We start from the raw sequence: 124,147 nt of genomic DNA, 5'->3' as shown, positions 1-124,147 counted from the left end.
GAGGAGAGAGAGAGGAGAGGAGAGGAGAGGAGAGAGAGGAGAGAGAGGAGAGAGAGGAGAGGGGAGAGAGGAGGAGAGAGGAGAGGAGGAGAGAGGAGAGGGGAGGAGGAGAGGAGAGGAGAGGAGAGGAGGTTATTGATGTCAACATCAATAGTTTAGGAGACATGCATAAACATAAAAGTTCATAATCTTGTCGGTGTTAAAAGTAATTGCAGTCCTCATAATTCTGTGTTGAAATAATTATAATATTAAACCACCCCTGTGTCTGAATATATATTTATATGACACATTACATCAGTTTTTAATACTTCTAGTCCAGAGGAGTGATGGATATAAAACTCAAGAATAGGCTTAATTCTCCTAAACAAACTTTTGTGAGACAGACACAATAAAGGAAATAGACATTGTATCTACTGGTGTCACTTCATAATATCTGGTAAAGTTCATAGATTAATTAACAGAATGAATGTGGGCCCACCACTTACATCCAGACTGAAATATCACAACAACTGTTGATTTATGTGAAAATCTATGTGAAATCTACTTCACATATTGCCAGATGATGAATCCTAGAGACTTTGATGATCCAGTCCAGCAAGGGATAAATGCCCTGTGTTACAAACATTGATATGTATGACTACTCTTGCATATTTAGTTCACCCAAAACATGGGCCAGTAGTATTTGCACATTGTCACTTAACATCTGCTGCTTGTCTTCAGGGAGAAGGATCATTATGAAATTAACATTAGCCAAAGAAGAGACACAAATTTTGCAATTATTACTGGCCCACAGACTATAGGCTGAGACCATGGAGCCAAATTGATGAGCAATACACAGTTAGCATGTGAATCAGCTCCACGCTCCATATAAGGTTAAACTTTATCCTAAACAGTCATGTTTAAAGATGCTATTGGTCACCAAAATCTGCACTGTCACATGTTCTTACCAACCTCACTCATTAACATTACATATGTCTTGTCCTTTCCCCTACTTAGCTCATCCTTGACAACGATTAGATTTGAACAATAGGCTTTCCTTGTACCCCCTTATCTATCAGACTCTGGGTACCCCTGCTACAGATGATAGCAGTGGCTCCATCTAGACACAAACAGTCATGATAGAAGCTAAACAACGTCTGACAATTGTGAAGGTTGTTATGGCCTGATCTCTCTCAAAGTGTCAGTGAGGTTTAGGAAAACAAGAGGAATCTCCTCCACATCACCTTGCAAGTAGTCTATGGGTCAGTAGTTTGTTCCTTGGAACAGACAGTGTATCAACCACCATTATCAAATTAACATTATATTATTAGTTGTCCTACTAATGCGTGGCCTAATGCATGAATAATATATTATTCAACATGAGGCAAACATGGTGTTTCACCCAGAGATCTGTTTATTTTTAACATTTCACTCCTTATGCCTGAAGCTAACCAACCCAACCAATACAAGGCCTTCACCGTCCTAGGAAAGAAAATTGGCTTTCAGCACACTAATAAATGATGCGCGTAAGAGGGGATTTAGAAGTAGGTTTACATAATGCTGACAGAAAAATAAGTGGATATATGCCGTATATCTGCATAGACTAAAATTTGTCCAATACTCTGCATTAATACCTGGACAACTAACGACATCCCCATCGGCCTCAGCTGTACTTTTAATTAGCAAATGTTAGCATGGTAACACGCTAAAATAATGAAGACGAGCTGAAACTCACCGGCGATACAGATACTCTTTGATTTGGTCAGACGGGCCTGACCTCACTGCCCCCTGTACAAACTGGAGTGACCCTGTACTGGGCGAGGTCAGATTCTCAAACTGGCTTTGTCCCCAGTGACAATCTTGTCCAGAGAAAGGCTACTGCCACCACCATGACAGTGAATTTCAATTAACACGACAATGACAAAACTGGCTGGTTTAAACTTGCAGGGAAAGATAACCAGTCTTCCCACTGGTGAACTCTGTTTCCAGTGAGATATGCAAGAACAGTGAGGACTTACAGCTAAAGACAGATTACAGAATCAGGTTTATTGCCAAGTAGGTTTTGGTACATAACAAAAAAGAAAATTATAAAGAAAGATAAAGCAAAAAGCAAGTACTACAAGTCAGGTAGCTTAATTATTTATATATATATATATATATCAATAAGATATTTACAATGAAAATGTGAAAAAATATTATTTAAAAAACATAAATAATGCAAATATGTACAATGTGCAGATCGTCCTCACCAGAGTCAGTCTTCCCTATTTCCTTCTCATTTCATCATACACAAGTCTGCAACAGCTGCTCTGTCACATATTCTGAATTACTGCTATTTTAACAAAATGCTCAAGACACGACAGAACTGTCAACAGGTTAGAGTCACGCACGTCTTCATCTGTGAGGGAAGTGAAAACATTCCCATGCTGTGCCCTCTATTTTTAGACAGTCACTCTTAATTGAAAATACTGGGTGTCATTGGAAAGTGAATGCTCAAGTGTCAGAAAAAGCTTTGTGTTCTCAACAAATTATCAGATACAAAGTCTTGACACTTTAATTGAAGTGGGATTAATATATCATTCATTGTGATCATTCAATCAAGTGTTTAATTCAAAATTCATTTTCAAACTTCAATGCTTAAAATAACAACACAATTGAAAACTTTCACAATAAGCAAGCTGCGCATACTCTGCCATGTTTATAGACACTACACACTTATTCATCAATTTAATGCAATAAACAACTCTCATTGATAACAGACTACATGATCTGTCTTCAGACATGATTGATATTGTTGCCTGTGCTTCCACTTTGCCTGTTTGTTTTTGTCAGGTGCTTATTTACAAAAATGACATTTTATACTTATCTTGTTGATTATGGAAGGAATTATGGATGTAAACGTCTAAATTAAAACAAATTTAAAAAATGAAATGCAATACACATTGTACTATGTATTTAATGTCATGGCTGCCATTAGTTTGTGTAAGCAATGATAAACCCTGCCTATGGTTCAGCACACAAGCTGTGACTGTATAGTTGACTGTTTGTATTTTTGAATAGACAATGTGTTTCAATTTCAAAAATTTTAATTTAGGCAATTTAAATCTTCCCTAGAGTAACCTTAAGCATGAAATATGGTTCTCTGTGTTCCTTGACGGTCCTTCCTCCTGATATGACATGGATTCTTGTTATTCAAGTATTATTGAATATATTGTAGTATTTTACATTTTAATATACTTTAAATATAATAAATAAAACAATAATAATTATTTGTCAAATTTCCTTGCAAAAATTAAGCCATGTGATGTCATTAGTTTTGCAGGCACTTAACAAAAGTACAAAAGGACAAATTAGGAATTCGACCTGATGCAAAAAGATTAGATTATTACATAAATTCATCTTGAGGGGACCATGAATGTCTGTGGCAAATTTTATGGCAATCGATCTCATAACTGTTGAGATATTCTATCATAAACCAAAGTGGTGGATCAATTGACAGATTAACATTGCCATCCAAAGAGCCATAGCACTAGTGTAGCTAATGAAAAAAATGTTGAGCACATGATAAGCATGTGTGATATGAGGTCACATTTACAGAATTTCAGAACTTTTGAAGTGGTAGAGAGTGGACTTGTTGCTGTTCTTCACTGTGCTAATTAACACATAATATGTGTGTTAAGCATCAAGTCTAAGCTGGTTTGTGGTTGAGTGATTTTCCAACAACCTGTCAGCTACACTTGTAAGTCTAGTTCATGGTGAGAACTAATAAATATACATGAACAGGATAGATCCGAGGCACCAAGTAGACGTTGTGACGATGGAACTTTACAGTATTCAATATGTTGGTCTCATTAAAGCTGCTGTGCCTCTAAATTTAGAGACACTAGGATTGGCATAAATAGGCCTTCAAACCTCCAGGAGTCCTTATGTGACTGCAGTGAGCTACACTTGCTAATCTGCTGTGTAATTAAACTGAAGAGCAACAAAAAGAGAGGGAGCCAGTAAGGGAAGGAGACGCAGCTCTTTCCTACGTGTATCGTGACATTTGCCCTCTATCTCTCTTTCTCTACTAGCTTTTGTTTTGGTTTCTGTTCATAACTCTGACTGACTGACCTACATTGCTACGTTGGTTGCATAAACTGCCTGTTTTCCTGTCTGCCCAGCTTCCCCCCTCTCACTCTGTATACCTCTGTCCTTCAGCAGGACATTAACAGTCTGTATATTTATACTGTGAGGGCGCAGCTAAAACATATTAGAGACGTACGCATATGTGGAGACAAGCTGTCACCTGATTTAAAATCCAAAAGTGCTCTCTCTCCACATCCACATGCAAGATTTCTCTCTCTCTCTCTGAATCATCAACTTGTTTCTCCTTCATAGTGTCAGTTTTGTTTTCTTCAACAGTCTTCTTGGCTTTGTCACTCCTGTTTGTTCTGCCTTCTTTATCTTATCCCCACATAGATGCACTCACAAACCACCTCCCTCCACCCTTCCCCTCCTCTTTCTCCTCAAACTACTCTGCTTGAATCTGTGTCCATCAGTGCTTTTCCCCAATGACCCTCTACTTCTGAGGAATGTTTTCTTGACCTCAATAGGTTTTTTTTACACTAGTGCAGACTGAATACATCATCATAGGTTTAGGCTACAACTTGTTTAATCAGCCACACCTTCCACTGGCATCTGACCTAATTATCTGAAATGGTGTCAAATAATTCCACTGAGTTAGCATAGCTTTAATTGGATTTACTTATGAAATGCAACAACTCTGGTCACATACAGTAAAGAAAACTGGCAGAGAGAAGCTCACATAAAGTTTAGGTCACTCCAGAGCAAAAAGAAACACTCCCAGCTAAAACGATAGCTAACCAAGATGCCCGAATTGGCAAGGAGTAACAAATCAAATATAAAAAGATCTGATATTTTCATAAATAGCCTCAGTGACCTGGTTAAAATTTACTAGAAATTAGTTGTCAATTTGCAAATGAGATAAAATAGTATTACAGTTTTAAAAAGATAGTTTGACATGTAAGAAATATAGTTGTTAACTTTCCTGCGTAAAATTAGATGAGAAAATTGGTACTGCTATGTGTCAGTAAGCTAAATATAAAGATAGAGCCAACAGATGGTTAGTTTAGCTTAGCTTAGCTTAGCTTAGCTTAGTTTAGATTAGTTTAGAGACTGTGTTTTTTTGTATGACTGAAACAAACATGTTACCTTTGGAAAGAGCCAGACTAGCTGTTCACTTCTATGCTAAGCTACGTAAGCTAGCTACTAGCTGTAACTTCAATCTTAGACAAAAAACAAGATGTTATTTTATAAGCTGTTTTGTATTAAAATTAATGGTCACTGAGCTAAGGAATAGTAATGAACTCTTGTCTCTCACTCCATAGTTATAATAATAAATACTACTTGCATGAAAATCACCAGCATTGGAGGCTGTAAGAACAAAATGTAATTGAAAACGTCGACTCATCTTGCTTTAATCTTATCACAGTCTGTTTTTTTTTAAAGAGCTGATTCATATTGTGAATTATTGAATACAAACTAAATGATGTAAGCAGTAATCTGAACCGGTGCTCTCTTGGAAACACATCCAACCCTGAAAAACAAAAACAAAGGAGACGTCAGACTCTTGTCCAGTCCATTGTATTCGAAATCCCATGCAGGATCAAGAACACAAACCTTTTGGTTTATTCACAAGCTGTAGCTTCAGACTGTATTTTGCAAAGGTAATGCATACTAAAGTTTTACTATCAAAAACAGACATGTACAGAAAACATCAGAGAGATGTCAAGACATATACATTCATCTTGTGCAAATTCACCCAGACACATTTAGAGGCCATGGAGTTCTACAGGAGTTTAACAACATTTTAAAGAGTCAGGCAATGTAGTAACTGAAGTCAGTGCAAATATTTGAAAACGTCAGGAGCGCTTGGTCAAGATTTTTGGAGGCCAAATAGTCAGCAAAGCAAGAGTGTTCAGTCAGAGAAGGTTTAGCCAGGGCGAAGAGACCAGTGCTATAAATCAGTTTTGTTACCTCACATAATAGAAGCCTTAAAAGGTCATTGACTTTGTTTCTAAGCTTTTTAATTTGCCTGGGAAAATAAATCAAACGCTCCTTCAAATAAATCAAATATTTGGGATCAGCATCAAACATATAACAACGAAATCTTCGAATTTACTTTGCAGTTTTAGGTACCAAGTGTCAAATGTGAGGTGTTGACAATGGTGTGTTTTAACATGGGCACAAATTTGAACAAAATGTACATATTTTGGAGCACTGATGGAACACTGATGATATATTTCTGTAGACTCGGAAGTTTCACTTCAAACACAGATTAAACAACAATAACAGGAAAATAATAAAATTAGGAAGCATCATTATTGTGTCTCTCTTTGTGGAAGTGCTTGAGGAGGGTACCAGAGGTAGTTACACTTCTTCAAAAGGTCAGTGGTTGAATTCTGAAAGGTCAAGATATTGACAGGCAAGAGAGTCTAACCCTACTGTTGTTGCATAGCTGGATGACAAGAGATTAAAAAGATACAACTTCTTCTACAACTGCATTGTCGTTATTTGTTTTAGTCACTGAACAAACTGGAGATGTTGAAATTTTAAACCATTTCTGTGTGTGGGGATTTTTGTGTCAGTGCTGTTAGCATGTTCACAGTTATCATGAGTTTTGAATGCTACAGAATACCAAAATGTCACCATCAAGCTGTAAAAGCAGGTTGGACCCATCCTGACCTTTAAGGATTCAATGGCTGACACCGAGACAAATGTCAATGTATTCATATTCCTACTGGGTCGTAGCTTATAACCTGTGCTGGTTCCTAATTAACACTTTTTCTTCCATCCTCTTTAGTCCAAGGCTATGGAATCGGATCAGTGACAAAAATATTCCTTGATATTCATGTTTAAAAATCACAAAAATGAGTATCAATTTCAGTTTCTGTATAATTACTGTTATTATAAGTCACCCAAGGTTGCAGTGGATGAAGTTAAGCATATTGTCTGCCAGTGTGTGAAAGAAAAAAAAGCATTTTTACAAACATGACACCAATTAATTGCAATCATCTTTTATAAAATGTGTTCCAAGAAATCCCATACATCCAGTCAGTCAAATTAAAGCATGCCAAAAGTTAGCTTTGAAAATTGATAGGGCTTACCACTCTCATGTCTGTATGCTAAATATGAAGCTAGAGCCAGCAGCAGGTTAGCTTAAGTTAGCCTAAAGAGTTGTAGCAGGGGAAACAGCTAGCCTGACTCTGTTTAAAGATTTAACTTCCATAATTAACATCGACAACATTGCATCTTGTTTGTTTAATCCGTGCAAAAACAAATTGTAACAATGACAAATTGTGGTTTTGCAGGGGGTTATGTGGTAGGCAAAATTAGCTAAGCTAACCAGCTGCTAGTTCCCACTCTCATGCCTGTGCATTAGGGCTAGAGCTGGGAGATGATTAGCTTATTTAGCTTTGAACAAAAACAAGAAGCAGGGGAAACTGCTGGCCTGCTTTTTTCAAAGTTCTTCCAAAGTTCAAGCATTCTTAAAGTGCATTCATTAACATGTTATATTACATTTGGTTAATCCTTACACAAACCAAAATGTAAAAGCAACAAGTTGTGCTGGGCTTTCTGTTACCCGGCTGCAGCTTTGTATTTAACTTACAGACAGGAAGTGGTATCAATCTCATCTTACTCTTGCCAAGAAACCGACTTATTTCTTAAAATATCAAACTATTCCTTACAGTCAAAATAACCTTTAGGAATAGCCTCTTTTGATATTGTGACTCTTCTGCTGGATTTATTTATTTTTTATTTTTTTGACTGACTGACTGAATCATTTTTACGCCAGAAATTAAAGTAATAATCAAACAGGGCTTTGGAGTAAAGTATCCAACACTTAACTCTGTTATGCGGTTAAATGTTTGCAGTTTCATTGTTCACAGGGAACATAAACGTGTTCTTATGGTAGCATGGGAAGAAAGTCGAATACTATAATTTACAACAGATTCAAAGTGACGACTGCTCGCTGTTAGTGGTATGTGATGCTACTAACATTTTGGATTACTTCAATGGTCAGGGTGGGATCTGCTTCAAATGACTGTGACAAACATATGTAATTATTATCTTAAGATGTTATTTAGAAAACCCCAGGTTATCACACACTATGACACTAGTTGCCACTGCAGTTTATACATCAAAGTGAAAATGGAAGAAGTCCAACTTAAGGCACTAAAACTGCTGCCACAAATACACAGTAATTAAAAGATACAAGTTTTAAGCCAAAACCACTGTTTTGGTCTCATGTTCCAACTTTATACTGAACTCTTTCAAATGTACAAATAAAGAAAACACAAGCTCATCTGTGATTTTACTCATGTTCACTAACTGTAAAAAATAGTATGTAATTTTATTTTAGGTGGATTTTCCCTTTACCGCTACCTCTTCATGTCAATCAGGAAATACATCTATCTCTGCATTTGAATCTATGTAACATGTTTTTATAGTGGAAGTGTGATTATGTTAGGCTTTTCCCTTTCCTGCCCAGTTTGAGCTAACTAATCATAAATTCTTTCAATTACAATATTAGCAAACATTGCTGGGGAAATTATTGTAACTATTATTATACATGGCAGTCTTGTCAGTACTTGTTCAATAGTACAAATGCCTTTAAACAACAGCATTTAACACTTGGGTCATTACACAATAAAATACAATCCTATATATCTAGTACTTTATACAGTATTGCTGTTTGATTCCATGTCCCATTGCAACTATTTGATGGTGGTGAATAACTCAAATAATGCATGAAATCAATATCAACAACTTGTTCTGGGAAAATATTAAAAGTCTGTGGTATTACACTTTATCAGTCCTCCATTTTTCAGCATTACATGGCTTTGGCCCTTTCAAAACAAAATAATAAATGTAGATGATTTGACATTACACTCCCTGTACTATTACACATGAAATAAGGAGCGACAAATGCACAAGTAAGTGAAGAAAATTATAAAATACAAAGAACCTGATTGACATAGAAACATGTAAAATCAAACACATGTAAATATAAAATAAAAGATTTTGAAGGCAAAGCTCAACAATCAACATTTTTCAGAGATGAGCGTTTGCCGTGTAAATACAGTCATGTCACAGACATCAGCAAGGCCTCAATATTTTTTAAACAACTTGTTTTTCTCAAAAATATGTTGGCGAGTATTCTTATTCTTATTCTATTCGTTTCTTTTGTATTCGTTCCATTTTCAGTTGTTTCCTCTCTGTGAAAATCATGTTTCAAATAAGCAAGTTTCCATTTAAGGGGTAAAATGGCCCTTAAAATGAACCTGGTACATAGATAATTTGCATGTTAAATGGTTCCACAACATATTTTTTCTGTGGATAGAAGGCACCAGCCTTTACAAATAGCATAGCACCAGTCACCCTCAAATGAATGGAGATCTTTAGCCGTCATGTTGTCCTGCTAGGAGATGCAAATAGGCGTACACTTAGGGATCAAATTAACTAGCAAAAGATTTAACTTAATTCTGACTCCTGGTAGAAATGAATACACTGAAGCCTCTCTCTTTCCCTTACCTTAAGTGGAGGTGCAAAATAAATCAGAATAAATACTTAATAAATAATGGTTTTAGAAATCCAGATCTTGTTTAGGACTTCTTGCTGCAATGCGAGCTTTGCAAATAGCTCAGCCACAGAGAGGCTGCTGACACTAGAGGTATCCAAATATGTTTAAGTCAACATAACTCGGATTATGAAAGGCCAATAAAAGTACTACAGAGATTTGGGTCACCGGTGATCTAAGAATAGGTGGTCTGGGAGGGAATCTGCCCTCAACTCCAGTTTCCAGAGTTTGCCAAGTGGCAGCCATGTTAGCTCCATGTTGTTACCCTCTCTAGATTTGGGTGTTTTTGTGAGTGATCTTTAAATGTTTGGGCTTTTTCCGAGAGTTAGCAGCTAATTATTGCTGATATTTGGGGTGAAATGTTAAGTTACACAAAAAAAAAAAGAAGCTTTCGGAAAGTGAGCAGCTCAGCATCTCTCTCTCTCTGTGAAATGTAAACAATGTCACTGCATGCATAAATAATGACAAAAATAAATAATGGAAAAAAAAATCCAACTAATTCTTTTTTGAAAAAAAAAATGGATGAATAAAATACAAGAACAAGAGCCTTAAAGCACACCAATATAAAAGGTTCAGTCCATTGTTATTCAGCTGGATGAGACAGAGACAGAAATGGAAGGAAGAAAGGAACGGAGGAAGACAGAATAAAAAAACTAATTATTGTTAAATTTATGGTAAATGTGGCAAAATAGTAAACACACAGGTTTATCTGTAAATGTCTACACAGAGATTTCAATCAGTGAATGAACTATTTTCCCAGATGAATGGTTCAATCACTGCAATCAATTAAATCTAATCAGTGTTTTAATCATTACTCACTCAACTGTGCTGAGTGCATTTACGCTAAAAGGCAAATTCATAGTTTGGTTGTGAATTTAAATGTACATTTAAAGACATACAGAATGGGGACACTGATTGGTTGAATTAATGGCCTCCGCCATTTGCAGTAGATTAATATTGTATGCTTCTGAAATTTGCTTCATCTTCGCTTTAAAGCTAGGTTCAGACATGCAGCTCATATTTTTGGAGAAATTACTTTAGTTTTTGAGAATTAACTTTTTTTTGTCTTTTTCTTTTTTTTTTGGTGTGTCAGTCTACACTCAACATGTATGCAAGAGGAAGAGCAGAGAACTACAAAAATGGAGGAGGGCCAGAAAGGCAACAGTGGAGTATGGACAGATGAAGACATTTCAGCACAACAGCTTGCTGCTGTACACGTGGAGTTGTCGGACAAAAAACACATATGTAGCTTGTGTGCATTAGGTTTGTTACAATGACATCAAATGTTACAATGGAAGGTGATGATTCTGATTAAACCCAAATGTAGACACTTCCCCTCCGGTCTGACTGTAGCTTAAGTTTGCAGGTCTGTGCGGTTGTGACGAGAACTTTATGTATTATTCAGATGTATATTATCTTTGCTTGTTGTTGAGGTGTGGATGAAATCCAGCGCTGCTTTCTGAAAGGGATGGTGTTACAACGGGGAAGGTGCAACAACATTTAATGTCAGTTCTTTGTGCATCAAAAGGAAGAACAACAGGTCAACTGTTGCATTGGGGCAGGATGTGTGCAGGGAAGGTGTTTACTGCATTTTCCAGGTGGGTGGACGCTCGCGGAGAGCGTGTCACCGGTGCCTGCTATGGGTCATGAAGAGCAGCACCTTTCGGATACCGCTGAGACGATCTTTCAGAGAGGTGAGGGCCAGGAACGGCAGCTGGGCTCGGCCCTCTAATGGAAGAACGGCGAGTAACCACCAACACCATGACGGACCGTTAGGACAGGCCTGAGAGGAGACAGAGGCAGGAAGACACTGTGTAGGAGGGTTTTGAAGAGGGTTTTGTGTGTGTGTGTGTGTGTGTGTGTGTGTGTTTGTGTGTGTCTTGTACCTGAAGTTCACAGTCTTTCTCAGGCATGGGTCCAAAGTGTCCCTCGATGCGTTCCTTCTGTTCAGACTTCAGGGAGTTGACCCACACCAAGGCCTGGTCATACACCGCATCATGCAGAGAGTGCAGCTCACGCTCGGCTACACCCTCCACCTACACACACACACACACACACACACACCCACACACACACACACACACACACCCACACACACACACACACACACACACACACACCTTTGAGTTAGAACAGCTTCTGGTAATTCTCTTTAACTGCTCCACCCTTCCTCTCTGGCAATCTCCCTGCTGTACCTCCGCCCACACCCTCTACCCCCCTCATACCTTCACATCCTCCAGGTACTCTATATCAGCTGTATTGTAACCATCCCTCTCTCTGTGCTGAATGACTTTAAATCTCCGCTTGCCGATGGTGTCCACCACTGAACGTCCGTCGGAGAAGAACTTCACGTCGCGGATCTCCAACAGGCAGCCGTAGTCTGCAAACCTGGAGACGAGAGGGCGTAATATTACACTTCCTGGATATTATACTCTGACATTCACATATTAAACACATAGCTGAGCACACACAGTCACTATCCTAGCACTGACCCCTTGAGGTCGTCTCCCAGACACATGCCAAAGCAGTTGGTTCCCGTCTCCATGCATCGGCGAATCATGAGTCTGTAGCAGGGCTCGAAGATATGGAGAGGGCACGGCACAGTGGGGAAGGCCATGGTGCACACGAATATAGGCACATTCTTGTTAAGACTGAAGAGAGGGAGAGAGAAAACAGAAGAATGTGTTTAATGTCATAGTACAAGGAAATATATCATTCCAACATGAATGAGAAGTGAATGAAAAATGTGAACTTTAACACCTACATAAAAGCTGGGTAAAAAACATCTGCACCATTCATCACAGCTGACCTTTAGTATAGTTTAGTAAATGTAAAAAAAAAAAAAAAAAAAAGAAAGAGAAAAAAAAACAAAAACTGGCTACTGAGAGAGTGAATCAGTTTTCCTGCAGTTTCTGTGCAGTTATTTATTGGAGTCACACGTCTGCGTCAGCCTCCGGGAAAGTGATACTTGATGCCTGACCTGACGTACGTTCAGAGGTCAGTGTGTCAGAAAAGTGTGTTATCTACTGTGGGTCAGTAGGTCAAACAGCAGCAGAGGAGATTCACATAGTGAGTGTTACGTCAGACACAAGCCTTACTCTATGAGAAGATTACACTTGATGACGAAAAACACAGATGAAATGGAGCAAATAGAATAAGTAAGGCCCGATAATAAGACAGCTGTCACACAAACTCACTTGGAGAGCTCAGCCATCTCCTCCTGGTGGATCTTCTGTCTTTCCATGAGCTCAGAGGAAAGATACTTAGATATCAGGTTCTCCATTAACACTGTCTTACTGTACTGCCTCTGGACCAGGTACTGGAGAGGAGAGAGACCGTTAGAAATATGTCAATAGTAGCAGAGGATCACATAGTTTTCAATAACAGCCATGTTAAGGCCTGCTCCATATTTGTCCCATAACTTCATCTTATTCTGTGGATGACTCTGGATTCTAGGGATGCACCAATCTGATATGCTATGACCCGATTCAGCATTCAGGTACCACACAGTGAGGTAAACAGATTTTTAATTTGGGAAACAGAGAGAACTGGTGTCGGTATCAAGAGAGAAAAGTTTGTATCTGTGCATCCCCCACTGGACTGAGATCTAGACTGGACTGGACTGGATCACACTGGACTTGTAACACGGTAGGTGAGTATTACAGCGCCTACCTCAGACAGCTCTTCTTTACAGAGTGGACACTTCGGGTTGTGGTCCAGACATCTCTCCAGACACTGAAGACAGAAGGTGTGACCGCACGGCGTCGTCACCGGCTCATAGAACAGCCTGTGTGAAGAAACACGCAAACACACACTGTCAAAGCAGTGACATAAGAGTGCAAGATACACCCAGCTCCACTGCCAGTAAACAAAATTGTTTTTTTTGTGCTGCTAAAAACACCTGATAACGTATGCCTGTAGACATATTGGCAAATGTATATAAGTCTATGACACTCTTTGTATTCCCTTCTCACAGGCTGTGTGTTTATGTCCTAAAAGCTACTGTACAGGTGTTAGATAAATACAGTTTGTTATTATCATTTTATTATATACAATATATCATCACAGGCTGTATAACTGTCGGATGTGATTTAGCACATGTTACACAACGGCTAATTGATTTATTGCATGGTGTATGATAAAGCAAATAAAGTTTTATGTCTGAATAAAGCTGTGAAGCAAATCGCACCTCATACAAAGAGAGCACTCCAGATCTGTCGGGTCCAACACGTCACAGACCGCAGAGCTCAATGAATCGATCGCAGCTGCTGGTTCTGCATAGAGAGATTATCAGATGTTAAATACAACACATGGAGAGAGTGGACAGGCATGTTTGTGGGCAAACTCTAAAAGCTCACCACATCTGGATCTCTTGTGATCGTCGCTCCTCTCCCGTCCTCCCTCCTCCGCCTCCTCCTCTGTGCTCCTTCGTTTCCGTTTGAGGAGGAAACAGTGGTCGGGCCTCCTGACCTCAGACTTTCCCTGACCTTTGACCTCACTCCCCTCTGGCCTCTCAGGTGCGGGAGGGGTGGAGGTAGGACTGGACTCCGATGACAGCAAGCTGGGACTAAGAGTCTGAGAGAGAGGGATGGAGGGAAATGATGATGAAAGCTCAATATCTTGGTTCATCTCCACTGAGCTGATACCAGAGGTGAGGGCGTCTCTTACCTGGAAGGGAGCACCGATGCAGTTTTTGATGTGTGCTCTGGAAGACAGTATGTTGGAGTAGTCTGAGATGTGTTCAGGGACCTGATCTGTGACTGGAGCGAGGAGGTGACTGAGGAGCTGAGAGGAGACAACAAACAATGATGTGATTATTCTGTGTTTTTACAGTGGTGCACACATTTATCACGATACAACAACAGCTCCCAGCACAGAGTCTTGTGTTTGTTTAGATAAAACAGAGAGGAATGACTTGTGAGACTGCAGTAAAAGTAGTAAATAACAACAGAGGTCTTGTAGGAGAGGAAATATATTGAAGCTACACATAAAACAGAAGAACCAGGATTACACTAATGTTGTATTTACCTTGTGAGCCTCGGTCTTAGCCAGTCTACAGTCAGGCTCTATGGACAGACAGACCAGGTACTCTCTCAGAGCTTCCTCCGTCCTGCCCAGCGACACCAGGGCCTGGGCCTTACGAACATGACCCTGTGGGCAGCGGGAAGATAAATTACTAACAGGAGGGGGGAGTTTGACATTGTCCTTACATAAACTGCTCATCGCATATCTGTCTGCTGTTGCATATCACAGGTCGTTCTGCCATACCTTGGACCAGTGAGGCTTGAGTCTGCAGGCCATCTCAGCGTCTCTCAGAGCCTTCTCATAGTGTTTCAGACTGGAGTGGATCTGAGAGCGATTACTGAACAGTATGTGGTCCATGGGTGCTGAGGAGGAGAAGAGGAAGGGTTAGTAAGACAGTTACTCGATAGTCAAATATCTTTCCATAAATCCATTCATTATTAGTTTCTTAGTAATCGCTCTAAAACATCAGAAAATGTGAAAAAAAAAAAAATCACATTTTCCCAGAGCCCAAGCTGATGTGTTTAAAAGACTTGTTTTGAAAACCTTTAGTGAACATATATCATCCCTTTTATAGAGCAAAGTAGGAAGAGATGAAAATCAAGTGATTTTCCACTGCAAGATATAACAGGCGACAGTGAATTGTCTAATAAAGGAGGCTAGTCCACGGATAGAAACATCACTCAATACCCGGTTTAATGTAGTTAGAGAAAACCAGTCCAAACAACCTTATAAAATGAAACGATGGGCTGTATATGATTCGGATTTCATGCCCAACAAGATGGATACTAGATTTCTGTACCGGAGGTCCACTGATTTGAAAGATTTAGAAAAACATCACAAACTAACAAACCAAGACTTTAAATAGAGAAAACCAGAGGAAACACAAGAACATTTGGCATTTTTGTTGAAAAATGGCTGAAACTATGAGTCATGAAGAGAAAAAAATTCATTGGCAAAAATACTAAATATTCTCTGGTTCCAGCTTCTCAAACTGGGGATTTGCTGCTTCTCTCTGTTTTTTATTACTTTTCAAAACTGAATGTCTTTGGGGGTTGGAATGAAATTTTATGAGCAAACACTTAATCAATGCATCAGGAAAAAGTTGTTTTCATTATCAATTCATTATAATTTGATTAATCATTAGTCAATAAAATATCCGAAAATAGCAAAAAAATGTCCAGTGAATTCCCCTAAGCCTGAGGTGACATCTTCAAATTGCTCATTTTGTCCAATCAACAGTATAAAACTCAAATATACTGAATTTACAATGAGGTAAGACTGAGAAAAGTAGCAGCTCCTCACTTCTGAGGAACTGAACCAGCAGATTATTGCTCAATAAATCACAATCAGAATTGTAATAAAATAGTCCTCTGTCAATCAGTTAATCACAGAATATAATGAGAACTAAGCTCACAGACAACAAATAAAGAGAGAGAGGCTTGAATGTGTGAATGTGTTACCAACAGTAAATGAAAACCTACATTTCTATTTTTCACAGAATATATAAATGCAAAGACCTTCAATGCCCCATGTCCATTTATATCTCTTTTCCAAAATTTTCAAGGTCTTGATTTTTTTTCTCTCAAACAAACTGTGGGAGCTGTGTGATCACTTATTTGAGAAACTGTTTTCATCTTAAAACCTTTACATTCTCAGTAAGATTCATGACCCCTGTACTAAAGAAAGTGTTACACAACCTACTGCAGAATTTAAAAAAAAAAATCCATGGCCACCACTTGTTTATTCCTCTGTGATGTCATAGAAAGCTCCTTTTACTGGTGATATAAGGTTTCAAGTTACATGACAAAAGGAATGTTTCAAACTGATCCATTTCCACAAAATATGTTATGAAAAAAATAGAGACGCCGCCTTACAAAACCATGCAGCACTATCAAGGTCACCCACATTCAAGGTTTCATAACTATAAAACTTATGCAAATGTCACAGTTAGCCCTCTGGGGATCATAAGGAAATATTTCACTGGCTTTTTCACACACATACCATACACACACACAGGTAGCAAAGCATTCAATGAAATGAAAACTAAAAAGGTAAATATTGGAGACGCCCAAAACAAAGGGATTATTTTCCATGACAATGTAAAAGACAATAGGTAACATGCAGGTTGTATTAATGCAGCAGCATCTGCCAGAATATTTATCAAAGTAGGACAGAAGAACCATTGTTTAGCACAGCACTAACTGCACAGTACTTATTTTCCACAAAGCAGCTTTGTTACACATGCACGTGCACGCACACAAACACACACACACACACACACACACACACACACACACACACTGATCTGTGCTAATTATAACTCTGAGGACAATGTACTGACTTGCATTAGTTCCCTCGAGACTAACCCCAACCTTAACTATAGGTGTACAAGCCTAAACGCAACCTTCAGATTGATCTTAACCTAGATCCAACTCTCTCGTTAACTTGAACCAAGTCTCAACACTGAAATAAGAGGTTAGGAAGTGCTAAACATGCAGAATCACTTTAGTACAAGCTCAGACCTGGAAACAACCCAGGATGATCATTATCTATCACTGTGGGAGCTGCCACAGCACAACAGCAGTCAATTGTTGGCCTCTGAGCAGCTCCACTGCGGCAGCTGGGGGGAAAATGCTCAACTGGAGGGCCGCCCTCAGTACAGAGATGCTGGTGTGGTTGATAACTCCCTGCACAACTCAAACTGTTGCTGCAAATGCGTGTTACCCGATCACCCAGGGAAACTATGGTGCATCGTCTCACACGATTTTAACTGCTAGTGAAACATGCAACCGTTAACTTACACAACCAGCCTGTAAAGTGACTGAGTGGCACCAGCGCAGTCGAATGAGGTCAGGTCAAATATCCCAGTCATAAAAGAGTTTGGCTGTGTGCTGGATGAGACTCTGCATTTCACCAGTCCATACTAACAGTAAGATGGAATAGTTAAACCAGTCAAATAAATCCAGTAGGTCTACATCAATCATAGAAAGCAGCATAGACATGTTTTTGGTCTTGGATCTCTTAGGGAGTAAACTTTATTCTAGACTATGGATCAAAACCAATAACTGGCTGAAAATATAGTTTAGATTTATGTATAGTGATACTGATAATCCCTGTCTGGAGGTCACAGTTCACCTGTGTCATCGCCGCACCACTTCTGCCTATATAAAACCTCTGGCGCTCCTGTGGGCATTAGTATACCTAGCGGTGACCTGCAATAATACCCTTGACCCACATTTGCCTGAATCATGGTTTGACGTTACACAATAAGGGAGCTGAGCGGGGCGGGTTACGTGCTTACGCAATGTTTGGTCCACTAGCCCAGCCCACATAACCCTGTTATCCAACACATGGCGACATGGCTCTGTGATGCCAGCAGGGACGTTGCAGTGCCACTGTCACAGGATATGAACCACACTCATGAAACTATGTCACAATTTATCACCGCCTGTTATTATTTCATAACAAGTCACCTGACGTGATATTAAGTCGCAAAAACCTCATTATACTGAGGAGTGACAACAGAAAACATAAAATTAAAGAAGTAAAAACGGGTTCAGTAGCCCTGCCACACACTTTTTACAGCAGCCGCAACAGTAAAATGTGTTGTTTAAGTCCCCGGTAATGGTAAAAGTTTATCATGAAATAACAGCAAGTAGTTGAGGGTCCTACCTATCAATATGGCTTGGTTGTATTTGTCCAATGCAGCTTCCATCTTCTTCTCGATGTACAGTCCGTTGCCCTCCCGCCTCAGCCGGCCGGCCTGGTGCAGCGTCGGGAACCACTTGGCCAGCAGGCTGCCGAGGACCACATTGACCCTGTAGCTCTGGACGTCGGCTACCCTGGAGCTGCACTCCTTACACATGACCGGCCGCTCCTTCTCCTTCCTCTCCCTCTCCAGACACTTCTTACAGAAGCAGTGTCCGCACGGCAGAGTAACGGGCTCAAACAGAAAGCTTAGACATATCCGACAGGAGAAGTCTGCATACCCGCAACCTGTAGCATCAACAGCGGGGCACGCAGCTGCCACCGCCGCCCCTGCCTCCTCTCCTCTTCTCGGGGCGCTGCTCTGACTGTCACCCCCGTCCTGCCTCCTAATACTACTGGACAGGTACTCTATGAGGTAGGCCAGGTGAGCAGGTCTCAGTCGCTCTATCTCCGAGGCTTGCCGGTACACATCGAAAGCTTCGGTGAATTTGCCCCCGAATGCGAGAGCGTCAGCCCGCTTCACCATCAGCTCCTGTCGGCTCCCTGGATCTCCGAGACCCGCTAGCTGGCACTCGTAGATATCCGCCGCCAGGTCGAAGTTTTTCGACTGGAAAGCCTCCGCTGCAAGCTGCAGCATGCTCTCTCTCTCTGTACCCATGACCAGCAGGTTGTGTGAAGCCTATCCACTCATCTGTGTGGTGCATATCTGGTCAATACCCCCGCTGCCATTCATATCTGTGTCCGCTGCCAAGAAGTACTGACAACACTGCATGTCCATGCTCTAGTCCAGGAAGCACTGATATTATTCTCAATGGAGCGGCGGAGAAAAAAAAATGTTATGTAAAAGTTGTGTCATGTGATCCCGGCCAGCTGTTCTCATTGGGCGACTTCAGAAAACAGTTACAAAACAATCTGCCATGTAACAGTTTCAGTGTCGGGGGCAGGGGCTAGGAGCCTGTCTGACCTGCATTCAGGACTCCAGTAAATTGCCAGGTCAGTGTGGGAGCCCAGGTGGCGGTGGGGGGGCAGAGGTCACCACCGGTGGAGCTGGAGGGGTCCCACTGAATAAAGACTGACTGGTATTTACAAGTATTTAAGTTGTAGCCTATTAAAGACTATTTTAGCACAACTTTGCCCTCTCTTCTTACTCTAGACCGTGACCCCCGTCATCTACAAAGTGCAGTACAACATCATTCATGAACCAAATCATATGTAACTTTTGGACATTGACCTAATCTGTGGTCTTATCTGTAAGCTGTTTCATCCCTGTTATTAAATACAGACGGAACGGATCCGTGAACCCCTGAACACCAGAGATAGGTGCTGCTCACACAGTTATAGGTAGGAAAAGCTGACAAACGTTCAGTCCCCTGATCAAACTGTATGAAATGAGACTGAAGTGAATTTTGAATTTTCTTTGTGAGGTCTTTAAGTCTTTACAGACAATTATTTTAGCATTAAATGTCTATTTATTAAAAGAAACATTTTTGGTGTAGTCAAAGATCAAACAGTCGTCGGTTCGGTTGTAGATCTGGGGCAGCTGCTCAAACATAATATGGTACAATAATTAATATCTGGGTGTGAACAAGCATTCACTTCCTGTTTTAATTAATTTACTTACACAACAAAATGGCAATTACAGGACTTGTTGTGTAACTTTTCCTTTGATCAACTTGAATTTTAATGCACTTACTTTTGGCACGCAGGCAGCAGTCTGAGCTTTAACGTGTGCTTTGAGGACAGTTTACATGCAGCACCCTTGAAGTGATTGGGGTTTGAATGATTTAGCTCATGAGCACTTTGGTAAGTCCTTGGATGCAAAACGACGCACTCTCAAAGACTGCTGGCACAGAGTTGGAGCATGCACTGCTGTCACCACTGGGAGGTAAACCTACATCTTATCACTCACTCACTCTGCTGTGTTACTTCCCCACCTCCACCCACTAGACAGCTCAGAAGGGAAAGCTGTTCATCTCTTACACAAACTTTACATCTGAAGAAAAAAACATTCAATCATTAGTCCCAGAACCCAGGAGGATGCCCCCCCCCTCCTTCACCAAGCCTTAGATCACTATTTGGGTGTCAGACCAGGGGGCATAAAGCAATAAAGCCTGGCCAGATGTCTGCTTATCAAAGTGTAACACTGCCCCAGAGAGCACTACTGGTTTGATAACTGTGACAGTAAACAGTCTCTCACCAGAACTTTGATGGTAGTCTGTCATTGTTGCATAAAAGTGTTTTCATAATGACAAAAAAATTATGAAAAAAAAATCTTACCTAACACATCAGGAATACTGTTGAAGTGAGACTCGATTATAGTGTAACAAGCACATAATGATAGTACCTCTAATGAATGATGAAAAATAATGCTCAATTCCTAGTAATGATTCACCATTAGTGACGGGGAAGTTAAGTGAGTTTATCGTACTGTATGCATCTGTCTCCACTGACTCCCTTTAAAGCCAGATTTAGAGGTAGGCTCTCGTTATAAGGTCAGTGTTTAATGACGTGTAAATGAATTGTCCAGGAGATTGCCCTGACACTTGAGTATTATTTGCCTTACCTGAAGCCTATCAGTAGTATTTCCTACTGTCTCAAAATAGGCACTGTTTGCTAAACGGGGGTTTGCTGTGTGTGAGAGGGGATTATAGGCTAGTCAGTCGATCAGTGTCCATGTCAGTAGTAGCGGTGCTGGTAATATAGGTCGGCCGGTCTCGCCTGTGAACTCAATCCCACACACAGACACAAACGCTGACTGACATATACACTGCTGCAGATGGAGACAGACTGACACACATGTAACAACAGACAGATTGACATATATGCAAATGAGAGCAGGGGCGAAGTATATGTAACCATATAAACACACAGTAATCACAGACTTTGCCAGTCTCACACACACACACACACACACACACACACACACACACACACACTCATCGGGTAGACATCCCCTTGTCCCTTCACACCTTGAAATGTTGTTGTGTGTGTTTCTAAATAGGCCAACGATGCAGTCTAGCCAGCTCCTCTAGTGCAGACTGTCTGGACATTAAATACTGGGCTGGGACCAGCAGTTATCCTCTAAGTCACCTCACAGACTATTATAAAACATGCTCTTTCTGGGCTAGAAAGACAGACAGATATTCATGTAACGCATTCCAGTGCTGCTTGTGTTTTTTTTTCCGAAACGCCAGAGGTTTCTCCATTCACAGTGAAAATCTCACATTTCAGGGCGTTCATTTAGGAAAGACTGCAGGAACATACAGAGATGTCAGGCATGAAACAATCGAGGTTACGTGTGATAAAGGTCTTAAGTCAGATGTTAACTTGTGAAAGTCTGAGTTTGAGATAGGCTACTGTATGAGCCTAAGAATGACCATGAAAATGACATTTTTACCATTTCATGGCAGGAATATGTTTTCTTATGTGGAAAATTAGATTCATGCTGGCGTCTGACCTCATGTGATCTCTCAATAAGACGGTAGTTTATAAAGGAATGAAGGCTGGTGTGAGAAAGTATTTTTCTTGAGACTATGAAAACATCCTTATATAATATCGTTACATAATCGCTCTTTACATATGATATATGAACATGACATCGTAGTATTATACATTTGCCATGTAACGTTATGTAATTGAGTTGTTATTTCTCTATGAATTTATGCTGTAGAATATGGAGGAATGTGATTTTTTTTCTATTCTGAGCATCTAACTTTTGTAATTTTTTTGTGCTGGTTTCATATTATTACTATTATTATATATATTATATATATTATATTATTGGATGTTCAAGGAACCTATGGTATGTGTTAGTGTGTTCTTTCCAGCATGGGAGTCTTCCATTTGTCTGATACATGTGAGGCTGAGACTTTTAAAAAGGAAAAATATGGTGATTTATACATTTTTTGGGAGTAGTCAAAGATTAGTCAATCATAAAACTGATCAGGAGCAGCTCTTCAAAACTATATGTTAGTGCTCAATGAGCCCATGAGTGTGAGATTTTAGAGAGATTCCCTTTCTGTTTCATTTATTTACATTATAAATATCAAAACAAAGCTTTTGACACAACTTCATAACATGATTTGACAGCTATTTGTCACTTGTATTGAGGCCACTACTTTAGTTGTTTATATGTCAGTGTATTTTCCATGTGTGCCATGACAGTGTTGTACAGGTGATAAGTAAAACCTTTATAAAATGACACAGGAATCGTTACCTCTCTGTCACAGAGTTAAAATTTGAACAAATATACAGTTCTTTGCAAATAAAATAACAGACTGACAGAAAGATTTTATTAGAGAAATGTGGTTCAAGAGGTAAAAATCCTCAATGTTATTATGGAAAACATACAAAATAACAGAAAAATCATTCTTTTACTTTTTATACAACAGTGCTATAATCCTTTTTGTTCTGTCACTGGTTCGAAGAACAGGTATAAAAACATGAGTAGAAAAAAAATCAGTCTGGTTACAGTGATACAGTCTGGTTTTGTAGATTTGTTTTTAAATACAGGCTGACACACAGGAAACTGCTGACTGTCCCGCCTTCACTGCTCTCATCATTTGACACTGACGACAGTCGGCTGTGTTGGATGCCAACATCCTCAAAGCATAACATCATGACAGACAAATCAATATTATTATTATTATTTATAATATATTTGAAATCATTAAAATTAACGATTTCCTGTGTGGAGTTAATTTACAAGATTCCAATAAATCTCTTAAAACTAAAAGCCAAGTAGAAAAGAAAGTTTAATTTACGAACGTCCCTAATAGTGCATCAATCTTGGATTTTGAGAATGCTCCTCTTCTCCAGATCATTCATCTCTTTGAGAATCAAAGCCACGTTGTAACGAAGCTCCTGGAACTTAGACACTGGCACCTGAACAGGAAAACAATGACAACAATTCATTGGCAATGTAACAGAGACAGCTGCACAGCCAAGGTGGAGCTAAAATAATGATATAGAATAATATTACCATGATGACATACAAATCACTATGGCAGTAGGATGATATCCATTCTTGAGATGTTAGTTTGTAGTTCATGAAAGTCAGAAAGGCCTTCAATTTCACGGTGAATGATTCATGGCAGTCGACCTCTGACCTCTCTACAGGGTGAGGGTGGGCTTCTACCAAAGCAACAATAGCTACCATGATTCATAGTCCTTTCATCCTTGAGTTAAAGATACAATCTGAGTATGATTCGTTGTGTGTTTGTGGCTGTTATTAATAAAGACACATCTGCTAATTATAAAGAGAGGCCTTAAAGAATGTGCAGCCATCTCTTCTGTTCGTTTGATTTGCTGAAGATATCTGTCAGTCAAACGCCGGAAGAGATCCTGAGGGGTGCTTATCAGGTAAAGATAAGGTCCATCAATAGAATCTGCACATCGGATGCTGTTGCTGCTAATCTTCTAATTCTTCTGTAATCTGATTACATAACCGCTGCACTAGGTGCAACGACAGCAGTAGCAGAAGTCCTCCCTCCCGTTTCTGTCCACATTAGTAGCCTACTTTGAAAGCACCAATGGCGGAAGTCTCTAATCCAGCTTCTATTTTGCAATTATGAGGCAGGTATACTGTAGCAGGAGTATGGCGCCACCTATTGAGTCAATATCTTACTCATTTTCTTTGAAGATTTGATTCATTTTGCTTTTAAGTTTCTCACTTTTTCTTTATATCTAATTATTCATCACTAATTGTGATTATTTCTTATGAGTGTATCGTTATAAGACAAATTATATGTGTTATATATGTAATATTATAATAGTTGTTTCTGGGTCATGCTCTTGTCACATAAAAACTGCAATCCTGTGTTTAACTTAGTCTACTTACTTACTTACTTTCAATACCTTTTGCTTATTTGTGAACTGAGCATTTGGTCTTTTCGACTGTAATTTGAATTAACAGGTTTGTATGAACAGACAGACGACATGAGGTCAGGGTTTCAGGCTGAAAAAACTTAAAGTGGATATTTTTTTCCAGTAAAAGGTTAATTTTCTCTAAATCTTTACCTAGAGATAGCACAGTTCTATATATGCTATGAGTTCTATTATGCTAGCTTTTATTTTGCATTGTAATGAATACAATATGTGTAACAAGTAGAGACATGATGATACTGCATAAAGAAAGACACAATATTGTCAAAATGTGTCAGAAGCACTTGGTCAACAGCAGCTTCTAGGTCAGGCTGTGGTTAATAAAGTTTACTTAATTATTCCACTGTGATCCTGTTATGTAACAACTGAAACAGACCTACATTAGCTCACTGGCTAACAACCAACTTCTCTCTACCCGCAGGCTGAAGATAAACGTGGAATACAAATATACACTACAGTGCAAAACTAACACCATTCATGTGGATAAAATGACGAACTACAGTATAGGAGATCTATGAGTTTCTGAAAGCTGGACTTATTACAGTTGTAATAGAAACTGAAGTCTATCTAAGACTCATTTAAACCCAAGTAAACAGTCCAGTTTGGAAAACCTGAATGTGCAGTAGCTGATATAAGTCATGAGAGTTTAAAAAGAATGAAAGTGCTTGTCAAATGTATATACACATACACAGGTCTACACATTTTTGTGTGTGTAAATGAATCCTGTTTCATGTTAATCTAAGAGGGGAGTTCATTGCAAAAGATGATGGTTTGTGACCCCTCACCAATTAAGTGTAATTAAGAAATCTGCCACTTTTTGAGGACTTCATTTAATGATCTCATGTACATATTTTACAACTTTTAAGTATCCCTCAACACTTGTGTCTGGGTGAGGAGAGGGGAAGGAAACCACCCTCTTCATATGTGATGCTCTCTAATGTCAATTCCATAATTTTTAAATAAAGAATTTAAGCACTTTTATCTATATGCCTTCAGTGCTTTGTCATAAACAAACTACTGGTTTGTATTTCTGAACTGGGAACATAAATGAACAATAGATATGTAAAGAAACAGATCAATTGTTTCTGTACCTCAAAACGGTGAAAACTCCCATCTGACAGTTTAATCTGCATCAGCACAGAAGGCTGCAGCGCCCTGGCTAAAGAACTGGACAGACAGAGGAGACACAAAAAGACATGGACTTCATTACACTGAGTTTGAAGTTACATTTCTTATAAAAAAGACATTAAGAAAACTGTGCTTGCACTTAACCTTCTTTTAAAAAGTACAATAATAAAATTGGACAACACTTAAAACAGTTAAACAGTCAGATTTTTTTGGAAACATTTTGCTGATGTCTTTGATGCTAAATGCTTATTTCTGAGGTGTTACTTCTTACACTAACTTCCCACTTGTTCTTGTTTATATTAGAAACAAACTGGAGACATAGACACCTGACACAATAGATATATTTTTCCAGGAAACAATTATCAAACAAAAAACAGACCAACTCAATGAACTGTTGAAAAACTAAAACTATGCTATATTAATCAGTAATAATTATTCAGAAATTCTAACAGTGTTCTCTTGAATGTTTTGCAGACATGGGTATGAGTGTAGTTACAGCCATCAGTATATTTCTCAAAACACTCTTCTCTGCCTCAGTATATTACCTTGTAGAAATGGCAACATCCACTCTCCATTTAAAGTCTTCTATTGTGGGCAGGTGGGGATCATTCTGGGAGGTCGCTGCCTCTAAAGCTGCACGGCTAAAAATATAAAGAGAGGTGGGAATCATAATGTCTCCATGAATGGCATCTGAATGCCACAGCAGCAGCACTGTTCAAATATCCATGGACAAATCTCACATGACAATGTCCTGTGATTGACGTCATTCATGTTAGTGCCGTCCTGTGGTGATGTTAACCAACCACAACAGTGAACCAACAAGAATAGGTTACAATGAAAATTAAACTGTATTTATTCATAAAGGGAGCTCTGTTCCTTCATGAGGGGACACAAAAATACGGAGACAAAATGTGTAAACATCTAGATTTAGAGGCTGTAAATTCAACATACCGATTTCCAAAAACCACACTGGAGAAATCTGTGATAAAGTCTTCAGGTATCCTACACGACAGAACCACAAACAACAAATTCAGCATTTGAGTTTGACATTTTGTTAAGCAGGAAGGAAAACAAATCAAAACATTGAACTTATAATAAACAGAGGATGAGCCTTGCCTTAATTCTCGGAGATCTTCTTTGAAGGCCTAAACAGGGACACAGCAAAACCTTAAGCACTTTCTATACAAAAATAAAGGATTTCATTGTAAAATGTGAAATTTAATGTGTATGAAGGGGACACAATTAGCATTTTGTTCCCTAGATACCCACACAGGTGTGGGTCCAAATGGGTAGGTAAAGAGGAAACGTATGTGTATGTGAACCATGTGCATGAAAGGCTTTTAATAAATGTTTTTTACAGAAAATGTTTCTGCAATGTCCTAAATAAAAAAATCAGTTAAACTTCACAAGGAAAAAGCAGTTTTTTGTAGGTGTAGCTGTTTTCCCACCATCTGCAATGTATTTACAATTTTGAAACCATGAAGAGCTCATTCATTTCCTCTGTACAATACTACAATACATTGTGGCAAAGGAAGCCTTTTTCACTGCAGACAGCAGGAAACGCACAGGTATAACTATTAATAAGATTAACAATGTTGAAACTGTTCTAGCACCCTTAAAGACAAGTGTTTTTTAGCATGCATAATTTTTCAGTATACTAAATTTGATCGGTTTTCCCAAGTGAATACACTACATATTCAAAACCTGCTTAGTTGTATATGGTATTGTATTGGGACACCAGTGATGTCTAGTATTAGCAAGAAAAGCACAAGTGAAACAACAATTCAGTTGCTAAAACATGATTTTGTATCAGTATGTTCCAGCATGTGATTTTCAGTGTATTAACACCAGTATACCTCCTGTTTGAGTGATGATGTGGGGATGCGGATGGCCTCAGACAGCACTCTGTACATTCCAGCTATGATGTAACTGAGCCTCTCCTGTGGGATGGTACTGCTCTCTGCTATCGCCTTCATCACTTCTCTGCAGTCCTTCCCCTCCAGGGCACTGACCACAGCTGGAGAGAGAATTATTCACAGGCACATTCAACTCCCTTGTCTGTTGTCCGTTTCATTAAGCAACAAATAAATGTCCAGCTTTATTTTTTGCATTGTCAGTTGCTTACACCATAAATACACAGACAGATAGCTGTACAAATTCGTAATGAGTGATAATAAAAAAAACATTTCGGTAGCTTAAAGGGATATTAGCATCGGTATCATCTCGCGGAGAATTACCTTTCAGGATTTTTCTGAATATCTCTTGGTCCACATCCTTGAGGTTTTTCGACATTGACTCTATTTCTGGTGGTATCCTGCCTCCTAAAAAGCTGGAGTCCTTTGCATGACTCGAAGCCATGACTAACCACGCACTTATATACAATATACACAGATAACAGATAAAAAAAAAGATCAATTTAAGTACAGGCGTTTTCTTTTATGCTAACTTTCTGTTTATGTGACAGCTTCCGCCTTCAGGTCACATGACGCTCGTCTCGCTCCCGGGAGTCTCGCGGTGACAGCTTAGACCATCGATAGAAAAGAAAGGATCCGCAAATGGAGGTGGCAGAAATGGTCACACTTTGAACGACAAAAGGTCGGTGTTTTAATGCATATAGCTTCTTAATTACAACTTCGTCGTGGCTTTAAACCGTTTAGATTTGATATTGTGAGGAAAAGGTTACGTAGGCGTTGTTTTATGGCTTGGTAAACGCTACGTTGACATTTGGAGCATTAGCAACCAGCTAACGATGTTAGCTTGTGTTGTGTTTTCGCAGGCTAACTGTTCGCCTTAACTAAACATAGTAACGTTTAATGTGAAGTGTAACCAAACTTATATGGACATTAGCTATATTTTTTTATTCTGAATTCTCGTTTTATCCTAGTGTTTTCCGTACGACTGTGTCGTTATAGTGTAATATTTCGTTCTGTTGTTAAGAAAAACAAACAACTGTGGGAGTTGGATGATGTCCAACGATAGTGCCACCAATTAACATTAACGCTAACTGTTTATTTAACATCGTCTGTGGCTAGAAGAAAACATTATAAGTAAGTAGCGCAACTAATTTTACCAGCAAATAGAATGAAGTGTTAATTAACCGTTTGCTGATGTTTGGATGAAAAGAAGGCTTTACTTTGGTGAGAGACACTTCTGTAGTATCTCTTTCCCACCTGTCATTACTAACAACAAAGAGGTACAAAATGGGAAAACTTGCAGAAGTAAGAGTCCAATGAAGTCCTCTAATTAATGTTTAAAATTGAGTACTTAGTCATCTTTTAGTCCTTACTATGTACAATTAATATCAAATACTGCTAAAGTTTGCAGACAAACGTCAAAAGCAGAATGTTTGGATTTCTGAGTATGGCGTTTGCCCAAAATTATCAGTAACCGATATATGCATTTTTTTTATTATTCACTTCCACCCCACAAAAAACAAGTTTAAACATCGCATCAATGTGCGTATTATTCCCAATTTTCCTACAGTTAAATCTCTGCATATCTGTCCAAAATAAATTGGTGTAAAAAAAAATACATGAAAACTAAATAAAATGCAAGCATTGTCTATATTTTCCCCTAATCTTTTCAACATTTCCTTGACAGGAAATTTTTTACCTAAAATCCATTTGGATACTTTATTATTAGGACAAGTTTATGATTAATGCAGTGTTGATTCATGTATGTTGAATACATGCAGCATCGTTTTTTCCACTGTATACTAAATATAGATGGTCTAAGTAATTTTCTTAACATTTTATTGTATAGTAATTATCTAGCTGCCTCCGTCAAGAGTTGGCATCAATAATTTTGTCTACAAACTGAACCTCAAACGTGAAAAATAGTGATTAGACACAGTCATGAACACAATAACCTTTCAATACTCTTGTAACTGATAAAGAAGTTTTTGTTGAGAGTGTTAAAAAGGCTTGCACAATATACAAAAGAATCATATTGCTATTATTTTGTTAGATATAGATTTTACCATTTGCAGCTCCTGCGATTGTTTTTCGCAGTGATTGCTCCTGCGATTTGGATATTGCACTTAGCCAAGTTGCATTTTCGATTATATTTGATTAGTTGTGCAGCCCTAGTGTATAATATGTGTTTATTCAACTTTGTGGTATTTATTGAGGCTGTAGCTGTGTTGAAAGATGCCCTGTTATTTATGTCTAATCCCTGCCTTTGTGTCTGTGTCAGGTACATATAGCCATGTCTGAATCTCTGTATGAGAAGTTTTTGGCCCCTGAGGAGCCTTTCCCTCTCCTCTCCCAAAGAGCCAACCTCAGTGATGTGGGAACCCTGGATGTCAGTGACTTTGGCTGTCAGCTCTCATCTTGTCACAGAACAGATCCTCTACACCGCTTCCACAGTAACAGGCAAGTAGAGTGTGTGTATTCGTGTGTTCACACATATGCGTCAACTGTTTCTGAGGTAAAGTAACTTTCAGATTATACTGTTAAAGGATATTTGTTAGAAACTGTCATAAATGTTTTGGAATTTAAATTAAGATGTCCATCTTTATAGTATCCTATGGCACAAAAGCTTGACCAACAACCAAATGCTGCAGCACGTGCCATTGCAGCTGTTGGTGGCGCTCACCTTACTCCGCTATTGAGGAATGTTAATTTGCTTGTTAATTGCATGTTTCCTGGTTGACAGGGCCAGTAACGTTTGTTTACAGCTGTTGCAGGACATTAGTATGGATGTATTTAACATTATGTTTGTGTTTTCACATTTCCAAAATCTACCACACAAGGCCAGTAGTAACAAACATGTTGCAGTTGCTGATCAAATAAAATAAAATAAAAAGAACACAGGCCTCCACATAACAAAAACCATACCTCTTGTCACTATGAAAAGAGTAACAGTGTGTGGAACACAGTTGAAGATTACAGCCTAAAACTTTGCGTAATAATTATAATGACACGTGGCACTGATAATTTACTGCCATTAGACAATGTGAAAAAGCAGTGTGTTATCTATTTGTTTTGAAGGCTTAGAAAATGTAGGTCCAAATGTTCTCTTCAGTGCATTGATCATTGCATGCAATGACTCTTGCATCTATATTTTTGCATATTCCTTGCGAAGATAAACTTTATTGACATTTGGAATGTGTTTCAAAGAAATTCAGTTGTTTTAAGGGCATTGGCATCAGCATCATTGAAATGTACATTGTTCTATTGTTTGCACTACACTTAGTCTCAGGAAAATTATCAGAACAATTCACAGAAATTACTCATTTTTAATTTGAAATTCACTCATTGTTCTCCCCAGATGGAACCTTACTTCCTGTGGGACCAGTGTTGCCAGCTCAGAGTGCAGTGAGGAACTCTTCTCCTCTGTGTCTGTGGGGGATCAGGACGACTGTTACTCCCTTCTTGATGACCAGGAACTAACATCGTTGGACTTGTTTCCAGAGGGCAGTGTTTGCAGCGACGTCTCCTCCTCTATCAGCACCTATTGGGATTGGTCTGACAGCGAGTTTGAGTGGCAGGTTGGTTATTAGCTGATCTCTTGGTCAACTTACAAGTGATATTTACTGTAGATTTTAATATGCAGCAGGTGCTTTACTACTGTAAATCATTAGAACATAGTTGCATCATTTGTTTGGATATGGATATTAAAGTAATTGATTGCGAGTCCTTTCTCAACAGTCTGCCTTCCTTTGTTGTTGTTGTCTCCACATGTCATTGCTGATCTGTCTTTCTGCTGTCCTCCTAGTTGCCAGGAAGTGACATTGCCAGTGGCAGTGATGTCCTCTCTGACATCATCCCGAGCGTGCCGAGTTCACCCTGTTTGTTTTCCAAGAGGAAGCCCAAGCCCCACCCTCATCGTAACCTGGATGAATTACCTTGGAGTGCCATGACCAATGATGAACAAGTAAACAAAGCTGACATACCTTTTTTATGCTGAGTTCAGAATTAACAACAATGAAGCTGAAATCCTCAGCTTACTTTTGTGCAGGATATTCATCTGTGACTTAATATGATAGGAAATGATACCTGGACAACAGCAGCAAAACTCAAAGCTACATGTGTGTGTGTTACCACTTCCAGGTGGAGTACATTGAGTACCTGAGTCGGAAGGTCAGCACAGAGATGGGCCTGAGAGAGCAGCTGGACATCATCAAGATCATCGACCCGTGTGCTCAAATCTCTCCCACTGACAGCGAGTTCATCATTGAGCTCAACTGTCTCACCGATGAGAAACTCAAACAGGTGGGTAGTAATTCTGCAGCACAAAACTCTTTTACAATACAGGGCAGCTACACCAATAAACAAAGCTGGTTTCACACATAACTTCATGCTTACAACAAATCACAAGGAGCCTGTCACAAATTTGAGCCAAAAAACAGAATTCTAAATGGCTGCTTATTTGCCACCATCTGGAGATAAAAAAAATATTTAAAGCACTTTTGCTTCCTGTGAGGTTTTAGTGGATGATCATTAACATCAAAGTTTAATTGTTTTTTGTGCATTTAGAAGATATTTGCAACCAGTTAAACACCAAAATGCTGATGAGGCATAAATATAAATGCATTTGGTGATTATAGGTCAATATGGCCAAGATCAGACCAGACATGAACATGTGTCCCAGGTGATCTGATCACATATGGATATCTCGGAGTATGTCATTTCACACCTGGCATTTGAATGCGTCTTGAGTGACCACGTGTAATTTAATCTCACTTCTTTCCATAGGCAAATAAACACGTATGTGTTGTTGTTTTTACCCCCTCTGGCTGTGATAGAGAAGTCTGTTGTCATTGTGTCTGTGTGTGTGGAAGAAGAGGAGGTGTTGAGAGACTCAATATGCTGCACACAGCTCTACACTGAAAAAAGGTTTTAGCCATTTGAAATAGTAAAATATTTTAGGGTCATTATGAAGCTGGGTTGGGACTAAGCAGACTGTGGCAGAAGACATCAGTAGAGTCGGCGGTCCTTCATTGTGGTCCGGAACACATTTGCATTCACGCTGCTAAAAGAACGTGGCCACATGTGGCCCAGACAACATCTGAATTTGGTCGAGTAATCAGATCTCAAATGTGTCCTCAATGCGTCTTGGGATCGAACAGGGCCTTTGTGTAGAACTTTGTGTGATTATTTCTTGCTATACTTGCGACTCCATAAAATATATCCAATATGACTGTATAAACAGGTTTGAGGGAATATACAGTCTATATACAGGACTATACAGGAATATACAAGAATATACAGTCTATAACATATATAATATACAGAGTTTGTTTTATCATTATGGTTATGTATCGGAGAGTAAAACTCACTTTGAATACATTGCTGCGTAAAACGGTGTGAAGATAAAAATGGGCTGTGTCCAAAATCACTCACTACTCCCTATATAGTCCAATTACCTGAATAGTGTCCGAAAGTGATTTTCCATTTTACCGATGAGCTCACTGAATATTTAACTTTCCGAATAGTGAGTAGGGAGGAGTGAATTGAGTGAGTGATTTCGGACACAACCAGTGTTGCATGTGAAAAGATTGATATCTGACAAGTGTGTTGTTATCAGGTGCGTAACTACATCAGAGAGCACAGCCCCAGGCAGCGGGCCAGTAGCACCAGAGAGGGCTGGAAGAGGAGCAGTCACAGCAGCGCTAGCACCGGTGGTGTCAGTGGAGCCAGCAGCAGTAATGCCAGCATGGTCAGCTCCGCTAGCTCTTCCACTGGTTCCACAGCCTCCAACTCTGTAGCAGGTAAGATGCTACCTGGTTGGCTAGCAGTTAAGTAGCACTATCGGTGCTGTCAGCAGGGAGACCTGCAGGAATGGAGCGTTTCAGGTCAGTGTTAAAGTCTGGTTTCTTGTTGTAACATTGTTTATATTTCCCTTTGTTCCAGGTGGTACAGCCTCAGCCTGTAGTGGAAGCAGTGTTGCCAACATCAGCAGAGCTCATAGCGATGGCAACCTCTCCAGTGCTGCAGAACGTATACGAGACTCTAAAGTAAGAAACCTCTGAATCAGACCACCTCTTTTTTCCAGGTGATGTTTTTATTGTGCTAGACGTATACACCTTTTCATCTTCTTCAGTCAGAGCTCATAGGGAAGAATCCCAAGGGGAAAGGGTTTTCTTTTAAACTTTAAGGAGTAAATTTGCCTCTGGACCCACTCTGCCATCTAAATGTTATTTTTACTGTAACTAATACATTCTAGTTGATTTTATATGAATACAAAGCTTTTGTATGACTTAAATACCTGTGCACTTCTTCTACAGCCATTTCTATTCCCTCAGCTTTTCACAGAGCATGTGAGACTAGCTGATTATCTTCACACCTTTCTCCTCATCTTGGTATCATCACTAACCTCTCTCCCCCACACTGTCTTTTCAGAAACGTTCAAAGCAGCGTAAGCTCCAGCAGAAAGCCCTCCGAAAGCGGCAGCTGAAAGAGCAGCGGCAGGCTCGTAAGGAGCGCCTGAGCGGACTATTTCTGAACGAGGAGGTTCTGTCGCTACGGGTGACGGAGGAAGATGACCACGGCGACGACCTGGACATACTGATGTGACACCAGTGAATCAATCAGTGCTCCCTCTATGCCTGCTCTCTCACAACCCAGCCACTACCATAGAGCTTAGACACTGCGCTAATCCAGATCACTGCACGCGTTAGCTTTGAACAGGCTAACATGCTCATAATGCATTTTGTAAAAGTAATGTAGGGAGTAATAGCTTCTAGTAGCCTCTAGCATAGCTTGACATATTGCTTGCTTCTACTAGTGTTACATGCTAGTGCTAAACTGCTTGTTGCTGCAATCACTTCTAAGCTAGCTACAGTAATAATGGTAAAATACTGATAATGCTTTGATTAGATACTGACCTCAGTCTAGCCTGCTTATAACCAGTGCTAATGCTGCAACAGCCTCGAAGCTCACAGATACACATAAATGTACACTACAGATTCAGCTTAATACAGTTAACAAGAGGATTGCTTATAGATGCTGAAACAGCATATATCCACTGCTACTAATACAGCCACCACTGGCAGAAGGACAGATCAGGCAAGAGAAGCAGAGTTTGGCCATATAATGCAGATGCTGCAATAACCAGGTAATAGCAGCAAGTTTATTTTTTCATACCATTAAAGGAGAAACTATGTGCAAGTTGGCTGTATTTTAGCTAATATGGTTTTCACCCATCTGCCTACAAATACACCCATATTCTTCAGGACTGTATCTGCACTGTCCAAACTCTGTTCATCTGTAGCTCTAGTTTCATCTGCTGCAGGTTCAGTTACAGCAGCAAAGGTATGCATAAATACTTCAAGGTAAACAGTCAGCATGACATGAGTGTAAAGTATCAGCAAAGTAAGTGAAAATAATTGGTGGTCCTAAAACCCATCCTCCAAAACTGACAAATACATCAGAGGTTCAGAGGTTCCTGATTTGGAGACAGAAGTGAGCTGGTCTGTCTTTCTCTCTGCTGAGTGTTGTGGTTCCATTTCACTCTTAAGGCTTAGAGGGAGCACTGAAACACTGCATGTTTAAATCGTCACCCACACTGAGTCCCTGTGTGGTCCAGTAACTAACAACTTGCATCGTTATTTGCATACACCTGTTAAAAATAGCTTACCTGTATTGTAAATAAATGATAAATAACAGCTTATTTACTGCTTGCTTTCAGATTTTCCTGGTTGATAAAGGTTTGATTTAACGTTTTTTTTTTTTTTTTTTTCCTTGTGTGTGTGTGTATATCTGACAACAAAGTAGTGAACTAATTTGTTGTCATAGCTTAAAAGCTGTAAATTGCCACAGGTTCTTTGCAAACATTTGAGTCTTATTTTATGCATTTAGTTGTGTTTTGTGTCACTTACTGTATTTGAGTTTGGACTTTGTCTCAGATGTCTTTTGAACTCTGACTTTGTCAAGTCCTCCTTGTTTATTTTTTCTACAAGCACTCAGATTTTCCATCATTTACTTCTATGAACATGTTTACCATCATAAGTTTAAAGCATTTGCGCATTGCAGTTTTACAAGAAGTTTTTACAGATCAGTGTCTGTCCATGTACTGCAAGGCTGGTTTGTTTTTGACGCTCAACTTGACCTGGTTTCTTGAACATGTACATCCAACATTTAGCCATTAACTCGGCTTTCAGACATGTTCGTTTTGCTCTTTTAAATTATTTTAAATCTACAACAAAGTGGGGATTCAGCACTAACACCTCAAAAACAGCTTGAGGTGGAGTTTTTGTGGAGTTGTAGCGATCATGCCATTTTCATATTTGCTAAAAGTAGCAACCTGAGTCTCTGTGTTTTTGTTTTTTTTTCTGTCTACTTTGTAGGAAAAACTTTTCCCGCAGCTTGTTGGGTGTAACATGATGAACCACTGCAGTTATTGGCCTAACAGCCTGTCATCTCCTTTCTGATACTTTATAATGTGTACTGAGCTTTGGCTCTTGTCTCTGTCTCGTGTATAAAGTCATTAATTACAGCAATTATGTTAAAAGCAGCTCTATGTATTCTGTAGTAATGAATTAGTAAAACTCTATTTTGAAAAATAAGATAATTTTGAAAGAAAAAAAAATTCAAAACAAGCCACAGTGTGATGCAACAAAGTTATTTGTGTAAATAAGGTACCATGTAATTGCTGACAATGAATGATATTGAACTGATTAAACATGGTTTGAAAAAGCTTTATTGTAAACCAAACTTTTGTTTGGGAAAATTCCCTCAGTGTCATTGTTAAACTTATTTTATACTGTTTCACACCAGACACCTAAAGTGAAAACATTTTTTACCATCAGATTTGACAACAACAGTGGGTTTCCATGTGTTAGTTTCACATAAATCAGCATGGAACAGTATTGCCTGCAAGAGACCATGGAGTTCACTGAATGGTTCAGAAACATTGGAAACTTGGCAAATAAACTTGTTGTTGCATCTTAATGTTTCTGTCTATGATGGCATTTTCTTCAAGTGTGACTTTGTTATTTTGTCACACTGGGCCACTAGGTTACATAAAACTGAACCTAGAGCTTTTGTGGGTCTGGGACTCTAGGTCAGTTCCCAGCTTTGTCCAGTCTGTAATTCAGCCTTGAATAAAACATTTTTGGGTTTTTTTTTAGCAAAATTACAGTTACTGAGCAAAGAACACCCCCTGTCACAACTCGCAACACTTTTGTGATAGCCCTTTCTGCCTTGCAATGGCTTCTAGTACTGTGAGAGTCTTGGGAAATCTTGCACATATTGCTGTTTTGAGGCCTATCCACAGATTTTCAATGATGTTTATGAGCCATGACAAAACCTTCAACTTGCACCTCTTGAGATTACCTGTTGTGGAGTTTGAGGCGTGTTTAGGATCATTATCCAGCTGTAGAAGCCATCCTCTTTTCATCTTCCTTCACATCCAGTGAGCAGCAGTTCTGCTGAGAGAAACACCTTCAATGGGTTAGAGGAGAATGGCCAGACTGGTTGGAACTGGCAGAAAGGCAACAGTAACTCAGATAACCACTATTTACAACTGAACTTCAGAATGACAACATGTCCAACATTCAGATGGATGGGCTACAACAGCAAAAGAGCATGTCAGGTCCCCCCCCGTCAGCCGAGGACAAATCTGAGACTGCAGTGGGCACAGGCACCAAAACTTGACAGTTGAAGAGTGAAAATGTCCTGGTCTAATGTATCTGGATCTCCAGGCTGCTTCTGGTGGTTTAATGGTGTGGAGAATGTTTTCTTGGCACACTTTGGGCCCATAATACCAATCACTGACATTGTTGCTGATCGTGTGCAGCCCTTTACACCCACAATTCACCATCATCTATTGGCTTCTTCCAGCAAAGCACCATGTCAATGCAAAAGTCGTCTCAAACTGGTTTAATGAACATGACAGTCAGTGTACAAGTGTAACACTTAACAGCCTATCACCCAAGGGCTTGAACTTTTTAATCTTAATATCTGAATAAAGGAGTTATCTATTGGTCTAATACGTCAGACTGAATGAGACAGCCCAGACTGATATTAAGGTATTAGCTATGCCATAACTTTAGACAATCAGAATCGCTTTATTCGCCAAATGTACACTGTACAAAGGAATTTAACTTGGTGATTACAGCGCAAGAGGGCAGGAACAAGCAAAAACAAACAATTAAAACAACATAAAACAAATCAAGTTAAGAATAAAAAGAAGACAATAGATCAAAATTGAATAACCGTTACTTTTAACGCACAAAATATGCAACTTCATGGTTCAACGATACATCAGATAACTGGACATTTCCACTTGGGCGACGTGACGAATTTAAACTCGAGGAGTAGTTTGCTGTGGAACTGTCGTGCTCATGTGTGAGTTCAGGTTTTGGACTGTAGGTGGCAGCAACACAGGCAGCAGCGTGTGGGCTTCCGGAAACAAAAAGGAAGAAGAAGAAGGACGCGGACGTGACGTCATAGTGTTTACAACGTACAATTGACTCATAGGCAAATGTAAGCTACCAAAGTGACATTAATACAATATCTCTTTGTTTTCACGTATTTACCGGCAGAGATTGGTCGTGGTGGTCGTACTTCAATGGGTGCTCACGGGGTTTTGGGGAACGAGCCTGACTCTATTGACTACTCAGTGCACGAAGCCTGGAATGAGGCCACCAATGTCTACCTGCTGGTTATCTTGGTCAGCTTCGGTCTGCTGATGTACGCCAGGAAGTAAGCAGTTTGCACTTTCAGTCAACAATTCACCCTCTCACTTTGTTTATAACAGGCAGAGGTACACCGAAGGCGGGACTGAGTGAGTTTTCCACAAGTTCTCCTCAAAATATTTAGATTCACGCTATACTACGTAGGAAAATAATACACTTTCGTACGTTTCCTTGGATACAGTAAGTGCGCTTATTTTATGTTACATATCTTGATATTTAAATATCATCTTTAGAGTCTGTGGTCAATGGCATTCATTTAATACTCCATAGATTGATATTAAAATGGAATTTTAATTTCAGATACTATTGATTTACCTATTAAAATTCAAAATGGCGATGTTCTCTCGTGGCGAAAAACAGTTTCGGCCTACACAGTCTTATTTTTTCTCTTCATTCACATGTAATTCAGAAACAAGAGGAAGATCATGCGTATCTTCACTCTGCCTCCCACCGTCGGCAGCAGTCCAGAGCCCAACTTCTACGACAGTCTGCAGAAGGTCCGCCTGCGGCAGCAGCTAGAGATGTACTCTCTGGGTGAGTGTCAGCGCAGATCTGTGGTTCAGTAGGAGCCGCAGAATTGTTGACAATAGAGTCTTGGTGAGATTTTCCACTTTCACACATCCATATTAAGGCTTGTGATACAGATTCCCTGCTTTAAGAGAGAAAAGGGATATATTAACTATACAAACATTATTTTCTCTATTTTCATGTAAACACCCAATAAGTGACAATTGTGGAATAGTGTGTGGATAATGTTGAAGTTCAGGTGTGTTAAACTTTCTTCTATTTTGTCTTTTAGCCAGAAAATTTGAGCAGCAACAACAAGGCCAGACAGACAGCGTGCAGCTCTCCATGGAATGAGAGCAGGTGGGCACTCATCCCTCTCTGTGTGAGAAACACTCCTCCATCTTCAAGTCGTTCATACATGGATAGAAAAGGACTTGAATGACCGTCATGATCAGAGATAGTGAAAAAGACATTACTCCTGTCCTGCTACTTTCTGTTTGGCTCCTCCAATGAGACATGTCTCCATTCACCTTGTTGTCTCTTCTTTGTCTGAGCACATGGAGCAGATTCGGCCGGATGGATGAATAAAAGCTAGGAACACTTATGGGAGTGTGGCATCTTGTAGAAGGATAAATCTGTACCTACAGCAGATATCACTGAAGTGTATTCAGAGTGGCGTGAGACAGAAAGTCTCAAATTTCTTGCACATAAAACAAGATCCTTCAAATTTACAACATAGCTTCTAGATGTTTTTTACTTGTTTGTTAGGTGTTTGTAAGATAAGTTTTGTCATGTGGTAAGTTCAGTTAAAATTCTATAATGCGAAAATAAAGACCCAAATAAACCCAAAGTGATTCAGTCAGGAGGTTCTCTGATTGTCAGTATTTTCTGTTTTGTTGTTTTGTCTATTGAGTTTGACTTTGTGGTACAAAGTTAAATATTTGCATCTGTTGAACCTTATTAAGAAAGTTCAGAACCATTAAGTAATTACAAAAGAAGAGGAAGTTTTGACACTGTTCCAGATAATCCACAGAACATGGTGTAGAACATATTGTAGAGAGTAGAGTATGATTTCATGACATAGCAACTAGCTTGGAGCCAGTCATGGTTCAGTATAAATCTTACAAGTGTGATATGTATCTAGCTTTAGTACTTACTTTAGGAATAAACATTTGCATAATTATAGATGGTGTATTTTTCAGTGAGGGAGAATGAGATTTAATTTCAACTTTTTTTTGTGGAAAATCCACACAAACACAAACTGTTGCTAACTGCCAAGTGTTAGCATCCTAACTGGATAAACTAAGACTGTAACATTATATCTGTTAAACATTAGCAGGCTAGCATTGTGATCTGCATGTTGTTTTTAGCATCATTTCAAAGCACTGCTTTACATAAGCACAACCTTACAGAGCTGCTAACACAGCTGTAGATAATTGTTTAAAAAGTTTTCAATGTTCTGAGTAACGTCAATGAAATCCCACTCACCACTGTAATTCTGTGGAGTCGGACAGAAATCTTAAGAAGTGCACAATTTTAAAAAAAAAAACTGAAAAAAGGTTGGTCATTTGGGCGAATCTATCCATGTCTGTTCCTTCATCAGCAATGTCTCACTTATTTCACAGTTACCCAAGAAGCTCTCAGAGATCACCAGCTGGGGAACAGGTTTTATTTATATTGAAACATCCAGTAAACTGCTCGGTTTGTCCGGGTCGACTGAAATGTTCCCTGTTCCACCCAGAGCCAGGAGGTCCCTTTGTTTAACAGTCCAACAGTGTGAGATGAAAACGACATGTTCGCAGATGACAGAAGCATACAACAGATAACCCTGGTAATAAATTGATCGGAGAACACAGCACAGTAATGATCAATACAGTAATACAGATTCCAGATGAGGAAAATGGTTCTTTTCAGATTCAGAACAAACACATCAATCAGAAAGCAAAGCACACTCACTCTTAACTGAGAGAGTTATTTCTGTCTACTGAGGTAAACATTCAGATTGGATTTCTTTGTGAGCCAGCCATCAGTTACAAAACGAAAATTGCCAGTATTTATACAAGAATCTTGTACTGTTGGACTAACATCATGTCAAATGGTTTAACCACACATTAATATTAACAGCTGATAGCGTCTGCAGCGTAAACATGGCCATGGTGTATGCACCTCTTTGGAAATGTTTAATTTCCTGCATGGGTTTGTTAAAGCTTGGCACCGACATTTTTAAGGAAAATATACAAAATGCTCCAGGCATAAAATAAATTGTACAAAGCGAGTTCCCTTGCGCCTCAGCTCAGGTAAGAAAATTGTCAAAACATTGTCAAAACAAGAGTATAAAAATAACAAGTTCTGAAACTAAATATAAAATAGCAATTATATACAGAAATAGGCAGGCAGTCAGGAAACGGCAATAAAAATAAACTGCGTTCATTCACACAGTACAGCAAGCTGATTTCTGCACAAGTAAAATAAAGTTCAAGTGGCAGGAGCAAGCAAGATGCTCATCTACAATGCAATGTGCTTTATTGAACAGCAAACCCTCAGTGTCGGCCATGAGGGCAGACGTCCACATTGTCAACAGAGAGAGTGCTGGCATACTGGGACCTCCAGTCTCTGAGGAAGAGCTCCTCTGCTTGGCTCTGCAGAGTCTGCTGGCCTTTTCCTACTTCTGAGCCCGTCTGATTCACGACCAGGCCCACACCAGCAGTCTGGGTGAAGTAGTTCTCTGACCAGTTGGACGTCCCTACGGACACAAACACTCAGTGGTTAGAGGGGGGGGGGCTGATTATACCAAAGGTCTCCTGTCATAGTGTTAGGAACAGTATATTTTTTGTAGTCGGTTGAGGTGGAGCTGATAACTACTTCGTAAAGTGTTGATCAGTTTGATTTGCAAAACCCACATCTTATTAAAACATTTCTGTCTAGAATTGAGTCCTGCGAACCCTATTTTGTAGTAATAATATTTCAACTTATTTCAAACTGTATAGAAGATGTGAAATGTGAATACAAATTCTGTAGACAAGCTGACTTGCACTGAAAAAGGCTGTAATATTGTATATTAGCTATATGCTATATTAGCAGATTTATTTCACTTTTACAAGCAAACTAAATTAAGGGCTCAGTTTCAGACTAAAATGACTGGATAGGAGGAATATCTTTTCTTCTCTGCATCAGGTTTTCGAAGTTGATTATATATTTGGTATGAATAATGAGCAGCAACATAATAAGGTCCTAAAACAGTCAGATAAATGTAGTGTGAAGTAAAAGTACAAACTAACATAAATGGGAAATACTTGAGTGAACTACAAGCATACCTCAAAACTCTGCTTAATCACAGTGCAATTAGTTCTATCCTGAGTCTGTCACAGTGGTTATTGTCTGATAGTGTTGATGTCTGAGCAGTGGTAATAACATACCTATATAGACCACTCTGTCTGTGACCATGTACTTGGCGTGATTGACTCGTGCAAAGGGGATCTTCATCTGCTCTGCTGTTGAAGGCACTGTAAAGATTTTCTGCAAAGACACAAAAATAAATAAATTAAACGAGAGTTCAGGGTCCATCATCGCTCTGTTCAGTGCACCATGTTGTAGCCTTTAAAGAAATGAAGTCTCAAAACGCACTATTTCAATGTCGCATTTCAGTGGAGGCCTGTTGAGCACCAGCAGGGACTGCAGGAAGGGGAACATGGGGGCAGGCGAGTGCTCCCAGCAGCTGACCATCAGTCTGACCTGCACCCCTCTGGTGCAGGCTGCAACACGTAGGGCTGAGTCGATGGTGGGCCAGAACCTGAGAGCGGGAGACCAGAGCACAGTTTTTCAGAAGAGAGATCGATACTGTCGTGTACGCCTGTGGTGCTTTAGGGCAGGGGCGGGAAACATAGGCAAGTAGGAAAAAGACTACAGTATGTGTGCTACTAATGAGAAGGAAGTGGAGGATATCACATTTTCCTATATTTACATTTTCCAATTTTCAGTTGCTGCACTGAAAATTGGTAAATAATAAATATAGGAAAATGTGTCTTCAGGCTGATTGGCTCTCTTCCAGTTTGGCAAGTTTCCAGCACTTTAATCAAAGAGCTTCCAGTCAGCAGGTATACCTAATCTTAATTAGAGAAGCTGCTTTGTCAGCCAATCAGGGTCCAGCATTGTGACTGTTTAATAACTGTCCACATAATTTTTTTATTTTTTACAGTAATACAGTAGCATTACCTAAGTGACTTGAATTGAAGTCTTCACTTGGAGCTTTAATGCATTATTTTGTCTGGACATTCTACATGTGTGTTGGTGAATTTTAACAGTGCAGCAATAAATACTGGTGGCTCTTGGTGAGCTGTGTGTACCTGAGTGGCTTTGTGAACTCAGACAGAGGAAGGTAGTTCATGACGGAGATGTAAACGAATTTCTGGGAATCGTTGATGACGGACAAGATGGCGGAGAGATCATCGGAGCGGCCGCGGGCTGAGATTTGTGGAGGGGCACTCTGCAGGAAACAGACACACAACAAACAGTGAGGATCATGAGAGCAAAGAGGGAGAGGAATAGGAATCTATTACAGCCCTCATCCCTCTGATGAGCGTGTGTAGTAAACTGAAAATGTTCAGATATTATGAGTTTACCATCAAGATGTATTCAGTTTTCAAGAAGCTAAAACAAACAAAACAAAAGAAGGATACCAACATTTTATGCCATTTGTACGGTCATTAATGCATTTACTTCCAAATGTCAATTTTGGGATAACAATTATTGATGTGGCATTTTTATCATCAGACATTATTAGAATACATTATCACACCTGCAGAGAGCCTGATCATAAACATTTAAAGTCAGAAAATAACAAAGAATAAAACTACCATCACCTCATACAGAGGCAACAATGGTGAAATAAACAATGTGGTACTGGAGACATATTTGCATTTGGGTTTCAGTCTGATTTATTATGAAGACAACACATTAAAGTTGTCACTGTGCAACACAATCAACAGACCACCTTGTATGTCATGACTGCTGCAGATAGCACTCGCTGTTAGGAGTGCGTTTATACTGCGCATTCAGTCATTTTTTACAATGTTTATTAATTTTCATTAAGTCTGTCTGCTTGATGAGCTTCAATATGTTATATATATGTTATATATACCCAACAAATTAGGATTAAACGAGTTTGAAATAGGGCTTTAATTAAACTTTAAAATGATTCTGCCCTGTACCTGAGCTATTGAAGAAGTTCTAAATGAACAAATTAACAGTATTGACAGTATTGTACTGACAATAACATCTGTTTCAACATGTCAGTATCAGACCCATAGTGGTCAAAAAACACACATTCATTAAGTTCCTCTTAAAGGAAGCTCATAGACTTGTTGTGAACTTACAGACAGGTAGACTTCAGCAGGTACTCCATTGAACTTCAGATGCAGTGGATTCTGGGAGCTGGACAGAGCAGAGAGGCGAGCAGGCCAGTACGGGGGCAGGGATCCATTGTTTGCACCACCGATGCTCCAGTATACCCCAAAGATCCGAATGGCATCCTGAGCCAGGCAGCTGCAGTCCTCCACTGACAGACCCACCTCCTTCACCTTGGTTCAACAAAGACCACCCAATGTATTAATTCTGCTGCAGCCACTAACTACTGTGTTAGTGAGGACATTGTCTGGGGGCTGATCCAGGGAGAAGATTTACTGTTATTGGGATGAATTTGCAGAGTTAAACCTGGAACTGCCTCTGATCTGGAGGCAGCACAATTACACTGCACCAATAAGATCCTACTGATAATCCATATTACCATATTATATATTATTATATCACTTGATATAAAGATCAGGAAAATGTATCATGTCCACTTATTCATCATTTGGAACAACATGGTTTGATTGCTTTTCACTTTCACTTAATAATAACCACCAATAATAAGATACTTTACAATGTAATTAATCTACAGTATAAATATAACCTGCTTCCAATGTATACATCAGTAACAGGCACTGCAAAGTCTAAGCATCTGTTTCTCGTCTGATTACATTTAATAACACGATCAGTTGTGCCGCCCTCCTTGAAAGTCTATTACAGAGTAACACACCATCAGTCTGAGGCCAGTCTAGAAACTGCTGTCTCATTGTAGCTCAGTTGGTTTCAGTTGTGTCTTAAACCAGGTTTGTAGGTTTAAAGCTTTTACCTGGGAGTCTGGCTCATGATATTAAATGTTTGGGACATCAGTTCTACAAATCTACTGGACAGTAACGTGGTCTGTAAGTGGACAGTGATGTAAGTCTCCCTCCTCATGCAAAAGGTTGTGTGGGGTAACCACTGAACATAATGACTACAGACATAAGACAGGCCCTCACTAATGCAGATATGTTGCACATTTTCTCTCTGTTTTACCTGACTTAGAGAGCGCCAGTCCATGTTGGCACTACCCAGGTAGAAGTGCTTCTGGTCCACCACCCACAGCTTGGTGTGGACGATGCCTCCAGTTACAGCTTTGAGGTCTACTTCTCTGACTTCTGCACCTGCAAGAATGCAACAGAGATCAATCAAAATAGTTTCACCCTTCTTATACAAAAAATTCATTTTTTTTTTCTCTTGGTTTGAATACCAATATGTTTTAGTACTAACTGTTTTACAACATTACATTCTACAGAAACTGCACCAGCAGAAGCTAATAGCAGAAGCTAATTTGCTTAACTATTAAAACGATTCTCTAAGATTGCATTAGGTAAATTTGTATGATCTGCGAAGTCTCAGTTTGTGGGGATGTGCTTCCTATTGTCATATGTTGTACCTGTTGCAGCCAGCTCTGCTGTGTCTTGGGTTGAGGTCTGGGGGGCGTTGACAGCAATCTGAAGTTCCACACCTTTGGATTCAAGTTGTTTCAGGTGCTCAAAGACCTTTCGTCCCTGCATAACGCACACATCAAAGGTTCAAAAAAGGAATTCAGTACAATCAGCACTTAAACAGTGCTACAGCATGAGAGCAGGGCATGCTACGGCACTGACCTGAGAGTCAGAGGAGTCAGATAACTCCAAATCATTGTCTCGCAGCGTGAAGTAGAAAGCCGCGATGTGGACTGAGCTGTTGGCCTTGTCCAGCAGATGCAGCCAGCTGTCTGCGATGCTCCGTCTGGACAAGGGAGAAGACTGGTAAAGTCCCACGGGGATGCTCTCCACCAGATGCACCCTGAACAGGGCAGAGGGTATTTCAAGTTACACCATTAAATGACACACACTAAATCCAGGCAGAATCTCAAATTAGAAGTTCATCACAAACTCTTATTTTTAAGACCAACGTAGATCAGAGAGATTAACACTTTGTTGATATTTCCTACCGACAATCAGTGCTACAAGGCTCTGGTACTAAGCCAAAGCCCTCCAGCCAGTGCAGCTCCAGCTGAGTCGTGAGCTGAGCCACAGACATGGGAAGCCCGTAGTGCCAAACATGCTGACCAAACCCTCCGAGGAGCAGCAAGGTGGTGGGCAGGAAGCAGAAGAGTGCAAAACTGGAGCATCCTGAGCGCTGCAAAAAGTCAGAGGTGGAACTTTAACTAATGAACAAGTGGGTAAAGTTTCAATCAGTAATTTGACAAGAGAATGGAAACATCTTAGGGCTGTGTTGCATACCACAGCTCTTACTGTAGGGTGTGGTGAAATTCCTTTAAATATGACTGACTCCGTTGAGACCATTAAGAAAACACCATGACTCTTATGAGTGGAATCTCTTAAGCAAGTACAGCAACATCACTCACCGTAGTTGACTTGGTTGATCTAACTTTAGCGGGCTTCTCTGGTGCTACAGGAGAGGTGTATTCATCCATATCCGCTCTTTTCTCTTCACGTTTTGAAAACTCTGACTGGATTACAGGTGGTTCATGATGATCCTTCACCTCTCCTACACTGTGGTGCTCATGCTTCTCATCTGTCAAATCCTCCTCACATTCAACGTCTGATGAAGATCTGCTGTCCTTTAATTCGAGAATGTTCATTGGCTCCATTTCCCACGGTGGTTCTTCGTCCATGATAGCATCCACTTGGCTGACCTCAGCTGTGTGAGCAACCTCTGGAGAGTCAGACTTTTCCTTGTCTCCAGAGGTAGTGAGGTTAATCCTGCCTTTAGCCTCAGCATCATACTTCCCCGCTGTGTCTTCTTGTGGCGTTTGGCTGAGGGAGCCCTTATGAGGAAGGTGACTTACAGGGCCATCTGGTAAGGTATCAGCTTCTATTTCTGAGGTTTTGCTCAAGTCTTGCTCTGGTAGGTGTTGCTCTGACCCTTGTTCTGGTCTTAGGGCAGGCCTGGGGCTTGCAGTCATAAAAGGATGCTGCACAGACTCAGACAAACTCCAGCTCTTGGGTGCAGTAATTACAGCGCTATGGACAGTCGCAGCGGCTTGTTCAGTGCTGATGAATGGAGAGGGGCCTTCGAAGCCAATTTTGGGGGCTCGGACTGAAGGCAGGGGGAGTGCTGTTTCTCTGACATCAGGCGGTTTGGACTTTGAGGCCTCCGCGCTTCCATATCCAGCTTTCACATGAGGCTGAGCTACATGGACAGGGGTATCTTTTTTGGGAACAGGCAGCTCCGTGTGCTGGCTGCCACCAGTAGGTCGTTTATGGAAAGTAGGGATTCGAGAAAGAGGTTTCCCACCTTTGCGGTTCATGTCTTCTTTCTCCTCAAGCTCTTTTTTTGCAGCCTCCAGACGGTCCAGCACAACACTACAATTTTTCAGTTCCTGAGGAAGACAGAACCTCATTAGAAAAAGCATACATCTTTTGTGAGGATAACATATGTCTATAGCACCTCTCTCAGTATATACACACAAGTTCTAACCCAGTAGCTCTGAATAGCCGCATGACCTCACCTTTAGTTGCACATAACATCTGATATACCTTTAAAAAGCCAGTTTAGTTAAGTTAAACATCTACAGACTCAAATAAACTCAATATACTCCATTCTGTTTACTTGGTACTGGTTAACAACAAGACTATAGCACTGCATATTATCTCGAGAGGCTTCCGTAACACTGAAAGACCTAGAGTAGCCACACCTATTCAAATGAGCTCTCCTGACTGGTACACCTCAACATGGCCACCGCAGGCTGTTTAACATATTGTTATGGATGTCAATATTTGTTGCCATGTGTTGCCATGGCTACAGTATCTTTTAATATGGCAGTAAATGGCAGTTAAAGCTGAACATTCTAACTTGCTCTGTCCACAGTGCTAATTTTCATAAATATTCCATGGAAACCGTATTTCAGATTTCCACACAAGATATCCAGGACAGTTCTTCAGCATGTCGACAGTCTACAGTCTGTATTTCTGAGGATGCTGAATTATTCTGACCACAAAATGGATTGTAATCTGGCCACAAATGTGTTTCTTGGCTTGATAATGAAGGCTGACATTTAACTCCATTTTCAAATAGTGTTTATTGGTGTTTTGTGCTTGTTTTAATGTCTCACTGTCTAATTTTTCTTGCAAGACATTTTGACATGCCACAGTAGGAAATGTCACTGAATTATACTGCTTACTGGGCCACAGCCATCATTAATTAGTATTTATTATTAGTGTGCTTTTCCTATGATGACAAGTCAATGTCAAAGTCAATGTCTGCTGAGAAAAAGGCTGACTAAGTCCAGCTGATACAGGCAGATTTGTTGGCGGATGTCAATATCAACATTTCTTAAAAGTCTCACACTTAGATATTAGTCAATTCTCTTTTGTCATAAACAAACTACATAAACAATAATAACATAACCAATATATAACAATATATAACACCAATATATCTACAGTAAGCTAATATTAGCTGATATGTCAACCTCCTACTAAACAACATTTTATTTATTTCCCCTTTTTATGATAGTAAAGCACTTTATGACATTAAAGCCTGAATGATTTATTAACGGGCTGATATAGTACAGATGGATCAGCTTCAGCAAATATGTGGGCAGACAGGCAAAAAGGAATTCCAATATGTTATGTAATGTGTTGTAGGATGCATTGTTATGTATACATATAACCATCATTTCATGTCTAATATTCTTCGATTTAAGTCAGATACAGCATTGTGCAAAGGTTTTGTCGACATTTTAGATGTTTCGATCCATCATGCAATCCCATCAGGCAGGCATCTGATGAGTTCCATATTCATTCTGCAGAATGACAACAACCTTCAACATTCAGCCATAATCATAAACAACTATCTTCAGCAACAAGAAGAACAACGATTCCTGCAACAGATGGTCCAGCCCCCACTGGGCTCATACAAAGAGACAGAAGACCCAGAGACAGCCTAAATCCTCTGATGAACCCTGGCAAGTTCTCCAAGATGCTTGGAACAACCAACCAACCAAGTACCTTGAAAATCTGTGTGCAAGTGTACCCAAGAGAACTGGTGCTGTTTTAAATGCTCTCTCATGTTCTCACACCAAATATTTCATTCAGGTTTTTTTCTGTTCACTGCCCTTTGTATGAAGTTGACTAATAAATAAAAACTATTCATGGCAATATTTTTCAAAGCATTCTCACTTTACTTTTAATGCCTAAAAAAATCAGTCTTTTTACTTTAAAAAAATGCTATTTCTTCTATCTTTATTGTTACTATCCTCTTTGTGGATAAGGTTAATTTGTCCCACTGTAAAATATTGTGCAAAATAATAATAACTACATTTAAGGGGTGTTTACATTATGTAATAGTGATAAAAGTAAACATTAGCCAATATTTAAAGACAGAAATATTGGTTTTGACATTGGCCACAGAGCTCCAGCACTGGTTGTGCTCTCCTGTTTAAATATTCAGCCTTAATATATAAATCAACTTTACTTCTCTAGAGGCAGAGAAAAGGAGATAAAGACACTTCCGCAACAGCCTGTCATTATTTCCTAGTGATGATGACATGCTGCCCCACACACACACACACACACACACACACACATACATACACACACACACACACACACACACACACACACACACACACACACAGCAATAATTCTTTCACCAGAGTGATGTATGAATAAGAACTGGCCACACCCATGCATCCTTTGCAGGCTCGGATTTTCCTGCCAATACAAAATAACATCTAACAACAAGAGGTGTGTTGTTTGGGTTGTCTGTAAGGTGAATAATAGCCTACCATTGGATCTGCCTCCTCAGCAGCTTCCTCCTCCAGCTCAGCCGGGGGACTTTCACTCTGGTGTGTCTCCATCACTTGGCTCTGGACAGACTCAGAGTCTGTCTCATCCGACTCCTGACAGGACCACATCGGTTATAATCATAGTTAATAAGGAGCAAGCAGCACTGTAATAAAGCACTAGTTATGCATTCATGTAAGACTCACAGTGTGTGCCGGTTGTAGCTTAATCTAAACCATGCAAAATAAAAACAAAAATAAATACAAAGGGCACACGCTCTATCATCTGCTTCACAAAGAAACACCGTCAGCGTTAAGACAAACTTACCATAATGCGGTAACTTGCTCGGTAACAAGTTTGGGCTAGGCGCAGGGTTTCACTCTCACGGTGTAATGTTTCCTCTTTACCGTTATGCTAACCAGCTAAGCAAATATTAGATGGTTGAAGTGGCAATAGCAGTAAAAAAAAATACTGCAGGTTAAGGCAGGAGGGTGTCTATTTAATCCTTCTTTGAGTGTTCTTCTCGGGTTAGCCAGCTAACGTCGCTGCCGTTGACGTTAGCGAGCCAGCTACGTGGCTGTGAAGTTTTTCAGCAGTGGAGGAAGAGGAGGCGGAAAAGCTGAGTAATAAAATACCCACCTCGTACGCAGCTCTCCCGTGCAGGCGGGTCGACCTTCTCGGTGTTGCCGGTATTGTTTCCAGTAACTCTACCTCACTCGCCTGACTGGGGTGGATGGATTTTCTGGATCGTAGTACCATAGGCATCTTGGACCACTTTAATAATGCAGCACCCTCGCGAAACGAGATTAACGGGCAGAACGGAGCATAAAGAGCAGTCCGTTTGTCTAATGAGAGCCCACTGTGCTCACCCTAACCCTAATAAACCGGATATGTGCAGCTGTTGGCTATCAAAACAACATTTCTCACTGACCTATAAAAATTGTGAGTGTTAAATATGATTTATACGCGACGTCCTTCTCAAGGTAAGTAAACAACAAATTGAAGAGACCGCGATTTCCTGTCATCGCTGATTGGCGGCTAGAATCAAACCGCTGGCTCCGCCCAGCAGACGTTACACAGGTCACACTGTCACACACGGAAACGAGGGATTACCGTCGTCTGCTGCGTATCCTGGACCTTCATGTTAACTTAAAATAAGGTCTGTTATCATCGTTTAATGATTACTGACAGTTTAAAGATTTAAGGGTTAATGTAAGCAGGCAAAGCGTATCTGAGCGACAGCTCGAAATATTTTACGTCCCGTTAGTTAACAACGTTAGTTTGAGTTAGCTATGTTAGCCGTTTAATTGCCTGAGCGGAACACGACCGGTTGTTTATGTTCCAAAGACCAAAGTAAAGAGTTAGCACGGCTGCTTTACTAAGTTTCAGAGGTCACTGAAATATATGCAGTTCACATGAACACCTGTACAATATAATAACATCAAATAGTTTATCAAATAATACTTTACTCATTTTTGAAATGATTGTTTTTGTCGAAAATGACAGAGAATCTGTGCCACCATAATGTGAGAATAGTTTAATCGATATATAACGGTTGACGTACAGCTCTGCAATCATTGTATGTCTTCTGACAGTGTAAGTCATAACGTGATATTGTAGTTACAGTGTCATTAATGGTAAACTAACAAATCAGATTTCTTCCTGTATTTGTGTAGTGAAATACTCAAGAATCCAAATGTAAATGAGTTTCAGTTTGACTTCCCCTCACTGTACAGCCATGACAAAGACAAACAGGAAATCCTTAAAGTGACTGAAACAATGAATTAATTATCAAAAAAGAAATTTATTTTATTTTATTTAACCAGGAAGATTCTTGATACACATGATCTCTTTTAGTAGAGACACCTGATCAATATGGCAGCATAAGATAGTAGTTACATAAGAACACACATGATTAATTTACAAGTCACATATTGCACAACAAAGCAGGACTTGTGAGACATGAGAGAGATACAACTTGACCATTTGAAACAATGAAACATTTCTTGAATGTGATTCTTGAATACCTGACACATAGTATACATTTCCAGACAAAGTTTATCCTGTAGATTTTTCTGAGCCCAGGGTGGAGAGTATGCAAATGCAGTTTTACGAAATTTTGAGCAGACTCTGAGACACTGAAGGTTATCTATCTAGATTACTTGGCATTTTACAAAGGAAACAGGAACTTTTTACCAAGGATGGCTTTAAAGATAAAAAGGTACATATGAACCTTTTTCTGTAATTTCAGTGATGTCCATTGAGTTCACATGTGTAAATGATACTGATGAGTTCTTGCTGTAATGTCCGAGCCTATAAAGTCTGACGCCTGCCTGCTGACCTGTTGTCATTTTTCACTGTCAGGATTCCCATGTAAACCCTTCAGACTGAGAGGAGAAGGTTAGGCAGTTTCTCTGTGATGATGGACAATTAGTTCTGACAGTGCCCCAATGGAAGCTCCAGTCACAGCTGCCCCTGCTCCCAACACCTCCACTCTGCCTCCCCCAGTTCCCCTTCGCCCGGCTGTCGCTCCGTCAGTCCAGCTTGGCTTTACCATCCTCTACACCACTCTGTATTCTGTACTCTTCCTGGTGGTGTACGTCCAGCTCTGGCTTCTCTACCTCTACAGACACAAACGATGGAGCTACCAGAGTGTTTTTCTGTTCCTCTGCCTGCTCTGGGCTGCCCTCCGCACCACCTTGTTCTCCTTTTACTTCTGTAATGCTCTGGAGGCCAATCACCTACCTGTTGCAGTCTACTGGCTGCTCTACTGCTTCCCTGTTTGTCTGCAGTTCTTCACATTCAGCCTCATTAACCTGTATTTTACTCAGGTAAGTCTGGGGAGAGTGGAGCCGGAGTCTCTCTTGAATCAATTGATGGAAATTGACAGATTTTAAGAAGATCTGGTCTGATGCAACTAAAGTGATAAAAAGTCTTCATGACATTATGAAATAAGTGAAGAATTAATGCTTCTTTATATAATCTTTGAGCAGGGGAATTCCTGTCAGTAGCTGTCTGTCAAACAGCTATTTAAACAAAACCATGTGCAATTAGTAATCACTTTAGAGAAAGACTGAAAGCAAAATGCAAATGTGTTTCTTTTGCTTTAAGTTTCATTTTGAATTTCTGCTGTTTTTGTTTACTATGTTGCACATTTCTCTCTTGTAACACAGGTGTTGCTCAAAGTGAGAGAGGCTTACAGCTTGGAAGGGAGCAAAAGACTGTAAGTTACACACTATGTAGATGTGTGTAGAAATGTAGAAAAGATCCGCTCATGTAATGACAGTAATTCTGTATCAAACCTCTGGCTTCCATGTCTTCTTCAGGTGGCTGGCACGGTGCATGTATGCTGCATTGAGCGCTGTCTTCCTCTGTGTCAACGTGGTTTGTGCTGCTCTCGGGGACCGAGGCCGCGGTGGTTCGGGGGACCGGACCTGGAACCTAGTCCTGGTTCGAGTCATTGTTAATGACTCGCTCTTCATCCTGGATGCCGTGTTACTGGCTGCTTTGCTGATGTTCCTGACCAGGCGCTCGCACTCCACCAGCCCCTACCTGGTCAGCAAGGTGCGCTCAGCTTCAGTCCCCAGAGTGACAAAATGTGAAAATGCAGCAATAAACTTAAAGGGCCACTTACCTATTTTTACACATCAAGATTAGTGTACTCTTCACGACTAGTCTTTTTCATCCGGTGAACACAGTTGTACTATGTTTTTCGTGTCTCTGGAGGAGCTTTGTCCAGGCTGATAAAATTACCCTGATGACATCGCTATGACGTCAGCAGGGTTTTTGCAGCTTGGGCATGAAGACCACACATTTTTAACAGAACTGTGTTAAAAACTGAAAATTTGGAGTTTGAAAGACTTGGGTGTTCACTAGGGAGGGAGCATCTAATGAAAAGCAATAATGAGTTGCATTATGGGAATTGTTGGATCCAGCATTTTTGACCTATACTAGGGACTAAGATATTTTGGCATCTGCTGCACCTATTTTGACCATTCTTTTATTAATGTAACTGTCCCCGAACGTTAGAGTACCACTTTAAACATAAAGCACATCTTACCCTCCTCTGTAACTCTGATGGTACTGCATGCTAACTGCCTTTTCCACCTGACCAGGGAACCACTGTGTGCCGCACAGCAGCACTGGGAGCAGGAGTGATCTTGTTGTTTGCCAGTCGAGCCTGCTACAACCTGACAGCCCTCTTTCTGTCCCAGGACCACCAAGTGGAGTCATTCAACTTTGACTGGTACAACATCTCTGACCAGGTAATCCTTTAATGTTTGGGCCCAGCCACCCTTTAGCCAGTGTAACACGGTTCAGCCTGGGTCACGTTGGCAGTACCTCAGAACATGCAGGTCCTGATGATTGATTGTGATGAAGTTAATCGCCATGGCTAGTTAAAAATGCAAGTACACTACGAGATAACACTAGCGTTGTTTGTTTGTTTGAAGGCTGACCTGCGTTATCAACTGGGTGACAGCGGCTACCTGGTCTTCGGTGCCATCCTCTTCATATGGGAACTGCTCCCAACCAGTCTGCTCATCCTCATCTTCAGGGTTCGGCAGCCCACTCAGGAGGTAGTTAGTGCATCTGACAGGCACTGAACTAAATATTAACTTAATATGCAATTTAAAAGTGAAACACGATGCAGGACAGTTTATCGTTGAAGCAGCACCTGCGTGTTTTTCTGATCCTCACAGACTGGCAACATGGCCATTAACAACAGGGTCCTACCTCGTCCATATTTCTTTGATGACCCTCAAGGCAGTGATGAGGACATGCCTGTTCCATGGGCACGCAGTTCACATCCACAATCAAGGTACGCTCATTAAAACCATATTAGACTCAGCGTCGACTAATTAATTAGTCAGTGGACAGAACAGTAAAATATTTGATGGTTCATTTAAGTTTAAGTTTAATGATTTTTTTTTTCTTAAGAGAAATGTTTAACCTTCCAATTTTCAGCTTCTCCATTGTGACAGTATATATTGGGCTTCAACTAACAACTGTTTTCCTTGTTTATAAATCTAATTAATCTGCAGGTTTTTTCTTTTTTTCTTTTTTAAACTGACATGTTTGAATCAGGTTATGTCTTCACTTTTTTGCTTTAAAGACTTTAAAGACTAAACAGACTGTTGCAGATAATTTTTCTGTCAGTCAACTGATCAGTCAATTGTTTCATCTCTAATTTTATATCTTTCTATAATCAAAAGCTTTGAATTTTGCAAGACATTTGAAAACATCAACCTGAGCTTAGTGAAAACATTTTCTGATATTTTATAGACCAAACAAGTAACTCATTAATTGAGAAAATAATTGGCAGCTTAACCAATGATGAAATTGAAATTGCCCTGCAGGACAAGTCATGCAGGTTTTTCAAATATAAATCATTATCTTCAGGCTTTAATAAGTCTAGAGCAGATTGCCAAAGTAAACTTGCCTTAGTTTCAGACTTTATAAAAGTGTTTATTGATGGACTGCTCTGCAGTGAGAAATTAGCTCAGGCTCACTTTCTGATTGGCTGTGATGCTGTAAGATGAAGATGACCAACCGAAATTCACCGTACCAGACCCATCATCTTTCGCTCTTCTTCTCGCCCTGCTACAGCTGGTATGGAGCAGAGACTGCTCCTCTCCTGTTTGCCACCAACCCCCCAGACCAGAACCACCAGCACCACTCGTTCTATTCAACCCCCCAGAACTGACCTTGACTCCTGACCACGATCAGGGCTGTGTGGAATTCATCTCCAGGACAAAATATAGACACAGCTCCCAGCCAGTAGTACCTCCCCCTGTGAGCAGTTTTTGCACTGAAAACCTCAGGAAATCATCACCAAACAGTGAATATGCACCTTGTAGTTTTTGAAGAGAGAATACATTAAAAATCTTTCTTTGCTCAAAGGGAACAGACACGGTGGGAAAAGCCCTGCCAGATGTGAATAGCCAAATATTGTGCTCAGTGAGCTCTGTGTAAAGGTTAAGCTGAGGTTTAGCCACAAGATTCCTTGTTTTAAAAAAGTCATTGTCCCATTGTTGGTGGTGAACTAGCTCTTACAATTCCTAAAAATGGCACATCTAGCTTCATTAGCATTCCTTAATACATGTCATGCAGTGTAGTTCATGAACTCGCAGCATGTGATAACCACTAGTAACAGGCATTAATGATACTGTTTTACAGTTTTGTACAGTTTAAATAAAGGTGACATCTTTTACACTGTTTCAAGTGTATCAGAAACAGACTAAGATACAAATGAACAATGGTCTCTTTTGGCATTTTGTCTTTACAGCAAAGTACTGTTTTCTGTAAGACCACGGATTTCTTTTGTAACCTTTAATAAATCATTCAACCTCAGCTCAGCAGGATCTCTTTTCTAATCTCAGACCTAAACATTGCTGCACATATTATTAACAATATTGTTTTTGTTTGTTTCCTCTTTATGGCCAGTGTCTGCTATTCTTTAAGTTTGTATGTCACACTTGTAAAGAGAGTCCTCATTTTAAAATTTCAAAATTGATTTAGATTCTTATCCCCTTCCTGTATAATTGTACTGTGTTATGTAAATTTAACTTATTTCCTAACTATAGTCCTACCTTTTTATTGTAGCTGATAATCAAATGTTTTTCGCTTTATGTCTTTATTAGAATGAAGCTTCCTCATAGTGAGTCACTCACCTGTGGCACATGTGTGACTTCAGCACATGACTGACATTTACTATGTAAACGAGAAATCAATAAAAACATAAAAATGAACTTGTTCAGTCTGTTGCTAAGCAGAGAATGTGTGTGGGAAAAGTGCTGTGTGTTTTACATGTTTTAGCCCATTTACTACAAATCATATATACTTCATTAGTGCCAAACAGGCCATGTGAGTGTTCTTCAAGTATTTTTCTAACCTTCCAATCAGCCAGTTTTCTATTAATGTCTGCATCCAATCGATACACTGACCTCAAACTAGCTTTGAGACAAGTAGTGCAATGGTGAACATCATGCTTGCTTTTATATCTGGCGGCAAACTTTTCTGAATCAATGTATTCTTTCAACTGCGGTCCTGGTTACACTTTTTTTTATGGGCCTGTGATGGACAAAATATTTAATAGTAAGGTACCTGTAAGGAACTGTGTCATTTGGTACTAATTATATAGAAAATAGAGACAGTATTCAGTCAATGCATAGGTACTTAATGTACTTATATGGAGACTCTATATTCCAGTAATAATTGAATACATAAATCTACTTTCTGTATAATGAGTAGCAAAACATCACATTAACATTATTTTGATGGTAATAGAAGCAGAGATGATCATAACTGACAGGTAACCTGGCCAGTTTTATCTGCAACTTATTTTCAGAATGCGAAATGAGTGAAAACCAGAAGCTAAATCTGAAACCCTGCAGAGACCTTCACCTGGTTTGACACAGCCTCATGAAACAATTCAATCTTTTTAAAAAGGACATTTTGCCTGATCTTTAATCTGATAAATTAATGTAATATAGTAATACATAAAATGTGATTCAGATTGGTTCTCTACAGAGAACATCAATTACAAAACAATCTCACCACAAGGTCCATTTAGTAGCTGTTCTGGAACTTTTTATCATATTACATGTTCTTCCTTAGCAGATAAAGTTGCCCAGTTGTCATGGGAATGTAGAAATCAAAAATTTTCTGAGCACTTTAAGGACTTGTTCATACCTAAAAGTACAGATTTAGTAAAATATTTACACTGATTTCATTCCATGACAACTGAACAAGCTAGATCACGTAATATAATCAAAAGCTCCAGAACTACTACTACTAAATGGACCTTGTGGTGGTATTGTTTAGACCACTGCTGTTTCCAAGAATGAACTTTCAATGTCAACAAAACATCGTTAATTCAGGGTCAGCCAAACGTTTACATTCCACGTTAAATTACGCAATTTGGTTATTTTTTACTGACACTTTAAAACCCTCATATTAACTGGGTCATTCGAATAATATAAACACCTTTCAAGATAATGCAGTTTTTTTTTTTTTACAACACTGCAAAGTATAGCCTCAAAAAACTTCAGTAGGTAGTATTAAGAGAAAGGCTCCTGACTTGTTTTAGATCTGAGCTTTACTTAACAGTTCTGGTCGTGTGTGGGCAGTTGTGGCACAGCAACAGTTTTGACTGACAATTGAAAACTGAATATCAGATTTGAAAAAAAAAAAAAAAATGTAAACTTGGAAACCTAACCTAAAAGAAGATTTGTATGTAGTGAGTGATGGTGAGTTTGAATTAAACAGGCCAATCTTTAATTCAATGGCAACATTAAAGCGCTGCAACAGAGAGCCTGCAGGAAAGGGCTCACGGTTTATGAGCTTTACTTTAACACAGTCCACCTCACTGGTATCGGTTTGTGAACATACAAACTAACATGTGTGTTGTGCCACTGCCACTTCAGTCAAACAGTTTATTCTGCATTATGTACAGATCATCCTATTAAAACTCTATACAGTATGTACACATTCAAATAAATCAGTATGTTACAGCGTCTGCAGTGGCAACATGGAGAAACCAGGAGACACAAGAATGATGCATGTTAAAGGAAAAAAAAAAAAAAAAAAAAAAGCAAAAGCAAATGATTACGTTCCCTTGATTTGAATTCACTGGATGTGACACTGATCCAGGTTCTATGTAACATGTTGATGTGGCGAATGGGACCACCTTTATACTGAGGACAGCTTAATTAAACAAAAATCAAAGTGCAGGCAAAGATGTCACTGACAGTAAAACTAGCACACACAAATCCAAATAACCATCTCTCTCACATTGACCAAATATCTGGGTTTGAAAAGAGAATTCCTCTTCCACCTGATTAAACTGAGAAACACCTGCAGTACTCTTATTGCAGTAGCCATTCTTGGGGGAAGGTGATGGGAAAAAAACAAAAAAGTCGCGCTATTGCTGACAGAAACAGTCCAGATAAGCGCTGAAGTTCACTGCGTCTCCCAGCAGCCTGAGTCCAATTCGACACAGTTAGAAACCTGAGCCTGTGGAAGGCGAGAGCCACGAGGAAGAGACGCAATGAAGAACCAAAGTAAAGATCGATCAGCTCAGAGTTCCTATTGGTCCAAGAGTGATATGTCCGAGTCAGAATACATGGATCAGTTGTCTGGAGGGGGTGATGATGACGATGATGATGTTGCCGATTCCAGCTTACGAAGGCGACGGCGCCTCAGCTCAGCGGCATTTGGTTCTCCGTCCTCGTCCTCCACCACTCCATCATCCATCATTTCTTTTCTTTCCGTGTCTGAGGCAGCAGAGGTGGAGTCAGCGGGCTGAGAGGAGACTGTTGCACCACTCACTTGATCAACTGCAAAAGTACAAAAAAAAAAAAAAAAAAAAAAAAAAAAAAAATCAAAGCAGGGTCCACAGTGTTTGTTCTAATCATCCAGGCTGTTGTCACAGTTCATGTGTACCGTCAGTTCACTTACAGCTGGCAGAGTCCTTCTCCTGGCTGGGGGTCTCTGAGCTGCTGCCAGCTGCAGAGGCTGAAGCAGTGTGGTTCGTCCCACTGGCTTCTCCAGTGCTGCCCTCGGCCCGAGGAGGGCTGTGGAAGAAACGGCAGTAAAAAGACAATGAAGCATTCAACTGAAAATTACATTTTCTGGATGAAATCAAACATAAGAGCAACTGTCCCCTCTTCAGTGTGATCAGTGTATTTGCTTAAGATTGAATCCCTCCAGACAACGTGACCACTTGTTTGCACGTTTTAACTTAAATCTTTACAGAAAAAACTATCGACACATTCTATTAATTCTTAGAAGAAATGAGGTCGAACAAATGTGTAAAATAATACAAAAAAATGCAACAGTACAGAGTTTAATGATTTCAGCTTCAAATTTCGTAAAACAAGTTACGTGGTTTAGTTACGTGAGTGTGGCGACAGTGCTGAGGTAGTGGTGGATGTTGAGCATGGCGGCGTCCAGCAGGGTGTGGATGTTTTGGAGACACTGGAGTCTGGCCTCGAGGCCCCGCCGACCTTCTGCCTCCAGCTCCCTTAGCTCCTCCTCGGACATCCGGGAGAGAGACGGAGGAGGGGGAGGCATCGACGACACTGGAGGAAAGGAGGATAAATTCAACTTGACCGGAGTTGAGAGTCTTGCAGATATAAACTATCTGAGTGGGAGATGCAGGGAGGTGTTCACTGCAGTGACTCGTTAAGATAGAGACCCTGTGGCTAGGATCACTTCTGATCTAAAATATGCAATAAAATTTTTTGTCAGGCTCTAAGAGGTTGAAGAGATTCTAACTCTCCAGAATAATGTGTGCAAACTCAATGATCCACTCAGGCTGAGAGAGCATTAACAATCATTTCAAGTGACCTAAAGAGATAAGATTTAATCATGATTGTTTGACTGATATCTGTGAGCACAAACAAACAGAAAAAGTGTCATACATGTGCACCGTGTGAAAGGAGAGCATGTTGCTATGGTAGTGTTTATCGCTTCCTTAAACAGGGGTTGATAGGAGAAGTAAGAAAATATTATCATGACTCATCCACAAACAGCTACAACTGCAAATTTCTTATTATGTCTGTTCTAGCAGAGAGGAGTGACGTGGCGACCGTTGTGCTGGGACCAACAGGGTGGAAGAAGTTAACTGCGTGATCAGTTTGTGCGGCAGTACTGAGTGTTGCTTACCAAAGGGAGGAGGTGGCGGCATAGGCAGCCATGGTGCAGTGGGGAAGGGAGGAGGAGGGAAGGAGAAAGGGAAGCCTGGGATTGCTGATCCTGGAGCAGCTGCTGCTGTAGAGGTGTCTGCAGTAGACGATGTGGGTTGGCTGGTACCTGATGGAAACACACACAAGACTTTGATGATCTGTGTAGATGTAAAGCCCTCACAACATCTATACAATTAATCAATAATTATTTCCATCTGTGGGACAATGGGTTTGTGTTGTTATAATGTTATGCAATTAACCACCTGCTGTATCAATACATGCATCTGGTGTTTTGGTTCATGTCATAATACTGATGAGCGCTTCAATCACAACTCAAAACAGGATGATTAATAATCACATAATACACGATGCTGCTACATTATAAATCAGTACATGATATTGAGATCAGCTCAGGACTTCCCCTCTGTTTTACACTCATGGAATAGTAATGAATGATCTTGATGATCTTAATTGCACACAACTGATGAGGCAGAATGAGGCATCCTCACCCGCTGCCTGCGTAGCTTCTGTGCTGCTCTGTGGTGCATCAGTAGCACCAGGAGCTGCAGCTGCTGCAGCTGGAGGAGGCACTGCAGGGAAGGGACCCCAGAAGGGGAAGATGCCAGGAGGAAAGCCTGGTAACATGCCTGGAGCCACTGGAGAGGAAACAGAAAACAAGAGATCCTTAAAAAGGGTCGAAATATGTATTTACATGAGGGCGCTTCAAAACATAATTAACACTCTCTGCACAAAAGGTCAATATACCCACAATACTGCTTGCTAATTAAACCAAGAAAGGGCGGAGGACTGAGTTCATTTTATTAAGTGCCCTGTAGTGACGATATAGAACTAAGATTCCTGGACTAGTTACTCAAACACTGTGTGTAGAATTTAAACATGTATGACTCTGAGTGGTATTCAGTAAAAAGACGGCGGATGAATGGTCTGAAAGCAGCTCAAAGACGGCACCATTTTTTCACCATTTTTCTGCAAACATAAACTTATGACATCTGCCCATGAATAGAAATGTTTTTCTGAGTTAAACAGTCCTGATAGCAGTAGGTATGAAAGTACATTATGTCTGCAACAAAGCTAAACGCTCCCAGGTGAAATATTACTCTCAGGTGTAGGAATGTGCAGCATTGCATAAGTTGTTTCAAAGGAATGTTTCTGCTCTGCTTTGCTCCTGTACAGTGGCTGTTTTACAGCTGAGGGCACCCGCATGACAGACGTTCTGCACTGCGAATAGTGTGGGCGTAGGTTGCCTTCACGTTATGCTGATAGCAGCAGGAACATGGGGGTTGTGTTCATGTGTACTGGTTTTGATCCTCACCATTAGCAGGCGGGGCTGCGGGGGCGTTGGCAGGGGCTGCTGGAGCAGGGGGCGGAGCCTGGGCTGGGGCAGGAGTCTGATTGTTGTTAGAAGCTCGGAGGACGTCCATGCGACAGGTAGGACAGGTCTGCTGCCTCTGGAACCAGGAGCGCAAGCAGCTGTGGAGCGGAAAGGAGGGTAACACAACATTATCTAAAAAGCAACAAGCACAAATAGCAACTTTGAACACATCACAGTACCAAAGGTTGTTGTTTTGAGTCATGTGTCATTTGCCACAATGACTTGCTCTGTTTTAAATAGTTTAAATAGTGAGACGCTGACTGTGTCTGACATCTCAGTTGTTTTGTTTGTTTGTAGTGCAGAATCTTTCCTGTTGAGTCAGAGTGTTTACCACAGGACTTACCTGGAGTGGAAAATGTGATTACAAGGTAGTTTCTTGGCTCCAGTGACCATTTCCTCTCGACAGATGATACAAACGTTGTCAGAAGCCTGCAGATCTTCAGGAGTTGCATCAGGGTATCTGAACACAGACAAAAAGATGTGACCAACAATTCTGGTTTGCAGATATCACTGACTAAATATTGAGTATACTAAGTACCGGCCTGAAAGTTGAGCTTAAACACAAGAAAAACTAACCAAACAAAATCGGTACACTTAAAATATACAGATGTACTGTATAGCAGACGAACTATACAGGTTTGCTACAACTTGAGTAAGAGCATGACAAAGTTACTGCACAACAGTGAGCATATCTTTCTGCTACCTCTCCAAAACATTTACACTAAATAGAGAATGGACATTCATTAGTATATAGGTCGTAGTCCTCATCATTAAATGAGAATTAAAATCCCACTTCACCATGTTTTGTCCAACTAAATGATGTGTAAATTAGAGAGAAAGAAAGACACAATGGGAAATGATGATTTTTACAAATGCAATACAGTGCCATCAGGAAAGGCTTAACATTACTCACAGTGTATTCATGTTGCGGATGGCTCTCCGAGACATTATAGCGTCTGTTACAGCTTTCTTGAATTGTCTGGTAGGGGAAACAAAACAACAAAAAACTTAAACCATGCCTTAAATATCAAATCTAAATAATTAGTTTTGATCAAATATTTAATTTCGATTAAAAATGATCATCTTTTCCAAAAAACCTATCAAGTATGGAGATTTAAAATATGAAACAGCATCATCAAGATTTAGAAGCGACCAATCTGACATTTAACAGCAGAAATTACAATAGTGGAAGTAATAACAGCATAACAGAGACAATAAAGATGCTCACCTCATAGCCAGATACATGGGGCGAATGGCAAACAGGGGGAAGGTGTGGACCTTTATCATGATGGTCATGAAGGCAATGTACAGGAGCACTTTGATGAAACCTGGAAGAAAAATATCAAGCGTCGTTCAAATATGGCTGACATCACCTTTTATTTTACATGCAGGTTATGTTTGTCTGGAGGAAAACATCACAAGCATCACAGTTTGAAGTACACTTGAATATAGTACCTGTGAAGAGCTCAGTATAGAGCATATAGACGGCCTTGTTGTCCCAGGGATTCTCACTCTGCAGGTCAACAGTGTGCAGGACGTACTTGATGAAGGTCGTCAGCACCATGGTCAGCAGGATGGCATACTAACAGAGGGGAGAAACCTTATTTAAAAGAGGATCTTACAACATTATGTGTGCATATTAGCAAGTGCAGCCATGTAGGGACACAAGAACGAAGCATGAAAAGAATTCAGCCAAGTTAACTATTGAAGTAAGAGGCACCATCCCCCTGTAAGCACTTTCTTGTCTTTTTTTTCTCAAACTTTGAACTCAGACTACTAGGGCTACTGGATGCAAATTTATTATGGGGGGCTTTGACAATAACATTTAATGGGAATGATGCTGACCTTGATTTTTTTTATTGGTCAATCACTTTACTATTCCTGTGTCCGGTATAGGACAACTCAGTAACGAGATGTGAACATGAGCAAAGGTTAATGGAGTGTGAAAACCATAGTAAAAATGAAACAAATAAATGAATCAGCCAAATGAACGAGGGATGAAGCTTCTGAAATGGACAAAGATGGATTAAATAAGCCATGAGCTTCGCCAAATGTTATCTTTACAATACAAGAGGTTATAATGCACCATCTGAACAGCACTATGCCTTCAGGGCAGATTGGAGGCTACAGTGATAGCTACAGCATAACGGACCACCTCTTGGTGAGTAAAGGAATGAAGTTTCATGCTGAACTCATTTCGTCTAGACTGGTGAGTAAACAGCTGTTAATGCTAACGTTGGCTGTGTGGCAACAGAATAACTTACAAATAGCTCCTTTAAAAACAGAGCTTCCATTCAACTCCAATCAAGTATGACAAACCTCAAATCCAAAAACAAGCTGGACAGAGGCTCCTCTGGTAATGATGCTGTGACAAGCATGGTTGACAAACAGGAAGTCCAGGACACCCAGTAGTCCCATGAGAGCTGCAGGGAATAAAGAACAACACTGAATAACACTTATGTGAGCGGTTGTGGTACCTACTGTACCTCCATAGAAATATAAGAAAAAAAGTACCTTAGTATTTGCCCAAAATAAACAGTTGTCCTGAATTCAAATACAGTAAGTTGTATGTGATCAAATTGCCCCTTTTACCAGTGCTACTATCAGTCTTATGGTCTGTTAAAGTCATTCTGATGTGAAGCTCCATTAAACAGTGGAGCACCTGGTCTGATGCACAAACAGATTGATTTGCATACGGTTTAATTTAGCTAAAAGACTTTCATAAGCACATCAATGGAAATGAAAGAGGTACAGAGAGGGAAGTGAAAGAGAAAGAGTAAGAAAGAACCAACACAGAAGGGCGGGAAGAATGATATTGAACGGGGTGGATAACATTTACTTACATAATACTCTCAAGTGAAAAACCCAGGATATGTTAGGACTCCGTTCCATCTGTCAGGAAACCATGGAAATAAACATTATTTAAATGTTACTTAAAGCATATGAAGTCACATATGTTTATTCATTAACATAATGATTGATTCTGTGATTCTGAATGATAAGTGTATCAATAATTCTCTAATACAGGAGCACAGAAACCTGTAGTATGGTCCAGTTTGTTTGCTATTTGGCTAATGACTGCTGTCTAGTGAAAGCAGTTTGGTAAAGCCAATGTCTTCACCACCCAGGAAAAGCTTTTCACTTATTCAAATAGTTTTGGCTAAAACTCCAATTCACAGCACAATGAAGGCCCTTTAACACTCAATGTGTATCTGAATTATCAGCTGCAAAATGTCACGTAACAATATTTGTTCAACTCTGGCATGCCGCCTTATCCACACACCATCTGCCCCATCCTGTGCCATGTTTCCTTGCTACCTTTAAGCAGTGTACTGAATACAGAGACAGTGAAGGAAGTATGCAGGGCATTTTGCAGGTTGAGGAAGTTGTTTCTCTGTCATCACTTACAAAGTCCACCCGGTCCTCAGCTAGCCAGTGGAAGCACTTAAGAAAGAGCAGGAGGGTGAAGAGGGCGACAAAGCGAGGGGAGAAGTCATCCCTGAACACAGTGAATGCCAGGCACGTCTCAGTCACCGCGTACCAGGAGCGCTCAATGAGGTGCTGATTGTAGAGAAGGATAACAAACCACAGAAAATAAAGTGTGATTGGATTCATTGTTGTCATTTACAACGCACATCATGCATTAAATACAAAGGTGAGTGTGTGTTACGATGAATCAGGAGAGTAATAAATATAAGAAGAACTCTACCTCCATTTCTGCAGCCCTTAGCTGTCCAAAAAAGACCTTCCTCATGAACTTTCCCAGCAGAAACACCAGCACAAAGGCCTGAATGTACAACACCTGATACCAGAAACAAACAGACGCGAAAAGCTGATTCCTCACAGTGTCACTGATATGGCCTTTGGGAGAATATTGTCAAATTCAAAGATATTAACAAGAGTAATCTATTCAAATAATTTAAATCAAACTCAAGATTTGACATTAGCACTGCTCTTACCGCCATGCTGGGGCTGCTCTTGGTGAGGTAGACCACAGTCGGGTAGAACTGGTGTTTGAGGAAGTAAGCATGTGCCACCACAGCCCCAGTCAGTGCCAGACTGGTGGCGGTCACCAAAGCTGCTCGCACCATTTTGGACTCAGCTACAGATACTGTGGAGGGGAAACACATGAAGGCAGACAAGAATGAGAAGACAGACGCTGCATGTGAAAGCTGACTGATGTAGCGGAACATGCAAATAACTCTATAATTCCTTTGAAAGAAATATTTTCTGAGAGACATCTCTGGTATGTTAATTTTACTCAGACAGATGTGTCCAAAAAATAAGTTTACGTTTTTAATTCATAAACTGTATGGTCACAAAGCTTTGGCAGCTTGTCAGTTATCCATTAAGAGCTACTTATTCTGTTTGTGAAGAAATAATGTTGCAAGGCGTGAAGTGGAAATGTTTCATGTTGTATGTCCTAAGCTGTCTTTATCGTATGATGTTTTGTTTTTTGCTTTTCCTTTTGAAATGCCTGTGATAATGCTGCAAACCAATTTCCCCACAGGGACAAATAAATACTACTACTACTACTACTACTACATAAAGAAATAAGGCCATCTGAAGTTCTTTTCCATTGCAGAGAAATACCACATAAGATTCAAAACGACCAAACCCTCTATGTCCTTTTTCTAGGGGCATGAAGATTGATTGTGCTTCCCTCCTTGGTCATGTAATGAGAGAGAGCCAATGACAAATCATCTATCCCCATGTAACTTCTATATAATTAAGACACCTATCTGGTTGAATTTAAAATATAATTATGACAATGACCCTTTGTTGCTCTGCTTTATTTGTTTGTAAGAGCTTGTTAAAGAGGAGTGTCAGTTTGATGAAGTGAAGCGGATAATGTCCTTCACTCCCTCAGATCTTGTCAGAAAGTGCAGAAAGGCAACATTTGAAGGAAATGAAAAATACATTTTGGTGCCATCACATGTTTAAAATCCAAACAGCTTAATGGCTTAAGTTCCTTTTTGTTACCATTCATGTTGCTGCTTTCTGAAGAGTAGGTTATGTATTAACTACCTTAAGGCATTCAAACAGAAAACCTGGACAAAAAGTAAAACTCTCAAGATCAGTGTTGACACTTCCTCAGGGTAAGAAAATTTGTCCAATATAAGTAGTTTTGATGATGCAAGCATTTTGTAACCATGACGGCCATTCCTGTACCAATAACTGGTCATTTTTTTTGTGTAGCACAATAAACTATCAACTAAATTGCCCAATAATCTGACGAGAAATCTAAATCAGGACAATAGATTGGTCTCTTTACATTTTTGTTAATCAGAGGATGTCTCAAACACTACTAGATGACTCTTGACAAACCCGGAGAAAGTGTGCACCTCTCCAATACAATTAGGCATCCTCAAAAACAACATCTTTTGGCGCACAAGCAGCCCTACACTGGTTAGTCTATGCATTATCATATCCCATATGTCTAGTAACACTGATGTAATCTTGACTCAGTCAACATGTTTAATCTTGTACTGTGTTTCAAATACATAACTGTAAGGATTTCCTCCAGGCGTTACGTTAACCACACTTGTTTTCAAGTGTTAATTACACATGGTAAAGAAACAGAAAGTCTTCAAACCTTTTTCTGTAACATCTGGTGAGAACACACAGAGCTGTTAACCTGCCAGGTGAACTTAAGTGTTGAGTTTGACACTGGATCCCAAGACTCAATACTTACAAATAACCCTTTGAAACCAATATTCTGATTAGCACATTTAAATGAGAGTTCAATGACAGGACTTCAGGGTAAAAATGAATTTTGTGTAATACTGTTTCCACAAAGGGCATTTGGGTTTGCATTGTGTACACTCCCACTCCCTACTGCAGCTGCTGCATCACTGTCTCCTGTGCAACATATCTCATATTGAAAGCAACATTAAAAAAAACTAGTTAATCTCTTATTTCGACGTAATTAAAAAACAACATTAACCCTCCTGTTGGAGAGGCAGCTCTTTCAGCTAACTGCGCTTGCTAATATTCAAGCTAATATGGTAAAATGAAGTCTCAGACATCCAACTAACCTTGTGACAGCTTTTAAAGAAAGAGAAACTTAACCCGGCAAAAGTAGGCTCGTCACATATTTCTCAAAAGGCTGACTGTACAGCTTTTTTTTTGTATTAGTAACGTTGCTTTACTCCAGAGACCACCTTACTGTCAAAGACAGGTAATTAGGTTAGTTAGCTGGTGTTAGCTAACGTTAGCTAGCTAGCTAGCTGGTAACGTTGCAGCTTCCAGGACTCTGCGGGACTTACCGACTCGATGTCTGCGCAAGACTTGCTCCTTGGTCGATCTGACGGATGTCTCCTTGCTTGCTATAACCTTTATATTCTTAACAGCTACTTCATTTCGATGGTTTCACAGCAGCCTCTCTATTATATTTATTATCCTCGCCCCTGTTCGTCTGGCTACGTGTTTATCTTTGGCTTGCTCCTTGGGAGCCACCTCATATCCGGCTGATAAGGTAAAATGACGCAAGAGCAATTTCACACATCACTGACATGTTAATGTTTTTAGTCATTTAGTTGGTGTAAAAAGTAGTTACAAAGACACTTTAGCGAAGACTTAACGTTTGCGTTTAGTCGCTTATGTTCTGAGTAGTGTTTGTAAATGTAATTTGGTGTATTGTATTTTAAATGTTGTAAATGTTGATCCACGTCTTAGGAGAGTTACGGTAAATACAAACGTGGACCAATAGGAAGTTGTCAGGCTGTGCCTAATTCTGCGTTACATTGTACTGTGCTGTGTGCTAGGTTAATACTCAGACAGAAGATAATTTCAGTACAAGCTGGCATTTATTAAAATGTGCAATAGGCAAATATGAGTGCGAATCAATGGCTGAAGGATGTATTAAAAAATATTTTAAATGATTTTGAACATTTCTCTTTCATCCAAAAGACTAAATGGTTTGCTCTTGTTGATCTTTAAAATATCAGATAAATATATAAATCAATGTTAAAGTTTTAGACAAGACAGCAGAAAACATGTATCCTCTTCTGTATTTAACACACCAATTTGTTATTAACCCAAAGATGATGAAAAGTCTACTTAAAGGACAATATCACACTTATAGTATCTGTCAGAATGTAGTTTAGTGTGTATCTAGTAGAATACACAAAATGATGGCATCATGCAGTTATGCTTACTCTTATGCTGATGATTATGTTATGTATTGCGAGCTACACTAGTTTTATTGACATTCTGAAAGCTCTGCATCAAACAGAAATAATAAATAAATAAGTGAATAAGTAAATAATAATAAATAAATAAATAAACTCACTATTGTTGTCCAAACTACCATGTTAAAGCTGTGATCAGTGTTTGATCGCATTTTTAACATGCATCCAATACCAGTGACTCACAAAAGTATCATCATAGTTATACCAGTGGTCATTGGAGAAAATGGTATAATTGTTACTGTAGATCCATCTTGATTCAACACACTGTTCATGTACATAAAAATTTATATTCTGCCTGTTTGCATCTTGCTAAGTATTACTAAAGTGTGAAAGAACAGACAGAAGCATAGAAAAATAAGCCATCATTGTTAACAAATGACCTGTTTATTTCATTGAGCTAATGAAGTCAATTATCTATCAACATAATGCCTTGGTACCCACGCCAAACTTTAATATGCCTCCACAAAATCCATGAGTGCACAATATTGTTAATACAGTGAGTATGGAAAATACAGTCACTCTTACTTGAGCTTGAGAGTACAAACAAGAATCAGTAATAATGATGATGTCCATTGTCTGATTATATCATAAATGACTACTTCTATTGCAATAGATGTAACATTCACACTGTTGTTAGCTTATGGCGTGTTAAACTTGTTCAGTGATTGATCTCCCAATATCAAAAACTATCAGGTTGGCATACATAACTTTCTTAAAAAGCAGTAGCTCAGTGTTCATTTCTAGCAGTAGAGACTATAAAAAGAAAGCATTTGTTATATCTGAGCCTAATGGTAAACATAATCGTGTCTACATCTTAATTGTAAATATCTGACACTGAGACAACAATGTAAGAAAGGTGTTCAGTAAAATTCCAAATTTGTCTGTCCGACATAAGGCAGAGTAGTGAAACAGTCCTGCTTCATTAAAAACTACACATACAGAGAAATAAAATCATTTGAGAAAAACAAAAAAACTTGATGAAAAATTAACATTTGACAGATTCAAGCTTGACAATGGAGCCCTCAATTCTTGCAGGTGTTGTGTCATTGTCAAGCAGTAGTATGTCCATGTCGTTACTGCTACTTGGGTATTCCTTATTCCTCTCTTTCTCCAGGTATTTGCTCATAATGTTACTCAGTTTCAACAACTGGATTCTGGCTGCTGATGTTGAATTTTCAGCCAGAGTCAATATCCCTTCCCAAAGTAAGTGTAAACAGTTCAGCCATTAAGACCACCTTAAATTATAAAATCACTGAGGGGGGAAAAAAAAAAAAAAAAAAAAAAAAAAAAAAAGTAAAAAGGGTCTCTCAAGCTCCACAAGTCCATCATTAGGACACAGAGGAGATTGGGTTGAGAGGCGAACCCATTTGTGTTAGCACCTTGTCCAGCCACTGGAGGGGCCCATGCAGGTGCACCTCAATCCAGCAGGGGGTGCTGGTGACGTCCTGTCGGTGGTACTCAGCTCCCCAACCCTGTGAGGAGGCAGAACAAATTACTCAACAATGAAACTAATAATGATGTGACCTATTGTTAAAAGAAATGATGAGACATGTTTAAATGTCCCTGACTGTCTTCTACATATTTCACGAAGCCCTTACCTTGACAAAGCTCATCCTAATAGTACACATCTTGGTAAGCTCATAGACAGCCTCAAAGCCGTGGTTGACTGACTGAGCCAGAAGCTGAGCAAACTCCTGGTTGTTGAAAATCTTGAGGCTACATCCACTGGGGATCTTGCAGACAGTGGTGGGGTGGAAGCCGTGGTGGTAATTACAGTTACGGCTCTGGACAAAAATGCTGGTGTCACTGAGGCACTCTGCGTACACCTCCCCTCCCACATAGTACAGGTGCACTCCTGGATAACAGAGAGACAACTGATGGTCAGAACATTCAGACCACAACTCTGCAAGAGCCAAATGTCAATCTTATCAATCTGCCTCTCATGCTGTGTGTAAGGGTTAGTTATACCTTTGCCAATGTGTCGACGGGTATTTTCAATTGTGGAGTTGCGGTTGACGTTGGACAGCAGTCCGAGGCAGAAGCGGTTCTTGTTGTTTGAAGGGTCAGTGAAACCATCCACAAGCACGCTGGTTGAAGAGGCATGGTAAGCCTCACCTACACGATTGTTGAGTTCATAGTAGACAATAGAGCACCAGTGGCTCGGCTCCTCATATTCCACTGGTTGCACATCTGGGAAATTGCACAACAGGTCAGAAAAAAAAAAGAAAAAGAAAAAAAAAAGGTGAGTCATAAACTCTGCAAATGACATTTGACACAAAAGTCGTCTAGAGAGCATAAGACACTGATTATGATGCATCTTACAAAGCAATGTATTTTCAGGCAGCATGGGACTGCTCAGTCTACTGCTGTATATAAAATGTTCTCTACGCATCTATAACCAGTGTACACATTTATACAGTTCCCATGATCACAAGAACTGAAACTGATTCCAGTTCAAACAAAACAAACTCATACAGCATGTCCATATATTATAAACACTTATAAAGCCTTGTTAAAACCATGAGTACAGGATTCATTAACTAACAAGTAAACAAAATGGATGAATGTAGTTAACGAGAGCTCATTGTTACACAAAGTATTTAATACAGTTCAAAATTACAGCAGGTGGTTCTCATAACAATACATTTCTCAGCATTTTACATATCACATCAATTATAAGGAGACAGCATACCCTACAGCCTGGATAGAAAGCTTACTAGTTTACATTACAAAAGTCAATTTTTGCTGTCGAGATCTCTTAAAAAGCTTCATCTTTTTCGTTGTAAACATACATGATTCCAGATTAGGTCTGTGTTGGTGGTAATGGTTTTCTGTTAGTTCTGTCATTTGGCTATAGTGAGCTTATGACATCACATGACTGTAAAGTTAAAAGATTCACCAAAACAAACACCAATATTTGTTCAGAAGAAGAACTTACTGGTCAATTATTAGAACAACCCTGCAGGTAATGGGGACTGAAATTAATACTTGGTGAGAGACTGCAAATTACAGTATTGGATCACACTTGACAAATATTCAATATTCAAAAGAAATGGGAGCAAAAATGCGAGTACAGAGGCATTAACACAGAGCTCTCTCACTCATTTCAATAAGATCAAAGCATTAAATGTGTGTGTCTGTATGTGTATGTGTGTGTGTGTGTGTGTGTGTGTGTGTGAGACAGGATAGGATGGTCCAGCAAAAAGAGCTGGTCCTTTGCATCAATGCATGGTAGTACATGGCATTGAGTTGCAAGCACAAATATGTCAAGGACAAGAAAACATTGCTGAAACTTTCCAGATTAGTCAGATCATGCATCGAATGGGTATCAACTGCTGTCCATCGCCTTTGATTTTGATAAGCCTTCAAACTGGACTTTCACTGTTGGGTACTTTTTTTTGGGCTTAAGTGTTATCATCATTCTAAATGTGGGCACTCCTCACCTCCTCTGGCCATGTTCTGCTGCACCAGGCTGCTGCTTGTTTCCATGGACTGGCTCTCCTGGCCCAGCTGCTCATCAGGGGGCATGTAGGCTGGGGGTGGGGTGTCAGCTGAGACATTAAGAGAGCAGTTAGTGAGGATGAGACCAGTTGTTGTTGCTGGCAAAAGGTCTCACACACACACACACACACACACACACACACACACACACACACACACACACACACACACACACACCTCCCTAGACTCCAACAATCATCACAGGATCTGTACCCCGGAAATGGTGTCAGATTACACATATCCCTCACTTGCTAAGCCACATGCTAACCCATTCCCAACAGAGATGCAATATGAGCTTTTCAAGTCCATACTGAGGCACACAGGAAAAAACAATGCAGAAAACCCCCACTTAGATTGCAGTGAGGAAATTTCGACAATTATCTTGCTTGTGAGTGCAGACAATGATCATCAGGGCTTTTCAACACAAATAAGCTCAAATCCTAAAATCCTAAATTCCCATTAAAAAAACTGTTTCTGCCTGACTGCCTGCAGCCACCGGATGCGTCAGCAGATCTGGACTGGAGCAGAATAGAGCACTAGTCACCAGACACACACACAGACAGACAAACACACACACACACAGAAAGAGAAAGACACACACACACAGAAAGAGAAAGACACACACACACACACACACACACACACACACACACACACACACACACACACACACACACACGAGTAACATCCACATACACTCAAACATAAATGTAATGGGAACAGTTGAGGGTGTTTTTCCCAATATACCAAGGCCACTGAACAGGACTGAAAGGAATGTCTTGGCTAAATGATACTGCTTTATGTGAATATATCTGTCCTGTCTCCAGTCAGTAACAATGAGACAGAATGGCTGCCTGGTCCTGGAGTTAGTGCCTTGACAGCAGCCAGCAGCCCTGGCTCTGGTGGACACTGCTTAGCTGGCATTTCCTTTGTTCTCATTTAGGGGTGTAGCTTGATTTGGATAAATATAATAACCTGACCTGGTTAGAGTTCTGTTAAGAAGCTTGAAAACGTTATTCATTGCATAGTTATGAAGTGAAGTAGGCATATTTCTAAACTATTAGTAAGGATAAAGATTAAATTATGATATTTTAGTACTTATTCACTAAGTTAATGCTTCAATTGCATATTGCAGCCAAAACCCCAGACTGGAAGTGTCATAAATTATACAAATCCAAAACTGACTATACTTGAACTTTGGTCAAGGTCACCTAGTTGTAAACAACACTTTTCTTTCTCTGTAAATTACACAGCTTTTAAGACAGAAATCACCATTCATCAACAGTTAGCCTCTTGTTGGCTACAAGACAGCAACAATCCAGAAAAACACAATAGGCTGGCATCTTTCCCAGGGTCAGGTACATGAGTGTATTTGACATACCTGGGAGCTGGAATGGACTGGAAGGCCCCGAGCTGGCAGGAGAGTTTGGATAAGTACCACTGCTGGCTGGAGAAGGAGGATACGGAGAGTTGGGAGAGATGGAAAAAGAGCCGCCTCCACCACTGCTGCTGCCACCCCCGCTGTGTGGCTGCTGGAAGGACTCTGGAAAGGTGGCGTTCAGGGGCATATGTGGCTCGTTGTGGGTGAGGTTGCGGAACTGTACCAGCAAGCTGTGCTGTGGGTTGAACTCACTGTGCCGCGGTACCAGGACAGGAGGGAGCACTGGATGATGGAGAAAGGCCGAAAAGGAAAATAGAGTTGAAGTTGATTTGTTGAAAATTAATTAAAAACAAACAGACAAAACGGTGTTTGCTTATAATTTATAAGACAGTTTCATTTTGTTTTATGTAAGGAGGCAACGCCTGCCACACAAATCTCGAACCGGAAAACCTGTTTGACTTATGGCTTTTATTGTGCTTAATGATTTTATTCGCTAATAACGTGTCCTTTCCATTATTAACAAGGAAATGCAGCTAATGGCAAACAGAAGCCCTTAATGGGCATGCTCATGGAAAAGGAGCCTTAGTGCTCACAGAAGATGTGTAACACTAGGGTTGCTGATTTTTCTCTTGATTAATCAAACTAGTGAAAAAAGCACTTCACAGTTAACTAAAGCCTTAGTTTCATTCAACCAACACTCATAAATCAAATGGTGTTCCTGAAATTAATTCAACAGCAGGGACATTGTTAACAAAATTATGATACAACTCTGTTGTCTAATTTGAGGCATTTTTATATATAGCCAATATCTTAACCAATAACAAAGAACTGTTAATGTTGAAACAAAAAAAACAAAACAAACTAACTTCACCTGAATGGGAAAGTGGTCTCAGACCTTTGAACCCCACTTGCAGTAGTTTAACATAAAAAACAAAGCACTGTTCAACATCAACAATCCTGCAATTTGCAAAAGCCATTTTAGACCTTGGTGAAGATATAAACACAGAGGTCATCCATATTTATTTTTATTTTCAACTTTCTGAAAAGGATATTGTGTGTTCCCCCAGCCTTGAATTTCCTCTACTAACTGACTCTCAGCGTCATGGCTCCAAGGCTGCCCCTACAAAACCACCCAGCGTCGCTTTGAATGATATGACATACAGTCTCCCCTGACTGACATGTGATCCATATCCCTGAACCGGTCAATACAGAGCTGGCAATCCCAAACCAGTCTTGTGTCAGAAAGGCTGTCCCCCCCAGGGTCATCCATAAGTGTACGCGATATGGTGTGTGAGTGACAGAGGGGAGGGAGGGGGTAGTGATGAGAAAGTGCTGGGAGTTTAGTCTGAGTGGTTTATGCATTTAGCCAGCCACTCTCTGATGCCACACCCCATCTGGAGTGCCTGAGGCATATAATCTAATAAGACTCCAAAAGAGCTAGTGATATTGATTTTCTGTGAAATGGAGGGAGCGGGTGGAACAGGCCCGTGTGATGACAGCCTCCTGACCTTTGTGGATTTGTTTACCAGCTCCACAGTTTACTCAGAGCTCTGGGTAAGGGATGTGCACAGCTCTACACTGGTCCAATCTTTCTTGTATTTGCTAGACAGTCATTAAAAATCAGTCAGTTGTATGTTTTACAGACATTACAAATTCATAAATTTGATAATGACAGTGACTTACAGAAAACCTTTTAAAAATACATTCATAAGCTTTAGAAGCAAATTTTAAAAGAGTTCTGTAATTAGAACATTACAACATTAAAATTAAATATCTAGAGGTGTTAATTTAAATATAATTTTTTAGACGCGATAAATACCGTACCGTAGAAGGTAGGTATAACAAATACCATGCACCCTGACAACACAAGTACCTACCAGGACTCTCCACTCGCTTGTAGTGATATGGGTTGATGCAGACCTCCTTCTGTTTGGAGCCAAACGGGTACTCGCACACCTCCAGGGGTTTGAGCTCATGATGAGACTGGAGGTCAGGCCAGCGCCACACTCTGCAGTAGATGACATGAGGCAGACCTTTCCTGTGGGAAACCTGTAGCCGGCCGTCCAGTGATCTTGGAATGGTAACACACTTGCTGGGCTGCCCCGGGCAGCTCAGAGCTTTCTCCAGGTCCTCCATGGCACCTTTCTTCTTCTTCAGCTTCTTCACGAGCGCATCCACTGCCTTTTCTGCCCATTTCTCCTCCTCGTCTCCCTGCTTCCAACCAAGCAGGCTTTTGACTGCTGGGCCTGTGAAGGAGAAGAGACTGGACAGGGAGGTCATCCTGGAGGCTGTCGTGAAGATAACAGGCAGGAACTTGGTGGTGGATGGTCACTCCAAGGGAGCCGGGGGTTTACAAGTCCCCTGCTGATGATCTCTAAATGGTGTTAGTAGCCTAACCCGGTGGCTGAGTGTGTAGTCAACGAATGAAACCACTTGAGTGTGTGAATGTACGTGTGTGAGAGTATGAGAGGCTGACAGAGATGAGGGGTGGGGTAGGGGAGAGGAGGCTTTAGCCTTGTCTGACCAAGGACAGGAAGCAGGGGAGGGAGGGGAGTCAGCAAGCAGGACGCAGCTGCTGCTGCTCAGGAAGGGCCCTACAGCAAGCTGTCCGGAGCTGGGTCACCACCACTGATGGTGGGAGGGGGTGCAGGCTGCAGGAGCTGAGATCAGGACCTCTGTCGAAGTGACACACTACAGCAGGTCTCACTGGTGCAAGTTGACAGGCTTAGAAATAAGGTATTGACCACTTCTCATCAACAACTCCCAGCACCAATACAGTTTTACTCCACCAGCCACCTGCAAAACAGAAAAGAGAGCAGATACATGTAAACAACACACTGATTTGTCTAGCATTACATATCAACAAGCAAGCATTCCTAACATTTGGAAATAATATAACAATTCAAATATATTTTAAAAAGCATGTGACAGCATGTGACAAACACTATTCTTAGTCAACAGGATGATCAAAAAGCCCTTTGTCCCATTTTGATCTGAAACATCATTTCCATAGAGAGCCTCAGTCTCACTGAAACTAAGATGACTCCATTATCTGATAGGTGTTGTATGCAGAACTTGCAGACAATCATGCATATGAAAAGACTAAACACAGGAAAAACACACTCTTACAGCCAAACAAATGGCCCAACCAACATGTAAAGCTGGCAAGTTGGTCTACCAGGCAGTATGTAGAAGGATAACAATATATATTCACCAATATGAAATGCTGTAGTGTCAAAATGTGGAATATATATTTTCAGACATACCATTATATTTGATTAGTGAATGAAAGGGAATTAACTGGTACAATTTGGAAAAAAGGTGAAGACGCCATTACAAATGTGTTTCATTAAAAAAATAGAGGTCTAGTTCCATTAATTAAATAATTACAGTTGTCACGGCCATGGCAAAGTGGCAAAGGAGGCAAACTACTGCCTGGTTTGTCTTGCAACAGACAGTAAAATAAAATGACTAATCTGACCTTAAATGAAATGTAAATTCAGATTTGTTAGAAATATCAGATGAATACAAAAACACTGGTTCTCTTATCTGTTGTAAGATATTCTTGATATGATGTACATTATGGGTAAAAGCACCCATCAGCCACTTCTGCATTGCTCAAACACTAGTCTAAAACAATGACTGTCTGAATCACCTCCTTAAAAATAAATTAGGATTGCATCAGGATGTCTCCAGTATTTGTCCCTTTTTCAAACTATTGTTTCCACCTACTACTGAATTGATACAGAGTATTTCAAACATAAACACTAATCCTAATGCATAAGTACATGTGTGAAAAAAAAAAAAAGGTGCAGCGATATATGACACTTCAATCTATATCATGCAGTTCCAGCAAGCAGACCATCAAACACATGTAGCCTGCAGCAGCAGCTGGTTGGGGGCTTGTGAAACCGGCCCTCGTCAAAAAGGATGTTACCACAAAGAGCTGCTTCCTCCCTCATCCCATCCCTCCCTTCCAGTACACAGCTGTCCAACAGCACTGCACCCACTTCCACAGCTCATTGTTCTACATGCACATGAAAGCGGAGGAAAACCTAAAGTAGGACATGTAGGCATACACAAAAATGATTAGCTAGTAAATGGTCAGAGTTTTTCTTTTCTTACATTCACCAGACTGTTTCAGTAGTTGTTTTCACACAGTCTGCCCACTCAGAGACCCAGATGCAACTAGGCCTCTTCCAGGATGGATCAGCAGTGATTCATCAGTTCATTGTTGGGTGAGCAATGACAAGTGATAAATTTCAATTTAGGGACATGTCTGATCTTCCCGAAACATGAAGAAACATCGTTTGATCAACACGTGGTAGATATAACTTGCCTGAATGGACAACTATAACGAAAGCAAGCGCTGATTGCAATCTCTATGACTAATCCTTCAGATAAACCTGATCCCTCTCTACAAACTGATAAGAGTTCACACTGATAGTTCTTTGTGTTTTCACCATCAAAGGCTGAAAATCAAATCAACCTTGACCACACTTTTATGAAGTCACATTCTGAATGTGGGTTGGTGGGGAGAGCTGAAGCCCCTGATTGACTGATCAGTGCCTAATTAACTGTAACCGTGATTAAAGATGATCTGTGTTCTGTCTTACAAACATTATCAGTGGCTTCTTCTGAAATACTGAAAATATGGGTGATATAAATTTACAAAAAGGAGTGCCATCCTAAGAATTCCCCAAATTAACACACGGTATAATCACAGCCTTGCTATTTGTCCACATTTCTTTTTAAATTTTCCATGGACAATTGTCATATTTTAACCATTCAAGGTACAGCATACCAACTGAAAAACAAATGTCAAGATCAATACTCCTCTGAAGCTCTTTTTAAATCTCAATCCACTCCATATGAACTGGAAAAGAAGCCACCTGGATGTGGTAAACAATGAAAACCACCCCGAAATCGCTGTTATACTGGCTTAGATAAAGTTGTCATTTATCAAAGGTTAGTCTCTTCTGATTTACACTAATCAGTAATGCCAGAATTTTTTAGCTTTAATAAGGTCTGCTAAAAAACACATTACATTGAAAAGATCGATATTGAGACTTTGCTTTACTGTGTGAAATCTGTCTGAAATGCTTGACAAGTATGAAGTACAGGGAACTGACAATATGGAAGAACGATTCGGTAAGTAGTAAGCACCCCCCACCCAGAGAAAGAGAGAAAAGGGATTCAGAAAGACGCATCTAACGTTACACAAATCCCCCAACAGCAGTAAAAATAGCCGTTAGTGATGCTATAATTTAACTGTACAACACAAGCATACCTATAACATTAAAACATTACTTCAGTGGCAGTAGCTAACCCTGGTATGTAGCAGGCTAATGTAAGTAACCTCGACAATTTGCTAACTAGCTTAGCAAACGTTAACAGAACACAACTTGTTTAGGTTAAAGTTATAGTTAGACACCTTATAACAACTATCACTATCTAGATTATGAGTCTAACGTTTTAATACACTGTTTGGTCTTTAAATAAAAAGTCGTGAGCCAAAGTTTTCTACCTTTTAACGGTTAGCCTAGTTACTTCACCCTTCCTCCTCTTCCTCCATTCCAGAAACTTTTTGAACTTCTCACAACTGAAGCTAAGCTATGCTAGCTGTTAGCCCAGCCCTCCGAGGGAGAGTGGCGAGCTTCTGCCCAGGGTACTCTACTGATGTAGCTCACTCAAGTTCACTTCTACTCTTTTAATTGAACAGACGTTTAGTCACATACCTCTTAACAATGCAGGCAACGCATGGTAACGTGTTTTCTTGTGAACGTTAAGGCTGTTGTTCCTACTTTCTTACAGATTTTCTCTGGTTTTCCAACGCTTCTTCCCTCCGTCTCCCCGTGCCATGTCCTCCAGATCCTGGAGACAAGTAGACTGGAGAGGCGGAGTACATATCACTCCGCTGCACTGATAAACTAGTGCTCGCTTTGGTGTTACAGCTTAACAGGATTCTGCTACTTATTTACCAAAACAATACTACCATAACATTAGCTATAACCACATTTTTATATTCTGTCCCCAAAGCACTACATCCAGAGCATTACTTCTCAACACATTTAATTCTCTTTCCTAGCGCATAAATCAGTGTTCCGAATGAACAAACTTTTTTTCACTTTTGACAGTTGCAGCTAGATCATGAGGGTCATAAATGACAAATGACAAAAACAGCGGCATCTGTAACAAATAAACATGATATCTAGTCTTTTAAATCGTTTTTGATGTTTCAATGTATGAAGTTGGGACTCTTACGGTGGTCGTGCTGCGGCTCTGGAACGTCTCACAAGTTGCTGGCTCCACTCAGTCTGGAGCACTGCGGCTCGTTGTGTATTGTTGTCCTTTCTGGTCACTTGCTGGACCCTTCAACTGTTCCCTGCGTTGTCAATTCATTTCACTTTAATTAATCAAACTAATAATTACTATTCATATTCCACACCCATTTCCGTCGACGAACCGAGGGTGGATTCTTCGCTCAGTCTTCATAGTCCAAATGAAACGCAGTGTCCACGTTCAACCACTAGCGGGCAACCTAGGCTCAGTTTTGGCCAATTATGGTACATTTACAATTTATTAATAAAACTTTATTCTCTTGATTTCAGTTTGCCTCTCCCATGCCATGCTGGAAGAGATATAACATTGGTGATAAAGTGGCTTAACAGAAAAATAACAATTTCAGCAATGTAATGTGTTTCCTGCCATGTAGCCTAGGTAAACTGTGGGAATTTTGGTTTACTTTCCATATATTTTCATTATCTATAGAAAAATTATCTCCTTACAAAGTAATGTAATGTAGTTTGTGAAATGCGAATGTGAAAGTGCCCGTAGAACCACACATACAGTATCTATCCATCTATCTATCCATCCATCGGAAAGACTAGACAAGATGACTTGGGTACCAGTTTATTTTGAGGCTGGATTCATTGCAATTAAACAAAACCCAAAATGTTGCATGCCACAAGAAAAATCAGAGCTTCATATTGTCATAATAAAGAAGAGAAATCCTTCATTGGCAAATGTGCTTATTACAGGTTACAGGTCGGTAATGAGAAACAGGTGTCAATTAACCCTACAGCCACACTCGAGATTTGGTCCTTACTGTGAGGAGAAGGAAAAGTTTACATTTCTGCCTCGTTTAAAAATATCTGTCCCATTCTCTGTTAAATCTTCCATCCATTTGTCCCCATTAAGGAAATCTTAAATGTTGAGAGTAATGATTTGCTCAAATATAACCAGCAGAGGAAACTCATTCGATGCTATTTCTAAAACAAAACACAAGAGGTTGTGTCTACTCAAATGCCAGTGTTGCTGCAATGCAGCTATGAGTTTACACTGATCTAATTAAATATTCACAATGAACCTTGACATAGTGGCGTTGAGCCAATTCTAGAAATTGCTCACATATTTCCTAATTTTTTCTTACGTTTGTCATAGAAAACCAAAACCATGGTATTAAGTAATCAAATATTTTACTCATTTATGTACAAAAAAGAATTACCATTTCCACAACCTCCTTATCTCTTGTAAAGAAAAATATGCCATAGCAATGGAAATGTGCAAAGACAACTTTTATTTACAAAGACATCAAGGCTAAAAATGAAGTAAAGTCGTAGTCTCTATCGGTGCAACCTTGGAAAGAAAAGATGACCCCCTCCAAATCTACTCTTATGTGCACACTTTAGTCCAGTTTGTGACAAACTTCCATTAAGTGGGGTCATCAAGGGACAAATGAGTGATTATAGTTATATGGATTCATACAGAAACAGCTGCTAGTAACTGTTTTGTGTAACAACTGCCAAATGTCTTGCTGCAGTGTGATTAAAAACATCACATTTAAATGTACAATAAAGTACATCACATTAACAGATTGAGTAATATATCACATTCCTATTTTTTCCAAATCAGAAAATCTGTCAGTATTTTTTTTACTTTGTAACCATTATAAGGTAAGAGATGCTTGTTGATCAAACAGGTAAATAATAATATTAAATATATTAAGTCTTCTACTTACTCCAAAAACCAGAATTACAAAATACATGACTTCCCATTCACAGAGGGTTTTTCCATATGAAAACTATGCCAGCAAGGCACAAAGTGTTCAGAGCAGCTGATGAGTAACACTTTCATGAACTGACAGGAAGTTGATTCAGTGTTGTATTTTAAACACAGAGCAGCAAAGGGACATTCAGTGTTGAGAAATGTCACAGATTTTTGACCGTCCATTTCAACACATTGAAGCAAGAAGGCGACTTTTACAAAGCTGAGTCAGATGGAGAACCACTGTGGACGACCTCCAGAGAGCTCCACTGGGAGTCTTTTCAGAGGAAAAGCTTTAAAGCTGCTGGTTGTAAAAATTCCTGCTTTAGATTTTTAAAAAGAATCTGTGCTGCATGAACTGTGACCCGTGTTTCGTAAAAACCCACCTTAGTTGTTTTAAAATTATGTCAATTTCTTCAATCAACTCTTCCTAATAACTTTTCAGCTAATTACTTTGATTTTCACATTTTGACCTTTTTTGATTTTGTTGAAAACAATAAACAGCAGAGCGTTCCCCAAAGCTAAACTTCAATTGCGCAGTCTGCCTTCGAGGAGATTAATACATTCAACATCATTTGAGGAGGTTTACCGGTTGTTTGTCCTTGACTAAGTCATATGATTTTGGGAAACCAGTTACTAGTACTGACTTTTATAAAAAAAAGATGATCTGTACAGTGAACAGGCTTCAGTGGATGAGTCTACAGTATTACAAACAGTGTCTGTTTTAACCCTCTGAACCACAGTGGTGATGAGTGATGACAGATCACAAAGAAACACACACCACACAGTGCCGTGTAAAAATTAGTGGTAGCCCCAACTGGTGGCTTATAATACATCCATATAGTACCTCTGGGTAAAGTGAGAGTTCACTTTTATATAATATTTTTACAGATGGAAAGGCAAGATGTGTATTTTTTAGACTTTTCTCAAGCTCTTAGTAGAGAGTTTAGATTTGCTGGATTCACTTTATCATTTGTATTGTAGATTTGTAACTTGTATTATAGATTTGTAATGTGTATCATAAATGTGTAGTTTGTATCGCAATGAAAGTGTGACTTTGAAGTGGCTTCGCTGTTGTCTGTAATTCCCCTATCGCTTCAGTTTGTCAACCTTGAGTCTTGTACTTGTAGGTTTTTTTTTGTGAGAGAAATTCAAACATTCTGCCAGTATGAAATATCACTTTACAAAATGACAAAATTCACAAAACTATGCACTTACCAACAACTAACAAGACCAGTTAAACTAACGATGGTTCTGTTAATTAATGTCACTTCAAATGTACCAAACAACAGCTGTGCTCTGTGCCCCATGTACACCAGGTCTTTACAGTGAATGCATGTGATGTCCAAGACATTTTATCTATATTTTATTTTTTTTTTCTTAGGCTCATTGTGACAAGGAATGCTAAGTTACAGTTTTGTTGTTTTTTTTTTTTTTTTTACAGGAAATTACAGTGATTAACCAGATATCATGTAATCACAGCAAAGCATTATATTGTAATGTGTTTAAAAACAATACTATCTTTAAATTACACAACTCAAATCTCTGCAAATTAACCCGTGTCTCGTCTACACACTTAAATAGTAGTGCACAGTTTCTTCCTCACACAAGTGAATCATCTCCTACAACCAAATTAAAAGTCCACACATTAGAGTGCAATCTCTAAACTACCTCTGGTTCAAACAGATGAAATAATCAGTGTGAAACACTCACTGTCCCAACTCGTGCTCGACTGAATGTGACGGGTCAACATCAGCGTATAAAAATGTGATGCACAAGAACTAGAATAATGTATACAGCACATTCCCTGGGAGAGCAGCTCTGGATCAATTAAAGCCTGGAACGTGCCAAAGTTTAGGCCACAGAGGCATGTTTGCTAACAGTGGTCTTTTTGCATCCAATCTCAGATCTCACTCTCCACAATATATTGCTTTCATTATTAGCAATGAACAACTACAGACTAAGATTTATGAATGTTTTTTAGGTCAGAATACCTGGTTTGGATTTCATATCATTTTAGATGTATATTTATTACACTCAAAAGGGATTTGTGTCTTGAATAAATGCCAAACATGAGCAACCAATCAGAAATCAGCAGTGTCTTTTTTAAAGCTTGTAAACAGAGTGATTTTTTCATTTAGGTAAAGATTGTCTCCTGTGATATTCCACCTTTGTTGTATATTCTTTCATTATTCCGCTGTATTATTTTGTGTTTCACATTAACAGCTTAATAACTGTGTTTTACCCATGTTGTTTGGATACATGATACACGATTTAGAAAATCAGTAGGAACTAGAATGGCACTCAGTAGAGCACATACCTCTGCCAACAACAAACAGTCCTACATGTTGGTCTTGCTCTAATGGATCTGCACCAAAATTTATTGGGTTCTTCTCTGGCCCCATCCTTCCATCAAGTGTGGTGCAAATTGGTTTAGCTCTTTTTTGCATAAACTTGCTGACAAATAAACAAAAAAACCAACATGGGTGAAAACCTAACCTCCTTGGTGAAGGTAGTTAGTGCTGTCAAAATATTGGTCATTCAAACTTCTTAAATTTGAGGATTTTTATTTCCATGTTCCCTTACTTATTACAATTAAGCAGAGAACCAGTTGAAGACAATCACTGGAAACAAAAAGGCCAGTTTTAAAAATCCAGATGTTCTACAATAGACCAAGAGGCCCATGAACATGAGTCACTGTATGTGCTTAATTAAATTATTTTATAAAAAGGTCTCTTGTTGTCAGATGTTCACTAATAGACTAATGGAAATGTGTATATTTAGAGTCAAAATACTACTGAGCATTTTACTGCAAAAGGACAGTGAAGGTGTTTTCATGCTTGGGCTTCTCTTGGCTTTATTTTTCTGGACATGAAGCTGTTAGACCTAAGAGGCTGACACTTTTAATCAAATACAGAGGTTGCTTCTGAGCCTGGTTAAATGAATTCCTCATTAGATACCCGATTTGTTGATCTATTAAAATGTCAGAAGATACACAAATTACAGCAACAGGACTAGAAGTATAAAAACTCACTTAGCACAGCAGCTGATGGCAGCGCAGTGAGCCCAGCCTTCTTGTCAGAGTGCATGCACCAACAGCATTTCACAAAATGCACGCCTTGTCTGAGGCCGCTGTTATACAAACAATTATACAAAAATAGGCTGAGCAAGCATCCCATGATTCAAAGGAACATTTAAACAAGAAGAAGAAACCATCCTGGGTGCAGTCTCAAATGTGGAGACAGTGGCTGTATCATTGTGCTGATTAATTGAAATTGAAAGTTTACTCTAATGTTTCATCTTTTTCATCAACAACTTGTTGTGTGAATGTGAAATTCAGTTCTCTTTAGCCATCATGCAATAACTCGATAAATCAGGAGGACAAAACTGAAACAGGTGAGAGAAGAAGGGCAGAGTGAGGTCTATTTTCTGTAGCTTTGATGTTGTTTTCTGTGCTTATGTGGGGGTTTCTTCCCAACCCAGAATACATGCAGAATACTCTTGCCATTACCACTGAGCAAGGCTCTGATCTCAGAACTGCGCTTGGTCCCCAGGCACTGACTGCTCTGTGGCTGTAGACTGCTGCTAAATAGTTAGGAGGGGTCAAATGCAGAGAACAAATTCCCCTACTGGGATTTAGATCAAGTACCTTGATATATGATTCTGCATGAACACCCTCCCTGCAACCAGTGAAATGTGTCCATTTCTATCAGTGAGTATAATACACATGTCCTACAGCAGCAACTTGCTTTCACATTAAAGTAATAATAAGTAACTTGGCAACATACTAGTTTATGTAGGACCACCTGTGCTCTGAAAATCAGCACTTACTGAGCAACGTGTCAAATGGTTGTAATGGATGTAACTGACCAATTACAACGCATAAAATGGTCGGCTAATTCAGCAAATGAAGGCACTGAAAAATGAGTATTTGATAAAAACATCACTACAATGCACTGTAGTGTAGAGATCCACAACATATTACCGCAGCATCAGAGTCTCATATTACAGAATATGAAGAGCATGTAAGTACATTTCCATTTCATGAGGCAAAAAGCTGGTGAGCTTTGACATGAAGAGGGCTCGACAAACATCTCCTTTGGTGCTGGACACTATCTGTCCTGGTTGTCCAACCTGAGGCCACAGTCCGAAGCGTCCTCAGAGGGAGTGTCTAGGACGGGATTGACAAACCCTTCAAATTCAGTGTTTGCACTGTCCTCTGGGTGAGTACTCACAAAATCATTTTCCCACTCCAGTGCGTTGGAGTCCTCGGAGGCCGAGGTCGGGCCGCTGTTCATCTGCTTGCCGCCGGGCCTCAGGGCTGCGCGCAGGATGTCCTCCTCCGTCCGAGACCTCTCCCAGGCTGGAAGTGCTCGATTGATTCCTACGACGCAAGGACACAAGTTTTCATTCTGACAGCAGAAGTCGATGAAGTCAAAAACTGCTGCAGGCGGTAATCTGGTGGCTCAGAGGGGCCACAAAGCATGTAATCTGTTCCTACAGACTTTCTGAACCAAATTTAAAACTTAAAATACCACACTTAATTGTATTTTTATGTCTTTTATGGAACCTGACTTGACGACATGCTGGTAGTATGTATATATAGGACTGACTGACTGATCTGAATTGGCTGTATATATCTGTTAGGGTGTAATACAGGACACACAGGTAAAACAGCACAGAAGCAGCCGCTCCCACCTTAGAACAATAGCATAATAATACTAATAACGTGTGGGGTTTGTGTTACAGTACTGCATATGCCTACAGTTAATAATGTGTTTCTGCTGCTGGGCTTTTGAGAAGGGTTGATACAGTGAAGATAAACTGTGTGCTGCTTCATCTTCCTCCTCTTTGCTGCAGTGTCACTGAAAAACAGAATCAGCCCTGGTTTGTGGAAGCAGAGAGAGCTCTGACTTGGTCTTGCTCAGTGTGATCGAACCTCTAAACAGAATGAATATTTGATGGACTGGGCATTTTTTCTTAACTCTGTAGCTGAGGAGTCAAAGGTGACTCTCAACAGAAAAATGAACAGCTTAGCTTGAGAAAACTCCCTGATGTGAGAAAAAATGAAAGTCTCACCTTCCTCATCCTCCCACTCTAGGTCCAGTGAGGTGCCGTCATCATTGGTGGAGCGGGTCTTAGTGGTGAAATCCCAGCTGCACTCTGTGTTGGGAGTCACCACATTCGTGTCGGAGGGAAGTCCTGGTAACAATAGAGAACATTATCAAAAAAGAGTGCATGTAACTCTTTTACCTTTCCATGGAAATGCAGTTTTCTTTCAACCGGTAAACAAACACATGGTTTATTTATCAGCAAGTTATAGACGTGTATCTTATTAGACTTGATAATTAAGACTGGAAGGTCACTCACTGCTGCTCCTGAAAGCCTCAGACTGGGCTTTTACATTCTGGAGGTAGACATCAAAATCCTCCCCAGAGGTTTGTCTGAAACAGGCAATAATGTATCAACACAAAAATAAAACAATTCGAAGTCCATTCACTCATGAAAAAAGTGCACAAAATACTGCACAAACAGGAATGCATGCACAAAAACATCTGTCCTAAACTGAAGCCAGCCTGTATAAAGCTTCATCCTAAGTCTTCTACTTCAACCTGTTCTTCACATTCGGAGGCAATGAAAACTGATACTGTGCTCAGCTTTGTTAGAGCTGCCTCCTTTCATTACCACTGTAAAGTATGAGGATTTGCGAGCTCGCAGCTCCCGTCTGGCACAGTGAAAATTTGTTAAGCATTGAATTCTGAGACTGGATACCTTGTAGTGCTTTAATATCTGCTCTGCAGCCTACACACTGCGTGACTGCAGGAACACACCGAGTTCTAACATCATTAAATCAATGTTTCTGTTGAGAGCTGAAAAATTCCTTCTGCCAAATAGCAACAAATGGTAATATCATCCATCTGAGGGGCTGAGAGAGTTGTGATTTGCCAGATGTTGAAAGTTTTCAAATATTTCTTTACATCTGCCACCAACTGAGATGGATGAAAGATTCAACTTATCACAAATTCCAAGATTACTGTCTACTTGGTATGTCTACTGAAACCTATGCAGAGCCTCATGACCGCAGTTTGTCCTCGGCCCAACAACCATTCTGTTGTCTAATGAACTTAAGTGACTCACTTTCTTTGCTGAGTTTCACTGCCAGAGCCATCTGCTTTCCCCCGTGTCCTCTGGGCAGACAGCTGCTAACAAAAACACCATAGATCAAGACAACAAAAAAAAAAGTCATATCTTCCCACTATTAGAAAAACAGACAGATTATATTAACTGAAAACAGACATTTAACAGTTTTGGTGCCATCAAGAAAACATGTGAGCAAACAACTTTATAAAACAAAAACAGCAAAGAAGCAGTGGAATGTGGCATGAAAAACAACTAAGAAATCTGAATCATAACAGTCCCATTTTCATCATCACATCACATAATAATAAAAGCCATTTTCAGAGGTAGAAGAAGAAGAAGCCCAGCAAAAATAATGGTCTTTTCTGCAGCATGGACCTTGTCTTTTTTCTCACTGCTTGCACTTATGAATAAGGTCCAGTGTTATGTCTATTGGCACTTTGGTCCATGCAGTATATTTTGCATTTTTCTAGTAAAAATTATTACATATTGAAGTGCCCAAGTAAATAAATCGTTTGCTCCACTACTATAAAGTGGCTGAAATACACTGTACCTATTGATTATTTTTTTGTCCAGGGAATGATTAGAAATGCTAACAATGCTACAAACTGTTTTCCAGATAAATGAAGCACCATCACAGACAACACTTTCCCTGACTTGGATGACAAAGACAGGTTAATGAGCACAAGAAGAAGACTGAACAGAGAAAATATCACTGTGTCCTTTAAGACACAGAAGGCTGAGGACTTGAAATGCTGGGGCCAGTAGGTTAGAGGAGAAGTTGTTTAGCCAAGCAGTAAGTCAGCCTGGCAGAAGGGAGCGCTCAGTGCCGCCTCACCTCCTTCATTTTTCGTTCACGTGCCAACTTGGCGGCCTCACGCTGGGCGGCATTTCTAGCCTCCTCTTCTAGCCTTAAATTCTCCTCTTGTGCCTCTAACTGAGCAGAAATAACAAAAATGAAACAAACACAAAACAGAAAATTACAAAACAGAAAAAACAATGCAGCAAATTAAAAATAAGCAAAAATAGGTCTAAAACGTAAAATGAAATGATGGGGGCTGTTAATCTAACAAAGACGGATCCCTCTAAAGAAGCTTTTTGAAATTGTGCCTTACCTCCGCTTGTATCTTCTGGTCTATGAGGATCTGCTTGTCTGAGATCGCAGTGTAGCGGTGTTCTCTGAGGTGCTTGATTTCATCTTCACTGATAGGCCTAATAAAAAAAAAGCAAAAGAATATATTGAAGGTTAACTATCCTTTCAAATTCTTTTAAAGTGTTTTTTTTAATCAAGGAACTCATGATCATTTTTTAGTCACAAGACCTCTGACCTTGGGCAGGGCTGCGGGCTGTCTCCCTCCCCCTGCAATGCAAAAAACAAAGGATGTGACCATACAGCATTGAATTCCAGTGTAAAACACATCTTCACTGCTGCGCTGTTTGACTAAAGTGCTACCAGTCTGGGACTCTGCAGACAGTAATCTAGTTACGGCTTGGAAGGAATAATGGAAGACTGCCATATTACAGTGATGGGTGCGCAGTGGGTGCACCCATCGTTTTCTATCCATCACTGGAGAATGGCTTTCTCCAGGAAAGTCTGGCGGGAGTCTGGAAGTAAAAAGTATCCTGGGAGTAGCAGCATAATGCAGCTTTTAATTAGACTACATGTCTTATAAAACACTTACTCAGTCTTTTACAATGTAATTGTGTCCCAAGCAGTAGACCAATAATAGAACTGAGAGAAAAGTCACTAACAACGTTTTCACTTAACTTATTTAGGTCCTGAAAGCTCTTAAAAATAAACATAATCAGAAAGATGATCAGACTTACCTCATCACTCTCTACCAGATTTTCAAACTGCAAAATTAAAATACACAATTAGACATAGCATCACACGAGCTGAATAACAGTTCTAGTAAATGTATGACTCATACCTCTATTGTGTAATGTTCCCCTGTGGTGCTGCTTCGGAAATATTTGGATCTGTAAGAATAAATCAGAGAACATGAACACACAGCTTAAACATTTAAAGTGAACTGCTGTAATTTTACCTTCAGGAGCTGTATGATGATTACACTGTATAGCTCTGACATTAAGATAAACACAAGGAATGAATCTAGGGGAAGGAACTGAATTCAATGAACGTGCTGCTCATCTGTAACAGTTACCACAAAAATTGTATATCATACACAACCTATAATAACCTTTGATGAACCCTCTTACTGTAAATAAGACTTGGGGCCCACCGCAACTTCATAATGTGTGTTTTGTTGTTAGCGTTAGCATACATTCTGGAGAAGCTCTTATCAGAAATGTTGGACAATTGAATTTAATGGAGGCAGCTCTGACTTTGGAAACATGTCTATGCAAATGGCAAGTCTATATTGCTTTCTGATGGGGAGACATATGTTTCCTTTGTTAGTTTAGCTATGTTAAAGATGACACTGGATTAAAATAAAATCTTAAGAGGAAATAATGTGTTCATCAATAGGCAGCAGTTTGATTTTTAAAAGCTGTTGCCTGTCTATAATGCATATTAAATAGGGTGAAGCAAATTTATACTCGAGCAGTCTGTCCATTTACATATGTCCACTCCATCTGTCTAGTTCATATTACTGACACAGACGCGTGGCCACTCTAGTTTAAACAAGAAAACATATGCTGAAATGTTAGCATCAAACCCAAACACCAGTGATCTGTTGTAAATACACAGATGATTTTTTTTTGTCTATAAACTAACTAAGCAGGTAAATTGACCAATGTGCCATTCTGTCAAAGACATGGTTAGTTACTTAAAAGGTGAATCAACACATTGAATCATATGCAGCAGAAAACTGCTGCTGAATAAACACTGGAGAGCCACAGGTGTAGCTAATAACATTAATGATTTGTCAGCGTAGACAATATCAGGTGCAGCAATAATTAACATTATTGATTACACCTGTGATTTTCCTCCAATGACATGTCAAGAGGTCTGCAATCAAACAGGTCTGCTGCTCTAACAATAGACATCACAGGTGTTTTACCTTTGACAGGTTATAGGAAACAGCTTTAGTGACACAATATTAACAGCTTTGGCTGGTTATGTCCATGATTCATTGAAGATGTTCAACCTCATAATGATGCCAAATCTTGACAAACTTTCTATTATTCTGTTTATTTCTCTGCATGTAGTGTGGAACAAAACTTGCATTTTATTACTCCAATCAAGACGGTTGTTATTTTACAATGTTACAGCATGACCTAATGGGAGCAGGCAAAGTGTACGTATACATATTTATGATGAGGTTTCTAAATTGACAGTCTCAGACAGATACCTTATAACTTCTGTTGTATCAGCTCCAATATGGAAACACATGGAAGTGACTGAATGTGGAACAGCTTACTGCTGGAGGAGAGCAAGCCTTCTCTAATCTTAACAAAGCACAGGGTAAAGTCAGACTAAAGACATTAATTATTAACCTTAAATATGGTGACATGACTGCCTGTAAGTAACACAAGAAACAGACAGTTGAGAACCAGTGTGTGTATAAGGAAGACAGACTGAACTACGAGGTCCAGGTATTAGTCTACTATCATTGTCAAAGACCACTTCAGCAGCTCTGGCTCGGTCTGTGTCATACTAGTGCTTTCCTTTACTTAGACCTAGCTAACCCCATGTCCACACTGTTGACAATAGGGGTGGGGTCTTGATTCCTGCTGCCACTGTCTGACTGCAGGTCGATCCGCACAACAGCATATCCAGTATCTCAGTGACCGGCCTTTATCTCTCGGTTACATCACCACCAGGCTAACACACAGAGCTGTCAAAAAGTCTTACCGTACACCCTGTGGTATCAGCTATTAGCTAACCAACTGCTGGCTAATGTTAGCAGTAACCGGATACACTTGTTCAGATGATGCTAGTTAGTTAGCTCTCCCGGATAAAGCCATGTTTCACCTACCCGCCTCCTCTCTGGATCCTGTTGGCTTCTCTCCTGAAGAGCCCGACACAGTATGCCCAGCAGTTACCCATCGCATTGTCAAATATTACTAATATCTAGCTGCCTGACAGCTGCTGGTGCATCACTGCTGGTAGCTACATCTCCAGGTCCAGTCCTCTTCTCCAGCCACTTCCTCATCCTCCTTCCTCTTCGGTTGATGACATGCCAGACTGAAATGTTCAACACCACCGCCTACTGTCGTTTTAGTGTAGTTTTTTGATAAATGTGACCAGGTTCTGGCATAGAATGAGACAGTATTTTAAAACCTGCACGAAAAATGGGATCTTATTGCTTCTTACATTTCAAAGATGGAGGGAGTACTAAGGAAAAAATGTTTGGCTCGCTTATCTAATGATGTCAGTCAAATTATCCCTGATAAGGGTTTTGCAACAAGACACTGATTCATTATAAGGGGTCACAATCCAAAACCACTGCTTCTTGCTGGTGGTCAACTCACATCTTTTAACAGGGCGGAGGGGGCTGGTATGTTCTTCTGCGTCCAGTTTAATAGAATCGGTCTACATGCTAACAATGTTACAAAAAAATGTTTGACAATTATATCAGAAGCTTTCACACCAAAAAACAGCCAGAACAGGGTCTGATTTGAGTGGTTTCTCTGTGACCTCAGACAGAGATTGGAAGGTTTTAATCCAGTAGTAAATAATAATTGTTCAGTTACAAATCATATGTGCTAATGAGGCTGACTGCATTTTAATATTTAAAACATAATTTTCTTTGCATAATTTTCGTTTTTTGTTTGTTTTTTACTCTATGTCATCAGAGGTGAAGAGGTAGTCATGGAGCTCGTCCACGTCGGGGATGTTGGCCACATTGCTGACTTTGACTTTCGGGGCAACAGGCATGCATCTGGGCATGAGCTTTCTCCCACTCTGAAAGAAAATTGGATAGAGTTTAAGCATTGCTCCTGTTTTTTTTTTCGCTTTTACTGCAAATTCAGTCTCAGTGTTTAAGACAGGTGGTCATCCAATTTAGGTAGTGATAATTTACTGATATGAAATTGTTTTAATTAAATTTTGATGTTTACTAGTGATAATACAAAATTCAAAGAATAGTACAAATTAAATATTAATTTATAAATAAAAATATAAATACATTTTTAAGTGAATGACTTACTATTTTCTTGGAGTCAGCCAGGGATCTCTCCATATACCTCCTCATCCTTTCTTTCTGTTTCTCTCTCTGCTCTCTCAGCTTTTCTTCACGCTCCCTGCAACATGATGTACAAAGAGAGGGGATTTTTTAAATAACATAGCTACTGTGTTTTTTATTAAGCATAGAAAGAATATATTGAAGGAAACACAATCCTGGTGTGCAGGAGTAATGCTGTCACATGATTGCCATTAATCTTCACAAAAGTCCTGAATTTGTTACATAATCAATTTTTCTTCTAGTGAATATAACTTAAGTATCATCACTGAGACATACCTGGTCCTCCTCTCGCTGTCTTTTATCCTTTTTATCATCTCCAAGACTTTTTCAGGGATGCTCTCAAGGCCCTGCAGCAGTATAGACATACGGTTCTCAATACTGACAAGTTTCTCCAAGGTGCTGAGGTTGGTCATCCTGTCATCCACGCAGCTGCGATACACCTCCGACACTTTGTCACCGAGAGCTTCAAGCATCACATCCTGTCAGCAAGAGAAAGACACTCAGATAGTCAACGTGAGCATGCTGTGGACAGTCTCCTGTGACCACAGAGATCAATTTAAAGAACTTTAAGATTTTAAATGTGTTTGGAAAAAAGTTATTATATTTTGTGCTTGCTTACCTGGTCCTCTGTGTTCAATGAGACATGGACCTGAACCTTCTGTTTGAGCTTGTTGCCTCCCGCCTTCTCTTTGTTGATTCTTTGGTTAATCTCATTTATCTGTATATTTAGCTGCTCTTCCTCCTTTTCACTATAGACAGAAAGGGATTTAGCATTGGATGGATTTGACAGAGAGGAGGGAATGAATGAATGAATATTGTTTGGGAAACTAAAAATGTATAAAAACAGGTCTGAAATTCCAAACAGAAAGGTTCAGGAAATGGGAAAAACGGACCTAAATTTGAAAGGAAGTGGCTTTTTTTTGTTTTCCATTTTCTGACCTAATTGTTTAGCTGAAACTGTCATCCACAGTGATGGACAATTAATAAAAAATACAGATAACAATAGACAGATAATCCCTGTGACCATATAGTAAGAATGTCAGCGTGAACTGTAAAAGAAGTTTTTTAGGAAAGACAACAGGTAAAAATGGCCAATGCCAAAATAATTAATTCACAAATCCTCAACCCACGATGCTTACATCTTCTTCCTGGTCGTCTCCACGGACTGTCGGAGCCCCTCCATTGTCACTTCAACCCTTGTTGAGTTCTGAATCAGGGACAAGTTCTGCTCTGTCAGCTCAGTCACCAGATCTAGAAGCTGCTGGGGATCAGAAAAGTACAGCTCTGGCTCATCCTGCAGAGAAGTGACACAACAAAGTGGGAGAGATGGGTGTACTGTAAGTACTGCAAATAAAAACTCAAGATTAAGAAAACAAACTGCTTCAGTGGAAAACTGACCTCATACTCTGAGATGTCAATATCCAGATTAGAATTTGTGATCCTGAAATGCCAAAGAAAGAGTTTGGGTTCAGGAGGAAGTTTTGCAGCAGCATGTAAACAGGATTTCGAATGAGTTTTGTGCAAGATGTTCAAAGTGATACTAGCATGCTGTGTGCCACAACAGAGAGAAAATGAAGTATGAGAGAATGTTAAAATGACCATATAAAAGTATATCACAGCATATACCATATACAAGGACAGGTAAAAATTATAATTAGTGTTTATTTTGCCTTATGAGAACCCCTGCCTTATTTACCACTGCTTCAGATTGTAAGACATATACTGTGCATAAACACAACATTGAAGACACAGTGTTGTGTTTGAAGTGAGTGTGTTGGTGATTACACTGTGTCGCTGTGGGCTGAGGACAGACTGGTCTCTCTGATGGAAGGCAGCTCTCTACCTGGACTGGACACCAAACCTGTGCACATGTTATCATTCAAATCACACCACTAGCACCGTCCATACTTGTTGCAACAAACCAATAATAATACTGATAAAATAAAATAAAATAAAACAAAATCATGAAAACACAGTTTCAGGACATTAACCCGTGTCACCCCTGTCCTCATAATCTACTTTATGTTGATTCACTTGGTTTTTCCTTGCACCAAGCTGAAGTACTTGCCGTGACTAATTCCTGACTCCTTAGGCTTCCTTTTCTGCTTGTCCTGTGTGTCTTTGTCAGACAGGACTTTAGATTTCAAAGAAGCCTTAGCTTTCTGGGCCTCCTGCCACTCTGGAGGAGACAGCTTGAACAGAAGCTCTTTGTATCTCTTGTAGTCTATCAGGATTTCTTCAAACTTGGCAAATTCACTGTGAAGAAGAAATACCAGATTTAAATCCAGATGACATGACACTGTGTCTTTCCAACTTTATTCACCTTCATTTATACTTTTTCACTGTATTTACTTAAAATATGATTAACTCATATACAAGTGTTAATAATACAACATCATGAGAGTGCTACCTCTTTATGGTGCCTATTTCAGCAGTCAGTTTCTTGATCTCAGCATTCTTTTCCTGTTTGGACTTGGCCTCCCGTTCAAAACTGACAACAGAGACAAGACAATCATTTGCATTGTGACTTTTTAAACAGCATATGAATGTCTTGTTAGGATAAACACCAGTCTGTATTGAGATCATAATAAGAGTAAAACCAAATTTGAAGACCCACAATTTGATCTTTTAGTCACAATAACCTGAAACCACTTCATATGTTGATACTTACAATGTTCTGGCCTCCACAGACTTTTTCTCATTCTCCCTGAGGAACTCTTCAAAGATGAGGTTGTCTCTTGCAATCATCCTTTCAAGTTGTTTAAGCTGTCTCTCCTCTTTTGCAATGGCCTTGTCCATCCTCAAAATTTCGCCCCTCTTCGTCAATAGAGATAACTGAATAAGGGAGCATTGGAGATGATTGAAAAGGAACTGAACACAGTCAGAGATGTACTGGCAGTTGAAGGAGTAGATACTGATTGAACAAAACAACTGAGTAATAGATGTTTCTTTAACACGTGTAGAGTGACATCAGCTTTTTTTCACATGTACAGTAGTATGTAGCTCAGGATGACTAGATAGCTGACAGAAAGCAAACACTCATGCATAAAGCACCTGTAGACTGAGAACCTGATTATGAATCCAGATTGTTTTCATGGCTCCATCTTTATTAAGATCTTAGCAACTCATAAAATAATTTACCTCCAACACTGCCTTCTGTCGTTCCATGGAGATTAAGTCATGTTTGCTGTCTTTTGTAACGTTTTCTGAGAACAAACAATAGCAATCAGTTCATCAGCCATCCAGTGGCTGTGGAATGCAGATAGGGGCTTCAAAAAGCTACAAGTAGCACCTTTACAAAATTTGACATACTTTGACTCTATAGTCTCTCACCTCGTTTCATCATGGCCATCTTCAACTCATGTCTGCCCGGTGTTTGTTTAGGGAAAGTTGTCTTACTCTTGATTTGTTTTAGATTCTTCATCTTTTCCTTTTCCCCCTCCTCCTCCTCATCCAGTTTTCCCACCAGCTCTTTCTTCATCTTGGTCATCATTCGTGCAGCGTGGGTCGTCTTCTTATCAATTGGCAGAGCCAGGAATTTACGCATCTCCTGAGCATGGAGGAGCAGCATGACTTAAACAGAGCAACAATCAATTTTTCACTTCTTGCAAACACTGAGTCAGATAAATATCATGCAGTGGATGTAAAAAAAATAAATGTATTCTATAAACACAATTGCACTCAAGCGCAAAGACCAACCTCTCTTTGGCTCTCTTTTTCATTTACGCTCTGTAGAAAAATGCTATTACTTTCTGGTACTTTGAATGGGCTTTGTCGTATCTCCTTCCTCCTTCTCCTCATGTCTACACACAATGGATTGAAAACACAAAACTAATGAGGGTGTGTAGTTTCCTATAGTTTTGTCTCTATTTTTCAGACTTGTCACTTTGCCCACTCTACCTTGTTTATGTGATTTGGCAGCACTTTCTGTTTCTGAAACAACAATGCTGCCTGAAGAAACCTCTGGTCCCTCTGTTGAAAACATAATGACAACAATGGTCCAAATTAATCAGTAATCAATCAATCACTTAGACTGTTTGAATTGTTCTTGTGTATGAGGCATTGTAACAAAAGCTTACTAGGTTGTGGTGATGACATTTCTGACATTTCCTTTGGCATCTGGTGCTGCACTGGCTCAGTGTTGCTGCAGGTTACAGAGAGAAAACAAATGAAAACAAACTACATCTCTTCATTAACCCACTTAATTCCAAAAATTGGCTGTAGCCCAGAACAGTAGTTCTAAACCAGGATAGCACTGCCAAAGGAGGGGGATCCTGGCTGGTCTCACCTTCAGGCCAGTGACTAAAGGTGGCTGCCTCAGTGTCAACTTTTAACTCCTTTGAAGTCCTTTCCTCAGACACATTTCTGCAGGCAATGATTCATATTGTTTATAACTCAACTTCCAATTTGCTATTGGCCATTTTCGTGTTTAAAATGTATTCATTATTGTTAAAGGCTCGCTTTTTTTCATGTGTTTGCTGATTAGACCTGTGTTTGGTGGAAACATGCTGGGAATGACGTGATGTCATGTGTCAAACTCAATGTGCTTATTATAATTATAAAGATCTTTAGGGGGCCTAATCAAGCTAAAGTGAAAACACCTGTGGCAAAGGGCCATTGGTGTACAGGGCTTTTGATTTTTATGATGCTTTTAATTATTCTATTCTTCCTTGTGATTACCTATTCAGGGCACGTTGTCGAAGTCTAATTTTAGCCAAATAAAATGAAAAACACTTGATACTGTGCTTACATGTTGCAGAATACAAAATAAATTCGTGCCAAACTAGCTAACGTTACAAGATAACCCCGGTTTGTGTTTCTCGTGATAAACAACAACTGGGTGTAGCTACTGGACAGATTAGCATAGAGAAAATAGTTTAACACACTTCTTCACATTAATGTTCATAAAAAATTCAACCTACCGTCTTATAATGATGTTCACACACAGAACAAGTATAGAGAGAGAAGAATATTAGCATACAACTTCGCCCCTCGAACGGGCCGTTCAATGTGTGTACTGTTGTCATGGAAACTGTTGCCTTCATGGCCCCCTTGTAAAGTTCTCCTCACATGACAACTCGTATACTATACGTGTAGCTGCCTTTTAAGTTTCTGTCTGTATATGTGTATATACCATCTGATACTGCTGCCACTATTCTCTGATACACACCATCAGTGGTGTTTTCATGTTTTAGTTGAAAAAGTATTGAAAAATACATCAAACCAAAGTAACAGAAGGTTTGTAAAATGACTTTGGTTTGATGGACTAACATTTAGCAAAGTTAGACACAGGAAGAGGAATTCAAGCTTGCTCATCAATTCTGTAAGCCAGTCACATTCATTCTCCACTAGATGGCATAGACAGATCACACAGTCTGACCCAGGCTGAGCTCAATATTTCCTCTCTGTGCTGGATTGAAACCCAGATTTCAGGACTGTAAGTGATGCTGTTGAAAGGCATGTTTGGAGTAGTGCATCTATGTCAGTGATAATTTCTTCCTAAGTTAACTTGACTTGATTGCCAACACACTGTGTGCAAGTGAATATACTTAGAATCTAATACTGTACATGCGCTCCCACGCATCCACACATGACCCTGCACATCTCAGCTCAACAAAGCAGCCCACACACTACACTTGCTTGTAGGAAATCCCAGTGTCAGATTGTCAGGTTAAAGTAATGCAAACACATGGGCGAGTGTTGGCTCTCACAACAGAAAAAAGGGCACGTTGTGTAGGGAAAGAGGAACGGTGCTTTTATTCAGATTCGAAGGGACTGCTTCATGCCCAGGAGTGGATACAAAAACCTCAAGCAAGCACTAGCACAAAGACCTGATTTACATTTCCAACTTTCCTTGAATTCTTGTTATTTCTCCACAAAATTCCTGAAATGACTGTTCTTCACACTCTCTGCAACCAGTCCTCTGACAGTTTCCAGGAAAGTTATTCTGCCTACAGTATCACTGCCTTGCAATGTGTATGACATTGTTTGCTGTAGCATGAAGATGCTGTAAAAGCAGCTGGTTTCTTACAACACTGCATGGGTTGTTTGAGCATTACAGATTGCCTCCACCTCCTCCGCTCATGTATCCCAAAGACCGTGGATATTTGGTATTATATAAGAGGTGAACATTCAGCCTTCTATGCATAATGAGATCGACAGCTTTTCTTTAAACATAATTAACACCGCCACCTTCAGTGAACAAAAAAACATTTTAAATAAGGAAAAAGATGCTCATCCGTATATCACCAGATAAATGCGCACAGAAATAAATCCAGATGAATACACAGAAATAAATTAAACAAGGAAGCATTTTTTGAGAAACATGTTAATTTTGGGACTGTCTAAGAATAAACATGAAATGGACAACTACTTAGAGGCTAATTCTCTTCCTCATTGCAGTGGGTTTAGGTGGCTGAGTGAAAAAGCAGCAGTGACCTCCTGTCATGAAACAAATGTCAGAGCAGAGTTGGAGCTGCCACGCTGTCAGGAAGCTGTTGAGGCGGCTGTGAGACGCAGACTGAGCCCAGGTCCATACGACTGTGCTGCAGGGCTCCAGACTGAGACAGCATTTAATAAAGTTTGGCTGCTGAAACTTTATTCACTGAACCTCACATTCAAACTCATGCACTATAATTTCTGTATTAACAGAATCGTAAGAGTGAGCAAAGTAACATCACAAGCAAAAACTATGGATAGAAATATAAATAAAAATAAATTAACTATACAGACATAAAAAGTCATTGTAACTAATTAATCCAAAAGAATCAATGTGTCATGATTATAGATGATTCTTTTATAGTAATTACCTGATACCTTGTTGCTAATGAAATAACAAGACTTACTATAATGTAAGTGCTTAAACGAATATAGGGATCTGTAAATGTTAACTATGTTTGATAATTGACAATTATAGTCAATTTAAGCACAGATATACATTCTTTACTTGGGAAGACATACCTTTGGTAAATTATTTGAAACTCAAGGTTGACTTATTAGCTTCTTGTCCAGATATTTCTACTTATTCTAAGGTCTTCTTCGGCAAACTTGCTCAAGTGTCATCATGTGACCTGAGTATATAACTTCGCTCACATGATAACAAGTGGTGGACCACCTGTTATCATGTAAATTACATTATACAAACAACTGTTATCATGTGACTGAAGTTAATATGTTCACAGTGTTTTGTAAAACTACGTAAACACAAGTCCTGACAAAAGTCACAAACATCACAGTAATGCACAGAAAACTGGACAGAAAGAAAAAGTCTCACAAAGTGACACAAAAAATGACACATCCACTTACATGAGGACCCCGACAGAAAGTCTTTGTTAGTTGATAGAAAAGCTCTTTCCTTCTTGGATTAAACATACCAGAAGTCAGGTCCGTCTGTCCTGTACTTTCAGCTTTGTTTTTGCTTTTAAGGACAGATTTTAAGTCAAGTTTGATTTTTTGATCTAAAAGAGAGTAACGCTATGTTGACTTTCATTGTGTCAACGCCAGCTGAATTTAACAAATTTCCCTTTCTGCTGCAAAGGCTGCAGACATTTGTATGCGAGGCGTCACTGTCCCTACACCGGCTCTTTTTTTATTGTGCTTCATAGTTTTTGCAGCAGCTGAGGGAATTTTCTCTGGTGACTGAGCTGGTGAGGAGAAAAGGATGTGGTTGAATTCTGATTGATTAGTTACAGGTCCAGTAGTATGATTTTGGGTTTAACATGTGTCTAAAATCAAAATGCAGAGCTCCCGGTCATAACCTCAGCATCATGTGATGAGGTTTCAGCCATTAAAGTGTAAATATAAATCACTGTCATGGTGTCACTTTCCTCCTGTGTAACTCCTGAAAACCTGCCACTTTTCCACACAGCCAGCAGAGGCACATCTGTTCCAGTGCTCTCATTTGATATTATTAGCAATATCAAAACTCTAATAGCATGAAACAGGCACTTTGCAGCACAGGACCGACCCTGTTTCACTAGGAACTGTGCTGCCACTAACTTTTCTCTGGGACATGTCACAGGAAGTCCAAGGAGAAGTCTTTGTCTTTACCTTTTGACTCTTGCATGTATTTTTGTCATTAATATTTAATAAACGTTGAGAAAGGACGCGATTAGGAAAGCCTCAAAATTTAATGAACATGCTCAATCGATTAATTTCAGTGTTATGCTTATCCTTTGCTGTTCTCTCAAACAATCTGTTTAATTGAATGAATTATAGCTCAGTGAATTGGGAATATGGAAAGACATTTTCTAAATATAGGACGCTCAGAAGCATGTCTAATTCCAGTTTACACTGAATAATTATTTACTGGAGAACGAGTGAATCTTCAGCCTGACAAAAAGCACAGAAATTGAGACATTATTCAAATCTCCCAAAGGTCTGTCTATCAGGGGAGCCGGCTCAGTTTATACTTGTTTTTCATGCAAAGAAGGTCCTGTGGAAGGTATGACAGTATTAACAATTAATTAATTAATTAATTTCCTTGTACTCATAAAAATATTTGTTGAGGGATCTTTAAAGAGGACATAGTCTAAATTTACATTAATATGAACAACATCCATTTTTACACACATGCACAAAGCAAAATCTGGATGGATAATTAAATTGAAATCCTGCCAAGACAACCGTTCCTCTCCAGTCAGACCTTTGTGCTGTGCTTGAAATAAAACCACCTTGTTGCTTGTTGAACTTGTGACTGGTGGAGGCAAGACAGCTGAGAGGAGGGAAGAATGGAGTTGAGCAAAGAACTATACACTTAAAAATGAACAAAAATATCTAGAGCTTTTGTAAATGTGCAGTGTCATTAATATTCTTTAAGCCTTGTGGTGGTGTCACTGTTAGGATACTAATGCAGTGAAATGGAAGACAGCTCCCAGCAAATGGTTTTTTGATAGCTCTAAATGTATAGAGGAGGTGACACTGCCACCTTTAACAGTTAGTGATGCAGGGCCAGATAATAAGTGCTCAATCATCCTGATGTTTGGTCCTGTCCACACTGATATCAGTGTGTAGGAGCTGTGCTGACCATGTGTACATTTGTTCAAGGACAGTTGTGAAACAGAAATGTAACTGCAGAGCATATTGACCTCTGTGTGAGAAGTGAAAGTGAAATTTCCATGAAATTTCTCCTGTGTTTATCAATGAATTTAATTTTGTTTTTAACTTAAAATGAATCAAATGAGGATGTTTAATGTCAAAGAGGTGGATCACACTGTCAGGGAACTATACACCTGTGTATTTTAGCTTATTGCTTTGATTTTAAAATGGCACATTTACCATTTGCTTTGGTTTCAGCGCTCAACCGCGTGCCCAGTCGCTGCATGCAGCTGTTTTCAGAAACAAAAAAAAACAAAACAATGAAATACCAGATGTGCACTACATTCCCAACATCACATGACAGGCAGACAAAGTTAGGCACTAGAAGGTGAAGAGAGTGGAATAGATGTGTGGCCAATAAAGCATTCGTTTTGATGTGAGATGCTGGTGGTCGAGACGATCGTTTACAGACCCTCTAACACAGAACATGAGACATGAATGGAGGCTTTTGAGTTGTTGAAAGGAACCATTGAGGGAGCTGGACTTCATAATAAAATGCATTGTGTAAAGTAACAACTAACTTTCTGTGTGTCCCCTAAATAAATCAACTAATGCAACCTTAAAAACAAAAACAAATCACCCAATTTTCTGTGTACTAGGAGGTTTTTCCAGAGGTGTGTTGGAAAGGTCAAATCTTTCATAAACTGGCTGCGTGTTGAGTCACTCTTAAGGAAAAGCCACAGATTATCTCTTTAACATGCTGCTGATGAGGCCTGTACACGTAGTACAACTTCAACTTATTTCAGTCTATGTACTGTATCAGTATATTAACTAGATAGTCTGTAAATCCTAATGAATTATTACTTTCTTGTTTACATTTCCATTTGAAAATGTGGGCCCTTTGTGAACGACGAGTTCCTCTGTCAGTGGGACTGTACAACTGAATATTTGGGGGATCCATCCATGCCTGTCGGCTTTGATCCCAGCAGAATTAATCCTCACATAATTAAAAACTCGTTAGCAGACAGACGCCTGGTCTTGTCTGGAGAAAATGCTGTCTGCATTTGGATACTCGGGTGACAATTTGGCAGCAAAAGGACATCTTAAAGGGAAGAGATTTAACTTTTGGAATGAAAAAGACATAAAAGTTTCTGGTGTTTTTATGGGAACCATTCTTGAGGCATATGTAAAGGTATTTCATCCTGTGACCCATGCCTACATATATTCTGTTGTCTGTCGCGTCTGCCTGGTGAACACTTCCCTCTGGCATCTTGCGTTTACCATAGCAGAAAATACTTTAACTACAACCATTAGCATGTGGATTGTACCCCAGGAAAGTTAATTGCCACTGAGACTGCTGAGAATTATGGGATCCACCTCTTGGACTAAACCGCTAATGATGAAGGATAATGAGCTCTTTCACCTTGGCCCACAAATTTACTTTATTTAAACCCAGTAATCGTCCCACATCTGGAATCATTTACTCTGGGAGGATAATAATAGTCCTTAATGCTTTCATCAACAGTTTGATATTTGATTTCTTTTCCAGGGAGATTAAAGAGAATCTGATTGATTTTGACAATGAAGTGTTATATATAGCAGTCCTCTGGACATTTAACTTAACTTACCACCCACTGTCTCCATTACGCGTGTCCAGAGTTTAGTTTGGATGCCACAGGACAATGAAAAGCAGAGTAACCAGACTGTGATTTATGTTTTACTCAAGGACAATTTGACAAACAGACCCTTAAACCACCAAGCCTACAATTAATTACCAATCCAAACTACCACCTGATCTAAAGCAACTTGTGTAATAACCTCTAGTTTGTAATGGCGGATTGTTCAGAAGCATCTGAAGTTGCATCAGGTGGCGTGCTTTGGCTGTCACCCCTCAGCTGTATGGACTGGTGCTGTGAGTCCTCTGTTTAAAAGAGGACTTGTAACAAAGACTGTCTCATCACTGAGGTGTAAAAATAGATTAGGATTTAATCAGAAGACAATTGCATGCAAATCAGTTTCCCTTGAAGTGCTGTGCCACTCAAGGGAGGAAAAATGAAGGAGATTTGGGTTAGATTCCTTTCGGCAGCTATTTTACTCCTCTGAGATTTTCCTGTTTTCCTTTCTCTCTCTCTCTCTCTCTGTCTGCCAGCATGGCGCCCTTGCTACACCATTCACTGCTAAAAACTATCCCATTCATTGTTTAAAACAATTTTATTATTTGGCAAATTCAGCCTAAAATTAGCATTTAAAAAAACCACCACGCAGTATCAGTATCAGATCAGTGCTTTGGATGGTGCACCCTCTGTGTGTGGGCGGTGTTATTTGAACAGTGCAAACGAATCTGACTCAATGATCAGTCCCAATGTCATGGTCTAACAGTGGCAAAAAGTGCAAATATGACGTAATGGCTCATAGCAGATGTAGTCATGCACTGTCAGTGCTTCTCCACCTCAAATAGGGACCTTTTATTGTGAAATACTGGATAAATGACCATATTTAGTCATTTTCAAACCCATCCAGCAAAACATTTTACATTCAAAATATTCATACATACTGGGTGGAGCATGACTTATCAAAAATATATATTACCAACCTGCCAGTAAAGGAAACATCTTGTTGAGAAAATCTGTGACTACTGGGGATTTAATCTGGACAAGCTGTTTCCCCCTAGATCCATAAAACAGTCTGATGATGAGTTGACTGAGGTTACCTAGACTAAAGCACTTTTAAAGCTGCATTAATCAATATTTGTATGCTAACAAATAACAATCAAAACTACCTGCAATGTTAAAGGGGTCGATTTTAGGGACAAACCCACTGAGAATTACTTCACGACTCTGCAGTTTCCCTCATGTCTACAGTGTTTTAAGAGATTTCGGCTCATTATTTTGGTTTAGAGCCCGCAGCTTGTTGTTGAAATCTAACCTCCGACAAAGTTAGCGACTAACTGGTGAACATGGAGCATTTAGCAGCTAAAGAGCCAGTAATCAGCAGTTGGGGGAAACCAAAGCGGAGCTAAAATGAGAATGAACAGAGAGTCTGCTTGATGTGTACATAGGCAACTGTTTGCTAACACATTCACCATATCAACTTTATAAAGTGATAACATGTCAGTATGGTGTTTACAGCTTGTACGCTGTCACACGTATCCAAAAACTATAATTATCACCGCTGTAAGTTAAACAGAGAAGTACCAGGTGTCACAAAGCCGCAGAGAGGAGACTCAAAGCAGCTTATGAATTGTTGCGCTGTACTTCGGGGACTACACCGTATAGTCTCTTACACAAGGTTTTAGACAGTCCAAGATCTATATAGTCCCACAGATATATAAAACATGATATATGCAACAGGTAGGAACACAATCGATCTGTTAACACTTGGTTACTTCTGCTGAGACCGGATCTATTTATATGTATTTCTTATCCATTCCAATGTCCGATGACACCCAGAACAGAAAAACACGTAAAAGGGCAAAACTAAACGGTCAATTCTGCTTCATTAAAACACAGCAGAGGTGACCAGACAGAGCTGAGCAGCAGCTACAGGGAAATATACTGGTACACATGTCATGCTGTAGCACAAATGTACAACAGTCACAGTAAAGATGCAGCATTATTATTATTGAAGTGCCGCCACTGTGCAAGTCAGAATTGCTATGTAATGAGAAGCAAACAAGTACTTCTGAATCAAAGATTATATAGTAGATAGTTTCTTCTTAGACCCCTCATTCAGATGCAAGGTTGCAGTTATCCAGGAGAGATAAGTGATAAGTTTCTCAGCCTGTTTGTTAAAGCCATCAAAAATACAAAATGAGTTTCATTTTTCGCAAGTTATACCCCGGAGCTGCACAGTCATCAGATATCTGACAGAAAAGCAAAGCTATTGTGAGATCTTCATTCATTAGCGCCTTGTAGGGAACATGGAGGTCTTTGGGGAAAACATGTCCATTCATGTACAACATAATTGTGACAACATTATTCACAACAGGGATGAGGAACAACAAGTAAACAGAGCTACGCACACTGTTGAGGATAACTGGTATTGACGTCATGGCACTCAGTAAATGAGGCATGGGAGAGTAAATGGATAGTAAATGAATAAATGTTTTTAGCTGCAGGAGGAAGAGTTCTTTTTGAAACATCTAAGTTAACTATATGAGACAGTGCTGTAAAGTCAGGCAGACGTGCGGATTCAAAAGATTTTAGACAACTGTTTACAACTTCTTCCCAAAATGTGAAGGGATTCCACAAAACATCATTACAGTGCAGATGTCTGTAATGTTCTGGCCTATATTTCGGTGTTGGAAATCTGGCCATTGGTCCAGGCGCTCTCCTGAGAGGCTCCTCTGAGAGTGAAGGTCTATTTCCAGTGTGCCTATTTATACAGTGCCTGCCTCAATAGAGAGGTGAAATGAAGCAAGATCTTCCCAGCAATCAGGCCAGGAAACTAAAGACTTCGATGGATCAGAATCTCATTTTTACTGCAAGGCATGTGCGCTTATCTTTGCATTGCAACAGTTCCCAGAATCAATATAATCAATGCAACATTACATGCTTTGTGTTGAAGTGTGAAGTGGAGCGAAGAATAATAAAACCCAGGCTTAAGCACCAGGTGGCAAGGAGTATTACTGTCAATGATGTTTGCAAGAAATTTGTTTATGAACATGCACACCGTGTGTGGGATACAAGTAGTCCTGCGTGAAGATGTGGTGAGGGTCAGTGCTCAAGTTCATTTTAACCAGAATTCAACAGATTTTATGAGAAATCAAATAATGTGTCAAAAAAAGCTTAAAACTACTTTTAATCTTGAGAATTTCCTGAAATATTCCAGAAATATTTCTGATATTGAGACCCAAATAACAACAGAAATTAAAAAAGAGTTTTTTGCGTTATCAGGTCTTACCAGGGGGAACCCTTTGGCCTCCCCCTCTTGTTGGACCTGTGGGCTAATAGCGGTTCCACTAACTGAATGCAATCTTTCAGTGAGCACTTACTTTATCAGTCTTTCTGACATTTTACTGAGGTTAAGTGTTCATTATTTTAGTTAAATAGGAATCTACTATGATTTTAACAAAGTGGAACAACAATTGATCTGTTAGCATTCTCTGTGCCACAGTGCACCATATGTCACTGTACCCGTTTCTCCACTATCCAACATATCTACCTCCTTCTAATGTCATCTTTGACACTTTATCTGCAGGTCCTGCTGTTGTTAACAGCCATGACAACATTAGGATTCATTTGAAGTTGTGTTTCTGGTCACCTCTTTATTGGCCCTCACCATATCCTAGCAAAACATCTGGCTCTTTAGCTGCTAAATTCCCCACTTTATCCACCAGCTAGCCACTAACTGTATGTCTGCTGTTTGGTGCTTGGCAGGTAGTGTCTGGTGGGTTTAGCAGAGCTGTTTTGCTGCTGCTGCTGCTGGAAACTGAAGATAAACAAAGATAGTACAAATGACAGTAATTGGGGTGGATGTCACTAAAAGTGACTCCTTACCCATTACACATCAGTCATTTGATTGCTTGTTAATTAGTGCTGCTTTAAAGGCAAACACAAACATTAATATTAAATAAACAATGATATTACATCATTAAAAATAATACTATTCACGTCTGGACAAATGGAGTAAACTGGGTGTTTTTGGTCATTTGCGTTATTACAAATATCCTATCTCCTTCAAAATAAGGTACAAGAGCCAATTCAAATCATCAGAGAAATCTGTTGCCTTTAAACTCACAATTCAAACACTTTTTATATTATGAAGGTGTTGAATCATGTTGATTTCTGCCACAGACATTTTGTTTTTAACAATAACAATGTGAAATTTTTCTCATTCATGTAAGAAGGAAAACATCATCGAAACCAGGTGCTGGCTTGGAGTTGAAACTTGTGCATTAGAGGAAGGAACTTTTCACAGCAACTGTATTCATTAGCCTAATCATCTGGGTTGGGAGTACTCCTTTTTTCCCCCTGCTAAAGCCTCTAAAGGCTGGATAATATGTCTGCTCCAGGCTACTGCTGCTAAAATGCCTGGAGGGCACTGGAACAGTCTGCTTTGTGTTTCTAATCACAGGATCTGGTAACGTATAAATGGTCTTTTAACAGGACTTTCTGCAAGGACTCAGCAAGTTACGTAATCATATTACTATATATACACATACAAGAGTAAGATTTAACAGTGCAATTGATAGCATTAGTACATAATTAGCACATAAACTTCTTTCTGGTATCATTCACTTGCTATATTTGCTTGTATTTTTTTTACTTTTGGATGTTCCAATAACATCAAGCTAATGAAACAGACCCCAAAACTGGCATCCAAGCTCCATCCCATGTTGCCTGTGGAGATTAAAATGATGACACAGTTGCCATAGTGACACGCTATGTTTGTCCTTGTGTGTGTATGTGTGTGTGTTGTATGTCAATGATACCAAGGTTATCTGGTGTCACCCTGTTTCTGTTGCAATTGTCATGGCTCAGCAAAATGGCTCCGTAAAGTGTTGTGGCTACATCTGCTGCTGCTGGTGGGGGGCCCGTGCTGCTGTGGAGAGGACTGAAGAAGCGGAGCAAGAGCAAACTGGGACTGTGTTTCGATCATGTCTTCCCCCAGGGAACACCGTGGGCCCCATCCAGAGAACTGGGATTTGTTCATTTTTGGCTGCACAGAGAATAAACTGTCATAAAAGAATTTTCCAACCAATAATTAGATATTAAGCTTTCAGCAAACATCAACAACAGAGTAAAGGAACATTGACGGATAAACTTATTTTTGTTTTATAAACCTGTCAAAAAATGATAATCAGGTGGACTTGTTTCACTTTTATCCTCAGTGGTAAATAGGTAGCTGTTTTTCATGTATTTTCCTCCTCACATCTGGCTGCCATCTTTTGTTTCTTTACTTTTATAATTTGTCTTTCAAAACTTGATGCAAAGGCTGTTTCCTATATGCATTCATTTACTCATAAAAAACCGCACTTGCAGATGCACATGTGCACAGGCACATGCGCTCACACAGCATTTGCTTCAGGGCAAACATTCTCCCACCAACATTCACGCCTCTTCCTGCATCTCCCACCGGCCATGTCCCCTACAGACAGATTCAAAATCATCACCAGAAATGATCTATAAATGTGTGAACGCCTCATTTCCGCCTGTGTTTAAGAAAAGAAAAAAAAAAAAAAAAAGCCTACCGCCTACAACAGCTGTGCTCTTCTGCAAACTGGACTACACTGTATGTTCACGTGTATGTTTAAATAAATAAATAAATCAATAAATCAATATTTTATAAAGTTATTGTCAGAAATTATCCGATAAGTCATATTATTCTTTAGAACATTAATTTTTACGGTGCATTAACTCCACTTTACTCCACAGATTTTGAGCAGTAAGTCTGTTAACGTTAAGGTTCTTCAGTTATATGGTTTTGTGATTAATAAATAATCTGAGAGACTGAGGTTCTTTGGTCAAAAACAAAACTGGGCAAAACATTTGAATACTGAGAAAGCTGAAAAGGAAAGAGGACTGAGATACTGACACATGCTCAAATGAGGAAATGAAGGCAGCGTTATTCTTGTGCAACCTGACTGTTGCTGTTAATGATGTGTTATATTTGCTCAAACTTTAACTGCTCAGTTCTGATTCTGAAATTATTTTCTAGTTTGAATCATAGGATATTTGTCAGATGGCTCCCAGAGGAAATTAATTATAAATCAATTAATAATTGAATTCATGCAATGAGAGTTGCACATCTGTAAAATACTTTCTCTCAAATACTATTTTTTATTACACAAACACAAATCAATAACTACAACTGCGTGAATCTTACGCTATGAGTCTTAAATGGCAAGTTCTTCATGCTCTGACTTTTGCACCAAATATCTCTGTGAATGTGGAGAAAAAGTGTTTTTTTTTTTTTACGTGTGGCACCTCAAGCCACGCCCATTTAATTAATTCACATTCTGATTTGCAGATGTGCAAATTTTGTCCGTGACTTCACATTATCTGATATGGGTGTGTGAATGTGTTTTGCGCCACATTCACTGCAGCAACTGTAGCAAAAATGTGAGTGCATGAGTTTCTTAATTTGTGATTTGTAAAACATGATTTGTGAACCTGCAATGGAGAATTTGAGAAGGTGTTACTGTTTGTGGGAGAGAAAAAAAAAGTGCACAACTCCTACAGCATTTTTTTCTCTGTGACCTCAAATTTACTGATGTGTGACTATTTAATACAACTACTGATTCCACTGACACAGGAGCTCAGTTATTTTGCACCAAAAATACCTTCATACGATTAGCATAGCATAAAGACTGGAGGCAGAGGTAAACCTGGCTCTGTCCAGTGTTAAAAAAAATATGCTAATGTATCTTGGTTAGTATGTACACAAACAGTTAAATGATGTTAGTTAGGTTGCCAGGTTTTTACACCATTTGTTTGTTCACTGACCAAAAGCAAAAGTTGAGCTCAGTAACTGTTTCTGACAACACACACTAGCCAGCATTACTTGTCATGAAATAGTCACAGCACAGACCAACACACCAACTCTGGAAAGATCTTGTCAAAATGTACCCACTGTAGGCTACATATGTTAGCTGTAAGCTAGTAACTCAGGACTCACGTTAACCTCCAGTTCTTTCCCTTCAGTCTCTCTCCTTCTTGTATGTCTATGAAGCAGACTCATGAAGCCGTGGAATAAGTGCAAATTTCTGTCTCAAGTTAAAACATTTTTCATCTTGCTCCGATGCGTGCTTGCGCTGCCCTGGGCAAATTTGCATCAAAGCGTATTTCAGTAGTTTTTATGAAACTTGGACTTCCTCTAAAACTTACCCTATATTCTTAGTCGACACACTCTTAACGTTGTTGGTAAACATATGTTGGAGAGTGCCAAGCTAGCTGTTTCCTCTTTATATTAAACTAAGCTAACTGCTTCCTGACTCTACCTTTGCACTGTATATACACTAACTTTCACGCGCTACCTGACCAGCCACCAAAACAAAGAACAATGAAACTTACAACATACACAGAGGGGGTGTGACTTTGTTGTCTGCTCAGGACGCCATGACTACATCATATCTTTGTATAGAAAATAGTTGTTTGTTCTATATTACTGTTTAAAATCTCATTTACAGAACCTTTAACTTAATTAGTATCAGCAATTAACACATCAACAAAGAAATTTAATTGTATCAGACATCATGTTTACATAATGAAATCCACTGTAGCAGTAGTTTTTCCCATTAAGGAAAGCAGTTAATGGACTATAGTGAGAGCAGAGCATTAAACTTGCACTGGAGAGGGTGCATAACACTCATCCAGTAATTGTGCTGATCTTACTATTCAGCATACTTTACCTTCACACAGCAGCATAAAAGAGGCATCCATGAGTTAGTCTCAGTCCAGATAAGTGGGGAAAAAAATGCACAATTCCTCCCAAAAACCAAACTATCCCTTTAAAATTAGGGCAAGTGCCTATACTTAGAAGCCAGGACATCAGTGGACACCACTTATTCTATTATGGTCACTTCGCTGATTTGACTGAAGATATAAGGGAAAAAAGTTCTACCTTTCATGAAGCAGTTTTGAGGTGATTGATGCATTGCACTTCAAAATGGAGCTGGAGTCAGTGTCCACCTCTGGCTTCTACTTGCTCAACAGCCCAGACTGAAACTTCATGTGAGTGTGACAGAGGTAGAATTGTCTAGAGAGAGGGAAATTTGCCATCTGTAAATCACAGTGCACTCAAGTGTTGTCGAATACTTGCATGTAATGGGTGGGCAGGCTTACTGAAGTAGATGAGAGGGCACTAGGGCACTGCAGAGCATAAATGACTCCCAATCACTCACATTCACAAGAGGATAATGGTTCAGAACGATGCTTCCTTTGCATTTGGATGGAAAGACTTCATTCTCCATGACCGTGGACGGCAATAGTAATGAAGGAAAAGCGCCTCATAAGAAATAAGATATTAAACCACTGTTTTCTGAATGCTTCTCTGAAGATACCGTGTTCTCGGAGGACTATTCAGTGCCTCAGGGTCACAGATGGAGAGCCTTTCAGACAGTGGACAGTTTTGGAATGAGTTCCAGGGAAAGACTATTCATTTGTCAGTCATACTCTGGTTATAGCCTCAGTGTCAAGGCTGTCCTTTGTTGTAGTCACGTCTTCCTATGCGTTTCCACAAAGTCTTAATAAAGGTAGGAACAAGCCAGCAGTGATGTGGGCTGCAAGGTGGTAACTGGAACCCCGAAGGAAAGGATTTATGTCAATATTTCTTTCTTCTGAACACAGATGTGTGGAATTTGATGCTATTTTTACTGACTCGTGTGCGAGTGAGGGTGTTTTTCTATGTCTCTTGAATCCTGAGGGAAGATACTCCTTTTGGCTCCACCTCCTTCTCTACAGGGAGGTCAGAGGTCCCGGTCAGCCATACAGCCGCATCCCTGTCTTCCAGATGAAGGATGGTCTTCCTGCTCATGTTTTGCCTGAGCAAACTTATCAAGCTGGATATTGCAAGTGCTGAGTGTAGCATAAGAGCAGCCTCGCTGAATAAATACACCCATGATGAATGAGATTCAAAGTTTAACATGAGCAGAATGGATAAACTAACAGTTTGGATGTTTGGTTTGATAAATATTTCTCAGAGACAGACATGATCTTACAGTTTGAATGTAACTGCATTGGTTAGAGTCAAATTTTCAAAAATGACACCATTTTCCAACACAGTATTATTATTATTTTACTGTCTGAATGTACAGTGTAAGTTAGTTACTCACTCTTTAGTTACTGTTGCTATGTCTGTCAATCTTGCACGGCACTTAAACAGTTTACAATGATAACAATTGCAGATTTACAATTGAAATTCTGATCTATGAAACAATGGCTCTTTGACATCAGACAAAGGTAGACTAAAGCAGACTTCTCATTTCTTGCCAGCGATCATTGATTTGCCGACTCGAATGACATCTGTTGCTGGCAGCTTTTCTCAGCTGTAGCTAGCTAGTTCATTAAGCTGCCGTTCAGCGCCATGATGGCAGGACTTGATGAGTTGTAATCAGTATGAAGGGATGAACCATGACAACAAGAGTGAGGGGCAATTTAAAGAGTATATGCAGCAGAGCACATTCACACACACATATATCACAATAGAACTGCATATTTCTCACTCGCTCTGAACTATATGAATACTACTAACTCAAACACACGTATTTCTCCATGTATGTGGACAAAGTGATACCTACACTTACAAAAGATGTACTGCATGTTTTGCACCTCTAAAACTGTAATTATTAGAAGTTTTGCTAGAAGTTAAGTGGTACTGAAAAGGGAGGTCCATTAGTCTGGTCCCTGACATGTTCAGAACTGTTTGCTATTTGAGCTATAAAGGTTTACGTTGAAAAGTACATGATTTCTTTCTGCATTCATGTTTAAGAAGATCAACATTTTACTGTTTTTGTGCTTTTGTTTGCATCTTTTGCCACCAGGTGTTTCTGCCTAGTGCAGCTGTTCTATTTCAAAAGCTTCTTATTTTTCCATTTTCTAATTTTCCAACTGTAATTTGTGCATGGTTAAGCTGAAATGCATGTTCGTAAAATTAATTACCGTTGAAGCAAATCAGTGACATAAGCTCTTCTCGCTGGTGTCTCATTTTCAGGCAGTCTGTGTGTCTCTCCCTCTGCATTTGTTTAGTGTAGATGATGTCACGTTGGGCTTTTTTTCTTTTTTCTTTTTTTTTGGACGGTGTGATTTCCCGACAGCTTTCATGGTTCTGACTCATTAGCTCCCTGCACTGCCACAATGAGCCTCATCAATCGTAACCCCCAGCGCAAAAGAGCTGCTTTCTCCCTACCTGGCCAGTATGACTCTATTTGCTGTGTAACACAACCTAGAAAGTGCAGCTTTGCTCGGTGCAGGGAAATAAATAAGTAACACAGGCAAAGAATTTTTTTAGAAATGCTGTCAAAAGCGAGAGTATTTTGACAGTTATTCCCTGATTTATGTCATTCAGGCTTTATCAGAAAGGAAAACTAACTCTGGTATTTCATGTAGGCACATGTTGCATTTCTGCACAAACAGTGTGGGCTGGAGATTTGAGCGCTGTAGCTTTGCAAAGATCCAACACATGAAGGAAAGAAATATCTGCTAATCGGTAGCCAGATGCTTTTATTGTGATACATTACACTTTGACTGACCTGCTCCAACAAGACATACTTACATACTTTACAACCCTCAACTTTACTTTTATTTATTTATTTATTTTTTTTGCAGCAGCAGCAGCATGCGGTTGTTTTCAGGAAAACAGGCCGGGATAAACTAAGTGTGTGTTACCTCCACAGCATCAAATGACACAAAGATGAAGTTAGCGATGAGCTGATGAACATAGCAGAACATTAAAGAACCAAATATTCCCCTCAGGAGTTGGTGGAGTCTAAAACAGAGCAAAAAGTTGAGTGAATATTGGACATAGGGCTGAGTTGGGCTGAAAAGAGCTGGTTCATACAAAATAAGTGTTTATGCCTGTTCCAAATTCGTGCCACTCGAAGGCATGATGAAAAGTCGGCCATTAGAGGCAGGAGATGAGATATTGTGTTAAATTTGGAGATAACAGCAGTGACGATCAGAAATCGTTGTATAGAGAATAAAAAAGACAGTTTAACTTTCTCACCTCCACACAGCTGGACCATCATGGAAGTGGGTGTGAATGATGTATTGTCAATTTTGGACAAAAAAAACCCCCAATCTGACATCAGAAAGGTTTGTGTGTGTGTGGAAGCTATTCAACCACCCTACAAGCACTTCTGATGGAGTTTGCTGGCACCTTCACGTTCTTCAGGTTTCCAGAAACACAACTCCAAAATAACTGCTTGTTAACAGGTTTGCCACATTGACTTTACAAGGTGATAATATGTCAGTGTTGTGTCTCGCCAAGTGGGACAAAAAATCTGTTAATGCACATTTAACCTAACAAAACGTAACATAACCTTTTTAATTCTAAAATTCAGTATCTGGTGCAGGTAACGCTGCACTACCTGAGAACTGGATCATACTTTATGTCATTATATGTACTGCATGCAAAATCTAAATGTAATTAGTTATTATAGTTTTAAGATACGTGTGCAATAAAAAGTGATGCTTTTAAGATACCTTAAATGAGAATATATTATGGAAAATAAAAAATCTAAATTTGACTTGGCTGAGTTACTCTCCACCTCTGTTTACTGTTGAACAAAAGCCTGATAATGAGGCTTATTTGACTGCCAGTCTGAAAATCACTATCTGCAAAGTTAATGAGATCTGGCTGTAACTGCTCCACAGTAAAGACAGCAGTCTTTCATGTGTGCTGAGCTCTTGCTAACAAGCTCTGCTGCAGCAGCTGTAGGTGTGTGTGTCATCGGGCTGGGACTCTCTGAAGGCTCTCGTCAGGCCCTGCACGGATCCTACGGGAGGTAATGTAATGACCCACTGCTGCCATGCCCCTCCACCCTTTACCACACACACACCAGCCATCACAGAGGCATGCTTCACCTCTTCTAACTTCCTCCTCACACACACACACACACACACACACACACACTCATGAGCTCATACTGATAAAAAACTAGGTTATCATAGCAGTTATTTCTGCTGCAGGGCATATAGCTTACAAAGCAAGAAGATTCTGTTTCAGGACAAACTGTAAGACAAGCAAACACACACACACGAAAGCCACGAAAGAGTTCAATAAAAGAAATTCAATTACAGATCTCTAACATGTGTTCTTTAGGCCACAAACGTTAACCACGTAATACATCATGTAGTGTAATTTAAACACAGGACAGACTTACAGCGAAAGGTCAACATGGCATTATAAGGCCAACGTGACTTTTCCTAAAACTGTACTTCTGACATTTCAAGGCATTTTACTGCCGTTGAATTAATAATATTACAACCTTTTTGTACAGTATGCCTTTAAGTGCTTCCATTAAAAGAGCAAATTGTAATCAAATGTATGAAAAAGAAAAGAAATGAGAAAAAAATATCACTTGGACGAAAGCCTGCCCCCACAAAGAGCACGCATATTACTCATCCCCCTCAGAGCCGCCTTGCTCTAGTGTATTGTGGGAGGACTGGGGTGGGCGGCCGTGCAGGGGATTGGGAGCTGCGTTATAAGACTACATGACTTCAGATTGCATGTAATGTATCCACATAATGTTCCCTCCCCTTTCCTTCACACTAAGTGGCCTCTATTTCAGCCCAGTGTGTGTGTGTGTGTGTGTGTGTCTGTGCACTTCAAAACTAATCAGGAAAGCCAGTGTGGTGGAACCCAGACATCTTGTTTATCCTGCGAGATTTACCCGCACTTCACCTTCAGAAGCCACACACACATGCTTTCACTTTGCACACACACACAGACGCACACAGACGCACACACACACACACACACACACACACACACACACACGCGCACACACACACACACACACACACACACACACACACACACACACACACACAGACACACAGTGAAGGTCTTGTGCTTGTCCCAGGTGCAGAGAAATCTGTGAAGCAGCATGTGGCTTGTCCCAGTTCCTCTACAGTACCTGTGCGTTTTTGTATGTGTGTGTGTATGTGTGTGTGTGTGTGTGTGATTGCGTATTGCGACAAGACTGACCCATTTGAATCTTAATACAGGCGCTCACCAATGCATTCCTGAAACTAGTTCAACATGTAGGCTGTGCTGTGTATAACATTGTCACAAAGACACTAATTGATGCTGGGGTCAAAGGGCACGCTGGGAGTGCTTCTAAATTTCCTCGATGCTTTGCATGAAAAAGGCGTGAGTCTAAAAGCAAAAGAGTGAACGAGATGTTGAAAGGCAGGGGGAGGTCATGCTGTCAGGGTGTTGAGGAGAGGAACGGGTCCACACAGTCTGCATCCTCCTTCTCCAGCTTTGACAGAGGGTGAAGTCAGAGATGTGACTCTGTTGAAGTCATTTCAAAGCAGTGCACGTCTAATCTGTGTCCTGACCAAAGCAGGTGTGTGTGTGTGTGTGTGTGTGTGTGTGTGTGTGTGTGTGTGTGAGAGAGAGTGAGAGAGAGAGAGAGAGAGAGAGGGAAGGAGAAAGCAAACAGAGAGGAGAGAGGGGAAGAGAGCAGGAGAGGGAGGGAGAGAAAGAGACAGAAGCAAACAGAGAGAGTTAGAGTGAAGAAGAGAGAGGGAGGATTGTGCCTTTCTCTGGATACCACCAGCACCCACCACCAGCACCCAGTAGCAGCAGCTCGGATCCGGACGAGAGGTGACCGGGGCTGGGAGTGAAGGCGTTTGCATTTATGTGTGCGTATGTGTGTGTTAGTGTGTGTGTGTGTGTTGCGCGTCTGGCGGACAGACTGCGGGAGCAGGAGAGAGGCTCTCAACTTCCCTCCTCTCTGCGCCGCTCTGCCCTCTGTGTCGCCGGCGTCTCTCTCCTCCTCTTCCCCGGGACACAGGCATCTGGCGTGGTGAGATGTGAAGAGGCTTGAAGTATGGCATGCAAAGATGGTTTCTGCCAAGAAGAAGGAGATGGTGACAGCGATGTGCCCCGCTTTTATTCGGACCCTCTTCTACTTTTTCTGTTTGGCGACTTGGTGAGTCCCCACAGTGTCTCTGTCCGTGGTGCTGAAACCTCCAGCTCCAGGATCAGTTCATGAGCTGAAGTTATGGATTAATTTTTTTTTCTTTCCAGTGTAAAGAAAATCTCTGGGCAGACAAGGAAGGATGAAAGGATCTATCCGGAGAATTTTACTCGCATTTTAGACCGACTTCTGGACGGCTATGATAACAGGCTGCGACCTGGATTCGGAGGTATGTAGGACAAAAAAAAAGCAATTTTACTGTATCTTTTATTGCTATCAAACATTTTCTATACGACAAATATAATCGGAAACTCACAGAATTTTCAAATTAAAAGAGGTAACAGGAAACTTAAGATTTTATTTTACTTTTTTGTGCCAAAGGAAGGTGAAACAGAGCATGAAGTGCAGTAAGGTAGCTCTAAACACTAAAAAATTAAGAATAAACTTTATTTTCTGTTTAACTTTTAATGCTGTATGATGTTAAAACACCATAAAGTGAAATTAGTTACTTGTAACCGCACCACCCACTACCAAATAGTACTCTATGTAAGTCAACTCTTGTCAGTTTTATTTAAGAATTAAAGAAACCTGAGAGGATGGCTCCTCCCTCCAGGTCATGCAATAGAAGTAGGCTACTGTACAAGTTCGTTTCCTCTTTCTGTGTGGGTGACTTTCATTGTACAGTGTGTAACATGTTGCTGCATTTTCAAGTGTTTCACAGCACATGCGATGTTGGATCGTGCTTCAGACTACATCCTGTAAGCCTGGTATAGTTTGAAGAGGGGCCTCTAAGCGAATGTAGTTATATAACCGTGTGTATGTTGCGGGACAAACGCTTAATGCACAGTTCAAGGGCTAAAAGTGCGGATTTGGTTTGGGTACATCATGTTTGCAGCCACGACACGTTAAGAAGCAGGGTTATATTCTCACAGAGAGATGATGATGACGACGACGATGATGATGATGATGATGACTATGATGATGCCTCGGTACTGCTTTTACTTTGCAAAGCAGCCTGTCAACAGAAATGTGCAGACATACTGTAGCTTTGCTTATCCCTGCACTCATAAACAACGTCTTTACAGTCTGCCTCGACATTCATTCAATGAGGAAAAAAAAAAATCAAACAGGATTATGTTATTATGTTTTTACATCAAGCTAAAAATTTTTTTTTACTTCCATTATGCAGAGGCACCACAGCCGTGGATGAGATAAGCTATTGCATGTGTTTTAGGTTTGACCCTGATGGCTTGTGGGCTTATAAAGAGAGTTTATACTCAAGTGTGAGTAAGACTGGTGTCTGTCTGAGGCCGGACTGTGACATGGAAGGATTTAAAACAGGAAACAGTCATTAAATGGGACCTTTGCTGTTGTTTTCATTGACTCTATAGGTCCTGTGACTGAAGTCAAGACAGATATCTATGTGACAAGTTTTGGGCCTGTTTCAGATGTTGAAATGGTATGTACTCACACTCTTAATGTAGTTATTTGTTGTACTAATACTGTTAATACTTACATCCTGGGATCATTACAGAATACACAGACAAAAGCCAAACTTTAAACCTGGGCACTTCTGTGCTGTAGCTGGGAAAGTAAACCCTTGTTACTTTGTATTTGTGTTGGACAAAAAGTTATTTTTCTTATTACACTTTCTTCAAGATGAATGCCAATAATTATGAAGCAGTATCACTCCACTTACCCTACCAACCTTTTCTCTTGTTTTCGTCAACTCTCCTGTCTTAGGAGTACACAATGGACGTGTTCTTTCGCCAGACCTGGGTGGACCGGAGGTTGATGTACGAGGGCCCTATAGAGATTTTAAGGCTGAACAACCTAATGGTGACTAAGGTGTGGACACCAGACACCTTCTTCAGGAACGGCAAGAAGTCAGTGGCTCACAACATGACGGCCCCCAACAAGCTCTTCCGCATCATGAAGAACGGCACCATCCTCTACACCATGAGGTGCTACAGTATATTCCATCTCCATATACAGTCATAAAAACACCTGATGATAATCATGATCAAATAGTTTTGGTCAGACATAATGTGTCTATTTCGTTCTACTTTAACACGTTAATTTCTGATGGGAGAATGGACTTGTGTTTTACATTGAAAAGAATGGGAGAAGACAGGAGACAGATGTTTCATTTCAAGCAGTTGAGCAGATTTCCTGTGAAATCAGAGCCAGGTTCACAGTGTAAACAGTGCAGAGCTGTGTGGGGGAAGAGCAGAGGCATCCAAACTAAGTATTAAATTCAATTAAAGCTGTCAATGAACTCTACCTTTGCCTTTTTGGTGAAAACACTCTGGTAAAAGTAAATCACCAACCTTTTCAACCTCCAGTCACACATCACTGATATGTTTTATATCAGATGCCAATTTACAGAAGAACATTTAGCACACTAGGAATGTCATCAGCTGTCACAAGTTAGCTTTTCTTCATCAGAAATAGTATGAAGTGACACCCACATTTCTCTGCTGAACAGTTCTAAGTGGATGGTAACATTTATTATTTACCAAAACTTTGGTGCAATTGTATTGCACAAACTTCTGATGAATGTGTGTGTGTGTGTGTGTGTGTGTGTGTGTGTGTGTGTGTGTGTGTGTGTGTGTGTGTGTGTGTTTCTTTGGTCCTTTATTGATTCACTCTTCTCTGTGCTGCAACAGGTTGACTATCAGCGCTGAGTGTCCCATGAAGCTTGTGGACTTCCCCATGGATGGACATGCATGCCCCCTCAAATTTGGAAGCTGTAAGTGCTCTGTGTGTGTGTTTGTGTGCGTGTGTGTGTGCGTGGGTGGTTGCGAAAGATGGTGATAGATAACTAAATAAACCTGTAAAAGCAGAGAAGGTGACAGATGTGGTTACACTGTCCTTTTAATGTATGCAAATCAGGGCTGGATGTAATTGACAAAGATTCAATCAGTGTCCTTCTGTTTTGCACCGGCTCTTTAAATGGCAGGTGAGAGGGTGGTGAGCAGGTAACAAACAGCCAGATGTTTGCTGATTTGCTCTGACAAGACAAGATAAACCAGCTGTTGCACTTTCAGACAGCTGGAGGCTGATAGGTCTGTGTTACCCTCTAATACTGCTGCAGTGGCTCTGAACAAGGAAGTGAAGCCTAAACTCGCTCCCCTCCACAGAATCACATGGGTTTAGTAATCATACATGTTGTTTAGGAGTGTATAATTATATGTTAATCATAATCTTGTTGTAAAAAGCTTTTCAAAGGTGCTACACACACTATTTAATTTATTTATGAATCATTATCACAGTGAAGCTTTGTATTTGAGTCATTTCTAAATAGCTGTAAACAAATAAACCCAGTGCTGGAGAGACTGGCAGCCTCCTCTGGCCTCCACACTGAATCTTACATACTGTGCCCCTGGTGTTGTTTCACAGGAGACCTGCTAGGTTACTTTACATTACAAAACAGGAGGCAGCATAATTTGCAAGAAATACACAATTAGTAAGCACGTTTCAGCAGAGTTTTGACTTTGTGTTAGCTTCCCAGGATTCATATTGACTTGTTTTCAAAAGTTGTCATCAGCAGTCGTCCATCTTGTTGTAAATGCAGAATAGTGGGATAGCAGGAATAGTTCACCTTTTTTTGGGAAATATATGCTTAGTTGCTTTCTTTCTGGAAGTTAGATGATAATATTGTTACTATTTCTATGTATATATAATATTGATAATAATAACTTTATTTCTATAAAACATTTCAAAACAATAGGGACAAAGTGCTTCACAGGGCAATGAAACACTGAAAGATCATAAGAAATAAATCTATTGAAAGAAATAAAAATATTGAAATGGACATAGGATAAAAACAAACAAAAAACAGGCACAATAAATATTAATCAAAATCAACACAAGAAATGCAAGAAGTTAAACATTTACTGTAGATTATGAATTTAAAACTCCCTTTTCATAAGTGTGTTTTGAGGCAGTTTATTGTAGACTGATGGTGTCAGCGGGTTTTATCGGTACATAAAGTTTGGTGTCATCTGCATATAAACGAAAATAAATTTTCGACTTAAAAGCTTACTGGGAAACAACCAACCAGGCTCTGTCCAAAATTAACAAAACCTGTCTATCATCACCTCTAAAGCTGTTCGAGACGCTTTAACTTGTTTGTTTAATCCCTACAAAACCCGAAGTCTAAAAACGACAAGTGTCAAATTGCGTTAACCTGTTTCCAGTATTTAAGTTATTTCCCAAAATGCAAATTCCAAATTGTGCTTTTTTAGCTGTTATGCCAAGGTTTCATGATTAATTTGTGAAGTTCATATTCATAGAGAGAAGTGCTTTAGGAAGGTAAGAACGTCTGTCACAAATCAAAAGTTTGTCCTGGTTTGGCTGGAAAAGCTCAGTCACATGAGTGCCCTCTGCTCGCTGCTGAAATGGAGTGTGTGCTGAAAAGGACTGCTGAGGAGCTGAGCACTTTGTCAGACACAAAGTGACTGAATGCTAATACTAAATAATGAAGTATTTCATTCTTCATTGTGAACAATGAAGCCCTAACTCAGCATCAGTGTTTAGAGTCGGCCTACTGGTCAGCAGAAATGACTTATCTCAAATAAAAGAGTTTCTCAAATAGAGCAGCTCCATCTTATCGGAGGAGAGCAGCGATTTGAAGATTACATCTGCAAGAGAAAGGAAAGGAAAAGATGACGAGTTTGCCTTTACACCCTGCCCAATCTGCCGTCAATTACCCAGCGTGGTGACATTGCGGAGGACAAATTCACATTTCTCTGTTATTGTCATCCTTCTCCCCCACCTCATCCTCCTCCTTTCACCATCCTGCTCTGCTGCTGCTGCTGCTGCTGCTGCTGTAGCCTCCAGTCAGGAGGAAGCGACCATGGATCTGATGTGGCCTGAAGCAAAGGAAAGGTCAGAATCCCTTCCTCTGCCTCAGGATAGCACAGACCTATGCGGCTATTTTCCATTGCTGATGTGTGTGTGTGTGTGTGTGTGTGTGTGTTGGTGTGTGTGCATGTGTGTGTGTGTGTGTGTGTGTGTGTTTGTGTGTGTGTGTGCTAATTTTCTCTATGTCTGCCCTGCCTTCATTTTTTTCTCCATCACTCTTTCTCTCTCTCCCTCTCTGCGTCTCCTATTATGTTTCTCCATCTGGACTCTGGACTGCACAGGCATTGCGTTCCACTCCATGACACACCAGAGTCATTTCATTTTGGCAGCACAGTTGGTATCCAGCCGATGTGGAGTCCCATAGGGAGTGGTGGGCTAAGACAACTGGCATTTTGTCGTGCGGCCACAGACTGGTCAACCTCACCAGTATACATGCAGCAAAGTCCTCTGAGGAAGCAACAGTGGGAAATAAAAGGATTTCTTATGACTTAAAGTTAGAAGTCAACATGAGGCATTAGTGAGTGAAATCTGACAGCTGGGATCTCATTGAACTTTGACTCCATCATGTTGCTTTGGTTTCATTGGATCTAAAAAAGGAGTGGATCTGAAAGAGTGGACTGGAAATTGTTGTATAATATTTATAAGGAAATATAAGATATAAGCCAATTCAGTGTCACATGATGAAGACCCCCCCCCACCCCCCCTCAATAAACTACAAGAAAGTTTGGAAAACCTGCACTTCAATCTTATTTTTCAAGCAGGATAGTAATTTAATTACTGGAGAGTTTCCCTGCATTTCAATAGAGGTGATGGGTCAAACTGCCTTTAAGAGCTGATAGCCTTAAAAATTAATTAGTCAGTGGAGAGTTTTATTATCTTGTGATGCTGCTTCAGAGGCTTTTTCCCTTGATGAGAACACAGTGAACACGGAGAAACAATGAACAGTAATAATTTTGGCTTAAAACCCTTGAAATTAAAAGATATTAAATATCACTGTGTCAGCAATTTAGTACATAATTTGACTTAATTAAACTAAAGCTGCAATCATCAATATTTATATATTAACAATTGGAAAAATTACTATGTATAATGTGAAAAGTGTCAGTGATAGTGACAGAGAATTATCACCGAACTCTGCAGTTCACCTCAGCTCTATGGAGCGTTTTAGTATCTTTCAGGTCCTTGTTTTGGTTTTGCAGACTACAACTTTAAAGGCTGAATGTGGTTTCTTGCTGAGAATGAGTGGCGGTGACTGTCACTTGACAAGAGCTTCAGTCATTGTTGTGTTTACAAGACAAGAAGTGCTACGTCCTCAGGGCAGATTGAAGGCTACAGTGAGTCGCTATGGGAAAGTGATGAGACGGGCTACGGCTAGCTGGTTAGCATGCTAACTTGATGAGAAAGATGTAATAGGGTTAACATTGCCGTTGCTTTCCACCTCTGGAGACAGCTCTTGGTGAGTAAAAGAATGAAGTTTGATGCTGAACTCACAACATTTCCTCTAGACTGGTAAGTAAACAGATG

The 124,147-nt window shown here is 39.8% G+C and overlaps 11 protein-coding genes across 19 annotated transcripts in view; 4 read left to right on the top strand and 7 right to left on the bottom strand.

Moving 5' to 3' along the window:
- Positions 1–10,098: 10,098 nt before the first annotated feature.
- Positions 10,099–19,013, bottom strand: lonrf3 (LON peptidase N-terminal domain and ring finger 3). The gene is made up of 12 exons (XM_022751746.1): positions 18,320–19,013; positions 14,891–15,009; positions 14,651–14,773; positions 14,291–14,407; positions 13,981–14,197; positions 13,812–13,896; positions 13,295–13,409; positions 12,820–12,941; positions 12,115–12,273; positions 11,848–12,010; positions 11,509–11,658; positions 10,099–11,405 (listed from the first exon to the last, which is right to left on the bottom strand). The coding sequence occupies exons 1-12, from the start codon at positions 19,011–19,013 to the stop codon at positions 11,247–11,249; spliced, it is 2,223 nt and encodes a 740-aa protein (XP_022607467.1). The 3' UTR covers positions 10,099–11,246.
- Positions 19,014–22,434: 3,421 nt separating this feature from the next.
- LOC111226669 (COMM domain-containing protein 5-like) lies at positions 22,435–27,831 on the bottom strand. The gene is made up of 7 exons (XM_022751940.1): positions 27,604–27,831; positions 27,223–27,383; positions 26,483–26,511; positions 26,318–26,368; positions 25,912–26,007; positions 25,330–25,405; positions 22,435–23,239 (listed from the first exon to the last, which is right to left on the bottom strand). The coding sequence occupies exons 1-7, from the start codon at positions 27,722–27,724 to the stop codon at positions 23,138–23,140; spliced, it is 636 nt and encodes a 211-aa protein (XP_022607661.1). The 5' UTR covers positions 27,725–27,831; the 3' UTR covers positions 22,435–23,137.
- A 75-nt stretch (positions 27,832–27,906) lies between these two features.
- Positions 27,907–36,010, top strand: fam199x (family with sequence similarity 199, X-linked). The gene is made up of 8 exons (XM_022752009.1): positions 27,907–27,961; positions 29,561–29,739; positions 30,638–30,857; positions 31,085–31,243; positions 31,420–31,581; positions 32,897–33,080; positions 33,223–33,326; positions 33,712–36,010. Exons 2-8 carry the CDS (start codon positions 29,573–29,575, stop codon positions 33,883–33,885), a joined length of 1,170 nt encoding a protein of 389 aa, XP_022607730.1. The 5' UTR covers positions 27,907–27,961; positions 29,561–29,572; the 3' UTR covers positions 33,886–36,010.
- A 1,732-nt stretch (positions 36,011–37,742) lies between these two features.
- Positions 37,743–39,278, top strand: smim19 (small integral membrane protein 19). Its single transcript, XM_022751751.1, has 3 exons — positions 37,743–38,016; positions 38,419–38,543; positions 38,809–39,278. The coding sequence occupies exons 1-3, from the start codon at positions 37,883–37,885 to the stop codon at positions 38,868–38,870; spliced, it is 321 nt and encodes a 106-aa protein (XP_022607472.1). The 5' UTR covers positions 37,743–37,882; the 3' UTR covers positions 38,871–39,278.
- Positions 39,279–39,865: 587 nt separating this feature from the next.
- Positions 39,866–50,660, bottom strand: LOC111226549 (phospholipase D3-like). 2 transcript variants are annotated; one of them, XM_022751748.1, is made up of 12 exons: positions 50,279–50,660; positions 49,642–49,755; positions 46,255–47,232; positions 45,838–46,025; positions 45,509–45,689; positions 45,295–45,409; positions 44,895–45,022; positions 43,889–44,092; positions 42,860–42,999; positions 42,141–42,306; positions 41,933–42,032; positions 39,866–41,259 (listed from the first exon to the last, which is right to left on the bottom strand). In XM_022751748.1, exons 1-12 carry the CDS (start codon positions 50,402–50,404, stop codon positions 41,057–41,059), a joined length of 2,643 nt encoding a protein of 880 aa, XP_022607469.1. In that variant the 5' UTR covers positions 50,405–50,660; the 3' UTR covers positions 39,866–41,056. The 2 variants fall into 2 exon arrangements, with proteins under 2 accessions (XP_022607469.1, XP_022607470.1); XM_022751749.1 differs by lacking the exon at positions 50,279–50,660 and adding an exon at positions 49,967–50,210 and having other exon boundaries at positions 39,867–41,259.
- A 45-nt stretch (positions 50,661–50,705) lies between these two features.
- LOC111226550 (integral membrane protein GPR137-like) lies at positions 50,706–56,360 on the top strand. The gene is made up of 8 exons (XM_022751750.1): positions 50,706–50,798; positions 52,004–52,470; positions 52,813–52,862; positions 52,966–53,203; positions 53,755–53,904; positions 54,091–54,216; positions 54,340–54,458; positions 55,247–56,360. Exons 2-8 carry the CDS (start codon positions 52,090–52,092, stop codon positions 55,341–55,343), a joined length of 1,161 nt encoding a protein of 386 aa, XP_022607471.1. The 5' UTR covers positions 50,706–50,798; positions 52,004–52,089; the 3' UTR covers positions 55,344–56,360.
- Positions 56,361–57,600: 1,240 nt separating this feature from the next.
- On the bottom strand, positions 57,601–68,158 carry syvn1 (synoviolin 1). Of its 2 annotated transcripts, none has more exons than XM_022752027.1 (16): positions 67,990–68,158; positions 65,680–65,831; positions 65,430–65,522; positions 65,129–65,281; positions 64,564–64,612; positions 64,040–64,143; positions 63,176–63,302; positions 62,949–63,048; positions 62,634–62,699; positions 62,064–62,180; positions 61,661–61,818; positions 60,837–60,983; positions 60,308–60,454; positions 59,538–59,721; positions 59,099–59,214; positions 57,601–58,977 (listed from the first exon to the last, which is right to left on the bottom strand). In XM_022752027.1, the coding sequence occupies exons 2-16, from the start codon at positions 65,809–65,811 to the stop codon at positions 58,769–58,771; spliced, it is 1,902 nt and encodes a 633-aa protein (XP_022607748.1). In that variant the 5' UTR covers positions 65,812–65,831; positions 67,990–68,158; the 3' UTR covers positions 57,601–58,768. The 2 variants fall into 2 exon arrangements, with proteins under 2 accessions (XP_022607748.1, XP_022607749.1); XM_022752028.1 differs by having other exon boundaries at positions 58,886–58,977; positions 59,084–59,214.
- Positions 68,159–69,278: 1,120 nt separating this feature from the next.
- On the bottom strand, positions 69,279–80,190 carry LOC111226621 (mothers against decapentaplegic homolog 5). Of its 5 annotated transcripts, none has more exons than XM_022751867.1 (8): positions 80,060–80,190; positions 79,534–79,684; positions 75,673–76,591; positions 73,796–74,077; positions 72,357–72,464; positions 70,882–71,103; positions 70,512–70,768; positions 69,279–70,385 (listed from the first exon to the last, which is right to left on the bottom strand). In XM_022751867.1, exons 3-8 carry the CDS (start codon positions 76,073–76,075, stop codon positions 70,242–70,244), a joined length of 1,416 nt encoding a protein of 471 aa, XP_022607588.1. In that variant the 5' UTR covers positions 76,076–76,591; positions 79,534–79,684; positions 80,060–80,190; the 3' UTR covers positions 69,279–70,241. The 5 variants fall into 5 exon arrangements, with proteins under 5 accessions (XP_022607588.1, XP_022607589.1, XP_022607590.1 ...); XM_022751868.1 differs by having other exon boundaries at positions 79,608–79,684; XM_022751869.1 differs by lacking the exon at positions 79,534–79,684.
- An 881-nt stretch (positions 80,191–81,071) lies between these two features.
- Positions 81,072–92,083, bottom strand: ap1ar (adaptor related protein complex 1 associated regulatory protein). Of its 2 annotated transcripts, none has more exons than XM_022751773.1 (10): positions 91,921–92,083; positions 89,911–89,959; positions 89,807–89,833; positions 89,308–89,339; positions 89,095–89,191; positions 88,818–88,916; positions 87,980–88,044; positions 87,212–87,285; positions 86,921–87,043; positions 81,072–86,225 (listed from the first exon to the last, which is right to left on the bottom strand). In XM_022751773.1, exons 1-10 carry the CDS (start codon positions 91,989–91,991, stop codon positions 85,954–85,956), a joined length of 909 nt encoding a protein of 302 aa, XP_022607494.1. In that variant the 5' UTR covers positions 91,992–92,083; the 3' UTR covers positions 81,072–85,953. The 2 variants fall into 2 exon arrangements, with proteins under 2 accessions (XP_022607494.1, XP_022607495.1); XM_022751774.1 differs by having other exon boundaries at positions 87,980–88,041.
- Positions 92,084–92,597: 514 nt separating this feature from the next.
- LOC111226692 (cilia- and flagella-associated protein 100-like) lies at positions 92,598–98,120 on the bottom strand. Of its 2 annotated transcripts, XM_022751975.1 has the most exons (16): positions 98,052–98,120; positions 97,209–97,273; positions 97,030–97,101; positions 96,829–96,932; positions 96,463–96,679; positions 96,271–96,335; positions 95,801–95,964; positions 95,540–95,620; positions 95,198–95,385; positions 94,915–94,990; positions 94,528–94,570; positions 94,269–94,423; positions 93,749–93,878; positions 93,406–93,608; positions 93,094–93,187; positions 92,598–92,849 (listed from the first exon to the last, which is right to left on the bottom strand). In XM_022751975.1, the coding sequence occupies exons 2-16, from the start codon at positions 97,246–97,248 to the stop codon at positions 92,724–92,726; spliced, it is 1,758 nt and encodes a 585-aa protein (XP_022607696.1). In that variant the 5' UTR covers positions 97,249–97,273; positions 98,052–98,120; the 3' UTR covers positions 92,598–92,723. The 2 variants fall into 2 exon arrangements, with proteins under 2 accessions (XP_022607696.1, XP_022607697.1); XM_022751976.1 differs by lacking the exon at positions 96,829–96,932.
- Positions 98,121–117,677: 19,557 nt separating this feature from the next.
- gabra4 (gamma-aminobutyric acid type A receptor alpha4 subunit) overlaps positions 117,678–124,147 on the top strand; it is a 16,430-nt gene continuing 9,960 nt past the window's right edge. Inside the window, exons 1-5 of the mRNA XM_022752090.1 lie at positions 117,678–117,766; positions 117,865–117,983; positions 119,146–119,213; positions 119,498–119,718; positions 120,424–120,506. Coding sequence (XP_022607811.1) covers positions 117,678–117,766; positions 117,865–117,983; positions 119,146–119,213; positions 119,498–119,718; positions 120,424–120,506 — 580 coding nt within the window. The remainder of the gene's footprint in view (positions 117,767–117,864; positions 117,984–119,145; positions 119,214–119,497; positions 119,719–120,423; positions 120,507–124,147) is intronic.

Source organism: Seriola dumerili, unplaced genomic scaffold (assembly GCF_002260705.1).
Source record: "Seriola dumerili isolate Sdu_G_001 unplaced genomic scaffold, Sdu_1.0 BDQW01000161.1, whole genome shotgun sequence".
Taxonomy (NCBI): Eukaryota; Metazoa; Chordata; class Actinopteri; order Carangiformes; family Carangidae; genus Seriola; species Seriola dumerili.
This window is presented reverse-complemented; position numbering and strand designations above follow the sequence as displayed.

Excerpts from the sequence above, each read along its gene's own strand:
- lonrf3 (XM_022751746.1), bottom strand. The coding sequence starts at position 19,013 with ATGGGTACAGAGAGAGAGAGCATGCTGCAGCTTGCAGCGGAGGCTTTC. Across the intron at positions 14,408-14,650 it reads CTAAGACCGAGGCTCACAAG|CTCCTCAGTCACCTCCTCGC; the intron begins GTAAATACAACA and ends GTCTCCTCTCAG. Across the intron at positions 12,274-12,819 it reads GAGATGGCTGAGCTCTCCAA|TCTTAACAAGAATGTGCCTA; the intron begins GTGAGTTTGTGT and ends CCCTCTCTTCAG.
- LOC111226669 (XM_022751940.1), bottom strand. The coding sequence starts at position 27,724 with ATGGCTTCGAGTCATGCAAAGGACTCCAGCTTTTTAGGAGGCAGGATA. Across the intron at positions 26,512-27,222 it reads CATCATCACTCAAACAGGAG|GCCTTCAAAGAAGATCTCCG; the intron begins GTATACTGGTGT and ends GTCCCTGTTTAG. Across the intron at positions 26,369-26,482 it reads GAAGATCTCCGAGAATTAAG|GATACCTGAAGACTTTATCA; the intron begins GCAAGGCTCATC and ends TCTGTCGTGTAG.
- fam199x (XM_022752009.1), top strand. The coding sequence starts at position 29,573 with ATGTCTGAATCTCTGTATGAGAAGTTTTTGGCCCCTGAGGAGCCTTTC. Across the intron at positions 31,244-31,419 it reads CCATGACCAATGATGAACAA|GTGGAGTACATTGAGTACCT; the intron begins GTAAACAAAGCT and ends TACCACTTCCAG. Across the intron at positions 33,081-33,222 it reads AGCCTCCAACTCTGTAGCAG|GTGGTACAGCCTCAGCCTGT; the intron begins GTAAGATGCTAC and ends CCTTTGTTCCAG.
- smim19 (XM_022751751.1), top strand. The coding sequence starts at position 37,883 with ATGGGTGCTCACGGGGTTTTGGGGAACGAGCCTGACTCTATTGACTAC. Across the intron at positions 38,017-38,418 it reads CTGCTGATGTACGCCAGGAA|AAACAAGAGGAAGATCATGC; the intron begins GTAAGCAGTTTG and ends CATGTAATTCAG. Across the intron at positions 38,544-38,808 it reads GCTAGAGATGTACTCTCTGG|CCAGAAAATTTGAGCAGCAA; the intron begins GTGAGTGTCAGC and ends TTTGTCTTTTAG.
- LOC111226549 (XM_022751748.1), bottom strand. The coding sequence starts at position 50,404 with ATGCCTATGGTACTACGATCCAGAAAATCCATCCACCCCAGTCAGGCG. Across the intron at positions 42,033-42,140 it reads TGAAATGCGACATTGAAATA|AAAATCTTTACAGTGCCTTC; the intron begins GTGCGTTTTGAG and ends GTGTCTTTGCAG. Across the intron at positions 41,260-41,932 it reads AGACAGAGTGGTCTATATAG|GGACGTCCAACTGGTCAGAG; the intron begins GTATGTTATTAC and ends TTGTGTCCGTAG.
- LOC111226550 (XM_022751750.1), top strand. The coding sequence starts at position 52,090 with ATGGAAGCTCCAGTCACAGCTGCCCCTGCTCCCAACACCTCCACTCTG. Across the intron at positions 53,204-53,754 it reads GCCCCTACCTGGTCAGCAAG|GGAACCACTGTGTGCCGCAC; the intron begins GTGCGCTCAGCT and ends CCACCTGACCAG. Across the intron at positions 54,459-55,246 it reads AGTTCACATCCACAATCAAG|CTGGTATGGAGCAGAGACTG; the intron begins GTACGCTCATTA and ends GCCCTGCTACAG.
- syvn1 (XM_022752027.1), bottom strand. The coding sequence starts at position 65,811 with ATGGTGCGAGCAGCTTTGGTGACCGCCACCAGTCTGGCACTGACTGGG. Across the intron at positions 63,303-64,039 it reads AGCTTGTTTTTGGATTTGAG|TATGCCATCCTGCTGACCAT; the intron begins GTTTGTCATACT and ends CCCCTCTGTTAG. Across the intron at positions 60,984-61,660 it reads CGCAGCCCCGCCTGCTAATG|TGGCTCCAGGCATGTTACCA; the intron begins GTGAGGATCAAA and ends TTTCCTCTCCAG.
- LOC111226621 (XM_022751867.1), bottom strand. The coding sequence starts at position 76,075 with ATGACCTCCCTGTCCAGTCTCTTCTCCTTCACAGGCCCAGCAGTCAAA. Across the intron at positions 74,078-75,672 it reads CAAGCGAGTGGAGAGTCCTG|TGCTCCCTCCTGTCCTGGTA; the intron begins GTAGGTACTTGT and ends TCCATCATCCAG. Across the intron at positions 70,769-70,881 it reads CCGTCGACACATTGGCAAAG|GAGTGCACCTGTACTATGTG; the intron begins GTATAACTAACC and ends TCTGTTATCCAG.
- ap1ar (XM_022751773.1), bottom strand. The coding sequence starts at position 91,991 with ATGGGTAACTGCTGGGCATACTGTGTCGGGCTCTTCAGGAGAGAAGCC. Across the intron at positions 89,960-91,920 it reads AGGATCCAGAGAGGAGGCGG|ATCCAAATATTTCCGAAGCA; the intron begins GTAGGTGAAACA and ends TTATTCTTACAG. Across the intron at positions 89,340-89,806 it reads ATCTGGTAGAGAGTGATGAG|GGGGAGGGAGACAGCCCGCA; the intron begins GTAAGTCTGATC and ends TTTGCATTGCAG.
- LOC111226692 (XM_022751975.1), bottom strand. The coding sequence starts at position 97,248 with ATGCCAAAGGAAATGTCAGAAATGTCATCACCACAACCTA. Across the intron at positions 95,965-96,270 it reads GACAGAAGGCAGTGTTGGAG|TTATCTCTATTGACGAAGAG; the intron begins GTAAATTATTTT and ends TCCCTTATTCAG. Across the intron at positions 92,850-93,093 it reads TGGCTGACTCCAAGAAAATA|AGTGGGAGAAAGCTCATGCC; the intron begins GTAAGTCATTCA and ends ATTTTCTTTCAG.